Source organism: Mustela lutreola, chromosome 4 (genome assembly GCF_030435805.1).
Source record: "Mustela lutreola isolate mMusLut2 chromosome 4, mMusLut2.pri, whole genome shotgun sequence".
NCBI classification, from domain to species: domain Eukaryota; kingdom Metazoa; phylum Chordata; class Mammalia; order Carnivora; family Mustelidae; genus Mustela; species Mustela lutreola.
In genome coordinates, this window is record NC_081293.1 from 110,574,490 (window position 1) to 110,718,668 (window position 144,179).

General features: G+C 39.9%; 1 protein-coding gene and 1 gene segment (V, D, J or C); both read left to right on the forward strand.

The window, feature by feature from the left end:
• The first annotated feature begins 23,639 nt into the window (after positions 1–23,639).
• LOC131829219 (immunoglobulin lambda-1 light chain-like) lies at positions 23,640–82,458 on the forward strand. Its single transcript, XM_059170753.1, has 9 exons — positions 23,640–23,832; positions 23,928–24,229; positions 46,044–46,047; positions 56,757–56,807; positions 65,880–66,209; positions 75,280–75,405; positions 79,815–79,862; positions 81,636–81,718; positions 81,862–82,458. The coding sequence occupies exons 1-9, from the start codon at positions 23,775–23,777 to the stop codon at positions 81,922–81,924; spliced, it is 1,065 nt and encodes a 354-aa protein (XP_059026736.1). The 5' UTR covers positions 23,640–23,774; the 3' UTR covers positions 81,925–82,458.
• A 10,670-nt stretch (positions 82,459–93,128) lies between these two features.
• On the forward strand, positions 93,129–140,614 carry LOC131829216 (T cell receptor gamma constant 2-like). The segment is given in 8 exon segments: positions 93,129–93,458; positions 93,553–93,854; positions 98,167–98,172; positions 108,753–108,816; positions 115,473–115,799; positions 131,245–131,370; positions 138,177–138,224; positions 140,015–140,614. Coding segments are annotated over 8 exon segments (1,059 nt in total).
• The last annotated feature ends 3,565 nt before the right edge of the window (positions 140,615–144,179 follow it).

A 144,179-nucleotide genomic window follows, 5' to 3' on the forward strand; every position in this document is an offset into this window, starting at 1 on the left:
TCCATTCCTCAGATTAGGGAAATATGCATCCAATATTTTTTCAACTATATCTTCTAATCCTCTCTCTCTCTACGCCCTCAGGGATCCCAGTAATTCTGACATTGGAATGTTTCATGGCATCATTATTTCCCTAATTCGTTTTCACGGCTTTTAAGCTGTTTGTTCTAGGTCTCCTCCTGATACTCCTTTTCTATCAGCTTGTCTTCTAGATCATTAATTCAATCTTCTGCCTCATTTACCCTGGCTGTTAGAGTATTGAGATTAGATTGGATCTCATTGATAGCATTTTTAAGTTTTGCTGGATCAACTCTTACTTCTGTCCTTAGAGTTTCTATTTTTCCACTAATGTTGTTCTCCAACCTAGCCATTGTCTGGATAATTGTTATCCTGAATTCTATTTCCAACATATTGTTTATGTCCATATCCAATAGTTCTGTGGCAGAAGTCACAGTCTCTTAATTTCTCCTCTCTTGGGTGTTCCTCCTCCTAGTCATTTTTGTGACAGATGGTTGAGGGGATGTATACTAGATATATCAAGCACAAACAAGTCAAGGTGCACCTTGGACAGTTTTGGAGCAATTGGAATTCCCCACCAAAAAGAAAGAAGAAAGAAAAAAAGAGAGAGAAAAGGAGAAAAAAAGTGAAAAAAAAAAAAACAGCCAAAATGGGCCCCCAAAGTAAGATTTATAAGGTACATAAACCAAAAAAACCAACAAGAAGACCAGGAAAAGTAAAAGAAAAGAAAAGAAAAGAAAAAAGCAGCCAAAATGAGCTCCACGAATAAGATTTATATAGTACATACACAGAAACAAATACACATTAAACTGACAGATAAGATGGGAAGGTGTTTATAAACCCTTCATGTGTGCAAGGAAGGTTAATTCAGTTCATCCTAATTGATCTTGTTATGTTCGTTAAAGGACTCAACTTTCCAGAGACACAGGAAAATTAAAACTGGTTTATATATAGGGGTAGTATTTAATGGGGGGGGGGGGAAGACTACCTTGAAGCTTATATCTATATATATATATATTGAAAAAAAAAAAAGAAATACAGGTATATGCATGAAAAAAGTTCAAGTTAAAAAGGTATTATGTAATGTGTTGTAATAAACATCTAGTTGTAGTGCTAAGTAAGTTAAAAAAATAACAGAATAAGAATGAGAACAAATTTTTTAAATTTGTGCTTAAGAAATATACAGGTTTGGGGGTAATAATGGGGGCTTAAAATATTGTTTTCTCCCTATTGTTGGGGTTTTACAGTTTTATGGAGATCCTATGGTTATTGTCCTCTTATTCTTTTCAGTTTGTCTTCTGGGGGCAGAGCCAGTGCATTGTTTTTCAGTCAGTCTTGCCTGGGCTGAGTTGCCCTGCCATATCAAGGGGCTGGGTTCTGTGGAAACAGGCTTTTCAGACTTTTTTTTCTCTGGAGGTTTTTGTTCTTTCAGGGCTTTTTGTGGCTTTTTGGAGGGTTAGTGCAAAGTAAACTGTCCACACCCAGACCTCCGCCTCAGAGAGAAGCCTCAGTCTACTCTGGATTGTTCAGAATACACAGACTTCCCCTCTGCAAATGCCATTGAACACTGCAAACTGCCACAGGCATTGCCTGCTCCCACTCACAACCTCAGTGGTCATCCTGGGGCCCACACTTGCCTCTGCACCCCCGTGCCTTAAAATGGTCAGCAATATTGGTCCAGGCAAGCCTGATTCTGGTGACTCCTGTTGCCTGACTGTCTGGAGTCCATGCCCATCCTGGGTGCACTCAGACCCAGTTGCAGTGCAGGTCATGGAAGGCTGTGGGCCCAGGGACCTCAGGTAGCAGCTTATACCAGGCTATCTCAGTCGTGGGCAGGCGTGTGCCCAGCTCCAGTGGTGGTGCAAGCATTGGAAATCTGCTAGCTCAGGGACCACTGGCAGGAGCCCCTGTCGGGCTCTCTCAGGCTGGGGTGGGCACAAGCTGTGACCACCCTCGAACTGTGGGCTTGGGTCTGCCTGTGGCCACACAATTCTACCAATTGCTCCTCAAGACCCTTTTTTCTTTTTGTGGGTTTTTTTTTTTTTTTTTTTAACCAGACACCAAGTTAATGCTGGTCTGCAAGCACAGGACACTTTCATATTGTTGTATTACCTCCCGATATGTCATTTCTGGTGGCTCCCTCCCCTTCTGTTTATCCTCTGAAATCAATCTGAGCACTCCCACTCTGCTTTACCCCTCCACTGATGATCTTCTGTCCCCATAGAGATCCAGATGTGTATAATCTCACATCTCAGGCCAATTTCATGGGTGTTCAGAGTGTTCTAGTAGATATTAACTCACTTTAGGGGACTGGTTGAAACAGGGTCTCTTGCTTCTCTGCCATCTTTCCCAGAGTGGCGCTCCCACCTCATTTTTAAAATGAAATGTTCAGAGTGTCCACTTTTCATGATTTTATTGATCAGGAAATAAGAACAATTATATATCTTTCAAGAATATTCTTCTCAGCATCACAGTCCTTCTCACTTTAAACTTGCTCTACTCAAAGTATGACCCATTAACAATGAGTTACAGGGCACAAAATGCTGTTCAATTGATGGAGCCAAATCACAACTCAACCTAAAATAATAATTTGGCTACTGAGGTTTTAGTGTGATCTTGAGTTTTTCAGATTTGAAATTAATATACCAGAAAAAGTTGAAGTGTCATAAGTAAAGATTGGGTGAGGTTCACATGTATAAAGATTCTTTCATTCTACACAGAGAATATATTTCTCTGTTCAGCAAACATTATTGCATTCCTAGTGAATGCCATGCTGGAAGGGGTGCAGGATGAACTACTATCCCAATCAGGATCATTACCATAATGCAAATAGACTTTTTGTAATCACTCAGGGTTCCTTGTGATTCAGATATGATTCAGGCATGGTGTCCCAATGGAGCCCCATTGGTGTAGACACCAGTTTAGACATTGTGGGCAGCCAACTGAAAGTGCCCTAGCCCACGGTGATCCAGTAACTCAGTAGATTCAGTCCCATCCTGGAATAAACATCACAGACCAAGGCTACCGAAGGCTCCTGAGAAGTAGCCAGTTTATACTTTTCTCTGTGATTCACAGGCAATTTTTAAGCAGTGGGAAATAAACACTTAACAAGAACAAGAAGACCTTTCTATATACAAGTTTTAATTTCTGAAGTAAATCTTTGTCTTCTTGGAACGTTGGGGGAATAAAAAAGAACCCACATGCCTAAAATGGCAACACGAAGTTTAAGGCTCCAAGTCACTAAACCAAGACTTAATACCTAACCCAACTACAGTTTCAACCCTCCAGAAGAGTAACATTTACCCAGTCAGCATGGGAATTTCCTGGTCAGCCCCAGAAAGATTCCCGATGGATCCCCACTTTCCCTTTGGTAAGGTGACCTTGCCTAAAACAATGGATTCATTAGTAAGAATATTCTTTTTTCTTCTCCTTCTCTATTGTTAAAAATGTTTCCTTCTCTCTAATCCTTTTGAGTTCCCCTCTACTTTCTAGGTGGGATGCTGAGTGATTCATTAATACATTGATTAATAACACTCTTAGATCTTTAACATTTACTTAGTTCCAACTTTTGTTCTTCAACAGGTTTGATGGCTGTGACAGAATCTGAAATGGACCCCCAGGGGCATTTAGAAACAAAGCAAAACACAGAGGTGGTAACTGTGAGTCCTCTGAATTCATGATCTTTCTCACCTGATCCAATGGCTGTGGGTGAGTTCTCAGCTCTATACTCCACTCTTTTTGTGTTCAAACTCCTATTGTAACTGATATTGCTTTACAGAGCAGCCCAGCTTGGGCTGGCAGAGTGTTATGCTAGTGTTAAGTTGAGGTAGGATTTGGTTTTTTTCCAGCTTTGTTGAGCTAGTATATTTTCCCAGAAACCAACTGAACTGGCACACAACCAAGTCGCTAAACTTTAAGACCGAGTTCCCCAGGTGGAACCCTCATGAAGTGTCCAGGAGAATTGGTGTTGCACAAGAGTCTTCTTTGGCCAGAGCTCAGTAACATCTCTTACTGGCCATACACTAATGTGTGCATAATTTTTGTCTTTAGTGTAGATAAAGGCTACTGATAACAAAGGAAGTAGAAAAAGTCACAAAAATTGGTGGGCATGAATCAAGCCTTTGGAGGATATAAGAGCATTTGCTCAAGAACATTCCCTGATAGTATGAGATCAGGAAATGGGTTAGATCAACACTAGGTCATACATCAACCTCAAGAAAACTTCTGTGCAAGGAACTACAATGTAAAACACAAAATTCTCTATTCCAGACACATCCTTTGAGGTGTTAGCTTAGCTCTGAAAAGCCTAAAGTCTTTGCTAATGGGATCCTTAAATCTAAAGATATAAGCTCATCACTTTCTGATATACTCATTTATTTCTTTTTTTAATTTTTTAAAATTTTATTTGTTATTTTTTCTGATATACCATTTTATTTTTCAGCGAAGAACTGTAGTCACAGATTACAGATGTGTAGGAAAACTGAAAAATCTTTATTTATTTTTAAAGATATTTTATTTATTTATTTGAGAGAGAGAGAGAGAGAGATCAGAAGTAGTCAGAGTGGCAGGCAGAGGCGGGGGGATGGGGTGGCAGACTCTCCTGCCAAGCAGAGAGCCTGATGTGGGGCTCAATCCCAGAATCCAGGGATCATGAGCTGAGCCAAAGGGAGACGCTTTAACCCACTGAGCCACCCAGGCACCCCAAAAAATCTTTATTATGAAGATTTTAGTTTATTTATTTGAGATAGAGAGAGAGAGAACACGAGTTGTGGGACACAGGGAGAGGGAAAAGCAGACTTCCCACTGATCAGGGAGTCTCAAATGGGGCTTGATTCTGGCACCCCAGGATCAGATAATAGCTGAATGCAGATGTTTATCAGACTAAGCCACCAAGTGAGCCCACATTGCAAATCTAAAACTCCTTTTGTGTTTTAAGGAATTGGATTGGGAACCAACAGGTTGGAGACCTCAAAAGTACAAAACAGTTACCATTGTCTGACCTGTCAGTTCCATAATTCTGGAACAACTGCTTAGTTTCTGGAGGTTTCATGCCTGCTCTCTCTGGATTCTTTGAACACCTGCGGTTGGACTTCATTCCACTGCCAGTGGTACATGTTGTCTATATGCCCTTGTCATTGTTTGTATATTTTCTGGGTGGGTTTAAGACTTTCCCTGCCAAGATGCTGATGTCCTCATTGTTGCAAAGACATTGTTAAAAATGGGTTTCCCCTTTGGGGGACACCTTCTGTGATCTCCAGTGACTAGGGCACATAATTCACAGGAAAAATCACAGGAACTTTTAGGAAAACCTTGCAAACCTCTGGAATTGTCTCAGTGTACAAACTTCTGCTGATCCTTTGGATGTGAGTCCTCATTGTCTGATGCTCAAGCCTGTCATCATCAGGTTACAGAAACCTTCTTAGAGCACAATTAAAGGGTCCTCTCAGTCACAGGATGCAGCCTTGTGATTAGGTATGTAAGACAAAACATCAGAGGAAGATAGCCCTGGCCATTTCCAGTAGAAGAGGGACATAACCAAATGTTCCTGCTGTAAAACAAATAGTTGAACCTTGTACACATTCCATAACTACAGAAATCTCCACCTGACCTCTAGTTCTGCCCAGACACTGGAGTTTCTGAATCAAATTGAGGGAAAGAGAAAGAGCTGACATCCAAATAGACTGCTTTCATCTAGACAGAGGTTCAAAGCTTCATACTTTAAATATGAAATCATTTCTCCCTCTTTTCTTTTCCATTACTCTGTCAATGGCCTGTATCTCCCAGGTCAATGGTAAGAGGCCTAATCTCTAGAATAATAGCTACCTAGCAGAAAATATAACCCTGGTCCTAATTTTTTTCAAGGTCAATAAGACATCTCATTGGTTGATTACCATAAAGTTCTATTGGGAGTTAGTTAGGAATTACCAAGAAGCCACTGGGATTCACTCCTTTGGCTGGCCCTACTTCCTTGGTGAGGCATAATTATAAAAAGTACAATCAAGACCTTTCCCTTCATTCTTCAAGTTGTTGCAGAAACCCTCCTAAAGCCATGGGTAGCCTCCCCCAAAAAACAAAACAAACAAACAAACAAAAAACAAGTAAACAAAACCCTTTGACACTGACCAAAGCAGTTCTTGAAAGTAAAATAGCCCTTGATTATGACTCGGATGAGCAAGATTTGATCTTTGCTGTAGGCAACACCATGTTCTATACCAAATTGTACACTGTTGGGAAAATTAAAGCCCAATAACATGAGATCCTGGTGCAAGCCATGTGGCTTAACAGAGTTACTCCTTTAATAAGATCTTTCTTACTTATTTGATTTTAATTGGTTCGAGTCTTGAAGACTATGAAAAACATGAGGAATTATCCTGTTTAGAGGCATCATAATAATCTGCCTGGTGTGTTATGTCCTCTCAAAAGCTTTACATGCAAATTCAAAGCCAGTAATCTCCAAGCAAATGACCTAAGACTGGAACATTACAATGAATGAAGAAAATGACCAACTCAAAAATTGTAAAACTCAAGTTGAAACTTGTGACTATCACAAGGGTTAAGTAAAAAGGTTAAGACCTGTTAATATCACCCAGAGGAACAATTACTGTGAGAATGTCAGAGAAGTTGCTGAGAATGGTGCTAATGCCTTCAATTTAGAACCCATCTCTCAGTTCAGCTGAGAGTCTGATCAAAAGGCAGAGTCATTAAAAGGGAAAAGCACAGACTCAAAATGTACTCAGTTAGCTTAAGACCACAAATCATTAAAGTCTTCATACCTACGCAACCTAGAAATGCAACCTTTAATGAGTGGACATGGGATCTTCCTGGTCCCCACTAGGAGGTTTACAGATTGTCCGCCTCCATTCCCCATAGAAGGATGACCTCACCTTAGCCAATGGTTTCCTTGCTGATAATTTCATTTTCACCCCCTATCTTGAAAAACCTCTTTCCTATTGGCCTTTGAAGCTCCTCTCTACTTCCTAGATAGGATGATGCCTGACTCCTGAACAGGTTTATAAATACAGCCAGTTAAATCATTAAAATTACCCAGTTTTGAATTTTTGTTATTTCCCAGAGTCCTAGTTGGTCCAATGACCAAATTTGTGTTAAACATTTATTTTATCTGACCTATGATGAAGATCAAATGAAATTATGCCAGTGAAAATGCTTGTTGAAAACACAACATGGGTTAATTTATTCCTATATTCATTGTATTTATTTATATATTTTTTAAAACTAACTTAAGTAAGTAAGTAAGTTTTTTATTTCTACAGCTAACAGAGAGGAAGCAAATGAGCAAGGTGTAACCCCTTGGCTGAAGTATCCTGCTAAGTTTTGATTTCTCTAGTGTGCAAAGAAAAGTAAAATGTATAGAAAGTTTCGTGGTGAGAATTATGGTAAGGAAGAAGTTCCTGTGTATATGATGTATTTTACTTAGCATTTCTGAAAGGAATGTCTCCAAGTTCTTCTCATAGCAACAAAGATAATGAGGCATTTCTGTTAATGCAATTCTATAACAGATTTCTTATACTGGTTCATGAAATTTTCTTTTTTTTTTTTTTTTAAAGATTTTATTTATTTATTTGAGAGAGAGAGAGAGAGAAAGAAGCAGATGCCCTGCTGAGCAGGGAGCTTGACATGGTGCTAGATCCTGGGGCCCAGATATCATGACCTGAGCTAAAGACAGATGCCCAACCTACTGAGCTACCAAGGCATCCCTGTTTTTGTTTTTGATAAAAACTTGTATATATGTATATAGATACATGAAAGCACAGAATAATGAATTGATTCTCAAAAGAGATAAAACTAATTTGTCCTTTTTGACCAGCCTTGAGAAAGAGCACCTAGAATACACATACAGGTTTTATATGAAACTTGTTATTTTACCTGTCTTTTTATGTCAATCAATACATGATGATAAAAGATTTTTATTTATCTTTTTAAACATTTTTGTTTTACTTTCAGTTAGTAAACATACAGTGTTATATTAATTTCAGATATAAATATGATCAATAAAGTCACTGCATGGAAAAAAAGATCTTTAAGGCACTTTAAAGTTAGCTCTTGAGGATATTTTAACATCTAACATCTAACAATTATAGTAATTATCTATAAATGTATATAGTACTTTGTATACTGTATATTGTATATAGTAAGTACCTATAATATGAACATCTATCAATTGTAGTCATTTTAATTATAATTAACATAATTATAGTAACATTTTCCTCCTGGATTTTACTCAAATGGTTATATCTTAAACTGATTTCTTCAAGAGCACACGAAAATAGGATAGTGTGGAGTACATAAAGTTGCACACCATAATCATGGCTCTGTGGACAAAGATAAATAGAAAAGAAAAAGAATAAAACAAAAGAGCCTTGCAACTCTCTCTTCCTGTATCCTGTGCTCAATGATCATTTTACTGATTTTTGTCTTTGTATGTATGTTGGGTGATTTTGTGTTTTGTTTTGTCTTCTACACTATAGGTAAATATAACTTCTTTTTTGTGTGTGTTCAGATGGCTATCCCTGCAAACAAGTTCACATTCAGGTGTGAATGGGTGGCTCCGTTGGTTAAGCACAGGCCTTTGGCTTAGGTCTTGATCCCAGGGTCATGGGATTGAGCCTTGCATTGGGCCCCCTGTTTATTTTTTTTAATAATTTTAATTATTTATTTATTTGACAGAGAGAGAGAATGAGGAAGAGAGAGAGAGAGAGGGCATGATTAGGGGGAGCTACAATCAAGCAGAAGGAGAGAGAGAAGCAGGATCCCCACCAAGCAAGGAACCTGAAGAGTGGCTGGATCCCAGGACCCAGGATCATGATCTGAGCCAAAGAACGCCACTTAACCAAATAAGCCACCCAGGTGCCCCTGGGCTCTGTTTGTGGGGAGTCTGCTTCTCCCTCTACCTCTGTCTCTTTCCCCTGCTCATGCTCTCTCCCTCTCAAATAAATAAATATATATATATATATATTTTTTTTTTTTAAATGATTATCTGTAATGAAAAGGTCATTTGCTAAGATGAAAGGCTAAGACATCTGGAACAGATGGTGTTTGACAGTGCACAATGGGGAGTTATGTTAGATTTCTATGGGGTGTTTTACACGATGTTTTTCACATGTTCTCGCTCATATAAATGCCCACAACCATCCTTTGAGGGCTGGCTCTAACAATCATTGGTATGATTTTGCAAGGTACATAGACCCTTTAAATCTTATTTCCTTCTGGGTAAGACAGAGTCCTTCAAATTCAGCTTATATCAGTGTAACTGGGGGATCAGATGACATAATACATGTGAACTTTTAACACAGTGTCTGGCACAGTAATAATCATTTAATAGGTATTAGCTTTCATTCATACTGTTGTCATGTCTGCAAATACCACCATTCCATAAAAATCATGTGCGGTATCTGGGGATACTGAAGCTTGTGTGATTTGAAAGGTAGGACTGCTTTCTTTTGCTTAGATGGGACATTGACCTAAACCAGACTCCTTCCAACATGTAAGATTCTGCTGTGATTCTAGGATTGGATGGACTCATCTTGGTAACAGCACTTCATGTCAGCAGTGGGTGCTGAGGACTATACAACGGCCAGTTTCTGGTTATTTTTCTGTTCAACAAGTTTGTATACGAGACCTACTTTGCAATAGAAGCAATGAGCAGAGAAGGAAAACAAGATAGTCTTAGGCATTTACCCTCCAGCTGTGGGGGAAAAAAAGAAAGAAATGCATAATTTATGAAATTTAACATCTTCATGTGCAGAAATACAATTTTGAATTGATTTACTCAGAACAATCAGTTCTGGAATTGTGGGGCTCATATTAGTAAAGGCTCCTCTCTTTGCTTACTAATTGTTATCTATCATCTACCTATCTATCATCTAATTATCTATCATTTATCTATCCACAACACAGACACACATCAAATAATGGATTTGAACATTTGAATAATACTTGCACTCATTTCTTTCAGAGCTTGCTGCTATTAATTCTACAAAATCTTCTCTGAATGAGAAGATGAAAATGGTAAGATTTTGTCTATGTTTGCCTTTATGTTCTGCTGTAGCATTTTCTCCTCCTCGTCAACATCACCCTTGAACTGCCCTGGCCTCAGGAAAAACCTCAGAATGGCTGGACCTTGAACAATAGACTGAGTGATATTTTAAGACAATCCATCATCTCTTAGGAATCATCACCACACAGTAAATGCTGCTTTGGGTGTGAGAGGACTATAAATTGGGGGTGATCTGAATTCTTTCAACAATGGAATTCATTCACTTCTGTGACCTTTGTTACTACTGACTGAGGAAAATAGGATATCAATTGCTTCTAGATTTTTTTTTCCCCCAGATTGCTTCTAGGTTTTTTTTTTTCCTTCAGATTGCTTCTAGATATTAAAAAAAAAAAAAAAAAATTGTTCTTCCTGGTAGTTAGTAATATGAACTGATACTGAGAGCTTCTCGTACAGAAGATGTGCTGCACTAAGAGTGCATTTTCCTAATTCTCCTAATACTCACTGTGATGGATTTTATTCCCATTTTACACAGGAAGGCAATGAGGTAAATTTATTTGTTTCCATACCACACAGCGAGACCTAGGGCTTTGTCCCAGACCATCTGAATCGAAAGTTCATATACTATCTTAGTTTTTATTCTTCCTCTAATTCCCAAACCTGAGACCCTGAGACACGTGTATACACATGGGGAGGGGGTGTGAGTACAGGCCTTCTGGTGCCACAGAGTGAACTTAAACTTCACTCTTTTAATTATCAGTTGCATGTCTATGGCTAAACTATTTACATTTTCTGAACACACCAAAACTAACACAAATAACACCTAACTCATTCGTATCCAAGAACAGGCTTACAAACCCCTGGGCAAACAGAAGCTTTCACTTTGCAGCTAGAATAAATTCTGCCATGACTCAGGGGCTGGGCCCGGGGGCATCCACAGAGTCTTCTGCACCACCCGCTTATTGTTGTCCACCAGCTCCCAGCCTCCCAGTCCCCATGCCTCTGGGTACAGCCACCATACCTTACAACTGCATTCCTTGAACTCTTTAACCAGATAACTGCCTTGAAGTCTTTATTTTATATACCTGGAAGCCACCATGCTTGTTACCTGACATTTGTGCATTTTTCATAATAGGCACAATAAAAGCAATCAGAAATCTACTTTGGCCTCTGTGTTAATTTATTTGGTGCTAACTGAGAATCCAAAATAAAGGACAGCATGACAACTGAGTCTTCCAATTCAGCATCACTTGTAATAAGTGATCAATTACACATTTCTAATTCTTTCTCTGAGATAGTCCTTATGATGTTTTCTTTGGGGGCCTACGTGAGTCATAGACAGTGAAGTTTCCCCGGTTATTTCTCTTGAAAAGTTTAGCAGATTCAGTCTCATTTGGTTTAATTCACTCTGGTGGTGACACTATAAGATACCGCATGACTGTGGCTGTGCTCAGACCTCTCCCAGTGTGTCACAGGCACCAATTTTCCTGATGTCACAAGAGCCTCAAGAGAATTGCGCTACCACTGAAAAGGTACAATGGCAGAGGGGTTAACTGCTTGACTTCTGAAATCCATATGCTAGGGCTTAATCTTGGTTCTATAGTTATTTGAACTCTCTGTGACATAATTTCGTCATTTGTCAAATGGAGTTAAAGTGACCCATCTCTTGGAGTTGTGTGGATAAAATGAGTTAACTTTCCTGGATACATGTGAGTGCTCAACAACATTAGCCTCTACTATTGGCAGCTCTACATTAGAAATAAGAGAAACACACACATACACATGCAAACACACTAACAATTAGGGCACTCATTAATATGTGTGTGTATATTTCTACATATATGGATGTAAAACAAAATAATCAGTGTGGGGTAAGTGGCAAAAAAGGAGTGATTGTTTATTTTTGCATTTTTGTTAACAAATCCATTTAATGTAGTAACTTTAATATATTCAATTTTAAACAATATCAATCAGATTCAGTTAGTGGGAAACAGGTGCTTTTGGAAAGCAAGTAGAGGTGGAAAAAACATAAGACATACATAAAGCCCACAAAATACAAGGAAGAGGAAGTTTAATTTTGATTTACTCCTTGTCAAAAATTTCTTCAAACCCCTTAGGACAAATGTCCGGGCCCTTACTCAGACATGTGGAACTATTTCTGCATGTGGAAAGCATGGAGGCACAGAGAGGAAACTAGCAAATTACTTAAGCCGTGTGAGCTAATGTCACTGCTGGGGGTCCTAGGTGCTGTGTCCTGTGGCTCAGCTCTCTAGCATGTTCCTTCTCCAACTGGACCTGGGCTGCCCTGGACTGGGAGGTGCAAAGAGGGGAGGGGGGTGGTCCTGGAAGCAGTGTGAGTGGAAGGAGGGCGCTATGTTCTCCTTCAAATGTGGTGGATTCCTGGAAGTGCTTGAAGTCAAGCTGGCCCTGCTGGTTGGGGCTCTGCCACCACTGCTCTGGTGCTGAAAGATGAAATAAGAACAGTTAAACCACAGCCAACTTTGCTCCTTTCCAAAAGGTCACAGCTAATGGAAAGAAAAGATCCATCTGCACACATGCTTCTGCTCTCAAATATACTCTTTGGCTGTGGCTGAAGGTCCCTCTATTTTTACCAAGTTGATTATTGTAGCTGCTATGTGAGTTAGGATTGTAAGCCCAGGGCTGTTGAGTTGCTGCACACTCAGTCCATTCTGATGAAACTGTTCTGAAGGAAACAGCAGAGATTTCTTATAGCACTAGGTGATCCCCCACATTCCACCGGGATCTGTGCTTTTCCGTGGCAGGTGATTTACTGAGGCTCAGACTTTTGGTCTCATTTTGTCTGTGTAGGCAGGGTGACATGAGACCTATGTCCATGAGGTTACTAGCACAGGGTCACCATAGACGACACAACAGCGGGCTCTTCTTTCCTCACAAGAACACATGGACATACGGAGGCTCTGAGTTCAACTGTGTCACTGAATTTCACAGACTGAGTCATACCAGTTCCCTGCAGGGACAAGTGTCTACAGAGCCAGGCCAAGCAATGCTCAGTAGAAGACTTGCACAACAGAAAAGTGTTTAAGGGGGGGAGGGGTGTGGAGGAGAGGAGGGCGGTTCAGTGATGTAAGCATAAAAATTAAGTGTCCACACCCACATGCCACCCAAGCATGGAACAGAGATTGTGCCCAATCCCGGAATCCATTCTGTTCAGGCTTTGGGGAAACAAAACTCGACCGCAGAGATCACTGCTTTGGCTTTTACGGTCTGACTTCACAAAGCATATTCTCACCATAGACTTTACTCCTCTGGTTCTCTACACAGAACCAACTGCAGTGTGAGCTTTGGCTTCCGTGAGCATGGGCCCATGTTACTCCTTCAGCGCAGCATGTGTGGGAGAGAGCTCTTTCTCAGGGTACATTGTAAATTCACCTCTTGCTTAGACATCATCAGTGGACCTGGTGTATATGTGGCTCTCCACCTGACACAGGATATTATGTGACCACACCACCAAATTCTGGAGATGTCGGTCCTAAGGCCAGAATGTACATACCCTCCTCGCCCCCCTCTCCACCATACAAAACTCTTTCTTGTTAATCCTCAGACTCCCACTCCCCTTCTGGTGGCACTTCTGTCATATGGTCTATTCTCAGAACAGCACAGATGGAGCTTACCTGACCTACACAAATGCACACATTTGTGTCATTACATCCAGCAATTTTTTATTCATGAAATAGCTCTGACAAAATAATACTTGTTTTCCTTCATGCATATGTTTCTCTAAAACCAGAAAAAATCTAAATGTCTAAGAAGAAAAAAGTCAAATAATTATTATATTTCTATGAAATATTTTGCACTAAAATTTATATTTATGTATTAGTCAACAATTCGGTAAAAACTCATGCTATGAAGCAAAAGCAAATACATAATGAAAAACCTGTATATCCTAGAAGACCATATTTATAAAAATAAAAACCTATACATATATGTTTGTTTTTGCAAATCAGAAAAAGAAAATAACCAGGTGATTTCAATCATTTCTACCTTCCAAAATCTCTACAGCAAAATGACTTTATTACTTTTACATTAGAATTTAAAACAAGATATGAATAATATCGGCTTTATGATAATTATGTGAATGTGCAAACACAAAATAAAAGAAACAAACTGTCAACAGTAATGTGGTCGTAGCATTCACAGGTTCTAAGATCTTATTCTATGCACATTTTTAAAGAAAGTCTGTGTTACTGTCACAATCAGGGAAGGGACATAAAAAAAGTAGCCGCAGGAAGACCAGAGTAGCAGGTGAGTGATAGAGCCGACTCACACACGAAGGAAGCAGCCTGCCTCACAGTTGCTTTAATCATCTCAGATAATATACCTCAAATAGAATATTTTCCTTTCCTGAGAATGTCTGCTGCATTATAGCCAAGAACCTATCTGGTACAGGCAAATAAAACCAGAGAACCTTAAGAAAAGATGTGTTCCATATCTTAACCTCATAAATGTCCCATAGTTCAGGAGAAGTTTGTAGACAAGGCATCACTGTTGGGAGGCTTCACTTTCCAGCCTATTAAACTGCTGTTGAGACACTGGGGCAGATTACATGCCTTCTCACCCGGAAGCGAGTCTGAGGAGATGGTCACACCATCTCAGGAAGCTGTTTCTAGGCTCACTGCCCACCTGTCAAGATAATGGCGTTTGAGACTCATGGGGCTGACATGTCTTGGGATTATTTGAGAGTTCTAAACAAAGCCAAAGATTGGATTAAAACATAGTAATACGTATAGTTTACATAATTAAAAGGTGAATGTTAGCAAGGTCCTCTTTATGGTCAACAAATCTTCCCATGAATGCTAGAAATAAAACCAGACTAGAGCAACAAAAGTGACTATTTCGGTGGTTGGGAAATGTCCAAGTTGCACAATTGTCTGAGAATGATTTATATCTAAAACAGAATTCAGCAGAATTCAGAATTCAGCAATGACAGCAGTGCACTCCTCTGCATTGCTCCTGTTCTTCCCTCAGCTCCCACACTGAGCATCGTGAGCCGGAAGTTTCCTCCCAAATAGGAGAGGCCTTGTGAATGGGATCCAAAGTCACACAGTGTAAGGAGCTGGGTTAATCTGGGATGCAGCGATGAGAAGGGGAGCTGACAAGCTGTGTGGTGAGCAAGCAGGAAGGCCAGGGGCTCTGCGGGTCTGCAGCTGGAGTTATGACTGCAGCAAGCATGTGCTCGGTTGAAGCTGTGTGCGTACTTAGAGGGACTCAAAAAAGCCCAACCCAGCCACACATGGTTGGTTCACACTGAAATGAACCTCTTATGCAGAGGAGCCATGAAAAGACTCAGAAAAAGTATAGTTGAGAAGACGTACACGTTAGCACGTACAATCTCTGTGCTAATTGTGTAAAATAGGAATGTGCTCCCCAAGACCTACAACAAAACCATTTGGCAGAAGCGAAGTCTTAATCAAGTTGCTGGGACACATCCCTAAGTAATCTTGGCAACTATGAAGCTATGTAGACCCAGGGTGATTCCCAGGAAGCTAGGCTGAAAACAAAAATAACTAAGAAAGAAAACAGGAGAGGCATGAGCAGTCACATACCATGGGAGATAGAATATCACAAATGAAGTCCAAGCAGCTTTCTCAGCATGCAAACAGCAATAAAAGCAACCTTCTGCAGAAAAGTCACAATCTCAAGTTGCAACAATATATTTTCGACAAATATTTTTCAATAAAAAATAATAAGACTGTCAAAGAATCACAAAATTGTGACTGTTATTAGGGGGTGATAACCCCTACCAATCAAGACAAATTCTTTGAAGTGTGCGGTTACTTCAAAGTAGCTGTAACAAGTTCATGTTCAAAAACACGTTTAAAATACTCAAGAGGATCACAGGTTTGTTCTTGGTGGCTGCTAAGGCATCCCTCCCACATCCTTCTTTGGAGCTCGCAGCAGGGGAGGGGCGACTTTGCTACCGCTGCCACTCTCCAGGTTAGCAAGTATCTGGGCCTCTGCACCCGCCCCGCAGCCCAGCCCATGGCACTATGAACCGGGGAGGGAGCCCTGCTTGGCAAGGGGGACCCCGGGCCTCCTCCCCAACCCATGCGCGCATAGCTATGAAGCCTGAGCGGTGCCTGGTGGTGGAGCCCATAGCTGCCATCATCGCTGCCACCTCCGCCATGGCCGCCATTGCTGCTGGTGATGTTGGCGTGGGAGGCAGGCGCTGGAGGCCTAGAGTTGAGCTGAGGCCCTGGGCCCTGGGCTTGCTAAGGGCGCTGGGCAAAGAGGGGAAACAGGGGCGAGCTCAGCTTCAGTGGTGCACCAGCCCCCACGCGCACGCTGCTGCTCTACCCAGATGGTGGTGACTGTGACTTCCTGGGGCTGCTGGTGGTAGACAGGAGCCAAAAATAAACAAATAAATGAAATAAATACAAAAAGGCAAAAATGCATATTGTAATCAGTATACCAAAGTTTCAAAACAAACATGTATTTAAAAGAAATAAAATCTAGAATAGAAAACTTGTAACCCAAAATGAAATATTCACTAGAGAGCTTTAAGAGAATAGTTCCATTGGCCCAAGAAACAATCTCAACACAGGGGAACACCTTCAACCTGATAAAGAGCATCTATGAAAACCCACAGCTGACATCATACTTAATGTTGAAGGACTGGATGCTTTTTCCCAAAGAACAGGAACCAGACTGGGATGTTTGCTCTTGACACTTCTATTCAACATGGTAATACAGATTCTAGAGAGTGCGACTAGAAAAAATACGAAGATCTCTAGCAGATTGAAAAGGAAATGCCAAAATGTCTTCAACCACAGATGACATGGTCTTGTTTGTAGGTAATTCCATAGAATCTACACGCACACAAAACCAAAAGTAGAACTCATAAACAAGGTCAGCATCGTCACAAGGTACACATTCAATGTACAAAATATCAGTTGGATTTCTATATACTCGCTGGACCACTTGAAAATGAAATTTAGGAAACAACTCGGTTTACAAAAGAACCAAAAGAAATAAAACATTTGGGAATTAATTTAAGAAAAGAGCAAATCTTGTATGTGGAAGATTTCAAATATTGTAGAGAAAAAATTAAAGAATATCTAAATAAGTCCAGAGAGGATCCATGTTATGGGTTAGAAGAATCAGTATTGTCATGATGGTAGTTCTTAGCAAATTCATTAAAGATTCAGTGCTGCAGGCATTTAGGGTGCAAGTTAACAAGCGTACACTAAAATTAACATAAACACCTTGAAGGAGAAGAAAGTTAGAGGAATGATAATGTTCATGCTTTAGAAGCAGTGTGGGGAGGGCGCCTGGGTGGCTCAGTGGGTTAAGCCGCTGCCTTCGGCTCAGGTCATGATCTCAGGGTCCTGGGATCGAGGCCCACGTCAGGCTCTCTGCTCAGCGGGGAGCCTGCTTCCCTCTCTCTCTCTCTGCCTGCCTCTCTGTCTACTTGTGATCTCTCTCTGTCAAAAAAAAAAAAAAAAAGAAGCAGTGTGGGGAAGGGGCTCACCCAATATTAGGTTTGAAAGATGAGACTGATGATGCTGCACACACAGAGGGTCTCGAAAGCTTTGTCCTTGGCACAACAAGTCTGAGGGGCTGCAGGCAGGCCTTTCAACACAGGCTTACAGCACCTATGAAGCCACAGGAGACTCTGGAGGGTCGCTGACTCTTAGAGTTGCTGTCTCAACTCAGCCTGACTGGTTTCCATATCTTTCCCTGAGGGACAAGGCCGTTCAGATGCTCACAGTGCTTAGTGTCCTAGGACACCAGGAACAAGAAGGTGCTGGCTATTTCAAGTGTTGGAATGTTCTTTCCCCCAGGGTGTACACTATCTTCTAGGGAAGTCTGGCCTGACAGTTGGAGAGAGGAGCCACATTCTCTCCCCAGCTTGTCCTCCACCTGCTCTGGATTTCTTCTGGGCTCACTGAAGAATGGAGATCCAAGACCCACTTCACACACACGTCCACACCTCTACCCCCATTGAATGAAACTCCCTTCAAATCAGCCCTTCCAGGATCTTCCTTCTAGCTCAGTCCCAGCTGTTCTCAGGAGCCTAACCTGGGGAGACACTAACTGGTTCTTCTTCTGCCTGTTGAGGTGACATTTTGAAATCAAGTAACCACATCATTGTCCAGGCAAGAAGGGAATGGGATGATGGGGAACTCCCAGCTGAAAGCCCCTCAGGAAAAAGCTGGAAGGACAGTCGTGACCAGGAGAGAGAATTGTAGTTTCCAGGATCTCACACTGGAAAACGAGGCTTCACCATATAGACGGTGATGGTACAGAACATATGTGAGGCTGGACCTGTGACAGGATCATTTTGGGAGTAAAAGGCACTGGTCACTGCTGTCATCAGCTGACAAACCCATAATCCAGCTGACAATTCAAATTAGACACTTGACTTTGAGAAGGCAGCTGCTCCCAAAAGACACCTGTCTGATCCAGAAGCTCCTAATGCCTGGAAAGGCTCTGCCAGTACCGGCTCCTGCGCATATCACTCTGTCTCCCAGCCCTTGAAAACGCACCAGGCCAATGTGGGCTTCTCCGTGGTGCCCCATCCCTACCTGGCTGCTGGTGCTCTCCCTCCTCCCAGGGTCCAGCAGGTTATTATATTGGCAAGCTAACTTTGTCCCCCACAAGGTCCAGCTTGGAAAGGCAGTCTCCCCACAGAAGGGACCACTGAAATGCAGAGGTCGGGCTCCCCTCTTTGTTGGGGAGCCCAGAAATCATCCCACAGGACTTTGACCCTCCATCCCCCAGCTAAGATTCCCAATAACATGACACCTGGCCAGAGTCATGTCAACAGTAGACTGACTGACAGCATGGGGGTCAGGGGACTCCCAGTGTACAGAGCCCCTGAGCTGTCAGGGACAGCCTTGCTGGTGACAGCCAGTCTGGGCAGCAGCACGAGTATCTGTCACTGTTGGTGGATGAATTAATGCAGTGGCTGCAACCAGGGGCACCAAGATCAGCACCGAGGAGCAATGAACTGGGGGGACAGACATATGGACATACATGGATTGACAGGAAAGCTGTTCTATGTATATGAATGTAAATATGTATATTCACAGGCACATCTCTGTAGTTTTTACAGGTACGTATGACACCAAGCCTATCAGTCTATTTTCTCATTTGAGGCTGGGGAAATGGGGGCATTGCAAGGATGAGCCACTCACTGAAAACTACCACTCACACTAAGTACACAGTTGGAAAAAACAGGTTTTCTGCTTTGTATTTCTGGGCCCTTCCACTCACTAAGTGAATGTTTGCTCTAAGAGACTTCACTGACCCGGTGAGCAATACTGAAGATGATCAGGTGCAGGACGTACCTGCAATGGCCAGGAGGGGGTGGTAGAAGTCAGTGTAAGTAATACGTAAAACAATGCAGTTCTTAAGAGGGAAGCACATTATTTAAAACAAATAAGAAACCTATCTAACCTATTAGGTTATATCACAATTTACATTCAAAGCAACAACTCAGAACATAAATTTATATCTGAGTGAAAAACATCCAAGGAGATTACACAGCGCATGTGCTTCATTAACCTATTAACCTGGCTGACTTGAAGTTCTGGGTGAGCTCTTCTTAGTTGGGCTACTCAACCTCCTGAAGACTCTGTCATCTTCAGAATGGGATGAATTACACCTACTTTAGACTTGCAAAGAAGGAATCCATATGTGCCATGTATGGCATTCAATAAAGTGTATTTGACATTATTTAATGGATCAATGATTACTGTTAACGAACTTAAAAAAAAATTAGTCTCTCTAAAAGGCAAGTAACTATTAATTAACCAGTGCTAGAAGAATTTATATTGTGTCCTGAGGCCCAGCGCTGTTACTGGAATGACTGCTCTTTAAGAACAGCTTCTGCTCTTTGCTCCCTTGACATGTGAGAGATATTGCTCAGTTCTGCAACCTCTCTGAAATCTTTCTCATGACCTTACTTACTCTAAATCTTTAGAGCTTAAACATAACTCTCTCTGTCTCTGTGTATGTGTATATATATAGAAAGAGAACTCTACATGTATAGAATGGATGCTGTGACGGGTTTTGCATTTGTTAGTCTTGTGTTTAAATCAAGGATCCATTACTTATGTGACTGCACAGATGAAGTATTTTAAGATTACAATGAGCTGCTCTGCCAAATCTCGTTTTTATAAATATGTTGGCATGTTATTATAAGAAGCAAGTGGTTATAAGAATCACATTGTAAAAAAAAAAAAAAAAAAATCACATTGTAGGGACGCCTGGGTGGCTCAGTGGGTTAAGCCACTGCCTTTGGCTCAGGTCATGATCCCAGCGTCCTGGGATCGAGTCCCACATCGGGATCCTTGCTTGGCAGGGAGCCTGCTTCTCCCTCTGCCTCTGTCTGCCATTCTGTCCGCCTGTGCTCGCTCTCTCTCCCTCTCTCTCTGAAAAATAAATAAATAAAATATTAAAAAAAAAAAGAATCACATTGTACTTCAGATTGGCTGATAATATTGATTTACAAAGCAACCAACTCGGCCCAATCCTTGGCCCATGGTGGATGGTGTCTGGAAAGTGAGCTTTATTATCATTTACAGGTATTTTACCAAGGACACACATCCTCAGGTGGCAGGGCTTGGACTGGAGCCGTCATTCTATCCTTGTCAGTGCAGTAAATCCTCCCAGAGTTAGGAGGGATCATTCAGACTCTCCCAAGGATTCCATTGGCAGCTCTGAACTGAGAAGGACGTCCCCCCTCAGCGCATCATTGATCAGATGACATCGTTGGCTGTGGAAGGAGCTGGGATCCCAGGCTGAGCCCCATGGCTGGACATTCCCCAGGTCAGCAGGTTTGGAAGGCTGCCAGGCATGTGGATTCAGTCTGAACCTGCTGTTCCCTGCAGACAACATATCAATGGCTTTCCTGTTTTGGGTGTTTAAGCTTTTCGTGCTTACTAACAGTTGACATCGCATGAACATCCAACTTATTCCCTGTGACCAAGTGAACAAATCAAACTGTCTTCGATCTCACATTCTCCCAGGGTCAGAAGGGAGCTGTCCCTGGTCAGGGAAAGCACACCAGCCTCTCAGAGTTTCAGTGAAATGTCCAAGCTTCAGTATCTGGCTCTTTGCACAGGGTCTGCCTGAGTCCACACCTGCTCTGAGCCCCTGTCTCTCATCTCTGGGGGCATCAGAGCAGTTTCATTCATGGCAGCAACAGGATGACCTGGGGGGACAGGAAGTGCTGCTCCCTCAAGGGCTACCTGATTTCTCTCTTCCTGGAGACCACAGGGTCTTGCTGAGGACCCTCCACTCTCTACATGAGTGTGGGGTGAAGTCTTGGCTACCCTTTGTGTCTTGCTCAAAAGTTTCCCTTATTATTATTTTTTAAAATATGCCCATCTTTAACAATATGACCACTTACACAAGAACACAGATAGATGTACCACAGCAAGAAGAGAAGTAGAACACAACTGTCACCTGGTGAAATGCGTTTCCAGAACCAGGATGGATCCATTCCTGCCTGGGGTTCCGAGTCAGAAAACCAAAACTTAGGTAAATTCCCGTCCCTGTAAATGCTGCCCTTGACCAAAAACACAGTATATCCCAACTAAGCAGGAACCGAACACCAGGAATCTGCAATGATTCCCCTGTTCTAAGTAAGGTCAGGTATGCAACCCCGGCCAATCAACCTAAGCCAAATACTCTCTCCTTATCCACTGACTGACCTGCTATTCCTCCCTGTTTCCCCTTTACTGCTTTGAAGTCTCTATAAAACTCCTTCTTGCCCCAAATCCCTGGGCAGAGTGCTCCCCTGCTTGTGAGACTCTGAGCTCCCCAAGCTATGGACTGTTCTCCTTTGAAGAAAGGGCACCACACCCCCCAGGTTGAATTGTTTCATTTTTGTCATTTGTCTCACCCAGGAGAGCATTTGGCTGGAGGTTTGGCAGGAACGAAGACTGCTCATAGCCAACAGGTGTTGAGCCCTTAATGTCAGCAGTGTTGTAGACAAATGGGAACAGTAATTGAGAGAAACAGAGTTCTGAATGTTGACAATGTAAAATAAAATTTATTTTCATGAAAGAATAGAAGGTTATGGATTTTCTCCCCCAAAGGAAGATTTCCTTATGGGTGAAAATCTAGAAAAGAGAGATAGCAGGAAGAGAAGAATCCATGGGCTTTCTCACCCCCCACACTGCACATCTTCCATATGCAAACTCTTTCCACCTGTTGTTATGCTCTGCAGATGTCAATCCCCATTGTCACCACCATTCTCACTCTCTTCCCTACTTAACATTTAGCGGGGCTGCCCTAGACACCTGCTGAGTGTCTGAATGCTGGACCTGGATTATTCTTTTAGCAGAATATTCTAGTCAACATCTCACCAGATCAGCACAACCTCAGAGCCTGCATTTTGGGACACTTGAGCCTTGAATCTGGTTAGAGCTCAGCATGTGTGCCTCTCAGTGTTTACCAAGAGGAGGAGCTCAGAAGCTGGGTCTAGTAGTGGGTGTGAGGGACCCACAGGGCCCTGCCCCAGCCAATTCCCCTTCCTGCCTTCTCCTTCCAGGCCAACAGGTTCTCATTAGCATAACTAATTACCATAACTGGACCCAGGAGGTCCTCCTCTACTTTAGATAACTGGCAAGGAAACCTGTACTTACTTTACTAGCTTTACCTCTGGAAACTTCATTTCAGATGCCAGATGCCTTTCTCAGCTGACCCTCCTGAGGCCCTGCCTTTACCATTTCTAAGGATCTCACACTGGATCTGACCTGTCCTGCCCCCTCGTCTCCTCTGCCCCCTGGCTCAATGCAGGTTTCTTCCTATGAACACACACACACACACATGCACACACACACACACACACACCTGGTTTTATAGGACTATTATATTTCCTGAGATTCTACACTATGAGGACCCCAGAAATCATCTATTGCAACCAATCCAGTTTTAAGATGGAACTCAATCCCCAACATTTCTTGAGCTTTTTCTATGCATCTGGGACAGGCAACAAGCTTTGCTCACATTCCCGGCTCACTCTGCACGCAACCTAATAAGGTCCTTTTGACAAATCAAGAAAAGGAGAAGACTAGCTATCCAAAGACTACAAAGCTGTCATGTCACGTTAGGTCATTTTAGTCTTCTGAGGAGACCTCTGGGAGATATGGTCCAGGGCTAGCTCAGGGAACCTGTTGCTTTTTCAGCAGGGATCTCTGCACTGTGCTTATCCCTGCCTCCGGAGCAGCCTGCATACCCATTGCTCTGTTGAGTACTGAGTGGCCATTCGAGGCTTGAGATGTGTCTCCAGTCAGACCCGGCTCACATCCCCACCTCGGAAGGTGTTCCATAAAATGCAGCCTCAGAAGAGTTACTTAAAATGTCACGTGGATTTCCCCGGTTCTAAATTGAGGGTAGTAGCATTCATCTCAAGGGCGACTTTCAATATTTGGTCAAACAATGAGCAGAAACCAGTTAGTGCGGAACTCAGGTCCAATCAAGGATTGCTGTTATACCACTGGTGCCCTCCTTGCACCAACAGTCTTCAGTGATTCTCAGCAGCCTAACCACTGATGTTCCCTCCTGCCTTGTGGTCAGACCTGTCCCAGCCCTCTGGCCCCTCCCTCTCTCCTCCCAGCCTCTTTCTCACTAGTAACTGCAGGTGCCTCTGTGAAACAGACGCTCAGGTCTTCACCTGCCTTCTGCAACACTCCCAGACAGTCTCTTCCCAGCAGGTACTGCCAGAAGGTCACCCAGGGTTTCTTTCCACCCTATGGGAGACAGAACCATGCTGGGTCCCCTTGCCCTCCTGTGTGCTCTCCTGTTTCCTGGTAAGTCCTGACTTGTTCCCCAGTGCAAAGGACAGGGGACACCCTAAGTTTCCTGTCCATCACTGTCTCACAGCTGTTTCCCTCTCCCCTGGCAGATGGTGGAGCAGGGCTCAAGCTGAGTCAGACTGCTTTGTTGGTGGCACGCGTGGGCAGTTCAACTCCTCTGGATTGCAAAGTGGACGCCTGGGTCAAGTACATCCACTGGTACCGCCACCAGGAGGGTACGGCACCAAAGAGGCTCCTCTACCTAGACATGTCTACATCCCTTGTACAACGGGATTTTGTTCTGAAAGCGGACAAAGTCAATGCCAATAAGGGCAGGGATAGCTACAGCTGCACTCTGTCACTGCTGAAACTAGAGAAAAGCGACGAAGGCGTGTACTACTGTGCTGCCTGGGCATACCACAGCCCTGTCCTCTGACCAGGTCCCTGAGCAAAAATGTCTCTGTCTCCCAGGGCACTGAAGACTGGCATATTCCGATGACTCCGGGTCTCTGGGATGTCCTGGGGTCAGCTCTCAGCATCCCGACTCTCGCTAATGCCCCCTTCCCTCTCCATTGGTGCACTGCACAGAAACCTGGAAACTAAGGAGCCCCTGGTGAGCAGGTGGGCGCAAACCCAGGGAGCTGTCCAGTCTGAAGTTCGTCCAGCGCAGCATTTCTGAAGCATTTGGAGCAGAATCTGTGCTGTTCAATGCAGTGACCACTAGCCAGTAGCCACATGTGACCCCTGAGCACCTGAAACATAGTTAGTTCAACCTGAGATGGGCTGCTTGTGTAACATACAAGCCATGTTCCGGAGACTATATAAAAAAAAAAAAAAGATGAAATACCTTCTTAATAATTTCTATATTAATTACATGTTACAATAATGAAATTGCCCTTGAAATGAATGCTACTATCCTCAATTTAGAAATGGGGAAATCCTGCTTTGGAAATAAATAAAATAATTCTAGAATTTTATTTGTTTCTTTAACTTTTTTAAATGCAATGCTAGAAAATAAGTCTCATATTGTGACTTATCTTTATTTCTACTGAACGGAGTTATGACAGGCTGGCGATTGAAAATTCTGGCCATCTCCAAAGAAGAATGTGGGAATAAAATATTGTGCTATATTGTGCCCCCACCCCCATTGCTCTGTGCCCCAGGACCTTTGTGGAAACAGTCATGGGAATCTTTATCCTGTTTTCAAATGGAAAGTTGGCGAATGGAAACTGAAGCTCAAAAAATCCATCACCATGTCTCCTGACAAAAGCGCTTCTTCTTTGATACTAGCTTTCTAAGCACGTGGACCCTGGGGAAAAGAAACAAATCCCTCCAATGGGTTAAGTGGTATAAAAGGGAAAGACTTCTCCACATGCACCTCTTGTTCCTGAGCATTAACCTTTGGGTATGGCGGGAGTTGGCACTATATGTTGGCCCCTGTGAGAATGCAGGCCCCCTACAGGGAGGGAACCCAGACCTCACTTTCTTCCACTTCCCAGTCTCTTCCTGATGCTCAAACTGGCTGTTCCCAGACAGCAACCAGAGGATAAGGAAAACCATCTGTGCAGTCCCTGAAGGTCCACCTCTTAATGCCAGGGCAAGGTAAGGAGAGGACCACTGTCCACGTGGAGGAGCAAAAGAATAAAAATCAAGTAGTAGTCAAATAACTGGGTTATATTTGCCCCAAAATAAATAAAACAAATTGCAGAGTTGGGAGATTTTATCTAGTTCCTTTCATTTTACATTCCACAAAGCCACCAAAGTCCCATCTTTAACAGAACAGGTTGTGCCCTGTTCCCTCAGTAAGAAAACAGGAAACTGGACAAGTACTGAGAAATTATCATTAAATGTTGTGCTTTTTTAGTTGACTAGCTTAATAGAGAGGAACATATAGATTATTTTTAATGCTTTTGTTCTTCAGTTAAATGAGGCATTCTGAGGTATGTGTTGAGTTATTAGGTAAGTCATCACCACCTAAGTAGCAAAAAGTAAAGAGACCTCTAACTCTGTATCAATAAATGATTACAGGGATTTATGAACCAGTATTATGATGAATTCAATTCAGTGTTCTTTAATACAATAAACACGTGTACAGTAGTGAACCAATCCTAATTCTTACAAAAAGAAAGTCGAGAAATGCCTGCCACTTTCATAATGTCAATGAAAATCCAACTTCTCACATTGGTTATAATTGATGTATCTTTTCTGTCCTTCCTTTATCTAACTTTCTGTCATGGATGAGTTAAAATTTAAATATTTGATCTCAAACTGATCATTCCTATCTACTGAGTTTTGCCCCTTTGATTTTTTTTAACTTTTATATTGAAGTTACCAATCAGTTACCAAAAATCTAGTTTTATTCTGGAAGTGGTAGAACCAGTATTTATAATCCATAGGTCAAGAAATTTCTTTGATTCTTTCCTTTGTTCATTCAAAGAAAAAGATTCAAGCTCTTTATGAAACTTAAGAAACATAATTTTCCAGATAAGATGTTAATGATAGCTATTTTTTTAATGAAGACTCCTTATGTACTAGGTAGGCATTGTATTAAGCAGTTTATACACATCTAGCTGTGTAATGCCTTAGTATCAGAAGATAGAGAAAAGGGACTCTGATGGATATCAATATACCCCCCACAGATGTCACTAACCCTGTCCTAAGTGTCTGGTTTGAAATAATTTCCCATTGACTTGCATTCCTAGTTATAGACTATTTTGTGAAATGGTATGATTATCTCAGAGAGAAGTAAGCTGTTCAGAAATTTTCAGTAGTTGTGAAAAGCTCATTCTGAAGGTGCTGGCAATGAATAAAATGGAATTCATCTATTTAGCTGCCAGATAATATGTTTGATGGTCAGTCTCCGGAGGAAATCTCGTGATCACTGTGAAAATCCTGCAAATGTTCATATTTCATGGCAGAAAGAATTGATGCTTCAATAAGAACAGAAGCTACAGAGTGTTAACTCTACATCCCATGGCATGGTGTGAGTCAGTAGTGGTGGGTTCAGGGCTGGTTGTTGCACAAGGCGATTCTGATGAAGAGACCAATCTTAAAGACAGGCAGGGCATAGTGATGTCATCATGAGAATGAGCAGAAGACAGACAGAGAAACAGAAACGATGAGCAATGTGCAAAAGGAGATTGTCCTAACTTGAAAGAAGCGGTTCCAAACCAGAGGAAACTATTTTCAATTGGTAAGGTTAGCACTTCCCTCCAAAATCAGAATGAGGAAGAAATGACATGTATATGTTATCAACAATAATGACACTTCCTTCCCCGGTAGCAAACCCAGAGTTGCAGCCTCTGTTTTGTGTTACCAGTGTGCCCTGCTCATATGTGCCTAAGTGAGGGGACACCATGGGAGCCAAAACCCATCCCATGCTCACCCTACATCCTATAACCTGAGCAGGGCTGTGTCAACCTGGAGCAAAAGTGACCTTTTCTAATTATTCTGCAAAGGCTGTGGCCTGTTTTATTTACTGAAAAAAGGAAAATTTTGCGGTAGGAGACTGTTCAGAAGGTAGTAACTACATAGAGTTATGTAGACAAAAAGATACCACGTTTTAAAAAATTAACCTGTAAGGTTTCTGACTCTAAAAAATAAACTAATTTACAAAAAAGTATTGTCAAAGAACAAATGAAAATACTATTGTTTGAATCTAGCAACCAAATTTTACAATTTAAAGCCTTGAGAAAAAATGACCATCATGAGCAATACAGTAAAACAGCAACAACAACAAAAGTCAGTGTTTGGGGGCACCTGGGTGGCTCAGTGGGTTAAGCCGCTGCCTTCAGCTCAGGTCATGATCTCAGGGTCCTGGGGTCAAACCCCGCATCGGGCTCTCTCCTCGGCGGGGAGCCTGCTTCCCCTCTCTCTCTCTGTCTGCCTCTCCATCTACTTGTGATTTCTCTCTATCAAATAAATAAAATCTAAAAAAAAAAAAAAAAAAAAAAAGTCAGTGTTTGCATAGACTCCATGGGTCCCAGACTGTGGAGTCAGAGTAGATCAGCTGGAACTTCTCCAGTTTTCTTCTGTGGAGGAGATGCTCCCTCCCCAGTAACTGCTTTGAGATTAAGAGATGAGAAATCCAAGAACTAAACTTTCAGCCTAGAGGAGGACTCAGAATTATCATCAGTACTTCTTTTAAATTTCACATCTGTCTCTACTCCTTACCATGAAATAATTGGGACAATTAATTTAGAACAGTCTTCCTTGACTCCCGTTTGCAATATTTCTATCTATGCTAGCCATACCTGTTTCTGCGTAACTGTCAGTGTCTATCTCCATATCTGTCTATATCTCCATATCTGTGTCTATATCTCTGTCTCACTCTCTCTCTCTCTTTCCAGTTAGCCAAAATGATACAGAAATATCTATATCTATATCCATAGTAGAAAAAAGGATAATTACTCAATGCTGTACCTACCAAAAAAAAGTGATATATTGACTGATTGGTCAAGATGGCGGAGAAGTAGCAAGCTGAGACTGCTTCAGCTAGCCGGAGATCAGCTAGATAGCTTATCTAAAGATTGCAAACACCTGAAAATCCATCGGCAGATCGAAGAGAAGAAGAACAGCAATTCTGGAAACAGAAAAACAACCACTTTCTGAAAGGTAGGACCGGCGGAGAAGTGAATCCAAAGCGACGGGAAGATAGACCCCGGGGGGAGGGGCCGGCTCCCGGCAAGCAGCGGAGCAACCGTGCACAAAATCAGGACTTTTAAAAGTCTGTTCCGCTGAGGGACATCGCTCCAGAGGCTAAACCGGGGCGAAGCCCACGCGGGGTCAGCGTGGCCTCAGGTCCCGCAGGGTCACAGAAGGATCGGGGGTGTCTGAGTGTCGCAGAGCTTGCGGGTATTGGAACGGGAAAGCTGGCTACAGAGACAGAGCCAACAGTAAGCTCAGAGCTCGGTGTTACCTTGAACCGGTCGCAGGCTCGGTGAGCTCGGAGCGTGGCCGGAGGTCAGGCAGACGGGAGTAACTGGGCGCTGTTCTCTGAGGGCGCACTGAGGAGTGGGGCCCTGGGCTCTCGGCTCCTCCGGGCCGGAGACCAGGAGGCCGCCATTTGTATTCCCGTCCTCTGGAACTCTACGGAAAGCGCTCAGGGAACAAAAGCTCCTGAAAGCAAACCCGAGCGGATTACTCACCCCGGCCCCGGGTAAGGGCGGTGTAATTCCGCCTGGGGCAAAGACACTTGAGAATCACTACAACAGGCCCCTCCCCCAAAAGATCAACAAGAAATCCAGCCAAGACCAAGTTCACCTACCAAGGAGTATGGTTTCAATACCAAGGAGAGCAGCAGAATTCCAGAGGAGGAGAAAGCCAAGCACGGAACTCATGGCTTTTTTCCGGTGATTGTTTTTAGTCTTGCAGTTAATTTAATTTTTTCTTTTTCATTTTTCTTTTTTTTCTCGCATTCGGGTAAAATTTTTTTTTTTTTAACTGTTACCTTTTTCTTTTTTAACGATTTTTTACTAGTTTATTTAATATATATATTTTTTTTCTTTCTTACATTTTTCTTAGGTGTTTTCTTTTTTAAAAAATTCTTTTCTTTTCTTTTTCTTTTCTTTTTGTTTTTTTTTCTTTCTTCCTTTTTGAACCTCTTTTTATCCCCTTTCTCCCCAGTCACGATTTTGGATCTCTTCTAATTTGGTTAAAGCATATTTTCCTGGGGTTGTTGCCACTCTTTTAGTATTTTACTTGCCCATTCATTTACTCTTATCTGGACAAAATGACAAGACGTAAAAATTCAACACAAAAAAAAGAACAAGAGGCAGTACCGAAGGCTAGGGACCTAATCAATACAGACATCGGTAATATGTCAGATCTAGAGTTCAGAATGACAATTCTCAAGGTTCTAGCCGGGCTCAAAAAAGGCATGGAAGATATTAGAGAAACCCTCTCGAGAGATATAAAAGCCCTTTCTGGAAAAATAAAAGAACTAAAATCTAACCAAGGTGAAATCAAAAAAGCTATTAATGAGGTGCAATCAAAAATGGAGGCTCTAACTGCTAGGATAAATGAGGCAGAAGAAAAAATTAGTGATATAGAAGACCAAATGACAGAGAATAAAGAAGCTGAGCAAAAGAGGGACAAACAGCTACTGGACCACGAGGGGAGAATTCGAGAGATAAATGACACCATAAGACGAAACAACATTAGAATAATTGGAATTCCAGAAGAAGAAGAAAGTGAGAGGGGAGCAGAAGGTATACTGGAGAGAATTATTGGGGAGAATTTCCCCAATATGGCAAAAGGGAACGAGCATCAAAATTCAGGAGGTTCAGAGAACGCCCCTCAAAATCAATAAGAATAGGCCCACACCCCGTCACCTAATAGTAAAATTTACAAGTCTCAGTGACAAAGAGAAAATCCTGAAAGCAGCCCGGGAAAAGAAGTCTGTAACAAACAATGGTAAAAATATTAGATTGGCAGCTGACTTATCCACAGAGACCTGGCAGGCCAGAAAGAGCTGGCATGATATTTTCAGAGCACTAAACGAGAAAAACATGCAGCCAAGAATACTATACCCAGCTAGCCTATCATTGAAAATAGAAGGAGAGATTAAAAGCTTCCAGGACAAACAACAACTGAAAGAATTTGCAAATACCAAACCAGCTCTACAGGAAATATTGAAAGGGGTCCTCTAAGCAAAGAGAGAGCCTACAAGTGGTAGATCAGAAAGGAACAGAGACCATATACAGTAACAGTCACCTTACAGGCAATACAATGGCACTAAATTCATATCTCTCAATAGTTACCCTGAATGTGAATGGGCTAAATGCCCCTGTCAAAAGACACAGGGTATCAGAATGGATAAAAAAACAAAACCCATCTATATGTTGCCTTCAAGAAACACATTTTAAGCCCGAAGACACTTACAGATTTAAAGTGAGGGGGTGGAAAAGAATTTACCATGCTAATGGACATCAGAAGAAAGCAGGAGTGGCAATCCTTATATTAGATCAATTAGATTTTAAGCCAAAGACTATAATAAGAGATGAGGAAGGACACTATATCATACTCAAAGGGTCTGTCCAACAAGAAGATTTAACAATTTTAAATATCTACGCCCGCAATGTGGGAGCAGCCAACTATATAAACCAATTAATAACAAAATCAAAGAAACACATCAACAATAATAAAATAATAGTAGGGGAATTTAACAATCCCCTCACTGAAATGGACAGGTCATCCAAGCAAAAGATCAGCAAGGAAATAAAGGCCTTAAACGACACACTGGACCAGATGGACATCACAGATATATTCAGAACATTTCATCCCAAAGCAACAGAATACACATTCTTCTCTAGTGCACATGGAACATTCTCCAGAATAGATCACATCCTCGGTCCTAAATCAGGACTCAACCGGTATCAAAAGATTGGGATCATTCCCTGCATATTTTCAGACCACAATGCTCTAAAGCTAGAACTCAACCACAAAAGGAAGTTTGGAAAGAACCCAACTTCATGGAGACTAAACAGTATCCTTCTAAAGAATGAATGGGTCAACCGGGAAATTAAAGAAGAATTGAAAAAAATCATGGAAACAAATGATAATGAAAATACAACGGTTCAAAATCTGTGGGACACAACAAAGGCAGTCCTGAGAGGAAAATATATAGCGGTACAAGCCTTTCTCAAGAAACAAGAAAGGTCTCAGGTACACAACCTAACCCTACACCTAAAGGAGCTGGAGAAAGAACAAGAAAGAAACCCTAAGCCCAGCAGGAGAAGAGAAATCATAAAGATCAGAGCAGAAATCAATGAAATAGAAACCAAAAAAACAATAGAACAAATCAACGAAACTAGGAGCTGGTTCTTTGAAAGAATTAATAAAATTGATAAACCCCTGGCCCGACTTATCAAAAAGAAAAGAGAAAGGACCCAAATAAATAAAATCATGAATGAAAGAGGAGAGATCACAACTAACACCAAAGAAATACAAACTATTATAAGAACATACTATGAGCAACTCTACGGCAATAAATTTGACAATCTGGAAGAAATGGATGCATTCCTAGAAACATATAAACTACCACAACTGAACCAGGAAGAAATAGAAAGCCTGAACAGACCCATAACCAGTAAGGAGATTGAAACAGTCATTAAAAATCTCCAAACAAACAAAAGCCCAGGGCCAGACGGCTTCCCGGGGGAATTCTACCGAACATTTAAAAAAGAACTAATTCCTATTCTCCTGAAACTGTTCCAAAAAATAGAAATGGAAGGAAAACTTCCAAACTCATTTTATGAGGCCAGCATCACCTTGATCCCAAAACCAGACAAGGATCCCACCAAAAAAGAGAGCTATAGACCGATATCCTTGATGAACACAGATGCGAAAATACTCAACAAAATACTAGCCAATAGGATTCAACAGTACATTAAAAAGATTATTCACCACGACCAAGTGGGATTTATTCCAGGGCTGCAAGGTTGGTTCAACATCCGCAAATCAGTCAATGTGATACAACACATCAATAAAAGAAAGAACAAGAACCATATGATACTCTCAATAGATGCTGAAAAAGCATTTGACAAAGTACAACATCCCTTCCTGATCAAAACTCTTCAAAGTGTAGGGATAGAGGGCACATACCTCAATATCATCAAAGCCATCTATGAAAAACCCACCGCAAATATCATTCTCAATGGAGAAAAATTGAAAGCTTTTCCCCTAAGGTCAGGAACACGGCAGGGATGTCCATTATCACCACTGCTATTCAACATCGTACTAGAGGTCCTAGCCTCAGCAATCAGACAACAAAAGGAAATTAAAGGCATCCAAATCGGCAAAGAAGAAGTCAAATTATCACTCTTCGCAGATGATATGATACTATATGTGGAAAGCCCAAAAGACTCCACTCCAAAACTGCTAGAACTTATACAGGAATTCAGTAAAGTGTCAGGATATAAAATCAATGCACAGAAATCAGTTGCATTTCTCTACACCAACAGCAAGACAGAAGAAAGAGATATTAAGGAGTCAATCCCATTTACAATTGCATCCAAAACCATAAGATACCTAGGAATAAACCTAACCAAAGAGACACAGAATCTATACTCAGAAAACTATAAAGTACTCATGAAGGAAATTGAGGAAGACACAAAGAAATGGAAAAATGTTCCATGCTCCTGGATTGGAAGAATAAATATTGTGAAAATGTCTATGCTACCTAAAGCAATCTACACCTTTAATGCAATTCCTATCAAAGTACCATCCATCTTTTTCAAAGGAATGGAACAAATAATGCTAAAATTTATATGGAACCAGAAAAGACCTCGAATAGCCAAAGGGATATTGAAAAAGAAAGCCAACGTTGGTGGCATCACAATTCCGGACTTCAGGCTCTATTACAAAGCTGTCATCATCAAGACAGCATGGTACTGGCACAAAAACAGACACATAGATCAATGGAACAGAATAGAGAGCCCAGAAATAGACCCTCAAATCTATGGTCAACTAATCTTCGACAAAGCAGGAAAGAATGTCCAATGGAAAAAAGACAGCCTCTTCAATAAATGGTGCTTGGAAAATTAGACAGCCACATGCAGAAAAATGAAATTGGACCATTTCCTTACACCACACACAAAAATAGACTCAAAATGGATGAAGGACCTCAATGTACGAAAGGAATCCATCAAAATCCTTGAGGAGAACACGGGCAGCAACCTCTTCGACCTCTGCCGCAGCAACATCTTCCTAGGAACAACGCAAAAGGCAAGGGAAGCAAGGGAAAAAAAGAACTACTGGGATTTCATCAAGATCAAAAGCTTTTGCACAGCAAAGGAAACAGTTAACAAAATCAAAAGACAATTGACAGAATGGGAGAAGATATTTGCAAATGACATATCAGATAAAGGACTAGTGTCCAGAATCTATAAAGAACTTAGCAAACTCAACACCCAAAGAACAAATAATCCAATCAAGAAATGGGCAGAAGACATGAACAGACATTTCTGCAAAGAAGACATCCAGATGGCGAACAGACACATGAAAAAGTGCTCCATATCAGTCGGCATCAGGGAAATACAAATCAAAACCACAATGAGATATCACCTCACACCAGTCAGAATAGCTAAAATCAACAAGTCAGGAAATGACAGATGCTGGCGAGGATGTAGAGAAAGGGGAACCCTCCTACACTGTTGGTGGGAATGCAAGCTGGTGCAGCCACTCTGGAAAACAGCATGGAGGTTCCTCAAAATGTTGAAAATAGAACTGCCCTATGACCCAGCAATTGCACTATTGGGTATTTACCCTAAAGATACAAATGTAGTGATCCAAAGGGGCACATGCACCCGAATGTTTATAGCAGCAATGTCCACAATAGCCAAACTATGGAAAGAACCTAGATGTCCATCAACAGATGAATGGATCAAGAAGATGTGGTATATATACACAATGGAATACTATGCAGCCATCAAAAGAAATGAAATCTTGCCATTTGCAACAACATGGATGGAACTAGAGCGTATCATGCTTAGTGAAATAAGTCAAGCAGAGAAAGACAACTATCATATGATCTCCCTGATATGAGGAAGTGGTGATGCAACATGGAGGCTTAAGTGGGTAGAAGAAGAATAAATGAAACAAGATGGGATTGGGAGGGAGACAAACCATAAGTGACTCTTAATCTCACAAAACAAACTGAGGGTTGCCGGGGGGAGGGGGTTTGTGAGAAGGGGGTGGGATTATGGACATTGTGGAGGGTATGTGATTTGGTGAGTGCTGTGAAGTGTGTAAACCTGGTGATTCACAGACCTGTACCCCTGGGGATAAAAATATATGTTTATAAAAAATAAAAAATTAAAAAAAAAAGTGATATATTGGTACCAAAAAAAAAAAAAAAAAAAGAATCAGCCTTTGGGTATCTGATGTATCAGATATATTTGGTCACTTACAACACATGCGATGAGAACAGGAAATAGGCAGCACTGAGACATCCTGTCCCCTCTACTGAAATTCCTTTTTATACTTTAGAGAACACAGTAGATGAAGCCACATGCAAATGTACAAAGTATTCCAGGAGCCCGACAGTCAGCCCCAGGAACCTCTCTTCAGTTCTGGACTCTCATCATTTCCACAGGACAACTTAGCACCAGTCTCTGCCTCAGCCTCAGCCTCCACCCTGTACTCCCTGACAGGTACCCCAGTCCTAGAATCAAGGGGACAAGAAACAGTCACCAGCTGTGCCTTCAGGATGCCAGGCTTCCTGCTACAACTTCCCATTGACCTGATTGCCTGCTGTGGAGAGCTTCTGCCTTAGAGTCAGGACATATCAGTTCTTTTCCTGAGATTTCCAGGGGATATCTATGGTTCAGGGGCATGAGAAGGGGCTTGAAATGGAGAGAGGGCACAGGACTGAGGTCATAGACATGACAATGAGATCCAGGTGTGATGCCAAATGAAGGAAGATGAAGACCAGTGCTTCTGGGATACAAGTGCTCCCCAATAGGACCTTTTTCTCTGTGTCTGTGACCTTCCCAGGGTATGTGCAAGCCTTGTCTCTAGTGCAGCCTCCATACACACTTGCTGAATCAATCTGTGAATCAGTGAATCCCAGGAAGCATTATTGAGGAAGCACATTGAGAGTATTTCCTGTAATGAATCCTAAGCACGCATTTTGGTACATTAAGAGAAATATATAGACCCCTCTGTAAATACTGAAGGAGCAGGAGGATGGCTGAGGACAAAGCAAAAGCATTTCAATACATACATACTTATGTACATATACATGCATATTTTTATTACATAGTGGTATATGATATATTATATATTAAAAGTACATATGGAAGAAATAAAACATCCTTATTTTAAAAGATTTTATTTATTTCTTTATTTGACAGACAGAGATCACAAGTATGCAGAGAGGCAGGCAGAGAGAGAGGAGGAAGCAGGCTCCCTGCTGAGCAGACAGACAGACACACATACACCCACCCACACACACATACACACACACACCCAGTGCACAGCTTGATCCCAGGACTCTGGGATCATGACCTGAGCCAAAGACAGAGGCCTTAACCCACTGAGCCACCCAGGTGCCCAGAAATAAAATATCTTATTTAAGATTGTGGGTTCTAGATATAGATCCTCTGGTACAAATTATTGCTCTGCCACTTACTCATGTCAGACCTTTGATAAAATTACTGGTGTGACCAAAGCCTCCATTTTTCATATGAAAAATGGAACCAAAAATAAAATCACCCACTTAGTAGGCTTTGTGAAGATTAAATGAGATAATGGAGCCAATGTGTTCACCTATTATGTATAAAATGCATTCAATATTGAAAGCTATTAAAGTTATGAAAACTAAAGAAAATAAAATCTCTATTTTTGAAAGTATTTAAAAAGATAAATAAAAGATAACTTCTACCTTCATTTACTTCCATGTTTGAAATAATTCAATTTGAGAAACACATTTTTCCATGAATGATTCTGAAATGACCATTTATCTTCCTTCTTAGCTCCTAGCATCTGAAACCCTTGTCTATGTCCATGAATCTGAGTGAAAGAATGACCTTGTTCTCACTATAGGAAAGAAAAAAGTCAGATACTGTTTCTCAGCCTTCCTTAAGCTATAGTCAGGTAGAAAGTGTGGGCTCCCCCAATTAGACATATTCACACAATTACTACCTCTTAATACAACACATGCACTGAGACACACATATGCACAAACACACAGGACAGAAAGCAATGCAAATGCACTTAAACACTCATCCATGCACACACACAGATAGATACACACAGCCATAAACACAAATACAGACACAGGGACTGTAAGGAAATGCTTAGCAGCCATGGTGGACCAGAGGACCTCTCTCCAGAGTGACCGTGGGTGCCTTCCTTCTGTCTCCTAGTCCTTTTCATTCCCAGGATGAAACTTCCTACATAGAAAGAGTCAGTCTTCTTAGTTGTAGGCCATTGACCTTCTGGTCTACGGTCCTCCATCTCCACAACATTCAACTACTCAGTATGGATCACTTCAGAAATGGTATTTATCGGAAAGGAGGGAAAATAGAACAGCTGCCTCAGGAGGAAAACTCAGCCATCCTGGCTTCATCTTCTCTTTTCTCTAGAGGCAGGACTCAAGCCAGAGTTCACATCAATTCCACATGGTATGTGACAGAGCCATACACAAGTTTTAGGCAGAACTGTTTCAAGTTTTAAGACATGCATACATTTAGAGAAAACCATATGGAAATCATAAAAGGCAAGCTAAAAAGCTTTGCTGAAGAAAAGATGGAGGAAAACAGGAATATGGAAAAATAAATGCATAAACATAAAGTACTAATAATATGTGACTGATTTTCAAGGATAGTACTTCAAAGGGGTCACCAAAGATTTTTCACATGAAAATTTGGTGTACATAATAATGGTCGACAGTATGAGGATATTGAATTTGTGGAATGATTGTAGTAGAAAACATATGTACTTATTATCAAAAGTTTACTGTATTTCAGAACCCGGACTAGCAGTTATTAGGCTGAAAGGCTCTTAGTTATTTAATGTACACTAAGTTCTGTGATAGGATAGCTATCACATCTATTTTCAGATGAGGATTTTTGAGGCAGAAAGAGATTAAGAAATTTGCAGAGATTCAGGCAACTCCTAAGTGACATGAAGAAATGCTTCAGTGACGTGGTGAGTTGCTCAGAATATGGCCTGAACTGAAAGAAGAAGACTGCAAAACCCTGTGTATATTGCACCTGTGACTCATCAAGGAATTTGTAGCCCACAAAACAACATTTATGTCCATGTATCTTCAAAGAAGAAATCGAGAAGTCCAGAGACCATAATGGAGAGAGGTTTTGCTCCTGGTGAGATGCTCAAGGGAATTTTTTAATCTTCATCTTTGTCTTTTATTCTATTTCATCAAGGATGATATTTAAACACATGTCCTACATAGCAGCTTAGTGAATTTCCTTGATTCAATTGTCACTCCTCTGACCCTCGCTGTCCTGTTCCATGGAATGAAAACTTACAAGCATCTATATCATGTAATTGTTATGAGGATGGACAAGGTTAAGGACATCTAGAATGAAACTTCAAGAATAAAAAATACTCCCTAAGTATTAGCTCATTTTTTAGAGAGGTGGGGAGACGCAGAGGGAGAGAGAATCTTAAGCATGCTCCACACTCAGCACAAGCCCAATGTGTAGCTCAATCTTAAGACTCTGAGATCTGAGTCAAAATCAAGAGTCAGACACTTACCAACTCAGCCAGCCAGGTGCCCTAAATATTTCCTCTTCTGAAAGTTAGTATTTATTACACATGCAATATTTTAAAATATTATATTGAGAAAGTATTTTCATTAAATAGCTCCTCGCAAGTAGAAACAATTCTCATTTCCACAGAAATCAAGATTCTTTCATAGTCCCTTCACGTTTATGTCAACAGTTCTCCAGATACCACCAGTCTTATTTTGAGATGAACACAGCAGCAAGAAGCCTACAAAACACAGTGCCCTCATTCCCTCCAAGTCTGCAGTGAGCACTAAAGGGCCAGCAATCGACCTTATCAACCACTTTTTTCATCCTCCCCATTTCAGGCCATGGCCTCCTGACACTAAGGCAGGAGGCATCCAGCCACCAGGCACCCACTATCCTGCCTGCTTCTGTAGGACACAGCCTGGCAGATGGGGTATCATCTGCCAAGAAGAAAGAATTCACTTTCTTCTTCTTCTGGGCTCCTGAGTCATACTCCTGGACCATTTCCATCTGGATGAGAAGGCAAAGAAATTCTGTAATGTTTCTTATAATTATTAGAAGTTTGGGGAGCCTGGGTGGCTTAGATGGTTAAGTGTCATCCTTCGTCTCAGGTCATGATCCCAGGGTCCTAGATTGAGCCCTATAGTTGGGTTCCCTAATCAGCAGGGAATATGCTTCTCCCTTTCGCCCTTCTCGTACTCTCTCTGTCTGTGTCTCTCCCTCAAATAAATAAATAAAATATTTCAACAGGAAGTTCATTGGAAATGCTCTTCTTTTATTTACAGTTACATCAAAGAGGGAACATTTCCAAATACACATTTCACAAAGGTAAAGAAAAAAAAATTAAGTAAAGAAATATATTGACATATATTGCAAGAAATCCAGAATGATTTTTGAAAAGGTAGTCATTCACTGGTAGGGGCAAAACACAATCGGGCTTTGGAGGACCGGATTTTTGAAATGTTAATAAAATCCCAACTCAAATTCATGTAGGTGGATAGAGCAAAGTTGAGGTGAAATGATTCTCACATTTTTACTTCAATCTCTGCCATAAATTTCATAGAAAAAGAGGATGTTTTCATTTACTACTGTGCCAATGATACTTACCACCCTAGAACTGTGAAGACAACCAACAGAATATCTTCTTGGGTCTGTAGCATCCACATCCTTCCCTACAGCAGCAACCACAATCAGCCCACCGCTAGCTCCCCAGCCTTAGTCTTCCCTGGTCTGAAACACTTTTGGAGCTTTCCAGGAAGACATCTTGTATTATACTTGCACAAATTTCCAGTTGACCTCAGGATCTCTGCTTTCAAAGTGTTCTTGGAATGAAATTCTTCTGTGGGGGCTGACAGCACACAGGCTGTACCATTGTCCATCATCTCAGCATCCAGAGACTCAATACGTGGGTAAAGTTCACACTAGGACAGGGAATCACTGTGTGCCATTATTATTGCATGTAAAAAAAAAAAAATCATTCTGTAATTTAGGCTTAATGTTGAGCCAAAGCTATTAAGTTCATGCCTTCTGAACTGGAATTCACCAAAAAGTTTAATGACTGCAATTCCTTACATGTACACTAGAGGTCCAGTGGATTGGAATTGGAACAATTTCCTTTGGCTGGGAGGTGTGGGGAGATTGGGCCAGCATGAGGTCATCACAACAGAGCTCAAAATTCATTGAGATTGTTCAAAAGACCACCATATTGGGCCACTGTTAATTGTCCCTGTGAAAGAGGAGAGAGAACCTGCCAAGAGCAGAAAAGCCTACCTGCATGTGTGTGGAGGGAGGGTGTAGGGGGATTGGGTATAGGTGAGTGTGTCCGAGTTCTCTCTCCATGTTCTCACATTTCAGCACATGTACCTCGTGTAACACAGATAAGGGAAATGTTCTGTTGCAGTATAAGCAAGAACGTCTGACTCCTGAGGTCACTGAAGTACTAAGGGGTCAGTGACTCGTCCAGGTCACACAGCTGGTACAGGGTGAGGTGGCAGAGAGAGGCAGTGAACCAGATCAATTGGTGTCTCTTGATTATGGAACTAAACCCCTTCTTCACTGCAGGACAATACAAGGAACCCTACATTGTCCCCAACAGCAGAGGCAGATTAATATTGAACATTGAGTGACACAAATCTTTCCAATGTGTTACAACACAAATGCAGAGATTAGCTGTCTTCAGAGAATAAATAAAATGCCAATAAACCATCAATTGAGTTTTCTATATAAAATGCCTGTCCTCATGCTTCTGAGCAAGGTTCTGCAGTATGAGATTGCAGGGAATGGTTGAGTGGGTGTGAGAATAATCCTGCCACACCCCAAAAAGATCCATTTACCAGGAATTTCTTTCCAGATTGGGAGCCCACTTACATGGGGACACAGGATGCCTCAGACCTGCTCACATCTGGGACAGATCAGGAACAACACACAGAAATATCTAAGCCACCACTTCTTCTGAGAAACTTGAAGCAGCCCCACCCTTCAGCCTCTGACCTGAGGAGTTCTGTAACAGGAACCTCACTTCTTACCCTATCACAGGGGAGCCAGCCCAGCCAACTAGATGCCACAGCTGAAAGCATTCATTTTCTTGTCTCCCAGGCCTATGAATTGTCCCCCAGGAACTTCAGTCTACAGAAGAAACTCAGGAAAATATTTATTGTTGCTTTTTTTCCATATAATTTTTTCTCGGGAATTTATCTTTGCTTGCTGTTGGCTTTGGGCAGCTAAAGTTTGAGCAACACACAATATCAATCTCCAGAGCAAGAGATGAGTGTGCCCGTATATCTTGCAAGGTTACCACTGAGGACATTAACAAAGAAGTCATCTATTGGTACTGACTGAAGCAAGATCAGGGAGAGGATATCTCACATTTGTCTCAACACATCTTACCTAGGGTCACTTAAGCGGAAAGAACAACAAACTTCCGCTTCAACCTTGAAAATGAATTTCCTAAGGAAACAAGATGAGGCCATGTACTTCTTTGGCAGCTGGATTTGGACCCACAGCATCAGAGTTGCCCAGAGAAGCTGCACAAGAACCATCTTCAGTTCTGACCCACCCACATCCTTCTCAATATGGGCAACCACAGAGGCTGCACAGCTGGGTGCCCAGCCTGAGTCTCTCTCTCTGTTGTATTTCCTGAGGTTGGCAGGAAAACATCTTAGATTTTGTTCACATGGAGAGCCCATATGAGGTTGACAATTATTGTACAAATGTAAGCAGTTTGCAGGACAATACAAGGAAATCCCACTAAATTATCCCCCTAAATTAGGCTGTTAGGGAACCTGGAAAAGACATAGTGAAATGTACGAAGGAAAACCCATTTGTCTGGTAATGCACAGTAGAGAGAGATTTCTAGTACCTAAATGATTCAAAATGAAGACAGTAAAGGCATATAGAGACTACATAAGTATTTATTATTACTTTCCAATTTTATTCATGGTCATTACAGTTTTTGGAGGTAGAACGACATTTGTAACATAAAAATTCCATGCTTTTATTACCATCCTATGGCCATATTGAAGGAATCCATGATTATTATATCCCTATTTAAATGGCAGTTGTCTTAGTTATAGAAGACACCAAGGTATAAATCCCGTGCCACAGAGGTAGAAGCAACACCTCACTCCACATTCAGGGTCAATACTAGGACAAAAGGAGCACTATGCCATTGGAACATGTCCTGAGTACTTCAGGCACCTCTAACATGGTGTTAACACCTGTAAGAATTTTTCTCCAGGATTCTGAAAGGAAAATAAATATCCTGAATACAGATCAGATGATTAAAAAGGATAATATATGCTCCTTTTATTTGTCAAGATGGTGAATGTCTTTCACAAATTACTATCACCATCAATATAGTGATACACACAAGCAATGTGTGAAATTACAAAGCCTCCTCCCCCATCTCCTTAGAGTCACTTTCAAATGCAGAGGAAAGTTCTTTACTTCAGAAAAACTTGATACTTGTGTTTATTGGAGATCTGACCACATAGTTACCATGCACAGTTTACCTCTGGTTCCCTTAGATCATGACAACATCTTCATTCTCTGTTTCTCCTTCTTAGAATCAGGTATTGCTATCAAAGGCAGAGATGTTATGGATGCAAAATGCATTCCTAACCCAGCAGTGTCAGAACCTTCTCATGGGCAAACTGAGAATCTTTGTGTCCCATACCCTGCCCATCATGATTCTTGACTGGGGTGGGTTCCAGGAGAATGAATCTGAGGGCCTACGTCTCACAAGGCCTCTCCTGTCTCCTACAACAGCTACAGAAAAAAGGTCAGAAGACCCCCTGAATGAAATATGGAGTCTGAGAACAATGAACTCTTTCAAAAAAGAAGTGAAAGAAAAGAGGGATTAAGCTTCTCAGAGTATCTGTTTTGAATATTTTACAAAGATTATTTTATTTATTCCTCAGAAGAGCAGTACATTAATGTATTGAATTGCCCACATGGGGTGATGGAGCTGATGAGGGAGCAGGAGGCTGGCTGAGGACAAAGCAAGAGCTGGCGCCTTGCACCCCCCCCTTCATTCTGCTCCCCTCCATAGGTGTAGCATTCCTCAGGCACCCCTGACTGCCATAAAATGATAAATAGTTAACTTGCTAAGATCACAATCCTGCAAGACAGGAGTCTCCCTTGGTTTGCAAATGTCCTTGAGATTTACAAACAAAGAAGTTACCTTATCAATAGCCCAAATTCCAAAGACACAGAACTCAGTTTCTCAAGCCTAATGTCACCCTCCCCTCCATAAAAACCGAAGGAGGTGGAGGTAGAAGGAAAAGTAAATAAAGTTAAATTTCTTCTAAACCTAAATCTCATTAACAAGGATGCTTGATGGCAGGAATGTAACATTCCACCAGGAGACTCTCAATTGTCTTTACTTGATAGTGATGAGGGAGCAGGAGGCTGGCTGAGAACAGAGCAGGGGCTGGCACCTTGCACCCCCTCTCTCCCACTCCCCTTGGTAATATGTGTGACATTTCACAGGCACCCCTGACTGCCCTACAAGAAGAGCAAATGGTTATCTTGCAGAGATCACAGTCCTGCAAGGCAGGAGTCTCTCTTGGTTTACAAATGTCCTTGAGATTTACAACAAAGAAGTTGCCTTATCAATAGCCCAATTTTCAAAGATACATAACTCAGTTTCTCAAGCCCTAACGTCACCCTCCCATCCATAAAAAACCGAAGGAGACGGAGGTAGAAGGAAAAGTAAATAAAGTTAAATTTCTTTTAAGACCTAAATCTCACTAACAAGGACGTTTGATAGCAGGAATGTAACATTCCACCAGGAGACTCCCAATTGTCTTTATGTTAGTGCCTCATTAGAGGGAAAGTGGCCTTGGCTTGATAGTAACCAGGCCTTCCATATCCTGACAGTCTTCTTTATCCCAATAGCCCTTCTGAACAACCCTTTGTCCTCACCTACCCAACTCCTGTGTATATAACCAGCCACTCCTCACAACCCGGGGCAGCAGCTCTTCCTGCCCACGGGTCCTGTCCCCGTGCTTTAATAAACCACCATTTTGCACCAAAGATGTCTCAAGAATTCTTTCTTGGTCATCGGCTCCGGACCTCAGCCCACCAAACCTCACCTAGGTTCTAGAACTTCATCATATGGCGCCCGAACGTGGGGCTGTGAGTCTTTACATTTGTACTCTGAGCTTCGGTGCAAAATTGGTGAGTACTTTCTCTCCATTTACTCTGATTCCAGGGCCTTTTTCAAGGAGTATGGTCTTATTGGAACACTTGCATGTCAATTGCTCAGGCTGTAATCCTCTAGCCCATGGCTACTCTATGGGGAGGAGAGCGTCTGCCTTTTGGCTGTAAGCTAGTACCCTGGCCGGAATGGCAATAAGACCCAGAAACTTGATGGCCTCTCTTTATTCCTGTTCTTGTATAAAGTTGTCTCTCTTGGGCACGGGACAGCCACCTAAGTCCCCAGGACGGCTGCCAATCTTAAGACTCCCGTGTGAGGTTTCCTCCTTATTGATCTAATGTGATCCCCTCCACATGCCCGGTCTAGCCACTTCTGGCCGCGAGACCTCCACTGGGAGCCGGCCGAAACTAGTACCCGATTGAATTAAAATGCAACTGGGGACCGTTTCCTAGGGAAGTTGGCTGTAAGGACCACATGTGTTGGAATGTCGCATAGACCATGATGGATTTCAATCTTTACTGTTTCTCATCAGTGTCTTCTGCAAACCACCTAAAGCTATGAAATTGAGTAATTTCCCCTTGCCAAACTTTTCTAGTATTTCCATGGGTTAATATGGCAAAACAGTATGCAGTCTTCAGGATAGCATGGCACAAGCATTTTAGTCCATTCACCAGGCACCCATCAGCAGCCTAGGATGCGATGGGGAAGTGGAGGGATGCCGGCACCCCTCCAGGGCCTTTTAAGGCATGACGGTGATCAATAGCGATATCTTGAGGGACGCCTCTGGTCGCTTTTGACACACAGGAACCTCTGACATATCCTGCGTGGGACGCTACCCAGGAGTCAGGGGGGATTTGGTAATGGACCTTCATTACTTTTCTGGAAGCATGGCCTCAGTAGGCTTCTTCAGTTCCCAAGGACTCTACCTTGGGGTGCCTTTTAACCCACTGGAAATAATTTGGATTGCAAAACTTAGGAAAGGACTGAGCTCCTGTAACACTGCATGGCCTCAGTGGGATCTATCAGTTAGATCTCTGCAGGAAACAGGGCAAATGGACCTAGGATACCTTCACCGCTCATACCTAGGCCTTCATTCCTCTACACCAGGACCCCAGACTAAGGGGCTTTTGTGGAATGTGTTTGCCCAAATGAGTTAGCTAGTACGTAAGTAAGCCTTCTTCTAGTAAACCCAGGTTGCTGGGCCATCCCTACCAAAGGGGATTCTGGCTTTATTTCTCTCTGTTACTCCTAATAGATGTGGGGGCTTCTCCCTCACTCACTTCCCGTGTTAATGGCTATAACTGGAGCCAACTGGGGTTGGTCTAACTCGAGACAGAGACCATAAGGAATATTCCCAAGCAGCTGCCGAAACTCTCTTTGTTTCGGGGAAGTTTCCCTGTGTTCTCTGGCATGACTTGGACTGCCTAACCCCTTCCCCCTTGCTGGTGGGAAAGCATGGCGTCTGCTCCTCTGTTGGGGCTTATGAGCTCTAAAACTGGGAATCCTTTCTCTGCCTCCTGGCAGCACTTTGTTTCTTCTGTTTCCCCCTTACGTGTTTCTGTACCAACGTGTGTGCAGCCTGCATGACTGGCCTCTAGATCATGCACCACAGCTCCTTCTCTCTCCACTGTCAAGGAGCAAGAAGAGCACCCCTGGACCTAACACTCCCCACTCCAGATCTTCCCACGCATGTCTCAGGTAAACATTCAAAGTGGAGTGGGCCCAGGTGGAACATAAATCACTATTGGAACTAAGTTAAGTTTGTTGGTTTAATTAAGATAAGACCTGTCTTTGAAGTTACAGCAGTAAATGTGAAACTTTTATTCTATCAAAGTTTACTGAAGGTCAGATAAGCTTGTGTTACTTGTTAAAATTTGTTAGCAAAGAAATGACTAAACTGATGGTTAATTGTCTGTCTCAAATTTCTAATGGGTAATTGCTGAAGTAACTTTCAAAGTCTTTGGTAACCTGAAAGTTTTAAAGTTTTGCTTGGATGACAAATGGAATTAAATTGTGGACATCTAGGTCTTACCCAAACAGGATAAAATGCTAAGTCATAAATTTCTGGATGTAGGTTTGTGCTTTTGACTTCTTACTGCAAAGAAACTAAGAGTATTTAAATCTGTTGGTAAACTTGTTTGCCACTTAACTGATTCATAAATTGCCACCTGAAGAATTCTGTTGTAACAGTTCACAATTGGTTAATAATTAAAGGTGTTTCTAAGAATACAAAGTTCTGCTTAGTGTAACTAAGACTGATGGAAATAAAGGGAAACTCTGTATGTAGGAAAGTAGGAGATATGTAAGAAAGATTTAATGAATGGGAATACATTTTGTTGAAGGTAAAGGAAGGTAATTTTGTCCTAAATGAGATGGTTGTTTAGAAGGAAATGGCTTGGGACAAAACCTGAATGCAAAGGAAAGTTGTAGAAGGTTTGTGAAGGGAAATCTTCAGAAAAGGAATTTTAGCTATGGTCAAGAATGGATTAAGATTGAAATGAATGGGTTTTAAAGGTACATTGGTACAAGACTGAAATTCTCTGTTCAAAAGGACAATGTTTTCTTAGATCAATTGATCTGCTGTTAAGAAAATGTAAATGGTTTTCTCTTTGCCTGCCCAGAAAAACCAGTTTCTATGTTTTGTTTTATCAGGTGTTTAACATCCCTAATTATATTTAGGCATGTGCTTTAAAACTTTCTAAAATTTTAGCAAATGTTGACAGGATTTAAATTGTAAATCTCTTTAACTCAGGCTTTTCCTTGGTATGTGAAGTTGCTCATGAAGTACTACTGAACCAATGATAAACCTTGGGTTACATTTGGGAAAATGCTATAACTATTCTAGAGATTCTGCGCACTTCCTAAAGTTTTAACGTTTTGAGAGATCATCGCTTGATACTGTAATTATGGAAATGTTATGTGTCACAGAAATAACTTGATTTCCTTGCAGCTAAATTGTAAACTCCCATGTCTCTTTAGCTCTCACCATATCCATTCTGAGTTTTTGTCATTTATAATTGTTTTAATTCTCTGGTAAAATGAGTTTTATCTTCAAGGATATTCCTATAAAGGACTTTCAGGACAAATACAGATATTTGATATGCTTGAAAATCCTAAAACTGAAATGGGTAAGAATTTCCAAAACTGACTAAAGCTGCATTCACCAGAATTAGTAACATGGGACTAAATGAACTAAAAGATTATAGTGTTGTGTCTCTTAATGTTTTGTCTTACTTTAAACATTGCTGGTTCTCTCTAATGTTTGCTCTTCCAGACTAGGGATACTTTTTCCTTAAGTTATCTGTAACTTACAGAGATGTAAAAGTATTGATTTGCAAACAAATCAAAGCATTCAAATTTTCTCTCTATCTGAACCCTCTGAAACCAAAAGGTCTCAGTAAGTATTCATTCTTCCATGGCAATCAGTCATTTGCATAAGTCCAAAAGAATCTGTTCTCCTTGTAACAGGAAAGAATTGGAAACACGGGTTATTTTACCAAGGCTTTGACTGGGATGTCATATTTGAAAAGACTCAGATATGACCAGACAGTTTAAAGGAACTAAGGTTGACTTTATGAAACCTGGAGCCATAAAGCCCCTTGGGACTGTTGGCCTGATACCTTGCTTACAGAGTTCCCAGCAGCCTCACCAGGTGAGTAAAGAATGTCACTCCTTGGTAGGTGCAGTCTTGGGAAGAGGAATTCACCCAAAGGTATTGCAGGCATGCCTGATGGCCAGTACAGGGCTTGGCTTCTGGCCCGGAGAGGCTACTAAAAGTTCAACCTAGAGATTCCTTATACAAAGTTCCAGCAAAGCAGATTCTAAAAGATCTATTGATCACAGTCACTGTTCTTACTGAGCTTATGTAAATAATGGGCCAAGTTTGTTAAAACTGGACTTGTTTCACAAGTGAATTAGTCCTGATTTGGCTATCTCTGGAAATGAGGGTTACTTTAGAGAGAAAAATTATGTTTCGGTAACACACCTTCATGGATGTTAAATTCTAGATTTGATTGTCTTTAAATGTTTGTTTACCTAAGCTAAACAATTTGAGGTAAACTTCAGAGAAGTTGCACAATAGCTTCTTTAGTCGATCTTATTATTTTGTGGGGATATTAGCAGACCCCACAGCACATGATTAAACAGCTGGGATAATGAAATTGCCTAAAAGCCAGCCTATTGCACTCCATAGGATTAACTATGGACTTGTGGAGACAATGGATAACCCCACATTCTTTATGATTGGATTGAATGATCCATGGGGGACTCCCCTTATCTCTTGACAAGTTTTCTCACTTGCCAGTGATCCTCTGTAATCAGGATATTGTTAAGGCTGGACCACTCAAAGGTCTTCTTATTGGTTTCACCCCTTTGTCATATTTATCCTAGAGGCCACCTCTGTTGAGGTGCAATTGCAAATAGATGCTTTAGCAAAACCTAGAACAGCTTCCCTCATAAAAGAGCCTCAAAGCTCACTATGGGACAGTCCTTGACTGTAATGATGTCACATCAGGTCCAGATTTGTCTTAGAAGCCAAAGGCCACCAATGAATGATGGAGGCCGACTTATTAAATACTGGGCTACACTAACAGATATGCCAGAAATAATACTTAAAACTTGTCAAACTTTAAACCTAGTTACCTGTATGCCTGAACCTTACCACTGTACTTCTTTCTCTATAGAGCAAAAAAGGTTATTGATCTTGCTTACTCTATCAGGCCAGATTTAAGATGCCCCTGTTAAAAATATGAATGACAGTTGATTTTCTGATGACAGTAGTTTTCCTAGAAAAAATAAGAAAAGCTAGGTGTGCCATAGTGCTCACTAGCACTTTGCAATTGCCAAAGCCTAAGAATAAACATTTATACTGACTCCAAATATGCTTTCTTGGTACCACATGCCCATGGAGCTATTTGGAAAGAAAGAGGATTGCTGTCAAGCCATAACTCCCCAATCAAATATGGGTCTAAATTACAAGACCCTCCATATGGCTATACTAAGGATGGTGTATATCAAATCTAGGATACATATTTGTCTTTCATACCCACACCCATTGGACAGCTCACTCAAAAGACAGTTTTATGCTGGGAACAAATAAATCATATGTATGATACTTGGGCAAATAACACACGACATCTAGGATGGCTGTCTTTAGAAATGTGTTCCCAAATAATAGTACTCCAGGCTACTGAATGTTTTGCTACTGATTGGGTAAGGTGACCTGGCATTAGATGGCCAGCTCCAAACGGAACCTACTGGATATGTGGAACCAACCTGTGGCCCTGGCTTCCTCCAGCGTGGATAGGTCGCTGTACTTTAGGATTTGCCTGGATTCATGGGCGCATTACTAAAACCATTACAACCCCAGCTAATCTCCCCAACTTGAAACAAAGATGGACACGATCTGTTTTTAAGTGGTATGATCACTTAGCATCCATTTTTGTTCCATCTGCGGGACTAGAGGATGTCATGTGGCATGTAGAAGCCCTTAATAAATATACTACAAAGGCACTCAATGACTCACTGAATAGCATCTCCCTACTTAATACCGAAGTGTCACAAATACGCAAGGCAGTCCTACAAAATAGGATGGCCTTAGAAGTCCTGACAGCAGCCCAGAGTGGCACACATGCAATATCAAGACAGAATGTTGCGTGTACATCCCAGACTATTGCAAAAATGTCACAGGAATAATAAAGGATATGAACACCCAGATTAAGGCCCTACAAGATCCCTCTCTCTCTCTCAGTAAATGGTTAAGTTCCTAATTTGAAGGAGGACTATGGCCGAATCTTCTTTTCGGGCTTCTTATTCTTATCGCCTTATTAATCTTAATATGTTGCTTTGTTCCATGTTTCTCTACTTGGTGCCGAGACTCCATTGCTACAATGACTACACCACGACAGACGATCCTTGTCGCGCGCGAGGACGCCTCTTCACTGTCAGCGCTGGATTCAGCTGCCTCCACCTTTCGTAACTCTCTTATATGTTCCTACCCTGATCAATATTGACCCGAGCGGGTAGGGACAGCTCTCGAGCGGGTAGGGACAGCTCTACGCCCCTATTCAGCACGAAGAAGTTACAGAAGATGAGACCTTCCACCTTCAACCACCTTAAAGATTTAAGGGTCAAAATTGTTCAGGGGGGGAATGATGAGGGAGCAGGAGGCTGGCTGAGGACAAAGCAAAAGCTGGCGCCTTGCAACCCCCCCTTCATCCGCTCCCCTCCATATGTGTAGCATTCCTCAGGCACCCCTGACTGCCATAAAACGATAAATAGTTAACTTGCAGAGATCACAATCCTGCAAGACAGGAGTCTCCCTTGGTTTGCAAATGTCCTTGAGATTACAACAAAGAAGTTACCTTATCCATAGCCCTAATGTCACCTCCCCTCCATAAAAAACCGAAGGAGGCGGAGGTAGAAGGAAAAGTAAATAAAGTTAAATTTCTTCTAAACCTAATTCTCACTAACAAGGATGCTTGATAGCAGGAATGTAACATTCCACCAGGAGACTCCCAATTGTCTTTACTTGATAGTAACCAGGCCTTCAATATCCTGATAGTGCTTTTTTCGCATGCGTGGGCTAACCGGCCAGTTCTGCTTCTGTAAAATTGCTTTGTCTGCTTTTGCACGGGGTCCCCTGACCCAATTCACTGACGCCAAGTATGCCTGTTCAAACTGTCAATCAATCAGCTCAGCCCCACGCGAAACTTGTTTGTACCTGTGTATAAAAACCCTGCACCAACCCAGCTCTGGACCTCTCGGCGTTATGGGCAACGAGGGGCGCAGAGGTCCAGGTTCGAACCTGCAATAAACGACCCTTGCTGATTGGCTTTGACTCACGTCTCTGGTGGTCTTTTAAGGTGGGGGTAATATTCAATTGGCATTTCACTATCATTTACATTGCCTTCTACCTCAGCCTTCTCCGGTTTCCTTTATCATGGGGAGGGAGACATTAGGGCTTGAGGAACTGAGTTATTTGCCTCTGAAAATTTGTGCTATTGATAAGGTAACCTCCCTGTTTAGATCTCCAGGACATCTGTAGAGCAAGGGAGATTCCTGTCCTGCAGGATTGTGATCTCTGCAAGTTAACTATTTATCGTTTTATGGCAGTCAGGGGTGCCTGAGGAATGTCACACATATTATGGAGGGGAGCAGGTGGAGAGGGGGGTGTAAGGCGCCAGTTTTTGCCCTGTCCTCAGCCAGCCTCCTGCTCCCTCATCAAAAGGACAGCCTTATTTACGTGGCATTGAAGCGACAAGATACTATGTAGACACTGAAAACCTGTTTTCAGAAGAATTATGCATGAAATTTTAAAATTCAGTGAGGGTCGGAGCAAGTTTCCTCAGATTTGGGCATTTCTTAAGTGTGAATGTTAAGCTCCAAGAGGCCCAGAACATGTCGCCCCAGGAGAGGACTTGATCAAGATGGAGGGCAAAGGTAGAGTCAGTATTTTCAGCACTAATGTTGTCAATATTTTTGTTTGTTTGTGAATTTAATAATGGCATTATTTATATAAAAATGTAAAATATAATTGTATATAAAACACTTAAAATTGTTATATATTTATATTTTCCCATCTAATATCATTACAGCTCTATAAGTCCCTGAAAAAAAAAAAAAAAGAAAAAAGAAAGGAAAAGAAAAGAAAAACTAAAAATCTACAATTAACCATAATAACAATAGTATTTACCATAGAAGAGGGGGTCTGCAAAGGCTCCCCTGCCAGGCAAGCCCCAGTTTTGTAAACATTTATTAAAACAAAGCCTTGACCCTGTGGTTAGGAATTGTCTACAGCTGCTTTGCACTACAAAGGCAGAGTTGAGGAGTTGCAACAGAGACCCAGAAAGCATGAAATGTTGACCATTTGGCCCTCTATTGAACATGTTTATCAATCCTTGCCCTAGAATAATATACTGTGAGTGACATTTATTTTTATTTTGTTTCCCCATTTCTCAGTGTTTCCTCAATGACCATTTGTGACATATCCATCCTGCCCATACTTACTCTAGATAAATTGCTTAAAATATGATTGATTTATTTTCCTCACTTGAAAATTGAAAATATAATCATATTTAACTTTAGGGGGGTAACTTAAATTATACACACAAACTTCTTCCAAGTGCTTGGAGCATATCTTATGCTCTCTATATTCAGGTTTTACATTGCTTATGTGGATTATTATGGCATATTTGAACATAATTTAACAAAATATGAAACAAAACCTCTAACTTACTCTTTTCTTATTTAATTTTTAGTAAAACAAATAGAACACCTGCTGAAATTTATGGAATGCTTCCATGCCTATTTATTTCCTGTCTATGACTGCTTTTGTGTTACAATGGTAGATGTGAGGACTCAAAACAGATACCTTAGGCCAAAAAACTAAATAAAATACTTGTTATCAGATCCTGCAGAGAACTTTTGATGACCCTTTCTGTGCAACAAAGTATAATGAAATGAGTTTGTAACTATAACTAAAATTCAAGATGAAATAAGAGAAAATATTGACAAAGTTTACAACATGAAGGACCCCTGGGCAAGAAGAGCTGCTGCCCAGGTTGTGAGAGAAGGCAGGTTATGTAACTTGTGGTTGGAGGAAGGTGAGGGGAAGGGAGGTTTCAAGGGAGCTTTCATATGCTAAAGAGGGCCTACAAGGTGCCAGAAGACCATTGTTGTCTTTTAGCAAGTCCTTAACATCAAGATAGTTGGGAGATTCCTGTCTTGCAGTTTTGTGATCTCTGCAAAGTTAACTATTTGTTTCTCACTGATGGCAGTCAGGGGTGCCTGCGGAATGTATCACAGTTTACTGAGGGGAGCGGGTGGAGAGGGGGTGCAAGGTGCCAGCTTTTGCTTTGTCTTCAGCCAGCTTCCTGCTCCCTCATCAAGAGTACTAAGAGAAATGTCACAACTCAGTAAGGAAATAAACCCAATTTAACAATGGAAAAGACAAATAATAGTAGAATTTAGGCTAAAATCACCTGAAAGTTACTTCTCTGAATTTTATTTTAAATTATTATTTATCTTTAAGAAAATTTTTTTGAGGAAAATTTTTTTAAATTTCAAAATATAAGTCACTCTACAAAATGATAGGTCAATGTTCTTCAAGAAAAATAATCAATGCCATTAACAAAACAAGCAAAATGCAAGGAGAATAAAAATGAGAGAGAGAGGCAGAGGCAGGTAATGCTGGACTTAACCCCCAGACACTGGGATCATGTCCTGAGCAGAAGGATTAACTGACTGAAACACCCAGGTGCCCAGGCTTTTTAGACTTTTAATGATAGAAAAATAGAAAAACAATAAATCAAAATATATGGCACAGGAGCCACCTGAGTTCAGAGATGTAGAGAGATGAAATGGGCACTGCTACAATTTTACTATAATATTCAAAAAAGTAGGAATGAAACAATAATTTCTTTGAGTCATTCAGGGAATTGAGGTTGCAGGGTATATGAATTTTAGAAGAAATGGAGACAGACAGGCACTTGCAGGAAGAAACAGGAGGTGAGCCTTTGCTCACCTTGGACAGATGTTGTCAAACACATTCACCTGATCAGATGATTCAAGTAGAATTTGTTAATGCAATAATAAAAGCTCCATAGGCTGGAGGAAGAGGGTGAACCTTAGGAATGTATAAGGGGTATTTTTGTGTCTTCTCCAGAACCGTAAGAAAAGAAATTCTTACATGGAAGACCAGGGACAATCCAGAGAAAGCTTCCCTTCGTGCTGCAAGAGGGGAACAAAAGCTGCGATCCATCCAGACCTAATCTACCCACCATAGACAAAAGTGACTTCATTGCAGAGGAAGGCGCTGGTGGAATCCCATGGCAGTTGAAGGAAGGCAAAGGAGGCAATCACTGAAACTTTGCACAGAAGATCTCCTTTCTGTCCAAAAGTAACACGTTTTCATCTGCTCAAGGATGGGCATCCAACCACAGCTTGAAGTTGGTAGGAACCTCCTGCAGATGGGGGAGGGAGACAAGGATTGAGAATGTTCCACCTCTGGAAAAGAGGCAGGAATACTTGTGAAGGCCATGTCTTTAAGACCCAGTTTCACTGTATCTGCTTAAAATTGGAACTTAGTAAAAATATCAGAGAATGTCGCTTCCCTGACCATTCACCACCATATTAGCAAACCTTGGGCAAAAGGCACAGTGGGACAGAGCTCAGAGAGCTTCGAGAAACAGACTCTTTCTGGGGAGCAGAACAAGGAGAGGACTCAAAAACAAGTGAAGAGACAAAGACAAAATACAACTAGAGGACTTCTAGGTGTCTGGACTCTGATAAGAAAAAATTCAAACCCTTATAACATAACAACAAAATTCAAATCCAGCCTACTCCTGACTACTTAAGCCTAAGTGACTCAAAGTCACTTTATTTTTATCCTTACTCCTGTGGGGACTAGGTTGGCTTTTGGACATGTGAATTTTTTCTGTTTCTCCATCTACAAGAAGTTTCCCAGGAAGGAGCCATCCCAGTGTGTACAATGTTATACAATGAATGAATGAATGAATGAATGATGGAAATTACAAAGCCTTTCGAGTGCCAGAGAACTTGTTTGAATTCTTGCTCAGCCACTTAACTGCCACAATCCAGGGATGTTACTCAGTCTTTCTCATGGGGTTGTCAGGGACTGAAGAACGTGACATATAGGACAGGTCTAGCACAGGGTCAACATCACAGGGTCCTTTCCCATTATAACTGAACTGCTTCACTGACCCAGCTCAGCTAACACAGAAACTCAGGGACTCTTTAAATGTCACAACTTACATTGACCTCCAAACAACAGTAAAGTTTGCTTTCTTTTGGAAAGCAAAGAATTGTGAACAGGAAGAGAGTCCAGAGTAGTAAAACAAAGGATTTTTTTTCCTCCACAATTTTTCTTATTCACAACAGTGTTGTCATATCATAATACCTAAGTAGTAACTATAATAATTATTCAAATTCTTCCAAATTTGTGAATTTTCCTCAGACTACTGATCTATAAAATGTATAAAGTTGTGTATAAAGTTCATTTTATAAAGTATATAAAATGGATAAAGTTCTGCATGAAGTTGTGGGATTATTATGTCATTGTTATTATATACAGTAATAGGTCTTTTCTTCTGTTTTTCTGATAGCCTTATACTTCTCCATACTCTTACCAAATATGGTGAGAAGTCCATAACTCAGAGAGAAAAAGAGTTCAAGGATAGGTGGGTTTGAAGTAAAATCTAAAGGAAAATATGAAAGTGTTGTCCCCAAAAGGAAGATAACATTGAGTTATTGTAACAGGGGTGTTTTGGTGCAGTCATCTGGGATCTGAGAGTTTTCTATGCCAGGAACATAGTAAAAGGCCACTGAGACATATCTTACCGTGAAGGTCTTTCATTGGTTTTAAAACATTCATTGGTTTCATTGGCCTCTGAAGGACAAGTTTGCTACCACCTCCACAGTTCTGATGTATGTCCATCCTGGAGAAAATTCTGACTACTCCAGGGCAACGCTAACCCCATGAATGGACATGTGTCTCCAGCTTGATTTGTAGGTTGACTACACTCCTGTCTCTTTGGTTCACTGTTTTCATGTCCACTGTCAATTTATGAAATTGCTTCTGATTTCTCTCCTTTGCTTTTCCAATGAAGTTCGCAAAATGAGAATTTCTCAGGATCAACTCTCCTTTGCAAGAACAGCAGACAGACGCATTCACATATGATGCAGGTCCTTGGAGAGCCCATTCAGCAGTGGTACCAACAAAAAGGAGAACTGCTGAAATTAATCCTGGATAACTCTTCCAGGAGGATGAATGACACAAGCCCATTTCCTGCTTGGGTTCAGATAAGAGTCTTTTCCTTGATAACCCTTAAGGTCATTAAGTCTCAGGAAGTCCCCCCCATCCCGAGCTATTGTGCACACTGAGATCTTGCAATGTCACAGAGTCAGAAGGGATCTGTAAGGAAACCTTCTCTATTACTAACCCTCAACTCCTTTCTCACTTGAGCAGCCACAGCAGACCCTTTCTGGCTCTTAATCACAGCTTCATAAGCTTTTGGGGAAAAAAAGGGCCTTTTGCACATACGCAGCTTAATGCTCACACAGAGGATGGAATGTGGGAAACCAGGAAGGGCAAATGCCTTGTTCAAAGCTAGTTATCCACAGAGGCAAGGTCCAGGTATATTTCCAAAGATCACAAAGCCACAGAATGGCTTCCAAGATGCTTCTTCTCTCAATATAAGAGAGGGTTTGTTTTCCAATTTCAATTTTAATAAAGAATCTGTTTTTCTATGGGAGATAAAATTCTACAATTTTTCCCCTTTATTCCAGGAAAATATTATCATCACAGAAAGTATTTTCTCCTTTTGCTTTCCCTGGTAAAGCTTTGTGTTGCTGAATGGTAAAAGTGGCTTACTAAAAAATGGAGACCATTGTCCACATTTCCCTAGTATATTTCTATTGACATGTTAGATTTTTCAGTTAGTGAAGCCTGTCCCCCTCAGAAATATAGCCGTAAACTGCTGACACAATAGGCCGGTGTTTGTGGGAACAGAAGAGATTTCCGTTGAGGCATCTCTGAGCAGTTTCACACACTGGAACACCTGGAAATCAAAAACTCTTAATTCTCTGAACACTGTTTCTGGTAATTTAGAAAAGTCATTGGTTGACCACTTGGTCCTGATCTTATTTTCTTTTTCTTTCTTTCTTTCTTTCTTCCTTTCTTATTTCACTTTCTCTTTCCCTCCCTCCCTCTCATTCTCTCTCTCTTCCTTCCTTCCTTCCTTTATTTCCTTCTCTCTCTCCCTCCCTCCCTTTCTCTTCCTTTTTATTTTCTTTCTTCATTTCTATTTTCTATCAGCATTTTCCATGATTGTTGCCTCCATCAAAGCAGACACTTAGATTAACTAGTCTGAGGAAAACTTATAAAATATCAGATGCCGTGAAGCCTATATTCAAGAACTTTTAATGGCCTCAAAAGACCAAACTGTCAGTACAAGGTTTCTACCTGCTGACCCTGACATAAACCTCAGGGGAAGGCTTACATTTCTGTAGAAGCTCTAACCAGTGTGGTAACCGTTAACCAGGCTGGATCAAGATATTTATAGAAGGAACTAAGCTTACAAAAACTTCTCCTGGTAAGTAACTTTGTTATTTTTAGGTACTATGAATGAAAAGCTGATAGATGCTTTTTAGAAAAAACATGTAGAATCAACTTAGCACTTAGTAATTTTGCAGCTAAAAAATGTTTCCATATATCGTGACAAAACGTCGCAGTATATGGAAATAAAACTACTTTGTGAATGGTTTATTTACTTTCTTGCTTGCAAGCATATTGAAATTCTACTTGTAGAAAATATACACACAAAACTATAGATGCAGGCTTGAAATTAAAATGATTCTGAGACCATACCTGTGATATATTTGTGTAAGTTATTTGTTCAAGATGTTTTTTATGTCGGTGGCCTTTTAAGTGAGACACTCTTTGATGAAGTATCTATAGTCTTAACAGTGCTCCTTTCTTAATGAATGGTGTTCCTTTCTCTAATAATCTGCAACCTATATGATTGGTTTTGATCTCATCTTAAAGAGCAGAGCAAAAAATTTAACTCTCCCAGTGTATAATTATAGAATATCAATAAATCAACATAATGTTATTACTCTAGTTTCTTAGTGGGTAGGCTGAATTTAGTCAAAATCTGTGCTCTCATGGCTTTTGTAATATTGACTAGACATGGTCCAGTTTAATGGAATTTGTGAGCTCAGAAAACCATTTAATCTCCAGAGTCCATGGAAAGAAGCTGTCAGCATGGTTTTACATCCTTGTTTGTTCATTTATTGAAGACAGTTTCTATGCTTGACACTAGAGGTTAAAGGGTGCCCAAGACATGGTCACAACACTCAAAAAGCTTGTAGCTAGTGGATAAGTGTTATAGATTGCAACTTGAGGGAGCCCCATGTATTTTGTAGATTGTCAGACACATAAAATGTCAGATTCAGGAACTCCTTTGCTTTCTTAATGTATATAATAAATACTTATTGCTTATAAAATCTACATTTTTTTAGTGGAAAATTTGATTACGGTGCCCCAAACCATGCAATTAAAGACAATAATACTATTAACTAATATTTAGTGAGAGTCAGACACCATACTGCCTTGTTTCTGTGTCTTGTCTCAATCCTTAAGAGAATTATACAGGGGATCTTCTTATTCCAATTTCACTGATGGGAAACTGAGGCTTAGAGAGTCAGTTATTTTCCTACATTCACATGACTAGTTACTATGGCAAAGTTTGGGACCCAATAGATACTTGTTTGTTCCTTACTGCATGGTCTAACCATTATACGCTATGAGAAACTTTAAGCCATAAATGTATTCTGAATATATAGTCTTTTGTAGTCTGACCTTTTAAATAGACTATGCAGTTGAATGTGTAATAGTGATAGCTCAAATTTTGTGTGACTCCTCATGCAGAAAACAATGCTTCTGTTTCTAATCATGGCACTAAAATTGCTTCTCTTCCTCCCAAGACATCAAGTAAGTCATGTTGAATATGCATGTATTAAATTCTCACAATGTGATGCTTAGGGTATTTTTTATAAAGGGACAAGTCCTTTTGACACTATTCCTTTCAATCTTTCTGCATGCACATCAAATTTCCTTGGACTATGGAAGCTGGCAGAAGAACAGGAGCAGTTGTACTATATGTAGGACTCAGCTGCAGAACTCAGACTGCCTTTGTACTCCTGCTGGGAAAGCAACAAAAAGACTAAATTGAATTAAGATCTTCTGATGAGTAGCTCAGGGTTTTAAATCAATATCTTTGAACTTGTTAGGGTAATCTGAAGTTCAAAGAACAGTTTTTCAGCAGTAAATGGGTTAATATTTCTCACTCTTTAATAACTCATCTGTTCTTGTATCAGTGAAGGCTAAATTCTGGATTTAATTTAATTTATCATCAAGACAGATAACCACTCCTCAGTGTGTAGAGATTATGCATATATATATATAATATTCATATATTAAATTTTTAAATATTAACTTTAAAATTCTTTAATTTTTAAATATTTATTTCTTAATATTATTTCTATCTTTATTCTTGTTAAAATCACAGAAATAGTAACTATAAATTACACTCTAGGAAAAGAACTGATATGATACATGAAAACGTTTTAAGAAAAAATATTTATAAGTTTCCGGAACATGGTGACTAAAGGTAAAATCAGACTCTCCAATGTGTGTGATTGAGATGGAAAAGACAAACGCAAGCTGTCCATGCAGAGAGGGTCATGTCATTCGTTCTTGACTAAGTTCATATGTAATGTGAGTTTGCTTGAGATTCATCTTTATTTAATGTTAGCAGTGTTTACAAATATATATATATATATATATATATATAAATATTGAAAGAATACAGGCACATTTTAAAGGAGGCACACAGGAAGTTTTCTGTAAAAGCTTTTCAGACAGTGTACCTGGGCTGGGGTCGCTCATGGTACAAAAAAGTATTTGGTCCTGGCACATTGCTCAGGGTTACAGGTAAGATATTTTTAAATTCTTCCCTATAAGGTAGAGAGAGGACATAGGTGATGTGGGTGGGAGGTAGGGAGCAGCAGCCTAGGAGCTGGCTCTGAGTTCTAGGATTGGTCCGAGTTTGATCATAAATAGCAGTGGGTTACTAGGAGAGGTTGTTGACTCTGTCCAAGTCTTGGGGGTAGATGTGCCTGATCTAGCTTGGAGGACATTAACAAGGAGCTAACTAGCTAGAGCATATGGAGTTCCTAAGGGGTAGAGCTGTTAATCCTTTAGGGATTTCTGTGTTGAGAGATTTGTAATGAATTTTGTATATCTTATTTATTAGATTCAAAAAATAAGCAAAGGAAAGGAATGAACAATAATTGATAAACTTGCATTTTTTTTCTGAAGGCAATGCATAACAGGTATTGACATATTTAACTGCACAAACATATCCAAGAATGTCATAAGCTGGGTTTGGTTTTTCCAAATTCAGCCTAGTAAATTTTTTCATCCTTCATTAGACTTAGAGATAAAATTTTGCCTGGATGAGGGAGAACATCTCACATGGATGTGTCTACCCTACAGGATCTAGTTGATTAAGTGTTTTCAAATAATTTTCATAGGGCTAGTGAAATTTTGGAAAAATGAAAGGAATGGTATATTCTGGCGTTTTTTTGTGTTGTCCGCATAGGCACATGTGAATTCACAAATTGAAAAGCAATATTCTAGTCCTGTTTTTTTTCCCAGTTGACTGCAATATAAACTTTACAATCTAATTAAATAATGGTGACACAGAGGTAATTCAGAAGGTCCTAAAAGCTCTTTTTTGGGGACATTGTGGTGCAGAGAAAAATGTGGACTGTGAGTCAGGATCTATCACTTTCTATATAATCATTCTTCAGCAAATAAATTTAGATTTATTGATTATCACTTTCTTAAAGTTATAAAGTTTTAAAAATATATGCCCATTAGGGAAAAATTGGAAAAGAGAAAAAATAATAAAATGTTAAAGATTTATAATGACAGATATTCTGTTAACATTTGCTATTTCCATCCATTCTGTCAATGTAGCCACCATCTCAAGTAGATGTTGTGGAACTAAATGAAATTAAATATGAAAATATCTATTGCATAAGTTGGGACATGATCCATCATTACAAAAGTCAGTCCTACAAATTCCAGTTATCACCCAGTGGAGTTCTTCTTAAATCAGGAGTATAGAAAAATGTATTAATTTTGATCAAGTCCACAGGACACTTTGGAACAATTGGACAGTATTTGCAGAATACTTTCAATTTCTAAGACTCAATGTTGCATGTTTCTAAAAATAAGCAGAATGTAGTTAGCAGTACCTCATATATTGTTAGCCTCAACCTAAGCTGATCTCTCCGTTTCCAGTGGAAACATCTGGATGTAAACAAGGGAGAGGTTTTATAATTGAATATATAAAATTACACTAATGTACATAAAAATCAAATGTTCACTTTTTTCATAAAATGCTGTATTTTTTATTCATTTGAGAGAGAGAGCATGCACACATGAGAGAGAGACAACGAGAAAGAGAGAGCACACAGGAGCTGGGGAGCAAGAAGACAGAGAAGGAGAAGCAGACTCCAAATGATCAGGGATCCCAAAGAAAGGTGTTCTATCCCAGGACTCTGGGATATGACCTTGGTCATTGCACTTAACAGACAGAGCCACCCAAGCATCCCTCAACTATTCACTTTAAATAGTTTATGTCTTCATTGGATTATGCCTATAAATTAAAATTATGTTATTACAAATATCACCTGAGAAATACTGCTTTTTGTGCCTCAAGTTTCTATAAAAATTGTGCTCAGATTGTTCAGATGCTTCTAAAATGTATACAATAGAACAAACTTCTAAGTTATCTTAGGGTCGGAATGTAAGTTTGGGGATACCTTTATGATGAGAGCATTGGATATTTAATTGAAAGAGATATTTATCCACTTAGAAAATAAAAGCGCTTTTTCATTTATTCTGTCATTGTGTATATGAACAATGTAAGTATATAGTATAGAGTCCCAGGTATATTTAGTACCAGGTAATATTTACCAAATCCCTATGAAACTTCTTAATTTTTTTTTTTTTTTTTTAAAAACTGGTACTACCTCTAAACTAGTTTTAATTGAGTTTTTTTTTTTTTAGGTTGATATCATGCCCAAGTACATTGTTTAATCAAAGTAGAGTATTAGAAGACCATTTTTTAAAATGAGAAGTTCCTCAAACTGAAACATAAGGCAACCTCTGTTTTATGAGGCATAAATTTGTGGATGAAAGCTGCTTCTTATGCTTTGGCATTTTGGTGTGTCTGAATTCTGAATGTTTTGTACTTATATCACAGAGTTGGATTTGCAAACATCTTCCATTTTTCTTTATTATTATTATTATTATGTTAGTCACCATACAGTACATGATTAGTTTTTGATGTAGTATCTCCCCTTTTACATGTCAACTTCAAGGTAGACCTCAAGAAACTATCAAGCTCCAGGCAGAAACAGAAACAAGCTCTAATATACAAGCTATTTCTCATTTATTTATATTGCCTATTTACAAAATCTATATAAGAAGGCCTAAAATAAAATATGCAAGTACAGTTCGGCAATGAATAAAAATAGAAGATCAAAAGCATTAAAGGAAGTAGAAGAAAAAAGGCCTGTGATTGTCTAGTACAAAGTGTAGGGTACACTTTTATGCTCAAAGTTAGGGGAAACATGTATTAGAGTACATACTCTTTATTAACTGAAAAAAATGAAACACACCAAATTTTCAAACATGTTGTTTTCCCCACCACAAAATGAGAAAAAAAGACTTCAGTGCATGATCCTTTAGCAGGAATGTAAAGTGAAAGACTGGGCATTTCCTTCCACATACATTTTACAAAATGGTAGAAATGATCTTTAACAAATGCATTTCATGCTCCCACTGCATCTTTGCTGTGGGCATCATGACATTTAATGTCATTCACAGATGGTGACCTTCAGCAGACCTGGTCAGGCAGGTGCCAGTCTAGGGATCTAACATGACATAGGTCCAATTTTATCCCCCAATACTGCATTCCCATTTGTAAGGGAAAGTTTGGTCTCATGAGAATAAAATGTCATGTTGGAGTAACAATAATCACAAACAAATTGCTAATAATTATGGTAATGTTAATTATAATTATAGTGTCTCATTTTTGTAGCATGTTTAGATGAGAGTTTTATATCAATCCTTCTAGTAAAGGTCTGCATAGACTACACTGTGCAAACTCTGTTAAAGCATCCGACCTTGTGCCCAAGTGGATTTGCATGAAGTGCTCATGCAGAACATGCATAATTGTCTTGAAAGAATTTGACTCAGGAACAAAGTTGATCAGATAACTTGTGTGAGTTGACACATTGTCTCTTCTGATGGTGAAAGGGTGTTGTCAGAGAGTCTGGATGTTGGACTCAGACTGACCTGAGCTCCAACTCCACCACTTGTTGCTTTTGTGAACTTGGGTGATTATTTTCTGGTCTCAGCTTCCTAATCCAAAAGATGGGATAACAGGATGAGCAGGAGGCATATGAAAATTAAATGAGAGACTATTAATAAGGTACTTGGCACATAACACTTAACAGGTGTTGCATACATGTTGCCTCATTGCAAATCTAGAGGGAGAATTGCATCTGGTATGGAGATGTATCCGGTATGGAGAGTGGTTTGTAACCAATCATACTGACAGAGCAGAAATTCTCCAGATCATTTAGCTCTACTTCTAACCACTCTAGTGGAAAATTACCTTACTGTCCACTCATATACAAAATAACCTGAATTTAGAGGTATTTGCTTAATAGACTTTTCCCTCACTTAGCATAAATTTGATTTTTTTTTTTAATTTTTAAGTAGTTGTACCTACATAAATTTTAATCCTTTATCTTATGATATCATGTCAAACACAAACATGGGCTTCATACTGGTATTTAGCAGAAAAACAACTAAAATTTTAAATTTTATTTAGAAAATACTTAGGAATATATTTAGAAATACAGTTACTACTTTGTTTTACTACTTTTAAATATACTTAGAAATGTGATCAATTTGAAAGTCATATTTACATAAGAAATAGCTTTAAGTATTTTTTAATAAAATGAGAAGAATAAAATAGAGGAATTTTGAATTAGTATTAATATGCAGATTCAAAGTACCATACTTAATTGAAAATGTCATTGCATTTGGTTAATTTATATATAATCCATACAGCTTTATATTCATCAAATATATAAACTTAGGCAATTTACCTGAAAATGTTTCTGATTATGAATAATATAAATGTATTAGACAAATCATTTATTTTTATAAACCGGTTTCTATTTTGTAAATCAATTACATGATTGTGGCCATATAAAACACTCTTAATAAGTTTAATAAAGAATAGTGAGGGGCACCTGGGTGGCTCTTCTATAAAGCAACTGGTCATGATCTCATGGTAGTTGAGTTGTGCCCTGAGCTCTGTGTTGGACTCCAGACTGAGTGTGGAGCCTGCTCAGGATTCTTGTTCTCTCCCCCACCACTACTCTCTCTCTCTAAAATAAATAAATAAAATCCTAAAAAGAGGAATGTTGAAAAAATATGTAATAGAAATTCCATAAAATATAGGCACAAACCATAAAAAATAAAGAATATTACTTAATGTTCAGTTAACTATCACATTGAAAAAGTTATGGAAGTACAAGATACCTTTTATCCTGAAAAGAATGAATCCCCAGGACCCTAGATAAAGAAAAGTGACAGGATGTAGGCAGAATGACTTACCATCCAGATTTTCCCAAGCCCTAGACTGGACTATCTAGTTCATTACTATGATGAATCAGAAGTATTCCTAACAGAAACCAAACTTCGTAAGATGAAAATTAGATTCTTTAATGTATTGAGTAGAGGCAAAAATTATGAGAATACCAACTACTTTGAAAAATAAATCTTGCTTTATGTAACATGCTTTTTAAATTAAAAACCAAAATATATGGTTGAGGAAAAATACAGTGTCTTTCTATTATAATAAGCAAAATACTATTTGTACTATAAGGAAGACGTACAAAATGAAAACAAGTGCATTATGATCTAATACCTATTTATAGCATGAATTAAAAAACTCATCATTGTTTGTTACTCATTTAGTATAAGAATCATGAACCATGAGAGACAATGGACTCTGAAAGACAATCTGAGGGGTTTGAAGTGGCAGGGGGGTGGGAGGTTGGGGTTCCAGGTGGTGGGTATTATGGAGGGCACAAATTGCATGGAGCACTGGGTGTGGTACAAAAATAATGAATACTATTATGCTGAAAATAAATTAAAAAAAAACTTAAAAAAAAAGGAAGAGAAAACAATCGGGAGCTCTGGTGCACAGGCGAAAATTCTTTTTTTTTTTTTTTTTTTTTTTTAAAAGAGAGAGAGAGAGAGGTCACAAGTAGGCAGAGAGGCAGGCAGAGAGAGAGGGGGAAGTAGGCTCCCCGCCCAAGTGAAGAGCCCGATGCAGGGCTCTATCCCAGGACCCTGAGACCATGACCTGAGCTGAAGGCAGAGGCTTAAACCACTGAGCTACCCAGGTGTCCCAACAGGCAAAAATTCTAGAGAATTTTTTTTCTTTCTTCTCAAAGGAGAAATCCTAGTCTTTTCTTAGGAAAACATCATAAAAATTATTATTCTAACTCCAAACGACTGGAAAGAAAAAATTAATAAAGCATTTGTGTTTCAGTTTCAACTCAAATTGGGATGAGTACTACTATTTGTAATTTGAATCATTAATTAATAATAAATGTATAACCAAAGAATATCCAAGTGTTCAAATGATACGCCCTTGAGAACCATGAAGTTTCGTTATATAATTTCACATTATATTTACAAGAAACTCTGACCCGAGCTGTTAACATTATATAATTATATGTGACTTTATTCAGAGGTAAAATGAAAGACAATCAAGCGGTATTACAAGTTCATCAGTCTTAGGGGGCAGATTCAGATTTGGAGGGAAATGCGAAGAGTCAAAATGTGGTGTCTTCACAGTAATGCTTCAACTTCAAATGAAATTCCAATATAAAATTAGCTTTAAGTGAACATTTCCTGAAGCAAAACAAAATTCTGACCATTACATTAATTGATTGGGTTACTCTAAGATCATTTCTGAAAATAATCAATGATTTTTTTTTAAATAGAAGTTTGGATATATGGCCATTTTGTTTCTAAATTTCATGCATTGTAAATTATTTGGAGGTGTAGCATTAAACATTGCCCTACTCAAAATCCCGCAGTGGTTCAGATATGAGAACAAATGTTCTATAAAATCAGAAATCAAGAAGAATCCTTGTATTCAGAAATGGGTTTGAAACCCTATTTGTAACTGAAAGGGTAACTTGATAGATTTCCATTCAAACAAGTGACTGTGTATTGTTTAAAATATTCTGCGTTTTGATCTTGGCTCTTTCACTTAATGTCTGTGACTTTGTCAAGTTACATACCTCTAGAACCTCTTTTCCTGTGGAAACTAAGAAAATAAGCACCTCATAACCCTCTGCGGATTAAAAGCTACAGTAAGCATTAATTCTATAGCAACTTTCCTCCTCTTTACTATGTGCTGGTTGTTTCCAAACCACACAATGTTTGTGTTTCTCTAGATATGTTCTAATTGTTATTCCATTTTCTTCAACAGATAAAAGTCCCGATGAAGATATTTTTCCCAAGCCCACAGTTTTTCTTCCTTCAGTTGCTGAAGTAGAAGTCCATAAGGCTGGAACATATCTTTGTCTTCTTGAGGATTTTTTCCCTGATGTTATCAAGGTACACTGGCAAGAAAAGGATGACAAAACAATCCTGAAATCTCAGCAGGGAGACACCATGAAGACCAAGGACACATACATGAAATTCAGCTGGCTGACCGTGACTGGAGCATCAATGGATAAAGAACACAGATGTATTGTCAACCACCAAAGGAATAACAGAGAAGTTATTCAAGAGATTCTTTTTCCTTCAATAAGCAAAGGTATGTGCACATAACAATGAACACAACTACACAGAACACTTTGTTTCAAAGGGAATGCCCTACCTTTTCTGTCAAGTATTTTTTTTTTAAGATTTTATTTATTTATTTGACAGAGAGAGATCACAAGTAGGTAGAGAGGCAGGCAGAGAGAGAGGAAGGGAAGCAGGCTCCCTGCTGAGCAGAGAGTCCTGTGCTGGGCTCGATCCCAGGACCCTGAGATCACGACCTGAGCTTAAGGCAGAGGCTTTAACCCACAGAGCCACCTAGGTGCCCCTTTTCTGTCAAGTATTAATGAAAACAAATATATATAATATTTTCTCTAATGTTGTTTTATTTAATGATGGCATAAATGTCCTGCTATTTCCCAATGGAATTCAAATAGTATGGGCTTTGAAGGCACCTGGATACCAGTCAGTTGAGCACCTGACTCCTCATTTATGCAGCTCAGGTTTTGATCTCAGGTTTTCATCAAGACCGCCGTCGGGCTCCATGCTCAGCCCAGAGTCTGCTTGAGTTTCTTTCTGTCTGCCTCTTCTCCCCGTGTTCTCTCTTTCTCAAAATAAATAATGAATCTTAAAAAAAAAATAGTATGGCCTATGGAACATACAAAGAAAAAAAGAAAAAGAAACTCACTTAGCCTTTCTCACATCAGTTTCATCATCCAAAATATTATTGTCACAGTGATATAGTTTCTATTTATTGTATGGATTAAATGAAACAATACATGTGAAAGCACCTAGCAACCTTGCACATAAGAAATGTTCAGAGAGGGGCGCCTGGGTGACTCTGTTGGTTAAACAACTGCCTTTGGCTCTGGTAATGATCCTGAAGTCCCAGGATCAAGTCCCACATGAGGATCCCTACTTAGCAGGGAGTCAGCTTCTCCCTCTGACCCTACCCTTTCATATTTTCTCTTACTCTCTCTCTCTCTCTTTTAAATAAATTTTAAAAAAACTTCAAAATTTTTTTCAGAGCAATATCCTCACCTTATTTTTAATATAATTTTATTTTAATATAATTTTATTTTATTTTTTCAGTGTTCCAAGATTCATTGTTTATGCAACACACTCACTGCTCCATTCAATACATGCCCTCCTTAATACCCATCACCAGCTAACCCATCACCCACTCCCCTCCAAAACCCTCAGTTTCTTTCTAAGCATCCACAGTCTCTCATGATTCATCTCCCCCTCCAATTTACCCCAATTGTCATTTCCTTTCCTTCTCCTAATATTCTCCCTGTTATTCCTTATTCTCCACAAGTAAATGAAACCATATGATCATTGACTTTCTCGGCTTGGTTTATTTCACTCAGCATTATCTCCTCAAGTCCTGTCCATGTTGATACAAAAGTTGGGTATTCATCCTTTTTGATGATGGGGTAATATTACAGTTCAATATATGGACCGTATCTTCTTTATCCATTCATCTGTTGAAGGGCCTATTTGCTCTTTCCACAGTTTGGCAATTGTGGCCACTGCTGCATGGGCTACATATGGCCTTCCTTTTCATTACAGATCCTTGTGTATCTTTAGGATAAATACCCAGTATTTACTCAATAGTGCAATGGTAGATCATATGGTAGCTCTATTTTTAATTTCTTGAGTAATCACCACACTGTTTTCCAAAGTGGCTGCACTAACTTGAATTCCCCAAAGCACTGTTTGAGTGTTCCTTTCTCTACATGTTCTCCAACACTTGTTGTTTCCTGTCCTAAAAACGTTGGCCATCCTAACTGGTATAAGATAGTATCTCCGTGTGGTTTTGATTTGAGTTTCCCTGATGGCTAATGATGATGAGCATTTTTCCATGTGTCTGTTAGCCATTTGTATGTCCTCTTTGGAGAACTGTCTGTTCATGTCTTTTGGACATTTTTTGACCTGATTATCTGTTTTTTGGGTGCTGAGTTTGAGAGGTTCTTTATAGATTTTAGATATCAGCCCTTTGTCTCCAGCGTCATTTGCCCCATTCCGTGGGTTTCCTCATAGTTTTGTTGACTGTTTCCTTTGTTGTGCAGTAGGTTTTACCATGATGTAGTTCAAAAGTTCATTTTCACTTTTGTTTCCTTTGCCTTTGGAGACATGTCTTGAAAGAAGGTGCTGTGGTGTATGTTGAAGAGGTTATTGCCTATGCCCTCCAGGATTTTGATGGATTCCTGGTTCACATTGAGGTCTTTCATCCATTTTGAGTTTATCTTTATGCTTGGTATAAAAGAATGGTCGAGTTTCATTCTTCTATACGCAGCTGTCCTATTTCCCCACCACCATTTATTGAAGAGACTGTCTTTTTTCCCCTGGATTTTTTTTTTTTTCCTGCTTTATCGAAGATTAGTTGACCATGAGTTGAGAATCCGTATCAAGACTGTCTATTCTGTTCCATTGATCTATGTGTCTTTTTTGTGCCAATAACATGCTGTCTTAGTGATCATAGCTTTGTAATATAGCTTGGAATCAGGCAACATGAAGCCCCAAGATTAGTTTTTCCTTTTCAACATTTCCTTGACAATATGGGGTCTTTTCTCATTCCAAACAACTTTTAACACTGTTTGTGCCAGCACTTTGAAAAATGCCTGTGGATTTTTGATCAGGATGGCATTGAAAGTACAGATTGCTCTGGGCAGTAAAGACATTTTAACAATGTTTATTCTTCCAATACAGGAGCATGGAAGGTTTTCCCATCTTTTTGTGTCTTCTTCAATTTTTTTCATGAGTGTTCTCTAGTTCCTCCAATATAGATCCTTCACCTCTTTGGTTAGGTTTGTTCCCAGGTATCTTGAGGTTCTTGGTGCTCTAGTACATGGAATCGACTCCCTAATTTCCCTTTCTATATTTTCATTGTTAGTGTATAAGAAAGGAACTGATTTCTTTTCATTGATTTTGTATCCTGCCGCATTACTGAATTGCTGTAGGAGTTCTAATATTTTCGGTGTGGAGCCTTTTGGGTTTCCCATATAAAATATCATGTCATCTGTGAAGAGTGTTCGACTTATTCATCAATTCGAATACATTTTATTTCTTTTTGTTGTGTGATTGCTGTTGCTAGGATTACTACTATGATTTTGAACAACAGTGGCAAGAGTGGCCATCCTTGTCATCTTTCTGATCTCAGTGAGAAGGCTCTCAGGTTTTCCATAGGAGAATGATATTCACTGTGGGTTTTTCATAGACAGATTTTATGAAGTTGAGGAATGTTCCCTCTATTCCTATACTCTGAAGAGTTTTAATCACAGAAGGATGCTATATTTTGTCAAATGCTTTTTCTGCATCAATTGAGAGGACCATGTATTTCTTCTCTCTTCTCTTATTGATTTGTTCTATCACATTGATTGATTTGCAAATGTTGAACCAAGCTTGCATCCCAGGAGTAAATCCCACCTGGTCATGGTGGATAATCTCTTTAATGTATCGTTGGATCCTATTTGCCAGGATCTTGTTGAGAATCTTGGCATCCATATTCATCAGGGATATTGGTTCAAAATTCTCCTTTTTGATGGGGGCTTTACCTGTTTTGGGGATTAGGGTAATGCTGTCTACATAGAAAGAGTCTGGCAGTTTTCTTTCTGTTTCTATTTCTTGAAAAAATGTCAGGAGAATAGGTATTATTTCTTCCTTCAATGTTTGATAGACGTCCCCAGGGAACCTGTCAGGTCTGGACTCTTGTTTATTGTGAGGGTTGTAATCACTGCTTCATTCTCAGGAGACATTGATCTATTGAGGTTGTCATTTTCTTCCTGTTTCAGTCTTGGAATTTGTAGGAATGCATGCACTTCTATGTTGCTTAACTTACTGGCATACAGTTGTTGATAACAATTTCTGATGATTATTTCTATTTCCTTGGTGTTAGTCATGATCTCTCCCATTTCAGTTATGACTTTGTTCATTTGGGTCCTCTCTCTTTTCTTTTGGATCAGTCTGGCCAGTCGTTTATCGACCTTATTAATTGTTTCAAAGAACCAGCTTCTATTTTGTTGATGTGTTCTACTGTATATCTAGATTCTAACTCATTAATCTCTACTCTAATCTTAATTATTTTAGTTCTTGTGTGTGGTTTGGCTTAATTGGTTTTTGATTCCCCATTCTTTAAGGTGTAAGGAGAGTTTGTGTATTTGTGAATTTTGAATTTTTTTTGACTGAGGCTTGGATGACTATATATTTTCTTATCCCTTAGGACCGCCTTTGCCATATCCTGTAGGTTTTGGATGGATGAGTCTTCATTTTCATTGGTTTCCTTGAATTCTTTAAGTTCTTTTTTGATTTTCTGGTTGATTCAAACATTTTTGAGCAGGTTGGTCTTCAGCTTCCAAGTGTTTGAATTCCTTGAAACTTTTTCTTCTGGTTGAGCTCCAATGTCAAAGCATTGTGTTCTAAGAACATGCAGAGAATGATCTTGGTCTTTTGGTAGTGGTTCAGCACTGATATGCAACCCAGTATATGTTCTATACTTGGGAAAGTACCATGTGTGCTCATGAAGAATGAGTATTCTATTGTTTTAGGGTGGAATGTTTTGTATATATCTATGAGGTCCATCTGATCTAATGTATCATTCAAAGATCTTTTTTCTTTGTTGATTTTCTGCTTAGATGCTCTCTGTTGCTGGTAGTGGTGTGTTAAGATCCCCTACAATTAATGCATTCATATCAATATGATTCTTTATTTTGATTAACAGCTGGATTATGTAGTTGAGTGCTCCAATGCTAGGGGCATAAATACGTAACAATTATTAGATCTTATTGATGGAAAGACCCTTTAAGAACAATGTAGTGTCCTTTTGTATCTCTGAATACATCTTTAGCTTAAAATCTAATTCATTTGAAAAAGGAATCACTACCCTAGCTTTCTTTTGAGGCCTGTCACTTTCAATCTGGGTTTATCCTTAGGTTCTAAATATGTCTCTTATAGACAGCATATGGGTGGGTCTTGTCATTTTATCCAATCTGCAACCCTGTGCCATTTTATGGGTGCATTTAGGCCATTCACATTGAGAGTTATTATCGAGAGATAAGTTTTTATTGTCATGATGTTGCCTATGAAGTCCTTGTTTCTATAGATTGTCTCTGTAAATTTCTGTTCTATGTTACTCTTGAGTTCCTTTATAGAGCCCTCCTTAATATTTCATGTAGTTCTAGCTTTATGGTCACATATTCTTTTAAATCTGCCGGTCATGGAAGCTCTTTATCTCTCTATCCATTCTGAATGTCAGCCTTGCTGGCTAAAGTATTCTTGGCTGCATGTTCTTCTCATTTAGTGCCCTGAATGTGTCTTGCTAGCCCTTCTTAGCTTCCCAGGTTTCTGTGGAAAGGTCTGATGTTATTCTGATAGTCATTCCTCTGTACATAAGGAATCTCTTCCCCTAACTGTCCTTAACACATTCTCTCTGATTTTATGACTCATGATTTTCACAATTAATTGTCTGGAGATTATTCTAGATGCATTGATTTTTGGGGGTGTCCTTTCTGCCTCTAGAAAATGAACACTTGTTCCATTCCCCAGATTAGGGAAATGTTCATCCAGTGTTTTTTCAACTATATCTTCTAATCCTCTCTCTCTCTCCATCCCCTCAGAGATCCCAGTAATGCTGACATTGGAATGTTTCCGGCATCATTTATTTTCTAATTCTCTTTTCATGGCTTTTAAGGTGTTTTAGGTCTCCTCCTGATACTTCTTTTCTATCATCTTGTCTTCCAGATCATTAAATTGATCTTCTGCATCATTTACCCTAGCTGTTAGAGTATTGAGATTAGATTGGATCTCATTGATAGCATTTTTAAGTTCTGCTGGATCAACTCTTAATTCTGTCCTTAGCAATTCTGTTTTGCCACTAATGGTGTTCTCCAACCTAGCCATTGTCTGGATAATTTTTACCCTGAGTTTTATTTCCAACATATTGTTTATGTCCATATCCAATAGTTTTGTGGCAGAGGTCACAGTCTCTGAATTTCTCCTCTCTTGGGTGTTTGTCCTAGTCATTTTTGTGACAGATGGTTGAGGGGATGTATACTAGATATATCAAGCACAAACCAGTCAAGGTGCACCTTGGACAGTTTTGGAGCAATTGGAATTCCCCACCAAAAAGAAAGAAGAAAGAAAAAAAAGAGAGAGAAAAGGAGAAAAAAAGTGGGAAAAAAAAACGGCCAAAATGAGCCCCCAAAGTAAGATTTATAAGGTACATAAACCAAAAACCAACAAGAAGACCAGGAAAAGTAGAAGAAAAGAAAAAAAAAAAGCCAAAATGAGCTCCAAGAATAAGATTTATATAGTACATAAACAGCAACAAATACACATTAACCCTGACAGAATAAGATTGGAAGGTGTTTATAAACTTTTGATGTGGGCAAGGAAGGTTATTTCAGTTCATCCAGAGTGCATCTTGTTATGTTTGTTAAAGGACTCAATGTTCCAGAGATACAGGAAAATTAAAACTGGTTTATATATAGGGGTAGTATTAAATAGGGGGGGGGGGAAACTAACTTGAAGCTTATATCTTATTTATATGTATATATCTATATCTATATCTATATCGATATATTAAAAAAAAGAAACACAGGTTTATGCATGAAAAAAGTTCAATTTAAAAAGTTATGTAATGTGTTGTAATAAACATCTAGTTGTAGTGCTAAGTAAGTTAAAAAAATAACAGAATAAAAATGAGAACAAATTAGTTTAAAAGATGGGTTTATGAAATATACTGTTTTTTGGGAGTAATGGGGCTTAAAATATTGTTTTCCCCCTATTGTTGGGGTTTTACAATTTTATAGAGATCCTGAGGTTATTGTCCTCTTGTTCTTTTCAGTTTGTCTTCTGGGGGCAGGGCCTGTGCATTGTTCTTCAGTCAGTCTTGCCTGGGCTGAGTTGCACTGCCACCTATGAAGGGGCTGGACTCTGTGGAAACAGGCTTTTCAGGCTTTTTCCTCTCTGGAGGCTTTTGTTCTTTCAGTGCTTTTTGTGGCTTTTTGGAGGGTTAGTGCAAAGCAAACTGTCCACACCCAAAGAGAAGTCTCAGTCTATTCCCCTCTGGATTGTTCAGAATACTCAGACTTCCCCTCTGCAAACTCCATTGAACACTGCAAACTGCCACAGGCATTGTCTGCTCCCACCTACCACCTCGGTGGTCATCCTGAGGCCCACACTTGTCTCTGCACCTCCGTGCCCTAAAATGGTGAGCAATATTGGTCCAGCTAATCCTGATTCTGGTGACTGCTGTTGCCAACTGTCTGGAGTCCCTGCCCATCCTGGGTGCACTCAGACCCAGTGGTACTGCAGGTCATGGAAGGCTGTGGGCCCAGGGACCTCAGGCAGGAGCTTGTATGAGGCTCTCTCAGTGTGGGCTGCGGTGTTCTTAGCCCCATTGGTGGTCAAGCATTGGAAAGCTTCAGTCTCAGGGATCACTGACAGGAGCCCCTGTTGGGATCTCTCAGGCTTGGGCAGGTGCAAGCTGTGACCACCCTCGAACCATGGGCTTAGGTCCATGCCTGTGTCCGCCCAATTCTACCAATTGTTCTTCAAGACCCTTTGTTCTTTTTGTGTGGTTTTAATCAGACTCCAAGTTAATGCTGGTTTGTGAGCACAGGACACTTTCATATTGTTTTATTACTTCCCAATGTGTTGCTTCTGGTGGCTCCCTCCCCTTTTGTTTATCCTGTGATATCAATCCGAATACTCCCACTCTGCTTTATCCCTCCACTGATGATCTTCTGCCCCCATAGAAATCCAGAAGTGTATCGTCTTACATCTCAGGGCAATTTCATGGTGTTCAGAGTATTCTAGTAGATATTTAGCTCACTTTAGGGGACAGGAAGAAACAGGGTCTCTTTCTTCTCTGCCATCTTCCCAGAGTGCCCCCCCCCACCTTTTTAAAATGAAATAACCAGAAGGTCCCCTTTTCATGACTTTACTTGATGAGGAAAAAAGAAAAATTATGTATTTTCAAGAATATTCTTCTCAGCATCACAGTCCTTCTCACTTTAAACTTGCTCTACTCAAAGCATGACACGTTAACAATGAGTTAGCGGGCACAAAATGCTGTTCAATTGATGGAGCTGAATCACAGCTCAACTTGAAATAGTAATTTGGCTACTGAGGCTTTAGTATGATCTTGTGTTTTTTAGATTTGAATTTTATATACCAGAAAAGGGTGAAGTATCATTAGTAAAGATTGGGTGAGGCTCACATGTATAATGTTTCTTTCATTCTATACAATGAATATATTTCTTTCCATTAGTAAAGCTGTTCAGCAAACATTATTGCAGTCCTAGTGAATGCCAGGCTGGAAGGGATGCAAGATGAACTACTATCCCAATGAGGATCATTACCATAATGCAAATAGACTTTTCCTAATCACTCAGGGCTCCTTATGATGCAGTATCATTCAGGCATGGTGTCCCAGTGGAGCCCCATTGGTGTAGACACCAATTTAGACATTGTGGGCAGCCAACTGAAAGTGTCCTAGCCCACGGTGATCCAGAAACTCAGTAGATTCAGTCCCATCCTGGAATAAACATCACAGACCAAGGTTACAGAAGGCTCGTAAGAAGTAGCCAGTTTATACTGTTGTCTGTAATTCACAAGCAATTTTTAAGCAGTGGGAAATAAACACTTAACAAGAACTGTGAAGAGCTTTCTATATACAAGTTTTGATTTCTGAAGTAAATCTTTGTCTTCTTGGAACATTGGGGGAACAAAAAAGAACCCACATGACTAAAATGGTCAAACTCAGTTTAAGGCTCCAAGTCACTAAACAAAGACTTAATACCTAACCCAAGTACAGTTTCAACCCTCCAGATGAGTAACATTTACCCAATCAACATGGGCATTTCCTGATCAGCCCCAGAAAGATTCCTGATGGATTTCCTCTTTCCCTTTGGGAAGGTGACCTTGCCTAAAACAATGGATTCTTTGCAAAGAATTTTCTTTTTCTGCTCCATGTCTATTGTTAAAAAGGTTTCTTTTCCTCTAACCCTTTTGAGTTCCCCTCTACTTCCTAGATGGGATGCTGAGTGATTCATTAATACATTGATTAATAACGCTATTAGATCTTTAACATTTACTTAGTTACAATTTTTGTTCTTTAACAGGCTTGATGGCTGTGACAGAATCTGAAATGGACTCCCAGGGACATTCAGAAACAAAGGAAAACACAGAGGTGGTGACCGTTAGTCCTTTGAATTCAGGATATTTCTCACCTGATCCAATGGCTGTGGGTGAGTTCTTGGCTCATGCTTGACTCTCTTTTTGTTTAAACTCCTACTGTAATTGATTTTGCTTTACAGGGCAGGCCAGCTTGGGCTGGCAGAGTGTTATGCTAGTGTTAAGTCGAGGTAGCATGTTTTTTTTTTTTTTTTCAGCTCTCTTGAGCTAGTAGATGTGCCCAGAAGCCAACTGACCTGGCACACAACCAAGCCCCTAAACTTTCAGACCGAGTTCCCCAGGTGGAACCCTCAGGAATTGTCTAGGAGAATTGGTGTTGCATGAGAGTCTTCTTTGGCCAGAGGTCAGTAACATCTCTAACTGGCCATACACTAATGTGTGCATAATTTTTAGTCTTTGGTGTAGACCATGAGTTGTGGGGCAGAGGGAGAGGGAAACGTCTGCAGTGTCTCATGCTCAAGCCTGTCATCATCAGGTTACAGAAACCTTCTCAAAACACAATTAAAGGGTCCTCTCAGTCACAGGATGCAGCCCTGTGATTAGGTATGTAAGACCCAACATTGGAGGAAGATAGCCCTGGACATTTCCAGTAGAAGAGGAACATTACCAAGTGTTCCTGCTATAAAACTAATAGTTGAACCTTGTATGCATTCCACAGCTACAGAAATCTCCACCTGACACGTAGTCCTGCCCAGACACTGGTGTTTCTGAATCATATTGAGGGAAAGAGAAGTAGCTGACATCCAAATAGAATGCTTTCATCTAGACAGGGATTCAGAGCTTCATACTTTAACTATATATGAAATCCTTTCTCCCTCTTTTCTTTTTCTTTACTCTGTCAATGGCCTGTATCTCCCAGGTCAATGAGAAGGGGCCTAATCTCTGGAATTAGAGCTACCTAGCAGAAAATATAACCCTTTTCCTAATTTCTCTCAAGGTCAATAAGACATCTCATTGGTTGATTACCATAGAATTCTATTGGGAGTTAGTTAAGAATTATGAAGAAGCCACCAGGACTCACTCCTTTGGCTGGCCCTACTTCCTCGGTGAGGGATAATTATAAAGAAGTATGATCAAGACCTTTCCCTTCATTCTTGAAGTTGTTGCTGAAGTCCTCCTAAAGCAACAGGTAACCTCCCCCCAAAAACAAGAAACAAAGAAATCCCTTTGACTCTGACCAAAGCAGTTCTTGAAAATAAAATAGCCCTTGATTATGATTCTGCTGAGCAAGACTGGATCTTTGCTGTAGGCAACACCATGTTCTATACCAAGTTGAACACTATTGGGAAAATTAAAACCCAATAACAGCATGTCATGGTGCAAGCCATGTGGCTTAACAGAGTTTCTTCTGTAATAGTGTCTTTCTTACATATTTGATTTTAATTGCTTTGAGAATTGGGGACTATGGCAAACATGAGGAATTATCCTGTTTAGAGGCATCATAATAATCTGCCTGGTGTGTTATGCCCTCTCAAAAGCTTTCATGCAAATTCAAAGCCAGTAATCTCCAAGCAAATTACCAAAGACTAGAACATTACAACGAATGAAGAGAATGACCAACTCAAAAATTGTAAAGCTGAAGTGACTATCACAACTATCACAAGGGTTAAGTAAAAAGGTTAAGACCTGTTAATATCACCCAGAGGAACAACAATTACTGTGAGAATGTCAGAGCAGGTGCTGAGAGTGGTGTTAATGCCTTCAATTTAGAACCCATCTCTCAGTTCAGCTGAGAGTCTGATCAAAAGGCAGAGTTGTTATAAAGGAAAACCACAGGCTCAAAATGTACTCAGTTAGCTTAAGGCCACAAGTCATTAAAGTCTTCATACCTACCCAGCTGCAGAGTCAACACCCAGAAGTGCAGCGTATAGTGAGTGGACATGGGAACATCCTGGTCAGCACTAGGAATTAGATTGTCGTCCATTCCCCACAGGAGGATGACCTTGCCTCAGCCAATAGTTTCCTTGCTGATAATTTCTTTCTCACTCCCTATCTTGAAAAACCTCTTTCCTATTGGCCTTTGAAGCTCCTCTCTACTTCCTGGATAGGATGATGCCTGACTCATGAATAGGTTTATATATACAGCTAGTTAAATCTTTAAGATTACTCAGTTTTTAATTTTTGCTATTTCCCAGATTCCTAGCTTGTCCAATGACCAAATTCATGTTAAGCATTTACTTTTACCTGACCTATGATGAAGATCTAATGAAATTATGCCAGTGAAAATGCTTGTTGAAAACACAACATGGATGAGTTTATTCCTATATTCATTGTATTTATTTATATATTTTCCTAAAACTAACTTAAGTGAGATTATAAATCAGCCCTAAATTTTTTATTTCTATAGCTAACAGAAAGGAAGTAAATGAGCAAGGCATAAATTTAATGTAACCCCTTGGCTGAAGTATCCTGTTAGGTTCTGATTTCTCTAGTTTGCAGAGAAAAGTAAAAAGTATAGTAAGTTTCATGGTAAGAATTATAGTAAGGGAGAAGTTCCTGTGTATAAGTGTTTTACGTAGCATTTGTGAAAGGAATGTCTCCAAGTCCTTCTCATAACAAAAAAAGTAACAAAAACATTTCTGTTAATGCAATTCTATAGGAGATTTCTAATATTGGTTCATGGAATTTCTTTTTTTCTTTTTTTTTTTTTTTTAAGATTTTATCTATGTATTTGAGAGAGAGAGAGAAGCAGATTCCCTGCTGAGCAGGGAGCCTGATATGGTACTAGATCCCAGGACCCAGGTATCAGGACTTGAGCCAAAGGCAGATGCCCAACTGACTTGTATATATGTATATAGATACATAAAAGCTCACAATGATTAAGTGACTCTCAAGAGAGATAAAACTCATCTTGTCCTCATTTTTTTTTAAAGATTTTATTTATTTATTTGCAAAGATCACAAGTAGGCAGAGAGATAGGCAGAGGAAGCAGCGTCCCTGTTGAGCAGAGAGCCCCATGCGGGGCTCGATCCAGGACCATGGGATCATGACCTGAGACGAAGGCAGAGGCTTTAACCCACTGAGCCAGCCCCTTGTCCTTGTTTTTGACCAGCCTTGAGAAAGAGCACCTAGAACACACATACAGGTTTGTTTGTTTTTTTAATTTATTCTTTATTTATTTTCAGCATAGCAGTATTCATTGTTTTTGTACCACACCCAGTGCTCCATGCAATCCGTGCCCTCTCTAATACCCACCACCTGGTTCCCCCAACCTCCCACCCCTCCACCACTTAAAACCCCTCAGATTGTTTTTCAGAGTCCATAGTCTCTCATGATTCACCTCCCCTTCCAATTTCCCCCAACTCCCTTCTCCTAATTCCCCATGCCCACCATGCTGTTTGTTATGGTCCACAAATAAGTGAAACCATATGATAATTGACTCTCTCTGCTTGACTCATTTCACTCAGCATAATCTCTTCCACTCGCATCCATGTTGCTCCAAAAGTAGGGTATTCATCCTTTCTGATGCAGGCATAATACTCCATAGTGTATATGGAACACATCTTCCTTATCCATTCCTCCGTTGAAGGGCATCTTGGTTCTTTCAACAGTTTGGAAAGCATGGCCATTGCTGCTATAAACATTGTGGTACAGATGGCCCTTCTTTTCACTCCATCTGTATCTTTGGGGTAAATTCCCAGTAATGCAATTGCAGGGTCATAGGGAAGTTCTATTTTTAATTTCTTGAGGAATCTCCACACTGTGAACCTTTAACACAGTGTCTGGCACAGTAATAATTATTTAATAAGTATTAGCTTTCATTCATAGTGTTGTCATGTCTGCAAATATCACCACTCCAGAAAATCATGTGCGGTATCTGGGGATACTGAAGCTTGTGTGATTTGAAAGGTAGGACTGCTTTCTTTTGCTTAGATGGGAAATTGACCTAAACCAGACTCCTTCCAACATGTAAGATTCTGCTGTGATTCTAGGATTGGAGGGACTCATCTTGGTAACAACACTTCAAGTCAACAGTGGGTGCTGAGGACTGTACAGCAGCCAGTTTCTGGTTATTTTTCCATTCAACATGTTTTCATACGACACCTACTTTGCAGTAGGCACTGTGCTAGGAGCTATGAGCAGAGAAGGAAAACAAGATAGTCTTAGGCAGTTACCCTCCAGCTGTGGGGGAAAAAAGAAAGAAATGCATAATTTATGAAGTTTAACATCTTCATGTACAGAAATACAATTTTGAATTGATTTACTGAATTACACAGTCTCAGAACAATCAATTCTGGAATTGTGGGGCTCATATTAGTAAAGGCTCTCCTCTCTGCTTACTAATTGTTATCTATCATCTACCTATCTATCATCTAAATATCTATCATCTTTCTATCCACAACACAGACACACATCTACCTATCTATCATCTAAATATCTATCATCTTTCTATCCACAACACAGACACACATCAAATAATGGATTTGAACAATTGAATAATACTTGCACTCATTTCTTTCAGAGCTTGCTGCTATTAACTCCACAAAATTTTCTCTGAATGATGAAAATGGTAAGATTTTGTCTATGTTTGCCTTTATGTTCTGCTGTAGCATTTTCTCCTCCTCATCAACATCACCATTGAACTGCCCTGGCTTCAGGGTAAAACCTCAGAATGGCTGGATCTTTAAAAATAGACTGATATTTTAAGACAATCCATCATCTCTTAGGAATCATCATCACACAGTAAATGCTGCTTTGGGTGTGAGAAGACTGTAAGTTAGGGGTGCAGTGATGTGCTCTGAATTCTTTCAACAATGAAATTCATTCACTTCTGTGACCTTTGTTACTACTGACTGAGGAAAACAAGATATCAATTGCTTCTAGATTTTTTTTTCAGATTGCTTGTAGATTTAAAAAAAAAAAAAGAATTGTTCCTGCTGGAAGTTAATAACATGAACTGACACTGAGAGCTTCTCGTACAGAAGATGTGCTGCACTGTGAGTGCATTTTGTTTAATTCTCCTAATACTCACTGTGAAGGATTTTATTCCCATTTTACACAGGAGGACAATGAGCTAAATTTATTTGTCTCCATACCACACAGCAAGATCTAGGGCTTCATCCCAGACCATCTGAATCAAGAATTCATATACTATCTTAGTTTTTATTCTTCCTCTAATCCCCTAAGCCGAGGTCCTGAGACAGGTGTACACATGGGGAGGGGGTGTGAATGCAGGCCTTCTGGTGCCACAGAGTGGACTTAAACGCCACTCTTTTAATTATCAGTTGCATGATTATGGCTAAACTATTTACATTTTCTGAACACACCAAAAATGACATAAATAACACCTAACTCAGTCATAGAAGATATGAAGTGACATATGTGAAATGTCCAGCATAGGTATCTCACTTAGCTGCTACATCGTCAGTACTAGCTCCTGGCGTTTTCTCCCCACATATGAACAAAGGTAATGATGAAGAGCATTGGTTCTAGCCCTGCTGATCCAACCTCCGTGTCCAATATCAAGGGACTTGTGGGCTCTAATCATCATCATCACCTTCTTCATTATCATCATCCTAATTTATAGTTTTGCTTAATCATTTTGATGTCTTTGTTATTTTTTGCGTGTGAATATGCAGAATTATAGAGTAGCTGAGAAAGTGTTCCTAGATGCCCTGTTGCTAGGATTGAAATCTGGCTTCTGGTACTTACTAGTTGCATGAAATCAGCCCTCCTTTTTTTTTTTTTTTATTATTTTATTTATTTATTTGACAGAGACACAATGAGAGAGGGAACACAGCAGAGGGAGAGGGAGAAGGAGAAGCAGGCTCTCCAGAGAGCAGGGATCCCAATGCGGGGCTCAATCCCAGGACTCTGGGATCATGACCTGGGCTCAAGGCAGACACCTAATGACTGAGCCACCCATGTGCCCCGAAATCAGCCCTTCTCTGTCTTCAGTTTATTTGTAAAATGGGAGTGAAAATAATAATAATAATAATCTCATAGGTTATTGAAAAATTAAATAAGGTTTAAGCTTTGCATACAAAGTTGCCAAAATAAGTAACAGCTAGTTTGTACTTAATGGATATTGCCTCTTATTCTTGAGTCAGATTTATAGGACCCAAACACAATTTTGATATGTTACAAAGTCCAGATACTGTATCTGTTTTAAACTAATTGCTATCAATGAAATTTCTACAGAACGTATATTGCCTCTCATTCTTATTTCACAACATGGTAGGGAAGAAGGAATGTTAAAAGCTATTTATCACCAATGCCTTTTTCCCTTTGGATTCATTCATTAAAACACAACCTTACTTTTTATTACTTTGGAAAATTCTAGGTGAATTTAATAGATGTTTGAGTGACTTGACCAGCAAACTGTGTCTGAGTTGTCTTGGGGACGGTGGTGGTGGAGATGGTGATGTAAGTGTTTATTCTCCAGTTGGGCTGGTGGGAGTGTGTCACTTTAACCTAAGTCATCAGAAGTGTATACAGTCACCCTTCGCCCATTAAGAAGTCCTAGCCTTTCAAAACAACGCGTGAAATTAATGAAATGCTTCTTTTAGACACCCTGCAGCTGCAACTTGGAAACACATCTGCCTACTATACCTACCTCCTCCTCCTCCTGAAGAGCCTGGTCTACTCCATCATCATCGTCATCTGTCTGCTTGGGAGACCAGCACTCAGTGGCAGTGGGAAGAGTTCCTAACACATGGTGGCACAAGGTGTCACTTCTAGCCATTGGCTAGTTTCTCTAAAAGTGTCTGCTGAGGATCTAGTGAGCCTTCTTTCTGAGATTGGGTTATTTCAGTTCACATGTGTCTTTTTCTTGTGTCGTTTCTGAGAACAGGCTTACAAACCCCTGGGCAAACAGAAGCTTTCACTGTGCAGCTAGAACAAATTCCGCCATGACTCCTGGGTGGGGCCAGGGGTCATCCACAGAGTCTTCTGCACCACCCCCTCATTGTTGTCCACCAGCTCCCAGCCACCCAGTCCCCATGCCTCTGGGTACAACCACCATACACCTTACAACTGCATTCCTTGAACTCTTTAACCAGATAACTGCCTTGAAGTCTTTATTTTATATACCTGGAAGCAAACATGCCTGTTACCTGACATTTGTGTGTTTTTTATAATAGTTACAATAAAAGCAATCAAGTCTTCTTTGGCCTCTGTGTAATTTATTTGGTGCTAACTGAGAGTCCAAACTGAAGGACAGCATGACAACTGATATTTCCAATACAGCATCACTTGTAATAAGTGATCAATTCCACATTTCTAATTCTTTCTCTAAGATAGTCCTTATGATGCTTTCTTTGGACCACTGATTCTAGGTGAGCCACAGGCAGTGAAGGTTTCCAGGTTATTTCTCCTGCAAAGTTTAGCAGATTCAGACTCATTTGGTTTACACTCTGGTGGTGACACTATAACATGTCACAATACTGGTGGCTGTGTTCAGACATGTTCCAGTGTGTCACAGGGACCATGTTTCCTGATGTCACAAGAACCCTAAGAGACTGCACTAACACTGAAAAGGTAGAATGGCAGAGGGGTTAGCTGCTTGACTTCTAAACTCCATGTTCTTGGGCTTAAATCTTGGTTCTACAGCTATTGAACTCTCTGTGACATAATTTTCTCACTTGTCAAATGGAGTTAAAGTGACCCATCCCTTAGAGTTCTGTGGATAAAATGAGTTAACTTTCCTGGGTACCCATGAGTGCTCAACAACATTAGCCTCCACTATTGAGAGATCTAAGTTAGAAGTAAGAGAAACACACATGTACACATGCAAACACTAACAATTAGGGCACTCATTAATATGTGTGTGTGTATTTCTATACACATGGATGTAAAAAAAATATTCAGTGTGTGTCAAGTTGTGAAAAAGGTAGTGGTGGTTTATTTTTCTATTTTTGTTAACAAATCCACTTAATGTAGGAACTTTAATATATTAGAATTTAAACAATATCTCATTTAAAATTGGGAAGGATTTTTTCTTAATTTATAATCAGGTTCAGTTCTTAGGAAACAGGTGCTTTTGGAAACCATGTAGAGGTTCCCATGTGGAAACAACATAAAGCCCACAAGATACAAAAAGAGGAAATTTAATTTTGATTTACTCCTTGTCAAAAATTTCTTCAGACCTCTTAGGACACATGTCTGGGCCCTTACTCAGACATGTGGAATTAATTCTGCTTGTGGAAAGCATGGAGGCACAGAGAGGAAACTAGCAAATTACTTAAGCCGTGTGAGCTAATGTCACTGCTGGGGGTCCTAGGCACTGTGTCCTGTGGCTCAACTCTCTAGCACTTTTCTTCCCCAACTGGACCTGGGCTGCCCTGGACTGCGAGGTGCAAAGAGGTGGTGGTCCTGGAAGCAGTGTGGGTGGAAGGAGGGCGCTATGTTCTCCTTCAAATGTGGTTGATTCCTGGAAGTGCTTGAAGTCAAGCTGGCCCTGCTGGTTGGGGCTCTGCAACCACTGGCTCTGGTGCTGAAAGATGAAATAAGAACAGTTAAACCACAGCCAACTTTGCTCCTTTCCAAAAGGCCACAGCTAATGGAAAGAAAAGATCCACCTGCACACAAGCTTCTGCTCTCAAATATACTCTTTGGCTGTGGTTGAGGGTCCCTCTATTTATACCAAGTTCATTCTTGTAGCTGCTATGTGAGTTAGGATTGTAAGCCCAGGGCTGCTGAGTTGCTGCACACTCAGTCCACACTGATGACACTGTTCTGAAGGAAATAGCAGAGATTTCTTGTAGCACTAGGTGATCCCCAACATTCCATCAGGATCTGTGCTTTTCCATGGCAGGTGATTTACTGAGGCTCAGACTTTTGGTCTCATTTTGTCTGTGTAGGCAGGGTGACATGAGACCCATGCCCACTAGGTTACTAGCACAGGGTGTCTGTAGACGACACAACAGCAGGTGCTTCTTTCCTCACAAGAACACATGGACATATGGAGGCTCTGAGTTCAACTGTGTCACTGAATTTCACAGACTGAGTCATGCCAGTTCCCTACAGGGATAAGTGACTGCAGAGCCAGGCTGAGCAATCCTCAGAACTTGCACAACAGATAAGTGTGTTTGAGGGGGGGTGCGGAGCAGAGGAGTGCTGTTCAGTGATATGAGCTTAAAAAATAAGTGTCCACACCCACATGTCACCCAAGCATGGAACAGAGATTGTGCCCAATCCCAGGATCCACTCTGTTCAGGCTTTGGGGAAACAAAGCTCTACTGCAGACATCACTGCTTCAGCTTTTACATTCTCAAATCACAAAGCATATTCTCACCAATTCTGGAGATTTGGGTCCCAACGCCAGAATGTACATACCGTTCTCGTCCCCTTGTCCACCTTACAAAACTCTTTTTGGTTAATCCTCAGACTCACACACCCCTCCTGGTGGCACTTCTGTCATTTGGTCTATTCTCAGAACAGCACAGATGGAGCTTACCTGACCTGCGCAAATACACACATTTGTGTCATTACATCCAGCAATTTTTTATTCATGAAATAGCTCTGACAAAATAATACTTGTTTTCTATCATGCATATTTTTCTCTAAAACCAGAAAAAGTAAAAAATTCTAAGAATAGAAGAAAAGTTAAATAATTATTATATTTCCATGAAATATGTTGTAGTAAAATTTATATTTATGTGTTAGGCAACAATTCTCTAAATACTCATGCTATCAAGCAAAAGCAAATATGTAATGAAAAACCTGTATATCCCATAAGACCATATTTATAAAAATAAAAACCTATACATATATCTGTGTGTTTTGCAAATCAGAAAAAGAAAATAACCAGGTGATTTCAATCATTTCTGGGACTTCTAAAATCTCTACAGCAAAATATTTTATTACTTTTATATGAGAATTTAAAACACAATATGAATAATATCGGTGTTATGACCACAAGTTAAAGGCCTGTATTACTGTCACAATCACGGAAGTGTCATAACAAACGTAGCCTCGGGAAGACCAGGGTAGCAGGTGAGGGATAGAGCCGATTCACATGAAGGAAGCAGTCTGTCTCACAATTGCTTTAATCTTCTCAGATAATATACCCCAAATAGGATATTTTCTTTTCCTGAGAGTGTCTGCTGCATTATAGCCAAGAACCTATATGGTACAGGTAAATAAATACCAGAGAACCTTAAGAAAAGATGTGTTCCACATCTTAACCTCATAAATGTCCTATAGTTCAGGAGAAGTTTGTCATAAAATACACAGACAAGTTATTGCTGTTGGGAGGCTTCACTTTCCAGCCTATTAAACTGCTGTAGAGACACTGGGGCAGATTACATGCCTTCTCACCTGGAAAGGAGTCGAGGAGATGGTCACACCATGTCTTCCTGTTTCTAGGCTCACTGCCCACCTGTCAAGATAATGGCGTTTGAGCCTCATGAGGCTGGCATGTCTTGGGATTATTTGGGAGTTCTAAATAAAGCCAAAGATTGGATTAAAACATAGCAATACGTATAGTTTACATAATTTAAAAGTGAACGGTAGCAAGGTCCTCTTTATGGTCAACAAATCTTCCCGTGAATGCTAGAAATAAAACCAGACTAGAGCAACAAAAGTGACTATTTTGGTGGTTGGGAAATGTCCAAGTTGCACAATTGTCTGAGAATGGTTTATAGCTGAAAACCTACAGAATTCAGGAACGAAAGCAGTGCACTCGTCTGCATTGCTCCTGTTCTTCCCTCAGCTCCCACACTGAGCATCGTGAGCCGGAAGTTTCCTCCCAAATAGGAGAGGCCTTGTGAATGGGATCCAAAGTCACACAGTGTAAGGACCTGGGTTAATGTGGGATGTAGCGATGCGAAGTGGAGCTGACAAGCTGTGTGGTGTGCAAGCAGGAAGGCCAGGGGCTCTGCTGGTCTGCGGCTGGGGTCATGACTGCAGCAAGCATGTGCTCGGCTGAAGCTGTGTGCGTGCTTAGCAGGGACTCAAAAAAGCCCAACCCAGCCATACATAGTTGGTTCACACTAAGGTGATCTTCTTATGCAGAGGAGCCATGAAAAGACTCAGAAAAGGTATAAGCTGAGAAGACGTACACTTTAGCATGTACAATCTGGGCACCAGCCCCACGTGCGCTGCTGCTCTACCTGGACCGTGGTGACTGCGACATCCTGGACCTGCTGGTGGTGGACAGGAGCCCAAAATAAATAAATAAATGAAATAAATACAAAAAGCTAAAAATGCATATTGTTACAAGTATACCAAAGGTACAACACAAACATGTACTTAAAAGAACTAAAATCTAGAATAGAAAACTTGTAACCCGAAATGAAATATTCACTAAAGAGCTTAAGAGAATAGTTCCATTGGCAGAAGAAACAATCTCAACACAGAGGAACACCTTCAACCTGATAAAGGACATCTGTGAAAACCCAAAGCTGACATCATACTTAATGCTGAAGGACTGAATGCTTTTCCCCAAAGAACAGGAACCAGACTGGGGTGTTTGCTCTTGACACTTCTATTCAACATGGTAATACAGATTCTAGAGAGTGCGACTAGTAAAAATACGAAGATCTCTAGCATATGGAAAAGGAAATGCCAAACGTCTTCACCCACAGATGACATGGGCTTGTTTGTAGGTAATTCCATAGAATCTACACGCACACAAAACCAAAAGTAGAACTCATGAACAAGGTCAGCATCATCACAAGGTACATATTCAATGTACAAAATATCAGTTGGATTTCTATATACTGGCTTGACCACTTGAAGATGAAATTTAGGAAACAATTTCATTTACAATAGAACCAAAAGAAATAAAATATTTAGGAATCAATTTAAGAAAAGAAGAGCAAATCTTGAATGTGGAAAAGAACAAATATTGCAGAGAAAAAAATTAAAGAATATCTAAATAAGTCCAGAGAGGATCCATGTTATGGGTTAGAAGACTCAATATTGTCATGATGGTAGTTCTTAGCAAATTCATTAAAGATTCAGTGGAGCAGGCATTCGGGGCACAAGTTATCAAGCATATACTAAAATTAACATGAACACCCAAAACACCTTGAAGGAGAAGAAAGTTAGAGGAATGATAATGTTCACCCTTTAGAAGCAGTAGCGGGAAGGGGCTCACCCAATATTAGGTTTGGAAGATGAGACTGATGATGCTGCACACAGAAGATGTGGAAAGCTTTGTCCCTGGCACAAGTCTGAGGGGTTGCAGGCAGGCCTTTCAAGCACAGGCTTACAGCACCTATGAAATCACAGGGGACTGGAGGGTCGCTGACTCTTAGAGCTGCTGTCTCAGCTCAGCCTGACTGCTTTCCATCTCTCTTTCCCTGAGGGAAAGGGCCCTTCAGATGCGCACAGTACTTAGTGTCCTGGGACTGGGATCACCAGGAACAAAGAGGCACTGGCTGTTTCAGGTGTTGGAATATCCTTTCCCCCGGGGCTCACACTGTCTTCTAGGGAAGCCTGGCCTGACAGCTGGAGAGAGGAGCCATGTTCTCTCCCCACCCTGTACTCTACCAGCTCTGATTTTCTTCTGGGGCTCACTGAAGAATGGAGACCCGAGACCCACCTCACATATATCCCTACACCCCTGAATGCAACTCCCTTCAAATCAGCCCTTCCAGGGTCTTCCTTCTAGCTCAGTCCCAGCTGTTCTCAGGAGCCTAACCTGCGGAGACACTAACTGGTTCTTCTTCTGCCTGTTGAGGTGACATTTGGAAATCAAGTAACCACATCATCGTCCAGGCAAGAAGGGAATGGGATGATGGGGAACTCCAAGCCGAAAGCCCCTCAGGAAAAAGCTGGAAGGACAGTCGTGACCAGGAGAGAGAATTGTAGTTTCCAGGATCTCACACTGGAAAACGAGGCTTCACCATATAGACGGTGATGGTACAGAACATATGTGAGGCTGGACCTGTGACAGGATCATTTTGGGAGTAAAAGGCACTGGTCACTGCTGTCATCAGCTGACAGACACATAATCCAGCACCATTTGAACTAGACATTTGACATTGGGAAGGCATCTGTTGCCAAAAGACACCTGTCTGAGTCAGAAGCTCCTAATGCCTGGAAAAGCTCTGCCAGGCTGGGCTCCTGCCCACATTACTCTGTCTCCAGCCCTTGAAAACACACCAGGCCAATGTAGGCTTCTCCGTGGTGCCCATCCTTCCCTGGATGTTGGTACTCTCCCTCCTCCCAGGGTCCAGCAGGTTAGTATGTTGGCAAGCCAACTTTGTTTCCCACAAGATGCAGAAGGCAAAAGCAGTCTCCCCACAGAAGCGAGCCCTGAAATGCAGAGGTCAGGCTCCCCTACTTGTTGGGGAGCCCAGAAATCATCCCACAGGACTTTGGCCCTCCATCCCCCAGCTAAGATTCCCAATATCATGACACCTGGCCAGAGTAATGTCAACAGTAGACTGACTGACAGCTTCAGGGTCAGGGGACTCCCAGTGTACAGAGCCCCTGAGCTGTCAGGGACAGCCTTGCTGCTGACAGCCAGTCTGGGCAGCAGCACGAGTGTCTGTCACTGTCGGTGGATGAATTAATGCAGTGTCTGCAACCAGGGGCATCAAGAGCAGCACCGAGGGGCAATGAACTGGGGGGACAGACAGATGGACAGGCATGGATTGACAGGAAAGCTCTTCCCTGTATATGAATGCAAATATGCATATTCACAGGCAAATCTCTGTAGTTTTTACAGGTACGTATGACACCAAGCCTATCAGTCTATTTTCTCATTTGAGGCTAGCGAAATGGGGCCTTGCAAGGACGAGCCACTCACGGAAAACTACCACACACACTCAGTACACAGTTGGAAAAAAAGAGTTTTCCTGCTTTGTATTTCTGGGCCCTTCCACTCCTAAGTGACTGTTTGCTGTAAGAGACTTCACTGACCCGATGAGCAATACTGAAGATGATCAGGTGCAGGACGTACCTGCAATGGCCAGGAGGTGGTGGTAGAAGTCAGTGTAAGTAATAAAACAATGCAGTTCTTAAGAGGGACGCACATTATTATTAAAAATAAATAAATAAATAAGAAACCTATCTAGCCTATTAGGTTAAATCACAATTTGTATTCAAAGCAACAACTCAGAGAGAACATATATTAATATCTTAGTGAAAAACATCCAACGTGTTACATAGTGCACATGCTTCATTTATCTATTAAGCTGGCTGACTTGAAGTTCTGGGTGAGCTCTTCTTAGTGGGGCTACTCAATCTCCTGAAGACTCTGTCATCTTCAGAATGGGATGAATTACACATACTTTAGACTTGCAAGGAAGGAATCCATATGTACCATATATTGCATTCAAAAGGGTATTTGACACTATTTAATGGATCAATGATTTCTGTTATGAAATTAAATATATATATATATATATATATATATATATATATATATATATATTAGTCTCTCTAGAAGGCAAGCAGCTATTAATTCACCAGTGCTAGAAGAATTTCTATTGTGTTCTGTGGTCCAGCACTGTTACCGGAATGACGGCTCTTCAAGAACAGCTTCTGCTCTTTGCTCCCTTGATATGTGAGAGATATTGCTAAGTTCTGCAACCTCTCTGAAATCTTTCTCATGACCTTACTTACTTAAACGTAACTCTCTTTTTCTCTGTGTATGCGTATATATATAGAGAGAGAGAATTCTACATGTATAGAATGGATGCTGTGACAGGTTTGCATTTGTTAGTCTTGTGTTTAAATCAAGGCTCCATTACTTATGTGACTGCACAGATGAAGTATTTTAAGATTTCAATGAGCTGCTCTGATAAATCTGGTTGTTATAACTATGTTGGCATGTTATACGAAACAAGTGGTTATAAGAATCACATCGTACTTCAGACTGGCTGGTAATATTGATTTACAAAGCAACCAAATCGGCCCAATCCTAGGCCCATGGTGGATGGTGTCTGGAAAGTGAGCATTATTATTCCCATTTACAGGGATTTTACTAAGGACATACATCCGCCAGGTGGCAGGGCGTGGACTGGAGCTGTCATTCTATTCTTGTCAGTGCAATAAATCCTCCCAGGGTTATGAGGTATCATTCAGACTCTCCCAAGTGTCGAATTTGGCAGCTCTGAACTGAGAAGGACATCCCCCCTTGTGCATCATTGATCAGATGACATCGTGGGCTGTGGAGGGAACCGGCCTCTCAGGCTGAGCCCCATGGCTGGACATTCCCCAGGTCAGCAGGTCTGTAAGGCTTCCATGCACGTGGAGTCAATCTGAACCTGCTGTTCCCTGCAGACAACATATCAATGGCTTTCCTGGTTTGTGTTTTTAAGGTTTTCATGCTCACTAAAAGTTGACACCGCTTGTACATCCAACTTACTCCCTGTGACCTAGAGAAGAAGTCAAACTGGATTAGGTCTCACATTCTCCCAGGGGCAAAAGGGAGCTGCCCCTGGTCAGGGAAAGCACACCTGCCTCTCAGAGATTCAATGAAATGTCCAAGCTTCAGTACCTGCACAGGTCTGCCTGAGTCCACACCTGCTCTGACTCCCTGTCACTCCCCTGGAGCTGAGGTCTGGGGGCATCAGAGCAGTTTCATTCATGGCAGCAGTGGGATGACCTGGGCAGGAAGTGTTGCTACCTCAAGGGCCACCTGATTTTCCTCTTCCTGGAGAACACAGGGTCTGGCTCAGGACCCTCCACTCTCTACATGAGTGGGTGGTAAAGTCTTGGCTACCCTTTGTGTCTTGCTCAAAAGTTTCCCTTATTATTTTTTTTAAATATGCCCATCTTTAACAATATGACCTTTCAGCACCACTTACACAAGAGCACAGATGTACCACAGCAAGAAGAGAAGTAAAAGAACACAACTGTCACCTGGTGAAATGCGTTTCCAGAACCAGGATGGATCCATTCCTGCCTGGGGGTTCAAGTCAGCAAACCGAAACTTAGGTAAATTCCCTGTCCCTATAAATGTTGTCCTTGACCAAAACACAGTATGTCCCAACTAAGCAGGCACCAAACACCAGGAATCTGCAAGGATTCCCCTGTTCTAAGTAAGGTCAGGTATGCAACCCCGGCCAATAAACCTAAGCCAAGCACTCTCTCCTTATCCCCTGACAGACCTGCTATTCCTCCTTGTTTCCCCTTTACTGTTTTGAAGTCTCTATAAAACTCCCTCTTGCCCAAAATCCCTGGGGCAGAGTGCTCCCCTGCTTGTGAGACTCTGAGCTCCCCAACCCATGGACTGTTCTTTGAAGAAAGGGCACTACACCCTCCAGGCTGAATTGTTTTACTTTTGTCATTTGTCTCACCCAGGAGAGCATTTGGCTGGAGGTTTGTCAGGAACGAAGACTGCTCATAGCCAACAGGTGTTGAGCCCTTAATGTCAGCAGTGTTTGTGGACAAATGGGAACAGTAGTTGAGAGAAACAGAGTTCTGAATGTTGACAATGTGACATAAAATTTATTTTCATAAAAGAATAGAAGGTTATGGATTTTCTCCCCCAAAGGAAGATTTCCTTATTGGTGAAAATCTAGAAAAGAGAGAAAGCAAGAAGAGAAGAATCTATGGGCTTTCTCACCCCCCTACACTGGTCATCTTCCATATGCAAACTCTTTCCACCTGTTTTTATGCTCTGCAGATGTCAGTCCCCATTGTCACCACCATTCTCAGTCTCTTTCCTACTTAACATTTAGCAGGGCTGCCCTAGACACCTGCTGAGTGTCTGAATGATGAGCCTGGATTATTCTTTTAGCAGAATATTCTACTCAACACCTCACCAGATTAGCACAACCTCAAAGCCTGCATTTTAGGACACTTGAGCTTTGAATCTTGGTTAGAGCTCAGCATGTGTGCCTCTCAGTGTTTACCAAGAGGAGGAGCTCAGAAGCTGGGTCTAGTAGGGGTGTGAGGGACCCACACCTCCCTGCCCCATCAAGTACCCTTCCTGCCTTCTCCTACCAGGCAAAGAGGCTCTCATTAGCATAACTAATTACCATAACTGGACCCAGGAGGTCCTCCTCTACTTTAGATAACTGGCAAGGAAACCTGTACTTACTTTACTAGCTTTACCTCTGAAAACGTCATTTCAGATGCCTGATGCCTTTCTCAGCTGACCCTCCTGAGGCCCCGCTTTTACCATTTCTAAGGATTTCACACAGGATCTGACAGGTCCTGCCCCCTGGTCGCCTCTGCACCCTGGCTCAATGCAGGTTTCTTCCTTTGACCATACACCCCTGCCCCCCCCCACACACAAACACACGCCTGGTTTTACAGGACTATCATATTTCCTGAAATTCTACACTATGAGGACCCCAGAAATCATTTACTGCAACCAATCCAGTTTTAAGATGAAACACGGATCCCCAACATTTCTTGAGCTTTTTCTATGCATTTGGGACAGGCAACAAGCTTTGCTCACATTCCCTGCTCACACTGCATGCATCCTAATAAGGTCCTTTTGACAAATGAGGAAAAGGAGAAGACTAGCTAGCCGAAGACTGCAGAGCTGTCATGTCACATTAGGGCATTTCCATCTTCTGAGGAGACCTCTGGGAGAAATGGTCCAGGACTAGTTCAGGGGACCTGTTGCTTTTTCAGCAGGGATCTCTGCACTGTGCTTATCCCTGCCTCCGGAGCAGCCTGCACACCCATTGCTCTGTCGGTACTGAGTGGCCATTGGAGGCTTGAGATTTGTCTCCAGCCAGACCTGGCTCACATCCCCACCGAATTCCCTGTAGGCATGCAGCCTCGGAAGAGTTACTTAAATAACAACCAGGATTTCCCCATTTCTAAATTGAGGGTAGTAACATTCATGTTAAGGGTGACTTTCAGGATTTGGTCAAACAATGAGCAGAAACCAGTTAGTGTGGTGCTTAGGTCCAATCAAGGATTGCTGTTATACCACTGGTGCCCTCCTTGCTCCAATAGTCCTCAGTGATTCTGAGCAGCCTAATCATTGATGTTCCCTCCTGCCTTGTGGTCAGACCTGTCCCAGCCCTCTGGCCCCTCCCTCTCTCCTCCCAGCCTCTTTCTCACTAGTAACTGCAGGTGCCTCTGGGAAACAGACACTCAGGTCTTAACCTGCCCTCTTCAACACATCCAGACAGTCTCTTCCTAGCAGGTGCCGCCAGGAGGTCACCCAGGGTTTCTCTTCACCAGGTGGGAGACAGAACCATGCTGGGTCCCCTTGCCCTCCTGTGTGCTCTCCTGTTTCCCGGTAAGTCCTTACTTGTTCCCAGTGCAGAGTACAGGGTTCACCTTGAGGTTCCTGGCCATCACTGTCTCACAGCTCTTCCCCTCTTCCCTGGCAGGTGGTGGAGCAGGGCTCAAGCTGAGTCAGACTGCTTTGTTGGTGGCACGTGTGGGCAGTTCATGTTCTCTGGATTGCCAATTGGACAGCTCAGTCAGCTACATCCACTGGTACCGCCACCAGGAGGGTATGGCACCGAAGAGGCTCCTCTACCTAGACATGTCCAGGTCCCTTGTGCAACGGGATTTTGTCCTGAAAGCAGACAAAGTTTATGCCCAGAAGGGCAAGGATAGCTACAGCTGCACTCTGTCACTGCTGAAACTAGAGAAAAGCGACGAAGGCCTGTACTACTGCGCTGCCTGGGTATACCACAGCCCTGTGCTCTGACCAGGACCCTGAGTAAAAAGGTCTCTGTCTCCCAGGGCACTGAAGACTGGCACATTCCAATGACTCTGGGTCTCTGGGGATGTCCTGGGGTCAGCTCTCAGCAACCCGACTCTCGCTAATGCCCTCTTCCCTCTCCATTGGTGCACTGCACAGAACCCTGGAAACTAAGAAGCCCCTGGCATGCAGGCGAGCGCAAACCCAGGGAGTTGTCCAGTCTGTAGGGACTGCTCTGAAGGTCATCCAGCACCGTGTTTCTGAAGCATTTGGAGCAGAATATAAGCTGCTCAATTCAGTGGCCACTAGCCACTAGCCACATGTGACTCCTGGGCACTTGAAACATAGCTAGTTCAACCTGAGATGGGCTGCTTGTATAACACAAGCCATGTTCTGGAGATTAGTAAAAAAAAAATATGGAATACCTTCTTAATAATTTCTATATTAGTTACATGTTGAAGTAAAGAAGTCGTCCTTGAGATGAATGCTACTACCCTCAATTTAGAAATGGGGAAATCCTGTTTTGATATCTCACAATAAATAAAATAATCCTGAAGTTTATTTATTTCTTTAATGTTTTTGAAATGCAACTTTAGAAAATGTGTCTCATATTGTGACTTATCTTTATTTCTACTGAACGGATCTGTGACAGGCTGGTGATTGAAGATTCTGGCCATCTCCAAAGAAGAATGTGGGAGTAAAATATTGTGCAAATCATTTCAGAGAGAGATTTACCATAAAATAATTGAAAACTGAAATAGGAATTTGACTCTTGATTCCAGTTTTCAAACTGCTGTCCTGCCCAATGCTTATTACTTTGCAGTAGAGACTTCATGAGCAAAGCACAGGAAGCAGTTGGTAGGACTAACTTCTCAGCACCTTCATGCACTGGCGTATCTGGTGGTCAACTCATATGGGGGGACATGATCCGCAGGCAGGTTGATGCAACAGCCCTGAATGAGACCTGGGGCCCTCACTTCTAATTCTCCTTGAATGTTACTCCATATGGGATTTGGGGGCCGTATTCCTTGGACTTCTTTTTTGTCATCTGTACAGGGAGGTAGTTTAAATACCACAGTAATGGGGTCGATCCTCTGTAATAAAGCAAAATTATACCAATAAGATATCACAATGTTTACTAAATTCTTATAAAATTTGTCAACTTCTTGAGGGAAAAAAAAGAAAAGAAAAACTGTATTACTGATCCTCTAGTCCCAAACAGGAAAACACCTGCTATCATATGTGGGGGAAATAAAAAGCTCTCTGAGGAAGTCTAAGCTGAAATAAATGCCTTTTCAATTGAAGATTCACAGTTTATGTACAACTTAATAGCACTGGTAAACATGATTGCTGAAAGGAAAGCCCAAAACATTTGTAGATAATTAGTCCCTCAGATTCATTACCTCCTCATATGTCTCCCGGAATTTTTGCACTAGGAGATTTATATTTAACACATGCCTGATTGTGAAAAATGCCGACACCCCTTTCCTCTAATGAAGCCTGGGTCAAGATGAAGACCTCCACCATGTGCAGGAGGTGGAGGAGGGGGAGAGACAGAAACTTACTTTTGCTCTGTTTTGGTGATATTCCTTCATTTTTCTTCCCATATCCTCATACCACTGAACCCTTTCCTCTCAGTGCCTGACTCCATAGGGGAGTGACTCTGAGACCTGAGTATTAGAGTTTTGTTAGAGAGAAATTAGCTACATATGAAGACACTGTCAGAGAAATCATCCCAGGTCAATGTAAATCTCAGTTTTCAACATGGGTCCATAGTGTCTTTGAGTTACAACCTAAAAAGAGAGTGGCCCTGTGTGTGGGGAGCAACCCACCCCATGTGGAAGGAAAAACGAGTCATATTTGGAGTCATTTCCTCTAGCTGCCCTTCTCCTTGTGGATAAGTGAAGCTTCACCAAGGACACTTGGGCCACACACAGTAAAGCCAAACCATCCAGAGACCAACAAAACCTCCTATCCTAAGTAAATGGTTGCTAATTAAATTGTTGTTTAAATGGCTGATTCTAACAACACTGAAAGCATCTTATTAGAATGTACAGGACCAAGTACGGTGTTGACTCCATTGATGTCTGCTGAACTGAGACTGGCATTTTGACTATTAGAGAGGGGCTCACATTACCTCATGGGTGGGGGATTTTGCATAGACGGATGCTTGAAATATCCTGATGATTTGGGCTCAACTCATTTATTTCACTTTTCAGGTGGGTGAGACACAATAATTTTGACTAATAGAAGCAGCATTATATTATGAAATTAATGCCGAATAATGTCTTAGAACATCTCATAAAATCATAGTTTCTTTTCTTTCTTTCTTTCTTTTTGTTTGATTATTTATTTATTTATTTATTTGAAACAGATCACAGGAGGCTGAGAGACAGGCTCTGCTGTGCAGAGAGCCCGATACAGGGCCTGATCCCAGGACCCTGGGACCATGACCTGAGCTGAAGGCAAATGCTTTAACCCACTGAGCCACCCAGGTGCCCCTAAAAACATAGTTTTCATAGTTCTATTATCCATTACCAACCGATCACACACATTAGTACTGTGGAAAAATTAATGTCTGTTACATCAGAGTCATTTTCTAAGAATCACAGTTCTGAAAATTTCTGGGTACACATGGAGATCTATGTTGACTGTTTTGTGTTGGATGTTCTTTATGTTCCAGAATGGGTTCAGGAACACAGTTTTGGGTAGAGGAAAGGGCACACCTTGGAGATGCCACTTTTAAACATTGGGAATAGGAGAATTTTTACCATGTCACACATACCCTTATTGATTCATAGAAAAACCTGTATGGCTTTTGATTTTTATTTTTAAATTTACTGTTAAATAGAATTCACATGTTACTTAATATTAAAATTCTTGCATGTTATTGAGCACTTAGGCATACCATGTGACATCTGATGGTTAGAAATATGTGGAATAGCCTTTGTCTTAACCACTCTTTTTCTGCTCTTTTCCATCAAAGGTTGCTTCATTTACAAAACAAAATCTCTTTTCTCTGCTGATTCCTACTGACTCCATGTGCCAAATTAGAGACAAAGTTCATGCCCAGAGAACTCAGTGTACCTTCGTGGCCTGAGTGTTTCTTTTCCTCTCTGCAGAACAAATACCAGGTATAGACAGTGACACCAATACTGAGTCTTCCTATTAACACTGTATTTTAATTTCCTCATTTTTTTTTACATCTCTTTTGTCTACTTGCAGATGAGAAAATGAGAACATCTCAAGCAGAATTGTACACAATCATAGTTTTATTCAACAAAGTTGTTTCCCACTTTTTTTTTTTTGCCTGAAAGCCTTTCATAGAAGGTTGATAGAAAATCAACCTCATGTGTTCATCTGGAGGCAGAGAGGAAGATACGCTTTCAAGTATGACTGTGTGTACCTCCTGCTGTGGGTGCATGGATTTCTCCCCCAGGCAAATTAACAGTATGGATGCTGAGGGGCACAAAGGATGGGTACTGGGAAATTTCCCTTTTCCTCCTCAGGATTAATGCTCCACACTCCACCCCTACCCCCATTGCTTTGTGCCCCAGGATTCTTAACCTTTGTGGAAACAGTCATGGGAATCTTTGTTCTGTTTTCAAATGCAAAGTTGGCCAATGGAAACTGAAGCTCAAAAAAATAATCACCATAGTTTGGCTATTGTGGACATTGCTGCTATAAACATTCGGGTGCATGTGTCCCTTTGGATCACTACGTTTGTATCTTTAGGGTAAATACCCAATAGTGCAATTGCTGGGTCATAGGGCAGTTCTATTTTCAACATTTTGAGGAACCTCCATGCTGTTTTCCAGAGTGGCTGCACCAGCTTGCATTCCCACCAACAGTGTAGGAGGGTTCCCCTTTCTCCGCATCCTCGCCAGCATCTGTCATTTCCTGACTTGTTGATTTTAGCCATTCTGACTGGTGTGAGGTGATATCTCATTGTGGTTTTGATTTGTATTTCCCTGATGCCGACTGATATGGAGCACTTTTTCATGTGTCTGTTCGCCATCTGGATGTCTTCTTTGCAGAAATGTCTGTTCATGTCCTCTGCCCATTTCTTGATTGGATTATTTGTTCTTTGGGTGTTGAGTTTGCTAAGTTCTTTATAGATTCTGGAAACTAGTCCTTTATCTGATATGTCGTTTGCAAATATCTTCTCCCATTCTGTCAGTTGTCTTTTGATTTTGTTAACTGTTTCCTTTGCTGTGCAAAAGCTTTTGATCTTGATGAAATCCCAGTAGTTCATTTTTTCCCTTGCTTCCCTTGCCTTTTGCGTTGTTCCTAGGAAGATGTTGCTGCGGCTGAGGTCGAAGAGGTTGCTGCCTGTGTTCTCCTCAAGGATTTTGATGGATTCCTTTCGCACATTGAGGTCCTAGATGTCCATCAACAGATAAATGGATCAAGAAGATGTGGTATATATACACAATGGAATACTATGCAGCCATCAAAAGAAATGAAATCTTGCCATTTGCAACAACATGGATGGAACTAGAGCGTATCATGCTCAGCGAAATAAGTCAAGCAGAGAAAGACAACTATCATATGATCTCCCTGATATGAGGAAGTGGTGATGCAACATGGGGGCTTAAGTGGGTAGGAGAAGAATCAATGAAAGAAGATGGAATTGGGAGGGAGACAAACCATAAGTGACTCTTAATCTCACAAAACAAACTGAGGGTTGCTGGGGGAAGGGGGTTTGGGAGAAAGGGGTGGGATTATGGACATTGGGGAGGGTATGTGCTTTGGTGAGTGCTGTGAAGTGTGTAAACCTGGTGATTCACAGACCTGTACCCCTGGGGATAAAAATATATGTTTATAAAAAATAAAAAATTAATAATAAAAATAAATAAATAAATAAATATAATAAAAAAGAAATAAATAAAAATAAAAAATAATGTACAAAAAAAAATCACCATGTCACCTGACAAAAGCATTTCTTCTTGGATACTAGAATTCCAAGCCAGTGGACCCTGGGGAAAAGAAACAAATCCCTCCAGTGGGTTAAGTGGTATAAAAGGGAAAGACTTCTCCCTCATGCACCTCTTGTTCCTGAGCATTAACCTCTGGGTATGGCAGGAGTTGTCAATATATGTTGGTCTCTGTGAGAATGCAGGCCCCCTTCAGGGAGGGAACCCAGACCTCACTTTCTTCCACTTCCCAGTCTCTTGCTGATGCTCCCACTGGCTACTCCCAGACAGCAACCAGAGAATAAGGAAAACCATCTGTGCAGTCCCTGAAGGTCCACTTCGTAATGTCCAGGGCAAGGTAAGGAGAGGTCCACTGTTCACATGGAGGAGCAAAAGAATAAAAATCAAGTAATAGTCAAGTATGTGGGTTATATTTGCCCCCAAATAAGTAAAACAAACTGCAGAGTTGGGAGATTTTATCTAGTTCCTTTCATTTCACCTTCCACAAAGCCACCAAAGTCCCATCTTTAACAGAACAGGATGTGCCCTGTTCCCTCAGCAAGAAAACAAGAAACTGGACAAGTGTTGAGAAATTATCATTAAATGTTGTGCTTTTCTAGTTGACTAGCTTAATAGAGAGGAGCATATAGATTATTTTTAATGCTTTTGTTCTTCAGGAAAATGAGGGATTCTGAGGTATTTGTCAAGTTATTAGGTAAGTCATCATCATCTAAGTAGCAAAAGGTAAAGAGATCTCTATCTCTGTGTCAATAAATGATTACAGGGCTTTATGAACCAGTATTATGATGAGTTCAATTCAGTGTTCTGGATGTTCATTAATACAATAAACAAGTATACACTAGTGTACCAATCCTAACTCTTACAAAAAGAAAGTCGAGAAATGCCTGCCACTTTCATAATGTCAACAAAAATCCAGCTTCTCACATTGCTTATAATTGATGTATCTTTTCTGTCCTTCCTTCATCTAACTTTCTGTCATGTATGAGTTAACATTTAAATGTTTGATCACAAACTGATTATCCCTACCTACTGTGAGTTCTGTCCTTTTGATTTTTTTTAACTTTTAAGTTGAAGTTACCAAACAGTTACCAAAAATCTAGTTTTATTCTGGAAGTGGTAGAATTAGTATTTATAATCCATAGGTCAATAGATTTCTTTGATTCTTTCCTTTGTTCATTCAAAGAAAAAGATTTAAGTTCTGTATGAATTTTAATAAACATAATGTTCCAGATAAGATGTTAATAATAGCTCTTTTTAACTGAAAATTCCTTATATACTAGGTAGGCATTGTATTAAGTAGTTTATACATGTCTTGCTGTGTAATGCCTCAGTATCAGAGGAAAGAGAAAAGGGACTCTGATGGATATCAATGTACCCCCCATAGATGTCACTAACCCTGTCTTAAATGTCTGGTTTGACATAATTTCCTATTGACTTGCATTCCTAGTTATAGACTCTTATGTTGAAATGGTATAATTATCTCAGAGAGAAGTAAGCCGTTCAGAAATATTCAGTAGTTGTGAAAAGCTCATTCTGAAGGTGGAATTCCACCCATTTAGCTGCCAGATAATATGCTTGGTGTTCAATCTCTGGAGGAAATCTCATGATCACCATGAAAATCCTGCAAATGCACTTATATCATGGCAGAAAGAATTGATGCTTCAACAAGAACAGAAGCTACAGGGTGGAAACTTTACAGCCCATGGCATGGTGTGAGTCAGTGGTGGTGGGTTCAGGGCTGTTTGTTGCACAAGAAGGTTCTGATCTTGTGCAATAAGATGGCGGGAGGAAGACTGGAAGAAGGAACTCTCTCCCCATGCTTAGTGATGTCATCATGAGAATGAGCAGGAGACAGACAGAGAAACAGAAACAATGAGGAATGTGCCCAAGGAGATTGTCCTAACTTGAATGAAGCTGTTCCAAACTAGAGGAATCTATTTTCAATTGGTAATGTTAGTACCTCCCTCCAAAATCAGAATGAGGAAGAAATGACACGTATATGTTATCAACAAAAATGACACTTCCTTTCCCTGTAAGGAACCTGAAGTTGCAGCCTCTGTTTGGTGTTACCAGTGTGCCCTGCTCATATATGCCTAAGTGAGGGGGCACGATGGGGGTCAAAACCCATCCCATGGCCACCCTCCTCTATACCCTGAGCAGGGCTGTGTCAACCTGGAGCAAAAGTGCCTTTTTCTAATAATTCTGCAAAGGATGTGGCCTGTTTTATTTTCTGAAAAAGGAAACATATGTACTACAGAGACTGTTCAGAAGGACATGAGCTGGAGCATCTCCAGTTGTCTTCTGTGGAGCAGATGCTCCTTCCGCAGTAACTGCTTTGAGATTAAGAGATGAGAAATCCAAGAACTAAACATACAGCCTAGAGGAGGACTCAGTATTATCATTGGTACTTCTTTTAAATTTTGCATCTGTCTCTTCTCCTTACCATGAAATAATTGGGACAATTAATTTAGAAACGTCTTCCTTGACACCCATTTGCAATATTTGTATCTATACTAGGTATACCTTATCTACATATCTGTCAGTCTCTGTCTCCATATCTGTCTCTATCTACATATGTGTCTATATCTCTGTCTCACTCTCTCTCTTTCCAGTTAGTAGCCAAAATGATGCAACCAGAAATATCTATATCTATACCCACAGTAGAAAAAAGGATAATTACTCAACGCTGTACCTACCAAAAAAAGGTGATTTATTGGTACAAAAAAAAAAAATGAATCAGCCTTTGGGTATCTGATGTATTAGGTCTCTTAAAATACATGCTTATAGGCAATATGATGAGAACAGGAAATAGGCAGCACTGAGACATCCTGTCCCCTCTACTGAAATTCTTTTTTACAGTCCAGAGAACACAGTAGATGAAGCCACGTGCAAATGTACAAAGTATTAGAAGAGCCTACAATCAGCCCCAGGAACCTCTCTTCAGTTCTGGACTCTCTCATTTCCACAGGACAACCTCCGTCCCAGTCCTAGCCTCAACCTCAGTCCCCACCCTGTGCTCCCTGAGAGGTACCTCAGGACTAAAATCAAGGGGAAAAGAAGCAGACAGCCATCAGCTGTGCCTTCAGGATGCCAGGCTTCCTGCTGCAACTTCCCATTGACCTGATTGCCTACTGTGGAGAGCTTCTGCCTGGAGTTGTTGAAAAGTGCCTGAGAGTCAGGACATAGCAGTTCATTTCCTGAGGTTTCCAGAGATTATCTATGGTTCAGGCTCTGTGAGAAGGGGCTTGAAATGGAGAGAGGGCACAGGACTGAGACCATAGACATGAGTATGAGGGCCAGGTGTGGTGCCAAATGAATGAAGATGAAGATGAGTACTCCCAAGTAGGACCTTTTTCTCTGTGACTGTGACCTTCCCAGGGTCTGTGCAAGCCTTGTCTCTAGTGCAGCCTCCATACACACTTGCTGAATTAATCTGTGAATCAATGAATCCCAGGAAGCATTATTGAGGAAGCAGCACATTGAGAATATTTCCTGTAATGAATCCAAAGATCACACTCTGGTACATTGAGAGAAATATATAGACCCCTCTATAAATACATACATACTTATGTACATATACGTGTATATCCTTATTACATATATATATATATATATATATATATATTACATATATATATATTATATTAAAAGTATGTATGGAAGAAATAAAATATCTTATTTAAGATTGTGTGTTCTAGACATAGATCCTCTGGTACAGACTATTGCTCTGCAACTTACTCAAGTCAGACCTTTGATATAATAACTGGTGTGTCCAAAGCCTCCATTTTCTCATATAAAATATAGAACCAATAATAAAACCACCCACTTAGTAGGCTTTGTGAAGATTAAATGAGATAATGGAGCAATGTGCTCACCTACCATGTAGAAAATGTCTTCAATATTGAAAGCTATTAAAGTTATGAAAAGTAAAGAAAATAAAATTTCTATTTTTTGAAAATGTTTAATATAATAAATAAAAGATAAATTCTGCCTTTGTTTACTTCCATGTTTGAAATAATTCAAGATGAGAAAATATATTTTTCCATGAATGTGTCTGAAATGACCATTTATCTCCCTTCTAGGCTCCTAGCATCTGAAACCCTCGTCTATGTCCAGGAAATACCACACCTTATGAATCTGAGTGAAAGAATCCATTTGTTTCCACTCTAGGAAGGAAAAATGTCAGATACTCTTTCTCAGCCTTCCTTAACATACAGTCAGGTAGAAGGTGTGGCCTCCCCCAATTAGCCACTTCACACAACTGCTACCTCTTAATACAACACATACACAGAGACACACATATGCACAAACACACAGGACAGAAAGCGATGCAAATGCATTTGCACACTCATGCATGCACACACACAGACCGATACACACAGGCATAAACACAAACACAAACACAGAGACTGTAAGGAAATGCCTAGCAGCCATGGTGGACCAGGGGACCTCTCTCCAGAGTGACCATCGGTGTCTTCTTTCTGTCTCCTAGTCCTTTTCATTCCCAAAATGAAGCTTCCTGCTTAGCAAGAGTCAGTCCTCATAGTTGTAGGCCATTGACCTTCTGGTCTACCGTCCTCCACCTCCACAACATTCAAACTACCCAGTATGGATCACTTCAGAAATGGTATTTATTGGAAAAGAGGGAAAAAAGAGCAGCTGCCTCAGGAGGAAAACTCAGCCATCCTGGCTTCTTCTTCTCTTTTCTCCTCAGGCAGGGCTCAAACCAGAGTTTACATCAACTCCACATGGTATGTAACAGAACCACACTCAAGTTTTAGGCAGAACTGTTTCAAGTTTTTTTTTTTTATAAGATATTATCTATTTATTTATAGACAGAGATCGCAAGTAGTCAGAGAGGCAGGCAGAGAGAGAGGGAAACAGGCTCCCCACTGAGCAGAGAGCCCAATATGGGGCTCAATCCCTGTCTTTCTCATGGGGTTGTCAAGGACTGAAGAACGTTACATACAGGACGAGTCTAGCACAGGGTCAATACATCACAGTTCCCTTACAACGGAACTGCTTCACTGACCCAGCTCAGCCACCACAGGAACTCAGGGACTCTTTAAATGTCACAACTTACATTGTCCTCCAAACAACAGTAATGTTTGCTTTCTTTTGAAAAGCTAAGAATTGTGAATAGGAAGAGAGTCCAGGGTAGCAAAACAAAGGATTTTTTTCCTCCACCATTTTTCTTACCCACAACAGAGTGTTGTAACATCATAACACCTAAAGTAATTACTATAGTAATTGTTCAAATTCTTCCAAATTTGTGAATTTTCTTCAGACTACTGATCTATAAAAGACATAATGACATAATGGTGTGTATAAAGTTCATTTTATAAAGTATATAAAATGCATAAAGTCCTGCATAACATTGTGGGATTATTATGTCATTGTTATTATATACAGTAATACATCTTTTCTTCCATTTTTCTGATAGCTTTATACTCTCCATACTCTTACCAAATATGGTGAGAAAGCCATTAACGCAGAGAGAAAAAGAGTTCAAGGATAGGTGGGATTGAAGTAAAACTTAAAGGAAAAAAGTGAAAGTGTTGGCCCCCAAAAGAAGATAACATTGAGTTATTGTAACAGGGGTGTTTTGGGATCTGAGAGCTTTTTATGCCAGGAACATAGTAAAGTGTCACTGAGACATATCTTACTGTGAAGGTCTTTCATTGTTTTTAAAACAAAACTTCCTCCCCAGTCCTGCCTCTGAAGAACCATTTTGCTAACACCTCCCCAGTCCTGATGTATGCCCATTTTGGAGAAATTTCTGACTACCCCAGGGCAACACCAACTCCATGAATGGACATGTGTCTCCAGCTTGATTTGTAGGTTGACTAAACTCCTGTCTCTTTGGTTCACTGTTTTCATGTCCACTGTCAATTTATGCAATTGCCTCTGACTTCTCTCCTTTGCTTTTCAAATGAAGATAGAATTTCTCAGGATCGAGTCTCCTTTGCCAGGACAGCAGACAGAAGCATGCACATATGATGCAGGCTCTCTAGGGTCCTTGGAGAGCCCATTCGACAGTGCTACCAACAAAAAGGAGAACAGCTGGAACAAATCCTGGATAGCTCATCCAGGATTATGAACGACACAAGCCCAGTTCCTGCTTTGGTTCAGATAAGAAAGACAACAGAGTCTTTTCCTTGATAACCCTTAATGTCATGAAGTCTCAGGAAGACCTGCTATTGTGCATGCTGGGATCTTGCAATGTCACAGAGTCAGAAGGGATCTGTAAGGAAACCTTCTCCATTACTAACCCTCAACTGCTTTCTACTTGAGCAGCCACAGCAGACCCTTTCTGGCTCTTAATCACAGCTTCATAAGCTGTTGGAACAGGAAGGGCCTTTTGCACATACACAGCTTAATGCTCACTCAGCAAATGGGATGTGGGAAACCAGGAAGGGCAAATGCCTTGTCACAGCTACTTATCCACAGAGGCAAGGCTGCAGGTATATTTCCAAAGATCACAGAATGGCTTCCAAGAGGCTTCTTCTTTCAGCATAGCAGAGGGTTTGTTTTCCAATTTGAGTTTTAATAAGGAATCTATTTTTCTGTGGGAGATAGAATTCTACAATGTTTTCCTTTTATTCCAGGAAAATACTATCATCTTAGAAAGTGTTTTCTCATTTTGCTTTCCCTGGTGAAGATTTGTGTTGCTGAATGGTAAAAGTGGCTTACTAAAAAATGGAGCCCATCATCCACATTTCTCAAGTATATTTCTGTTGACATGTTAGCTTTTTCAGAAATATATTTCAGAAATATAACCCTTAACTACTGACACACTAGGCCGGTGTTTGTGAGAACAGAAGAGGTTTCCTTTGATGCATCTCTGAGCAGTTTCACACACTGGAACACCTGGAAATCAAATCCTCTTAATTCTCTGAACACTGTTTCTGGTAATTTAGCAAAGTCATTGGTTGACCACTTTATCCTGATCTTTCTTTCTTTCTTTCTTTTTCACTTTCTTTCTCCTTCCCTCCCTCCCTCCCATTCCTTCCTTCTCTCCCTCTCTCTCTTCCTTTCTTCCTTCCATTGTTCTTTCTTTCTTTTTTTTTCTTTTTTCTTTCTCTGTCTCTCTCTCTTCCTCCCATTCTTTCTTTTTATTTGCTTTCTTCATCTCTATTCTTTATCAGCACTTTCCATGATTGCTCCCTCCAACAAAACAGATATTTAAATCTATTAATCTGAGGAAATTTATAAAATATTAGATGCCATGAAGCCTATATTCAAGAACTTTTAATGTCCTCAAAAGACCACACTGTCAGTACAAGGTTTCTACCTGCTGGCCCTGACTTGAACCTCAGGAGAAGGCTTACATTTCTGTAGAAGCTCTAACCAGTATGATAACCATTAACCAGTCTGGATCAAGATATCTGTGGAAGAAACTAACTTATAATAACTTCTCCTGGTAAGTAACTTTTTTATTTTTAGGTACTCTGAATGAAAAACTGATAGGTGCTTTTTAGAAAAATCATGTAGAATCAACTTAGCATTTAGATAGGAATTTTGCAGCTTAAAAATGTTTCCATATATAGCTACAAAACTTGTCACTGTATATGGAAATAAAACTACTTTGTGAATGGTTTATTTACTTCCTTGCTTGCAAGCATATTGAAATTCTACTTGTAGAAAATATACACACAAAACTATTGATGCAGGCTTGAGATCATAGCTGTGACATATTTGTTATTTGTTCAAGATGTTTTTCATGTAGGTGGCCTTTTAAGTGAGACACTCTTTGATGAAGTACCTATAATCTTAATAGTGCTCCTACTTAATGAATAGTGTTCCTTTCTCTAATAATCTGCAAAGCCTAGATGATTGGTTTTGATCTCATCTTTAAGAACAGTGCAAAAATTTAACTCTTTCAGTGGACAATCATAGAACATCAATAAATCAACATAATGTTATTACTTTAGTTCCTTAGTGGGTAGGCTGAGTTTAGTCAAAATCTGTGCTCTGGTGGCTTTTGTAATATTGCCTAGACATGGTCCAGTTTAATGGAATTTGTGAGCTCAGAAAACCATTTCATCTCCAGAGTCCATGAAAAGAAGCTGTCAGCATGGTTTTACATCCTTGGTTGTTCATTTATTGAAGACAGTTTCTATGCTCGACACTAGAGGTAAAAGGATGCACAAGACACAGTGCCAACACTGAAAAAGCTTGTAGCCTAGTGGATAAGTGTTATAGATTGCAACTTGATTGAGCCCCATGTATTTTGGCCTGTGATAGTCAGACACATAAAACGTCAGATTCAATAACTCCTTTGCTTTCTTAGTTTATGTAATAGATATTTATTGCTTATAAATCTACATTTTTTAGTGGAAAATTTGATTAAGTCACCCCAAACCATTCAATTAAAGATAATAATATTAACTAATATTTAGTGAGAGTCAGACACCATACTGCCTTGTTTCTGTGCCTTGTCTCAATACTTAACAGCATTATACATTATATATCTTCTCATTCCAATTTCACTGATGGGAAACTGAGGCTTAGAGGGTTCAGTTATTTGCCTACATTCACATGACTAGTTACTATGGCAAAGTTTGGGACACAATAGATACTTGTTTGTTCCTTACTGCATGGTCTAACCATTATATGCTATGAGAAACATTAAGCCATCAATGTATTCTGAATATATAGCCTTTTGTAGTCTGACCTTTTAAATAAAGTATGCAGTTGAATGTGTAATAGTGATAGCTCAAAATTTTTTGACTCTTCATGCAGAAAACAATGCTTCTGTTTCTAAAAATCATGGCATTAAAATTGCTTCTCTTCCTCCCAAGGCATCAAGTAGGTCATGTTGAATATACATTTATTAAATTATCACAATGTGATGCTTAGGGTATTTTTTTAAAAGATTTTATTTATTTATTTGACAGAGAGAGATCACAAGTAGGCAGAGAGGCAGGCAGAGAGAGAGGAGGAAGCAGGCTCCCTGCTGAGCAGAGAGCCCAATGTGGGACTTGATCCCAGGACCCTGAGATCATGACCCGAGCTGAAGGCAATGGTTTAACCCACTGAGCCACCCAGGCGCCCCAATGCTTAGGGTATTTTTATAAAGGGACAAGTCCTTTTGACACCATTCCTTTCAATCTTTCTGTATTGGCATCAAATCTGTTGGGATTATAGAAGCTGGCAGAGAAGAACAGGAACAGTTGTACTCTATGTAGGACTCAGCTGCAGAACGCAGAGCTGCCTTTGCACTCCTGCTGGGACAGAGGCAAAAAGACCAAACCAAATTAAGATCTTCTGATGAGCAGCTCAGGGTTTTAAATCAATATCCTGGAACTTGTTAGGGTAATTTGAAGTTCAAAAACAGTTTTTCAGCAATAAATGGGTTAATATTTTTCACTCTTTAATAACTCATCTGTTCTTGTTTCAGTGAAGGCTGAATTCTGGAAAGAATTTAATTTATAATCAAGCCAGATAACCACTCCTCAGTGTGTAGAGATAAAAAGTATATATATACCTATAAAATACTGAACATTCATATATTAATTTTTTCAATATTAACTTAAAATTAATTTTTAAATTTTTAAAAAATATTATTTATATCTTTATTCTTGTTAAAATCACAGAAATAGTAACTATAAATTACACTCTAGGAAAAAAATTGATATGATACATGAAAACCTTTTAAGAAAAAAGATTTAGAAGTCCATGAACATGGTGACTAAAGGTAAAATCAGATTCCCCAATGTGTGTAATTGAGATGGGAAAGGCAGACCCCAGCTGTCCAGGCAGAGAGGGGTCAGGTCATCCATTCTTGACTATGCTCATATCTAATGTGATTTTGCCTGAGATTCATCTTTGTTTAATGTTAGCAGTGTCTATTTATATATATTTACATAAATATTGAAAGAATATGACCTCATTTTAAAGGAGTCACACAGGAAGTTTTCTGTAAAAGCTTTTCAGACAGTGTACCTGGGGTAGCTGGTCGGCCAAAAAAGTTTTTGGTCCTGGCACATTGCTCAGGGTTACAGGTAAGATATTTTAAAATTCTTCCCTATAAAGTGGGGAGAGGAGCTGGGTGATGTGGGTCGGGGATGGGAGGCAGGGTAGGAGCTGGTGCTGGCTCAGAGTTCTAAGTTTGGTCCGAGTTTGGTCATAAGTAGCAGTGGGTTACTAGGAGAGGTTGTTGACTCTGTCCCAGTCCTAGGGGTAGTTGTTACCTGATCTAGCTTGGAGGACATTAACAAGGAGCTATCTAGCTGGAGCATCTGGAGTTCCTAAGGGGTAGAACCATTAGTCCCTTAAGGATTTCTGTGTTGAGAGATTTGTACATAAATTTGTGTATCTTATTTTTTAGATTCTAAAAATAACCAAAGGAAAGGAATGAACAAAAAATTGATAAACTTGCATTTCTGTCTGAAGGCAATTCATATCAGGTATTGACATATCTAACTGCACAAACATATCCAAGAATGTCATAAGCTAGGTTTGGTTTTTCCAAATTCGGCCTAGTAAATTTTTTCATTCTTCATTAAACTTAGAGAAAAAATTTTGGATGAGGGAGAACATCTCACACAAATGTTTCTACCCTACAGAATCTAGTTGAATAAATGTTTTCAAAGAATTTTCATAAGGCTGGTGAAACTTTGGAAAAATGAAAGGAATGATATATTTTGGTGTTTTTCTTGTCATCATAGGCAAACATGAATTCATAAATTGAAAAACAACTTTTTTTTTAAAGATTTTATTTACTTATTTGACAGACAAATCACAAATAGGCAGAGAGAGAGAGAAAGAGAGAGAGAGAGAGAGAGGTGGAAGCAGGCTCCCTGCTGAGCAGAGAGCCTGATGTGGGGCTTGATCTCAGAACCCTGAGATCATGACCTGAGCAGAAGGCAGAGGCTTAACTCTCTGAGCCACCCAGGTGCCCGAAAAGAAACTTTGTAGGACTGTTTTTTTCCCAATTGACTGCAATGTAATTAGCAATCTAATTAAATAATGGTGACACAGAGGTAATTCAGAAAGTCCTGAAAACTTTTTTTTGGGGAGATTGTGGTGCAGAGAAAAATGTGGACTATGAGTCAGGATCTATCACTTGCTATATAATCATTCTTCAGCAAATAAATTTAGCATCATTATCACTTTCTTAAAATTATAAAAATAATATATGCCCATTAGGGAAAAATTGGAAAAGAGAAAAAATAAAGTATCAAAGATGTATAATGACACGTATTCTGTTAACATGTGTTATATTTCCGTCCATTCAGTCTGTCAATGTAGCCACCATCTCAAGTAGATGTTGTGGAACTAAATGAAATTAAATATAAAAATATCTATTGCATAAGTTGAGACATGATCCATCATTAAAAAAGTTAGTTCTACAAATTCCAATTATCATCCAGTGGAGTTCTTCTCAAACCAGGAGTATAGAAAAATGTGTTAATTTTGATCTAGTCTACAGGTCACTTTAGAACAATTGGTCAGTATTTGCAGAATACTTCCAATTTCTATGACTCATTTTTACATGTTTCTAAGAACAAGCAGAATGTAGTAAGCAGTACCTCATATATTGTTAGCCTCTCCCTTTCCAGTGGAAACGTCTGGATGTAAATAAGGGAGAGGTTTTGTAATTGTATATATAAAATTATACTAATGTACATAAAAATCAAATATTCACTTTTTAAATAAAATGTTTTATTTTTTATTTATTTGAGAGACAGAGCATGCACACATGAGAGAGAGACAGAAAGCGAGAGCACATAGGAGCTAGGCGGGAGAGCAGACGGAGAAGGAGAAGCAGACTCCCAATGATCAGGGATCCCAAGCAAGGTTCTCTATCCCAGGACTCTGGGATCATGATCCTGGTCAAAGGCAGACACTTAACAGAAGGAGCCACCCAGGCATCCCTCAAATATTCACTTTTAATAGTTTATACCTTCAATGGATTATGTCTATAAATTAAAATTGTATTATTACAAATATCACCTGAAAAATACTACTTTTTTCTGCCTCAAATTTCTGTCAAACTTGTGTTCAGATTCTTCACATGCATTAAAATGTATTCATTAAAACAAATTTCTAGGTCATCTTAGGGTACGAATGTAAGTTTGGGGGTACCTTTATGATGAGAACATTGGATATTTAATTGGAAGAGACCTTAATCCACTTAGAAAATAAAAGCATTTTTTCATTTATTCTGTCATTATGTATATGTACAATGTAAGCTTTGTATTGTATAGTGACTATAGTCCCAGGTAATGTTTACCAAATCCATATGAAAGTTCTTAATTTTTTTTTTTTTTTTTTTTTTTACTGGTACTACCTCTAAACTAGTTTTAATTGAGTTTATTTCCAGTTGATATCTTGTCCAAGTGCATTGTTTAATCAAAGTAGAGTATTACAAGACCATTATTTAAAATGAGAAGTTGCCCAAACTGAAACATAAGGCAACCTCTGTTTTATGAGGCATAATTTGGGGGATGAAAGCTTCCTCTTATGCTCTGGCATTTCAGTGTGTTTGAATTCCGAATGTTTTGTATTTATATCACAGAGTGGGATTTGCAAACATCTTCTCCCATTTTTCTTTTTTTTATTATTATGTTAGTCACCATACAGTACATGATTAGTTTTTGATGTAGTGTCTCCCATTTTTCATGTCAACTTCAAGGTAGACCTCACTAAATTACCAAGCTTCAGGCAGAAACAGAGACAAGCTCTAATATACAAACTATTTCTAATTTATTTATACTGCCTACTTATAAAATCTGTTTGAGAAGGCCTAAAATAAAATACGCAAGTACAGTTAGGCAATAAAATAAAAATAGAAGATCAAAAGCATTTAGGGAAGTAGAAGAAAAAAAGTACAAAGCGTAGGGTATAATTTTATGTTCAAAGGTAGGAGAAATATGAATTAGAGTACATACTTTTTATTAACTGAAAAAAATGAAACCCACCCAATTTTCACACATGTTGTTTTCTCCACCACAAAATGAGAAAAAAAAAAGACTTCAATGCATGAGTCCTTTAGGAGGAATGCAAAGTGAAAGACTGGGCATTTCCTTCCACATACATTTTACGAAATAAAATAAATGATCTTTAACAAATGCATTTCATGCTCCCACTGCATCTTTACTGTGGGCATCATGACATTTAATGTCATTCACAGATGGTGACCTTCAGCAGACCTGGTCAGGCAGGTGACAGTCTAGCAATCTAACATGACATAGGTCCAATTGTTATCCCCAAATACTGCATTCCCATTAGTAAGGGAAAGTTTGGTCCCATGAGAATAAAATGTCATGTTGGAGGAACAATAATCACAAATAAATTGCTAATAATTATGGTAATGTTAATTATGATTATAGTGTCTCATTTTCGTAGCATGTTTAGATGTGAAAATCTTAGGAGAGATTTTTATACTAATCCTTCTGGTAAAGGTCGGCATAGACTACATTGTGCAAACACTGTAACAGCATCTGACCTTGTGTCCAAGTGGACTTGCATGAAGTGCTTATGCAGAACATACATAATTGTCTTGAAAGAATTTGACTCAAGAACAAAATTGATCAGATAATAACTTGTGTGAGTTGACACATTGTCTCTTCGGATGGCGAAAGGGTGTTGTCAGAGATTTGTACTTTGGACTCAGACTGACCTGTGCTCCAGCTCCACAACTTGTTGCTTTTGTGAACTTGGGTGATTATTTTCTAGTCTCAGCTTCCTAATCCAAAAGATGGGATAACAGGGGGCATATGAAAATTAAATGAGAGACTGTAAATAAGGTACTTGGCACATAACACTTAACAAGTGTTGCATACATGTTGCCTCATTTCAAACCTAGAGGGAGAATTGTATCCAGTATGGAGAGTGATTTTTAACCAATCATACTGACAGAGCAGAAATTCTCCAGAAGATTTGGCTTTACTTCTAACCACTCTAGTGAAAAATTATCTTACTGTCCACCGATACACAAAAAATCTGAAGTTTTTTTTTTTTTTTTTAGAGGAGTTTGTTTAATGGACTTTTCCCTCACTTGGCATAAAAATGAAATTCAAATTTGTTTTTTTTAATTTTTAAGTTGTTGTGGCTACATAAATTTTAATCCTTTATCTTATGATATCATGTCAAACACAAACATGGGCTTCATATTGGTATTTAGCAGAAAAACAACTAGAATTTTAAATTTTATTTAGAAAATACTTAGGAATATATTTAGAAATACAGTTACTACTTTTTTTTATGTTTAAATATACTTAGAAATGTCATCAATTTGAAAGTCATATATACATAAGAAATAGCTTTAAGTATTTTTAATAAAATGAGAAGAATAAAATAGAGGAATTTTGAATTAGTATTAATATGCAGATTCAAAGTATCATACTTAATTGAAAATGTCATTGCATTTGGTTAATTTATATATGATTCATACAGCTTTATATTCATCAAATATATAAACTCAGGCAATTTAGCTGAAAATTTTTCTGATTATGAATAATATAGATGTATTAGACAAAATTATTTATTTTGTAAATCAGTTTCTGTTTTGTAAATCAATGAAATGATTGTGGCCATAAAAAACACTCTTAGTAAGTTTAATAAAGAATAGTGAGGGGCACCTAGGTGGCTCTTCTATAAAACAACTGATCATGATCTCATGGTAGTTGAATTGAGCCCTGAGCTCTGTGTTGGACTCCAGGCTGAGTGTGGAGCCTGCTCAGGAATCCCGCTCTCTCCCCCACCACTCTCTCTCTCTCTCTCTAAAATAAATAAAATCCTAAAATGAGGAATGTTGAAAAAAATATGTAATAGAAATTCCATAAAACATAGGCAGAATCCATAAAAAATGAAGAATATTACTTAATGCTCAGTTATCTATGACATTGAAAAAGTTATGGAAGTTCAAGATACCTTTTTTCCTAAAAAGAATGAATCCCCAGGACTCTAGATAAAGGAAAGTGACAGGGGGCACCTGGGTGGCTCAGTGGGCCTCTGCCTTAGGCTCAGGTCATGATCCCAGGGTCCTGGGATCAAGCCCCACATCGGGCTCTCTGCTCAGTGGGGAGTCTGCTTCCTCCTCTCTCTCTCTGCCTGCCTCTCTGCCTACTTGTGATCTGTCTGTCAAATAAATAAATAAAAATTAAAAAAAAAAAAAAAGAAAAGAAAAGTGACAGGATATAGGCAGAATGACTTACCATCCAGATTTTCCCAAGCCCATGACTGGATTATCAAGTTCTTTACTATGATGAATCAGAAGTATTACTAACAGAAACCAAACTTTGTAAGATAAAAATTAGATTCTTTAATGTATTGAGTAGGAGCAAAAATTATGGGAATATCATGTATTTGAAAAATAAATCTTGCTTTATATAACGTGCTTTTTAAATTAAAAACCAAAATATATGGTTGAGGAAAAATACAGTGTCTTTCTATTATAATCAGTAAAATACTATTTGTACTATCAGGAAGATGTACAAAATTAAAACAAGTGCATTATGATCTAATACCTATTTACAGAATGAATTAAAAAACGCATTGTTCACTCATTTAGTATAAAAATCGGGAGCTCTGGTGCACAGGCAAAAATTCTGAGGAATTTTTTTTCCCTTTTTTCTCAAAGGAGAAATCCTAGTCATTTCTTAGGAAATGGCCATGAAATTATTATTCTAACTCCAAACGACTGGAAAGAAAAAATTAATAAAGCTTTTGTGTTTCAGTTTGAACTCAAATTGGAAAGAGTATTACTATTTGTAATTTGAATCATTAGTTAATAATAAATGTATAACCAAACAATTTCCCAGTGTTCAAGTGATATGCCCATGAGAACCATGATGTTTCACTATAAAATTTGACATTATATTTACAAGAAACCATGATGTTTCACTATAAAATTTGACATTATATTTACAAGAAACTCTGACCAGAGCTGTTAACATTATATCATTATATGTGACTTTATTCATCAAGAGAAATGAAAGGGGTACTACAACAAGTTCAGGACGATTAGCTGGCAGATTCAGATTTAAAGGGAATTGTGAAGAGTCAAAATGTGGTGTCTTCTCAGTAATGCTTCAACTTCAAATGAAATGCCAATATAAAATTAGCTTTTAGTGAACATTTCCTGAAGTAAAGATTAGGTTACTCTAAGAACATTTCTGAAAATAATTTAAAAATTTTTTTTAAAATAGAAGTTTGGGATATATGGCCATTTGGTTTCTAAATTTCAGGCATTGTAAATTAGTTGGAGGTGCAGCATTAAACATTGTCCTACTCAAAATCCTGCAGTGGTTCAGATATGAGAACAAGATGTTCTATAAAATCATAAATCAAGGAGAAGAATTCTCATATTCAGAAATGGGCTTGGAACCCATATTTGTAACTAAAAGGGTAACTTGATAGATTTCCATTCAAACAAGTGACTGTGTATTATTTAAAAATATCCTGTGTTCTGATCTAGGCTCTTTCACTTAAATGTCTGAGACTTTGTCATGTTTCATAACCTCTAGAACCTCTTTGCCCACAGAAACTAAGAAAATAAGCACCTCATAACCCTCTGTGGATGAAAAGCTACAAAAAGCATTAATTCTATAGCAACTTAACTCCCCTTTACTATGTGCTGGTTGTTTCCAAACCACACAATGTTTGTGTTTCTCTAGTTATGTTCTCATTGTTATTCCATTTTCTTCAACAGATAAAACTCCTGATGAAGATATTTCTCCCAAGCCCACAGTTTTTCTTCCTTCAGTTGCTGAAGTAGAAGTCCATAAGGCTGGAACATATCTTTGTCTTCTTGAGGATTTTTTCCCTGATGTTATCAAAGTAGATTGGCAAGAAAAGGATGACAAAACAATCCTGAAATCTCAGCAGGGAGACACCATGAAGACTAAGGACACATACGTGAAATTCAGCTGGCTGACTGTGAGTGGAGCATCAATGGATAAAGAACACAAATGTATCGTCAACCACGAAAGTGGAAAAAAAGTTGTTCAAGAGATTCTTTTTCCTTCAGTAAACAAAGGTATGTGCACATAAAAATGAATATAACCACACAGAACACTTTGTTTCAAAGGGAAAACCCTACCTTTTCTGTCAAGTATTTTTTTTTTAAAGATTTTATTTATTTATTTGACAGACGGAGATAACAAGTAGGCAGAGAGACAGGCAGAGACAGAGAGCAAGGGAAGCAGGCTCCCTGCTTAGCAGAGAGCCTGATGTGGGGCTCAATCCCAGGACCCTGGGATCATGACCTGAGCGTAAGGCAGAGGCTTTAACCCACTGAGCCACCTAGGTGCCCCTTTTCTGTCAAGTATTAATGAAAACAAATATACATAATATTTTCTCTAATGTTGTTTTCTTTAATGATGGCATAAATGTCCTGCTGTTTCCCAATGGAATTCAAATAGTATGGGCTTTGAAGGCACCCGGATACCTTAGTCAGTTGAGCATCTGACTCCTCATTTATTCAGCTCAGGTTATGATCTCATGCTCTTGACATCAAGACCGCCGTCGGGCTCCATGCTCAGCCCAGAGTCTGCTTGAGTTTCTTTCTGTCTGCCTCTTTTCCCCGTGTTCTGTCTTTCTCAAAATAAATAATGAATCTTTAAAAAAAAAAAAAAAAGTAATATGGCCCGTGGAAGAGAAAAAAAAAAAGAGAAAAAAAAGAAAGACAAACTCACTTAGCCTTTCTCACATCAGTTTCATCATCCAAAATATTATTGTCAAAGTGATATAGTTTCTACTTATTGTATGGATTAAATGAAACAATACATGTGAAAGCACCTAGCAACCTTGCACATAAGAAATGTTCAGAGAGGGGCGCCTGGGTGACTCTGTTGGTTAAACAACTGCCTTTGGCTCTGGTAATGATCCTGAAGTCCCAGGATCAAGTCCCACATGAGGCTCCCTACTCAGCAGGTAGTCAGCTTCTCCCTCTGACCCTACCCCCTTTCATGTTTTTTTCTCTCTCTCTCTCTTAAATATGTTTAAAAAAATAGCTTTAACCTCACTTTATTTTTTAATATAATTTTATTTTATTTTTTAAGTGTTCCAAGATTCATTATTTATGCACCACACTCACTGCTCCATGCAATACGTGCCCTCCTTAATACCCATTTAATACCCTTGATATCCTGGCTGACCCATCACCCACTCCCCTCCAAAACCCTCAGTTTCTTTCTAAGAGTCCACAGTATCTCATGATTCAATTTACCCCAATTCACATTTCCTTTCCTTCTCCGAATATTCTCCCTGTTATTCCTTATTCTCCACAATTAAGTGAAACCACATAATAATTGACTTTCTCTGCTTGGTTTATTTCACTCAGCATAATCTGCTCAAGTCCGGTCCTATGTTGATACAAAAGTTGGGTATTCATCCTTTTGATGACTGGGTAATATTACAGTTCAGTATATGGACCATATCTTATTTATCCATTCATCTGTTAAGGGCCTATTGGCTCTTTCCACAGTTTGGTGATAGTGGCCATTGCTGCTATGAATATCAGGCTACCTATGGCCCTTCTTTTCGTTACATCTGTATTTTCAGGGTAAATACCCAGTAGTGCAATTGCAGAATCATATGGTAGCTCTATTTTTGATTTCTTGTGGAATCTCCACACTGTTTTCCAAAGTGGCTGCACTAACTTGCATTCCCAACAACACTGAATGTTCCCCTTTATCTATATCCTCTCCAACACTTGTTGTTTCCTGTCCTGATAATTTTGACCATCCTAACTGGCATAAGCCAGTATCTCAATGTGGTTTTGATTTGAGTTTCCCTGATGGCTAATGATGATGAGCATTTTTCCCTGTGTCTGTTAGCCATTTGTATGTCCTCTTTGGAGAACTGTCTGTTCGTGTCTTCTGGACATTTTTTTACCTGATTATCTGTTTTTTGGGTGCTGAGTTTGAGGAGTTCTTTATAGATTTTGGATATCAGCCCTTTGTCTATAGCGTCATTTGCAATATCTTCTCCCATTCCGTGGGTTTCCTCATAGTTTTGTTGACTGTTTCCTTTGCTGTGCAGTAGATTTTTACCATGATGTAGTTCAAAAGTTCATTTTCGCTTTTGTTTCCTTTGCCTTTGGAGACATGTCTTGAAAGAAGTTGCTGTGGTGGATGTTGAAGAGGTTACTGCCTATGTTTTCCAGGATTTTGAGGGATTCCTGCCTCACATTGAGGTCTTTCATCCATTTCGAGTTTATCTTTTTGCATGGTATAAAAGAATGGTCGATTTCATTCTTCTATACATAGCTGTCCTATTTCCTCACCACCATTTATTGAAGAGATGGTCTTTTTTGCCCTGGATATTTTTTTTTTTTCCTGCTTTATAGAATATTAGTTGCCCATGAGTTGAGGATCCATATCAGCGCCCTCTATTCTGTTCCATTGATCTATGTTTCTGTTTTTGCGTCAGTATCATGCTGTCTTAGTGATCACCACTTTGTAATAAAGATTGAAATCAGGCAACATAATGCCCTGAGCTTGGTTTTTCCTTTTCAACATTTCCTTGGCAATACAGGGTCTTTTCTCATTCCAAACAAATTTTAAGACTGTTTGTCCCAGCACTTTGAAAAATGCCTGTAGAATTTTGATCGGGATGGCATTGAAAGTACAGATTGCTCTGGGCAGTAGAGACATTTTAACAATGTTTATTCTTCAATAAATGAACACGGAAGGTTTTCCCATCTTTTTGTGTCTTCTTCAATTTCTTTCATGAGTGTTCTCTAGTCCTTCCAGTACAGATCCTTCACCTCTTCGGTTAAGTTTGTTCCCAGGTATCTTGTGGTGCTCGGTGCTCTAGTAAATGGAATCGATTCCCTAATTTCCCTTTCTATATTTTCATTGTTCATGTTTAAGAAAGAACTGATTTCTGTTCCTTGATTTTGTATCCTGCCACATTACTGAATTGCTGTATGAGTTCTAGTAATTTGGGTGTGGAGTATTTTGGGTTTCCCATATAAAGTATCATGTCATCTGCAAAGAGAGAGAGTTTGACTTCTTTGCCAATTTGAATACATTTGATTTCTTTTTGTCATCTGATTGCTGTTGCTAGGATTTCTCCTATGATGTTGAACAACAGTGGCAAGAGTGGGCATCCTTGTCATCTTTCTGATCTCATTGAGAAGGCTGTCAGGTTTTTCCATAGGAGAATGATATTCCCTGTGGGTTTTTCATAGACAGATTTTATGAAGTTGAGGAATGTTCCCTCTATTTCTATACTCTGAAGAGTTTTAATCACAGAAGGATGCTATATTTTGTCAAATGCTTTTTCTGCATCAATTGAGAAGACCATGTGTTTCTTCTCTCTTCTCTTATTGATTTGTTCTGTCACATTGATTGATTTGCAAATGTTGAACCAACCTTGCATCCCAGGGGTAAATCCCACCTGGGCATGATGGATAATCTCTTTAATGTACTGTTGGATCCTATTTGCTAGGATCTCATTGAGAATCTTGGAGTCCATTCGTCAGGGATATTGGTCTAAAATTCTCCTTTTTGTTGGGAGCTTTACCTGGTTTGGGGATTAGGGTAATCCTGCCTTCATAGAAAGAGTCTGGAAGTTTTCCTTCTGTTTCTATTTCTTGAAAGAATGTCAGGAGAATAGGTATTATCTCTTCCTTGAATGTTTAATAGAAGTCTCCAGGGAATCTGTCAGTTCTGGACTCATTTTTGGGGAGGTTCTTGATCACTGCTTCAATCTTGTTACTAGATATTGGCAATTTCTTCCTGTTTCAGTCTTCGAATATAGGTCTCTAGGAATGCATGCATTTCTATGTTGCTTAAATTATTGGCATACAGTTGTTGATAACAATTTCTGATGATTATTTCTATTTCCTTGGTGTTAGTCATGATCTCTCCCATTTCAGTTATAACTTTGCTCATTTGAGTCCTCTCTCTTTTCTTTTGAACTAGTCTGGTCAGTGGTTTATTGACCTTATTAATTGTTTCAAAGAACCAGCCTCTATTTTGTTGATGTATTCTACTGTATCTCTAGATTCTAATACATTGATCTCTACTCTAATCTTAATTATTTTCCTTCTCGTTTGTGGGATTGGCTTAGTTGGTTTTTGATTCCTCATTCTTTAAGGTGTAACGAGTGTTTGTGTAATTGGGAATTTTTAATTTTTTTTTGACTGAGGCTTGGATGAATATATATTTTCCCCTTAGGACTGCTTTTGCCATATCCTGTAGGTTTTAGACTGATGAGTCTTCATTCTCATTGGTTTACTTGAATTGTTTAAGTTCTTTTTTGATTTTCTGGTTGATCCAAACATTTTTGAACAGGATGGTCTTTAGCTTCCAAGTGTTTGAATTCCTTCCAAACTTTTTCTTGTGGTTGAGCTCCAATGTCAAAGCATTGTGGTCTAAGAATAATCTTAGTCTTTTGGTATTGGTTCAGCACTGATTTGCCACCCAGTATGTGGTCTAAACTGGAGAAAGTACCATGTGTGCACAAGAAGAATAAGTATTCTATTGTTTTAGGGTGGAATGTTTTGTATATATCTATAAGGTCCATCTGATCCAATATGTCATTCAAAGATCTTGTTTCTTTGTTGTTTTTCTGCTTAGATGACCTCTCTGTTGCTGCTGGTGATGTGTTAAGATCCCCTACAATTGATGTATTCCTATCAACATGACTATTTTGATTAAGCGCTGGCTTATGTAGTTGACTGCTCCAATGCTAGGGGCTTAAACACTTGACAATTGTTAGATCTTTATGATGGACAGACCCTTTAAGAATAATGTAGTGTCCTTTTGTATCTCTGAATATAGTCTTTAGCTTAAAATCTAATTTATTTTATATAAGAAGCACTACCCCAGCTTTCTTTTGAGGCCTGTCACTTTCAGTCTGGGTTTATTTTTAGGTTCCAAATATGTCTCTTATAGACAGCATATGGGTGGGTCCTGTTGTTTTATCCAGTTTACAACCCTGCACCATTTTATGGGTACATTTAGGCCATTCACATTGAGAGCGATTATTGAAAGATAAATCTTTATTTTCATGATGTTGCCTGTGAAGTCCTTGTTTCTATAGATTGTCTCTGTAAATTTCTGTTCTATGTTACTCTTGGGTTCTTTCTTCTTTTATAGAATTCTCCTTAATATTTTTTTGTAGGTCCAGCTTTATGGTCACATATTCTTTTAAATCTTGCCGTTCTTGGAAGCTCTTTATCTCTCCATCCATTCTGAATGTAGCCTTGCTGGATAAAGTATAATTGGCTGCATGTTCTTCTCATTTAGTGCCCTGAATATGTCCTGCTAGCCCTTTCTGGCTTGCCAGGTTTCTGTGGACTAGGTCTGACATTATTCTGATGGTCCTTCCTCTGTACATAAGGAATCTCTCTAACACATCCTCTCTGATTTTATGAACCATGATTTTCACAATTAATTGTCCAGATATCACTCTAGATGCATTAATTTTGCAGGGGTGTCCTCTCTGCCTCCAGAAAATGAACACTTGTTCTATCTCCCAGATTAGGAAAATTGTCATCCAGGATTTTATTCAACTATATCTTTAATCCTCTCTCTCTCCACCCCCTCAGGAATCCCAGTAATGCTGACATTGGAATATTTTATGGCATCATTTATTTCCCTAATTCTGTTTTCATGGCTTTTAATCTGTTTGTTCTAGGTCTCCTCCTGATACTCCTTTTCTATCAGCTTGTCTTCCAGATCATTAATTCGATCTTCTATGTAATTTACCCTAGCTGTTAGAGTATTGAGATTAGATTGAATTTCATTGATAGCATTTTTAAGTTCTGCTGGATCAACTCTTACTTCTGTCCTACCGATTCTGTTTTGCCACTATGGTATTCTCCAACCTAGCTATTGTCTGGATAATTGCTACCCTGTGTTCTATTTCCAACATATTGTTTATGTCCACATCCAATAGTTTTGTGGCAGAGGTCACAGTCTCTGAATTTCTCCTCTCTTTGCTGTTCCTCCTCCTAGTCATTTTGGTAAGAGATGTTTGAAGGGATACATACTGGATACATCAAACACAATCCAGCCAAGGTGCACCTTACCAAGTTTTGGAGCAATCAGCAATCCCCACCAAAAAGAAAGAAAAAAGAAAAAAAGAGAGAGAAAAGGAGAAATAAGGGGAAAAAACAGCAAAAATGAGCCCCAAATGTAAGATTTATAAGGTACATAAACAAAAAAAAACAACAAGAAAACCAAGAAAAGAAAAGAAAAAAACAAAATAAAACAAAACAGCCAAAATGAACTCCAAGAATAAGATTTATATAGTACATAAACAGAAACAAATATGCATAAACACTGACAGAATAAGATGGAAATGTGTTTATAACCCATGATGTGGGCGAGGAAGGTTATTTCAGTTCATCCTGAGTGTATCTTGTTATGTTTGTTAAAGGACTCAACTTTCCAGAGATCCAGGGAAATTAAAAGTATTTTATATATAGGGGTAGTATTGAATAGGGGAAAAAAAGACTACCTTGAAGCTTATATCTATATCTATCTATATCTATATCTATATCTATATCTATCTATATTTATATATTAAAAAAAGAAACACAGGTATATGTATGAAAAAAGTTCAAGTTAAAAATGTTATTATGTATTATTGTTGATGTGTTTCTTTGATTTTGTTATTAATTGGTTTATATAGTTGGCTGCTCCCACGTTGGGGGCATAGATATTTAAAATTGTTAAATCTTCTTGTTGGACAGACCCTTTGAGTATGATATAGTGTCCTTCCTCATCTCTTATTATAGTCTTTGGCTTAAAATCTAATTGATCTGATATAAGGATTGCCACTCCTGCTTTCTTCTGATGTCCATTAGCATGGTAAATTCTTTTCCACCCCCTCACTTTAAATCTGGAGGTGTCTTGGGGATTAAAATGTGTTTCTTGGAGGCAACATATAGATGGGTTTTGTTTTTTTATCCATTCTGATACCCTGTGTCTTTTGACAGGGGCATTTAGCCCATTAACATTCAGGGTAACTATTGAGAGATATGAATTTAGTGCCATTGTATTGCCTGTAAGGTGACTGTTACTGTATATGGTCTCTGTTCCTTTCTGATCTACCACTTGTAGGCTCTCTCTTTGCTTAGAGGACCCCTTTCAATATTTCCTGTAGAGCTGGTTTGGTATTTGCAAATTCTTTCAGTTTTTGTTTGTCCTGGAAGCTTTTAATCTCTCCTTCTATTTTCAATGATAGCCTAGCTGGATATAGTATTCTTGGCTGCATGTTTTTCTCGTTTAGTGCTCTGAAAATATCATGCCAGCTCTTTCTGGCCTGCCAGGTCTCTGTGGATAAGTCAGCTGCCAATCTAATATTTTTACCATTGTATGTTACAGACTTCTTTTCCCGGGCTGCTTTCAGGATTTTCTCTTTGTCATTGAGACTTGTAAATTTTACTATTAGGTGACGGGGTGTGGGCCTATTCTTATTGATTTTGAGGGGCATTCTCTGAACCTCCTGAATTTTGATGCTCGTTCCCTTTGCCATATTGGGGAAATTCTCCCCAATAATTCTCTCCAGTATACCTTCTGCTCCCCTCTCACTTTCTTCTTCTTCTGGAATCCCAATTATTCTAATGTTGTTTCGTCTTATGGTGTCACTTATCTCTCGAATTCTCCCCTCGTGGTCCAGTAGCTGTTTGTCCCTCTTTTGCTCAGCTTCTTTATTCTCTGTCATTTGGTCTTCTATATCACTAATTCTTTCTTCTGCCTCATTTATCCTAGCAGTTAGAGCCTCCATTTTTGATTGCACCTCATTAATAGCTTTTTTGATTTCACCTTGGTTAGATTTTAGTTCTTTTATTTCTCCAGAAAGGGCTTTTATATCTCTCGAGAGGGTTTCTCTAATATCTTCCATGCCTTTTTCGAGCCCGGCTAGAACCTTGAGAATTGTCATTCTGAACTCTAGATCTGAGATATTACCGATGTCTGTATTGATTAGGTCCCTAGCCTTCGGTACTGCCTCTTGTTCTTTTTTTTGTGTTGAATTTTTACGTCTTGTCATTTTGTCCAGATAAGAGTAAATGAAGGGGCAAGTAAAATACTAAAAGGGTGGCAACAACCCCAGGAAAATATGCTTTAACCAAATTAGAAGAGATCCAAAATCGTGACTGGGGAGAAAGGGGATAAAAAGAGGTTCAAAAAGGAAGAAAGAAAAAAAAAAAACAAAAAGAAAAGAAAAAGAAAAAAAAAAGAAAAGAAAAGAATTTTTTAAAAAAGAAAACACCTAAGAAAGATGTAAAAAAATATATACATATATTAGATAAACTAGTAAAAAATCGTTAAAAAAGAAAAAGGTAACAGTTAAAAAAAAAATTTTACCCGAAGGCGAGGAAAAAAAAAAAATGAAAAAGAAAAAATTAAATTAACTGCAAGACTAAAAAAAATCACAGGAAAAAAGCCATGAGTTCCGTGCTTGGCTTTCTCCTCCTCTGGAATTCTGCTGCTCTCCTTGGTATTGAAACCGCACTCCTTGGTAGGTGAACTTGGTCTTGGCTGGATTTCTTGTTGATCTTCTGGGGGAGGGGCCTTTTGTAGTGATTCTCAAGTGTCTTTGCCCCAGGCGGAATTACACCGCCCTTACCCGGGGCCGGGGTGAGTAATCCGCTCGGGTTTGCTTTCAGGAGCTTTTGTTCCCTGAGCGCTTTCCGTAGAGTTCCAGAGGATGGGAATACAAATGGCGGCCTCCTGGTCTCCGGCCCGGAGGAGCCGAGAGCCCAGTGCCGCACTCCTCAGTGCGCCCTCAGAGAACAGCGCCCAGTTACTCCCGTCTGCCTGACCTCCGGCCGCGCTCCGAGCTCACCGAGCCTGCGACCGGTTCAAGGTAACACGGAGCTGCGAGCTTACTGTCAGCTCTGTCTCTGTAGCCGGCTTTCCCGTTCCAATACCCGCAAGCTCTGCGACACTCAGACACCCCCGATCCTTCTGTGACCCTGCGGGACCTGAGGCCACGCTGACCCCGCGTGGGCTTCGCCCCGGTTTAGCCTCTGGAGCGATGTCCCTCAGCGGAACAGACTTTTAAAAGTCCTGATTTTGTGCGCGGTTGCTCCGCCGCTTGCCGGGAGCCGGCCCCTCCCCCCGGGGTCTATCTTCCCGTCGCTTTGGATTCACTTCTCCGCCGGTCCTACCTTTCAGAAAGTGGTTGTTTTTCTGTTTCCAGAATTGCTGTTCTTCTTCTCTTCGATCTGCCGATGGATTTTCAGGTGTTTGCAATCTTTCGATAAGCTATCTAGCTGATCTCCGGCTAGCTGAAGCAGTCTCAGCTTGCTACTTCTCCGCCATCTTGAATAGTAGGGGACTTTAACACTCCCCTCACTGAAATGGACAGGTCATCCAAGCAAAAGCTCAGCAAGGAAATAAAGGCCTTAAATGACACACTGGACCAGATGGACATCACAGATATATTCAGAATATTTCATCCCAAAGCAACAGAATACACATTCTTCTCTAGTGCACATGGAACATTCTCCAGAATAGATCACATCCTCGGTCCTAAATCAGGACTCAACCGGTATCAAAAGATTCGCATCATTCCCTGCATATTTTCAGACCACAATGCTCTAAAGCTAGAACTCAACCACAAAAGGAAGTTTGGAAAGAACCCAACTTCATGGAGACTGAACAGTATCCTTCTAAAGAATGAATGGGTCAACCGGGAAATTAAAGAAGAATTGAAAAAAATCATGGAAACAAATGATAATGAAAATACAGCGGTTCAAAATCTGTGGGACACAACAAAGGCAGTCCTGAGAGGAAAATATATAGCGGTACAAGCCTTTCTCAAGAAACAAGAAAGGTCTCAGGTACACAACCTAAACCTACACCTAAAGGAGCTGGAGAAAGAACAAGAAAGAAACCCTAAGCCCAGCAGGAGAAGAGAAATCATAAAGATCAGAGCAGAAATCAATGAAATAGAAACCAAAAAAACAATAGAACAAATCAACGAAACTAGGAGCTGGTTCTTTGAAAGAATTAATAAAATTGATAAACCCCTGGCTCGACTTATCAAAAAGAAAAGAGAAAGGACCCAAATAAATAAAATCATGAATGAAAGAGGAGAGATCACAACTAACACCAAAGAAATACAAACTATTATAAGAACATACTATGAGCAACTCTACGGCAATAAATTTGACAATCTGGAAGAAATGGATGCATTCCTAGAAACATATAAACTACCACAACTGAACCAGGAAGAAATAGAAAGCCTGAACAGACCCATAACCAGTAAGGAGATTGAAACAGTCATTAAAAATCTCCAAACAAACAAAAGCCCAGGGCCAGACGGCTTCCCGGGGGAATTCTACCGAACATTTAAAAAAGAACTAATTCCTATTCTCCTGAAACTGTTCCAAAAAATAGAAATGGAAGGAAAACTTCCAAACTCATTTTATGAGGCCAGCATCACCTTGATCCCAAAACCAGACAAGGATCCCACCAAAAAAGAGAGCTATAGACCGATATCCTTGATGAACACAGATGCGAAAATACTCAACAAAATACTAGCCAATAGGATTCAACAGTACATTAAAAAGATTATTCACCACGACCAAGTGGGATTTATTCCAGGGCTGCAAGGTTGGTTCAACATCCGCAAATCAGTCAATGTGATACAACACATCAATAAAAGAAAGAACAAGAACCATATGATACTCTCAATAGATGCTGAAAAAGCATTTGACAAAGTACAACATCCCTTCCTGATCAAAACTCTTCAAAGTGTAGGGATAGAGGGCACATACCTCAATATCATCAAAGCCATCTATGAAAAACCCACCGCAAATATCATTCTCAATGGAGAAAAATTGAAAGCTTTTCCCCTAAGGTCAGGAACACGGCAGGGATGTCCATTATCACCACTGCTATTCAACATCGTACTAGAGGTCCTAGCCTCAGCAATCAGACAACAAAAGGAAATTAAAGGCATCCAAATCGGCAAAGAAGAAGTCAAATTATCACTCTTCGCAGATGATATGATACTATATGTGGAAAACCCAAAAGACTCCACTCCAAAACTGCTAGAACTTATACAGGAATTCAGTAAAGTGTCAGGATATAAAATCAATGCACAGAAATCAGTTGCATTTCTCTACACCAACAGCAAGACAGAAGAAAGAGATATTAAGGAGTCAATCCCATTTACAATTGCATCCAAAACCATAAGATACCTAGGAATAAACCTAACCAAAGAGACACAGAATCTATACTCAGAAAACTATAAAGTACTCATGAAGGAAATTGAGGAAGACACAAAGAAATGGAAAAATGTTCCATGCTCCTGGATTGGAAGAATAAATATTGTGAAAATGTCTATGCTACCTAAAGCAATCTACACCTTTAATGCAATTCCTATCAAAGTACCATCCATCTTTTTCAAAGGAATGGAACAAATAATGCTAAAATTTATATGGAACCAGAAAAGACCTCGAATAGCCAAAGGGATATTGAAAAAGAAAGCCAACGTTGGTGGCATCACAATTCCGGACTTCAGGCTCTATTACAAAGCTGTCATCATCAAGACAGCATGGTACTGGCACAAAAACAGACACATAGATCAATGGAACAGAATAGAGAGCCCAGAAATAGACCCTCAAATCTATGGTCAACTAATCTTCGACAAAGCAGGAAAGAATGTCCAATGGAAAAAAGACAGCCTCTTCAATAAATGGTGCTTGGAAAATTAGACAGCCACATGCAGAAAAATGAAATTGGACCATTTCCTTACACCACACACAACAATAGACTCAAAATGGATGAAGGACCTCAATGTACGAAAGGAATCCATCAAAATCCTTGAGGAGAACACGGGCAGCAACCTCTTCGACCTCTGCCGCAGCAACATCTTCCTAGGAACAACGCAAAAGGCAAGGGAAGCAAGGGAAAAAAAGAACTACTGGGATTTCATCAAGATCAAAAGCTTTTGCACAGCAAAGGAAACAGTTAACAAAATCAAAAGACAATTGACAGAATGGGAGAAGATATTTGCAAATGACATATCAGATAAAGGACTAGTGTCCAGAATCTATAAAGAACTTAGCAAACTCAACACCCAAAGAACAAATAATCCAATCAAGAAATGGGCAGAAGACATGAACAGACATTTCTGCAAAGAAGATATCCAGATGGCCAACAGACACATGAAAAAGTGCTCCATATCAGTCGGCATCAGGGAAATACAAATCAAAACCACAATGAGATATCACCTCACACCAGTCAGAATGGCTAAAATCAACAAGTCAGGAAATGACAGATGCTGGCGAGGATGCGGAGAAAGGGGAACCCTCCTACACTGTTGGTGGGAATGCAAGCTGGTGCAGCCACTCTGGAAAACAGCATGGAGGTTCCTCAAAATGTTGAAAATAGAACTGCCCTATGACCCAGCAATGGCACTACTGGGTATTTACCCTAAAGATACAAATGTAGTGATCCAAAGGGACACATGCACCCGAATGTTTATAGCAGCAATGTCCACAATAGCCAAACTATGGAAAGAACCTAGATGTCCATCAACAGATGAATGGATCAAGAAGATGTGGTATATATACACAATGGAATACTATGCAGCCATCAAAAGAAATGAAATCTTGCCATTTGCAACAACATGGATGGAACTAGAGCGTATCATGCTCAGCGAAATAAGTCAAGCAGAGAAAGACAACTATCATATGATCTCCCTGATATGAGGAAGTGGTGATGCAACATGGAGGCTTAAGTGGGTAGAAGAAGAATAAATGAAACAAGATGGGATTGGGAGGGAGACAAACCATAAGTGACTCTTAATCTCACAAAACAAACTGAGGGTTGCTGCGGGGAGGGGGTTTGGGAGAAGGGGGTGGGATTATGGACATTGGGGAGGGTATGTGATTTGGTGAGTGCTGTGAAGTGTGTAAACCTGGTGATTCACAGACCTGTACCCCTGGGGATAAAAATATATGTTTATAAAAAATTAAAAATTAAAAAAAAATGTTATTATGTAATGTGTTGTAATAAACATCTAGTTGTAGTGCTAAGTAAGTTTTAAAAAATAACAGAATAAGAATGAGAACAAATCAGTTTAAATATTGTGTTCATGAAATATACACTTTTGGAGGCAATAATGGGAGCTTAAAATATTGTTTTCCCCCTATTGTTAGGGTTTTCCAGTTTTATGGAGATCCTGTGGTTATTGTCCTCTTGTTCTTTTCAGTTTGTCTTCTGGGGGCAGGGCCTATGCATTGTTCTTCAGTCAGTCTTGTGTGGGCAGAGTTGCCCTGCCACCTATCAAGGGGCTGGGCTCTGCGGAAACCTGCTGTTCAGGCTTTGGTTCTCTGGAGGCTTTTGTTCTTTCATGGCTTTTGGTGGCTTTTTGGAGGGTTAGTGCAAAGTAAACTGTCCACACTCAGACCTCCGCCTCAGAGAGAAGCCTCTGTCTACTCCTCTCTGGATTGTTCAGAGTACACAGACTTCCCCTCTGCAAACTCCATTGAACACTGCAAACTGCCACAGCATTGCCTGTTCCCACCCACCACCTCAGTGGTTGTCCTGAGGACCACACTTGTCTCTACACCGCCGTGCCCTAAAACAGTGAGCAATATTTGTTCAGGCCAGCCTGATTCTGGTGACTGTTGTCGCTGACTGTCTGGAGTCCACACCCATCCTGAGTGCACTCAAACCCAGTGGCAGTGCAGGTCATGGAAGGCTGTCAGCCCAGGGACTTCAGGCAAGAGCTTGTATTAGGCTCTCTCAGATTGGGCTGGGGTGTACCCAACCCCAGTGGTGGTGCAAGCATTGGGAAGTTGCAGGCTCAGGGACCACTGGCAGGAGCCCCTGTCGGGCGCTCTCAGGCTTGAGTGGGCACAAGCTGTGACCATCCTCGAACCATGGGCTTAGGTACAAGCCTGTGGCCGAGCAATTCTACCAATTTTTCCTCAAGACCTTTTGTTCTTTTTTTGTACTTTTTACCAGACTCCAAGTTAATGCTGGTCTGTGAGCACAGGACACTTTCATATTGTTGTATTACTTCCCAATGTCTCCCTTCTGATGGCTCCCTCTCCTTCTGTTTATCCTCTGATATCAGTCCAAACACTCCCACTCTGCTTTACCCCTCCACTGATAATCTTCTGCCCCCACAGAAATCCAGAAGTATATAATCTTACATTTCAGGCCGATTTCATGGTGTTCAGATTGTTCTAGTAGATATTTAGCTCACTTTAGGGGACTGGTTGAAACAGGGTCTCTTACTTCTCTGCCATCTCGCCAGAGTGCCCTCCCCCTTTTTAAATGTAATGTTCAGAGGGTCCACTTTTCATGATTTTACTTGATCAGGAAAGAAGAACAATTATATATCTTTCAAGAATATTCTTCTTGGCATTACAGTCCTTCTCACTTTAACCTTGCTCAACTCAAAGTATGACTCATTAACAATGAGTTACAGGGCACAAAATGGTGTTCATTTGATGGAGCCGAATCACAACTCAACTTAAAATAGTAATTTGGCTACTGAGGTTTTAGTATGATCTTGAGGTTTTCAGATTTGAATTTTATATACCAGAAAAAGGTGAAGTGCCATTAGTAAAGATTGGGTGAGGCTCATATGTATAAAGTTTCTTTCATTCTACAAAATGAATACATTTCTTTCCATTAGTAAAGCTGTTCATCAAACATTATGGCTGTCCTAGTGAATTCCAGGTTGGAAGGGATGCAAGATGAACTACTATCCCAATGAGGATCATTACCGTAATGCAAATAGACTTTTCCTAATCACTGAGGGTCCCTTATGATTCAGGTATGATTCAGTCATGGTGTCCCAATGTTGACCCATTGGTGTAGACACCAGTTTAGACATTGTGGGCAGCCAACTGAAAGTGTCCTAGCCCATGGTGATCCAGTAACTCAGTAGATTCAGTAACGTCCTGGAATAAACATCACAGACCAAGGCTACAGAAGGCTCCTAAGAAGTAGCCAGTTTATACTTTTCTCTGTGATTCACAAGCAATTTTTAAGCAGTGGGAAACAAACATGTAAGAAGAACTGTGAAGAGCTTTCTATATACAAGTTTAAATTTCTGAAGTAAATTTTTGTCTTCTTGGAACGTTGGGGGAAAAAAAACCCCACATGCCTAAAATGGTAACACTCAGTTTAAGGCTCCAAGTCACTAAACCAAGACTTAATACCTAACCCAAGTACAATTTCAACCCTCCAGAAGAGTAACATTTACCCAGTCAACATGGGCATTTCCTGATCAGCCCCAGAAAGATTCCTGATGGATTCCCCTCTTTCTCTTTAGGAAGATGACCTTGCCTAAAACAATGGATTCTTTGCTAAGAATTTTCTTTTTCTGCTCCCTCGCTGTTGTTAAAAAGGTTTCCTTTCCTCTAACCCTTTTGAGTTCCACTCTACTCCTAGACGGGATGCTGAGTGATTCATTAATACATTAATTAATAACGCTATTAGATTTTTAACATTTACTTAGTTCCAATTTTTGTTCGTTAACAGGTTTTATGGCTGTGACAGAATCTGAAATGGACTCCCAGGGACATTCAGTAACAAAGGAAAACACAGAGGTGGTGACCGTTAGTCCTTTGAATTCAGGATATTTCTCACCTGATCCAATGGCTGTGGGTGAGTTCTTGGCTCATGCTTGACTCTCTTTTTGTTTAAACTCCTACTGTAATTGATTTTGCTTTACAGGGCAGGCCAGCTTGGGCTGGCAGAGTGTTATGCTAGTGTTAAGTCGAGGTAGCATGTTTTTTTTGGTTTTTTTTTTCAGCTCTGTTGAGCTAGTATATTTGCCCAGAAGCCAACTGACCTGGCACACAACCAAGCCCCTAAACGTTTAGACCGAGTTCCCCGGGTGGAACCCTCAGGAATTGTCCAGGAGAATTGGTGTTGCACAAGAGTATTCTTTGGCCAGAACTCAGTTACATCTCTTACTGGCCATACACTAATGTGTGCATAATTTTTAGTCTTTTTTGTAGACCATGAGTTGTGGGGCGGAAGGAGAGGGAAAAGCAGACTTCCCACTAAACAGGGAGCCTCCAATGGGGCTTAATCCCATTACCCCAGGATCAGGACATGAGCTGAATGCAGATGCTTAACAGACTCAGCCACCCAGGTGAGCCCAAATTGCAAATCTAAAAGTCCTTTTGTGTTTTAAGGAATTGGCTTGGTAACCACCAGGTTGGAGACTTCAAAAGTACAAAACACCATTGTCTGACCAGTCAGCTCCATAATTCTGGAAAAATTGCTTGCTTTCTGGAGGCTTCATGCCTCTTCCCTCTGGGTTCTTTGAACACCTGCAGCTGGACTTCATTCCACTGCCAGTTGGTACATGTTGTCAATATGCCCTTGTCATTGTTTATATGTTTTCTGGGTGAGGTAAAGCCTTTCCCTGTCAAGAGGCTGATGTCCTCATTGTTGCAAAGACATTCTTAAAAATGGGTTTCCTCTTTGGGTACACCTTCTGTGATCTCCAGTGACTAGGGCACATAATTCACAGGGAAAATCACAAGAGCCTTTAGGAAAACCTTGCAAACTTCCTGGAATTGTCTCAGTGTACAAACTTCTGCTGATCCTTTGGATGTGAGTCCTCATTGTCTGATGCTCAAGCCTGTAATCATCAGGTTACAGAAACCTTCTCAAAGCACAATTAAAGGGTCCTCTCAGTCACAGGGTGCAGCCTGGTGATTAGGTATTTAAGACATAATATCAGAGGAAGATAGCCCTGGACATTTCCAATAGAAGAGGGACATTACTAAGTGTTCCTGCTATAAAACTAATCGTTGAACCTTGTACACATTCCACAGCTACAGAAGTCTCCACCTGACCCCTAGTCCTGCCCAGACACTGGAGTTTCTGAATCAAATTGAGGGACAGAGAAGTAGCTGACATCCAAATAGACTGCTTTCATCTGGACAGGGGTTCCAAGCTTCATACTTTAGATATAACATCCTTTCTCCCTCTTTTCTTTTCCTTTACTCTGTCAATGGCCTGATTCTCCCAGGTCAATGCCAAGAGGCCTAATCTCTAGAATCAGAGTTACCTAGCAGAAAATATAACCCTAAAAAAATCCTAATTTTTCTCAAGGTCATAAGACATCTTATTGGTTGATTACCATAAAGTTCTATTGGAAGTTAGTTAGGAATTACCAAGACACCACCGGGATTCACTCCTTTGGCTGGTCCTACTTCTTCAGTGAGGGATAATTATAAAGAAGTACAATCAAGATCTTTCCCTTCATTCTTGAAGTTGTTGCAGATGCTCTCCTAAAGCAAAGAGTAGCCTCCCCCAAAAAACAAAAAACAAACAAACAAACAAGTAAAACTCTTTGACTCTGACTAAAGCAGTTCTTGAAAGTAAAATAGCCCTTGATTATGACTCCGCTGAGCAATCTGGATCTTTGCTGTAGGCAACACCATGTTCCATACCAAGTTGAACACTATTGGGAAAATTAAAACCCAATAACATCAGATCATTGTGCAAGCCATGTGGCTTAAAAGTCACTCTTTAATGGTGTCTTTCTTACTTATTTGATTTTAATTGCTTCAAGTCTTGGGGACTATGACAAACATGAGGAATTATCCTGTTTAGAGGCATCATAATAATCTGCCTGGTGTGCTATGTCCTCTCAAAAGCTTTACATGCAAATACAAAGCCAGTAATCTCCAAGCAAATGATCTAAGACTGGAACATTACAACGAATGAAGAGAATGACCAACTCAAAAATTGTAAAGCTGAAGTTGAAACCTGTGACTATCACAAGGGTTAAGAAAAAGGTTATCACCCAGAGGAACAACAATTACTGTGAGAAGGTCAGAGCAGTTGCTGAGAGTAGTGTTAATGCCTTCAATTTAGAACCCATCTCTCCATTCATCTGAGAGTCTGAACAAAAGGCAGAGTTGTTATAAAGGAAAACCACAGGTTCAACATGTACTCAGTTAGCTTAAGGCCACAAGTTATTAAGTCTTCATACCTACCCAACTGCCGAGTCAACACCCAGAAATGTAATCTTTAATGAGTGGACATGGGAACTTCCTGGTCAGCACTAGGCAGTTTACTGATGGTCCCCCTCCATTCCCCATAAGAGGATGACCTTGCCTCAGCCAGTGGTTTCCTTGCTGATAATTTCATTCTCACTCCCTATCTTGAAAAACCTCTTTCCTATTGGCCTTTGAAGCTCCTCTCTACTTCCTGGATAGGATGATGCCTGACTCATGAATAGGCTTATAAATACAGCCAATTAAATCTTTAAAATTACCCAGTTTTGAATTTTCGGTATTTCCCAGATTCCTGGTTGCTTCAAGTCTTGGGGACTTTGAGACAATATTCACATTAAACATTTACTTTTACCTGACCTATGATGAAGATCAAATGAAATTATGCCAGTGAAAATGCTTGTTGAAAACACAACATGGGAGAATTTATTACTATATTCATTGTATTTATTTATATATTTTCCTAAAATTTACTTAAATAAGATTATAAGTCAGCCCTAATGTTTTAATTTCTATAACTGACAGGAAGCAAATGAGCAAGGCATAAATTTAATGTAGCCCCTTGGCTGAAGTATCCTGTTAGGTTTTGATTTCTCTAGTGTGCAGAGAAAAGTAAAAAGTATAGTAAGTTTCATGGTGAGAATTATGGTAAGGGAGAAGTTCCTGTGTATATGACGTATTTTACTTAGCATTTCTGAAAGGAATGTCTCCAAGTTCTCATAGCAAGAAAGCTAAAAAAGACATTTCTGTTAATGCAATTCAATAGCAGATTTCTAATTTTGGTTCACAGAATTTTCTTTTTTTTTTTTTTCAGGATTTTATTTATTTATTTGAGAGAGAGAGAGGAGCAGATTCCCTGCTGAGCAGGGAGCCTGATATGGTATTAGATCCCGGGACCCAGATATCATGACCTGAGGCAATGGCAGATGTACAACTGACTGAGCCACCCAGGCATCCCTGTTTTTGTTTTTGATAAAAACTTATATATATGTATATAGATACATGAAAGCACAGAATGATGAAGTGATTCTCAAGAGAAAAAACTCATCTTGTCCTCATTTTTGACAAGTCTTGAGAAAGAGCACCTAGATCCCATGTACAGGTTTTATACGAAACTTGTTACTGTACTGTCTTTATGTCAAACAATACATGATGATAAGAGATTTTCATTTATCTTTTCTAAAGTTTTATTTTACTCTCAGTTAGTAAACATACAGTGTTATATTAATTTCAGATATAAATATGATCAATAAAGTCACTGTATAGAAAAAAAGGAGATCTTTAAGCCACTGTAAAGTAAGTTCTTGAGGATATTTTAACATCTAACAATTCTAGTAATTATTTATAGTTGTATATAGTATTTTATATACTGTATATCATATATAGTAATTATATATAATATGATCATCTAACAATTATAGTAATTATAATTAACATAATTATAGTAACATTTTCCTTTCTGGGATATATTCAAATGTTATATCTCAAACCTATTTCTTCAAAAGCCCACCAAAATAAGATTGTGCGGAGTACATACAATTGCACACCATAACCATGTCTCTGTGGACAAAGTTAAATAGATCAGAAAAAGGATAAAACAAAAGAGCGTTGCAACTCTCTCTTCCTGTACCCTGTGGTCAATGATCATTTTACTGAATTTTGTCTTAGTATGTATGTTGGGTGCTTTTGTGTTTTGTTTTGTCTTTGTTTTGTATTTACACTATAGGTAAATACAACTCCTTTTTTGTGTGTGGTCAGATGGCTCTAAATGTGACACGGGGGCTCAGTTGGTAAAGCACCTGCCCTTGGCTCAGGTCTTGATCCCAGGGTCATGGGATTGAGTCCTGCTTTGGGCCCCCTGTTTATTTTTTTATATTTTTAGTAATTTATTTATTTATTTGACACGCAGAGAGAGAGAGAATAAGGAAGAGGGGGGGCATAAGTAGGGGGAGCTACAGGCAAGCAGAGGGAGAGGGAGAAGCAGGATCCCCACTGAGCGAGGAACCTGAAGGGTGGCTGGATCCCAGGACCCAGGGTCATGATCTGAACCAAAGAAAGCCACTTAACTGACTAAGTGCCCCTAGGCTCTCTGTTTAGTGGGGAATCTGCTTCTCCCTCTACCTTTGTCTCTTTTTCCTGTTCATGCTCTCTCCCTCTCAAATAAATAAATAAAATATTTTTAAAAATGAGTATCTGTAATGAAAAGGTCATTGGCTAAGATGAAAGACTAAGATATCTGGAATAGATGGTGTTTGACAGTGTACAATAGGGAATTATGTTCCATTTCTATGGGGTGTTTTACAAGGTGCTTTTCACATGCTCTCACTCATGTAAATGCCCACCATCATCCTTTGAGGGCAGGCTCTAACAATCACTTGCATAATTTTGCAAGGTACATAGACTCTTTAAATTTTATTTCCTTCTGGGTAAAATGGAGTCCTGCAAATTCAGCTGATATGAGTGTAACTGGGGGATCAGATGACGTAATACATGTGAACCTTTAACACAGTGTCTGGCAGAGTAGTAATCATTTAATAGGTATTAACTTTCATTCATACTGTTGTCATGTCTACAAATACTACCACTCCACAAAATCATGTGCAGTATGTGAGGATATTGAAATTTGTATGATTTGAAAGATATGACTGCTTTCTTTTGCTTAGATGGGAAAGCGACCTAAACCAGACTCCTTATAAACATGTAAGGTTCTGCTGTGATTCTAGGGTTGGATGGATTCATCTTGGGAACAGTACTTCAAGTCAGCAGTGGGTGCTGAGGACTGTACAGCAGCCAGTTTCTGGTTATTTTTCCATTCAACAAATTTTTATATGACACCTACTTTGCAGTAGGCACTGTGCTAGGAGCTATGAGCAGAGAAGGAAAACAAAATAGTCTTTGGCAATATGAGATATGAATCCATCAGAATCCTAGAGGAGAGCATAGGCAGTAACCTCTTCGATATCAGCCACAGCAACTTCTTTCAAGACATGTCTCCAAGGGGAAAGAAAACAAAAGTGAAAATGAACTTTTGGGACTTCATCAAAATCAAAAGCTTCTGCACAGCAAAGGAAACAGTCAAAAAAACAAAGAGGCAACCCACAGAATGGGAGAATATATTTGCAAATGACAGTACAGACAAAAGGTTGATATCCAGGATCTATAAAGAACTTCTCAAACTCAACACACACAAAACAGACAATCATATCAAAAAATGGGCAGAAGACATGAACACTTCTCCAATGAAGGCATACAAATGGCTATCAGACACATGAAAACATGTCATCACTAGCCAGTAGGAAGATTCAAATTAAAAGCACATTGACATACCACCTTATACCAGTTAGAATGGCCAAAATTAGCAAGACAGGGAACAACATATGTTGGAGAGGATGTGGAGAAAGGGGAACCCTCTTACACTGTTGGTGGGAATGGAAGTTGTCCAGCCACTTTGGAGAACAGTGTGGAGATTCCTCAAGAAATTAAAAATAGAGCTTCCCTATGACCCTGCAATTGCACTCCTGGGTATTTACCCCAAAGATGCAGATGCAATGAAAAGAAGGGCCATCTGTACCCCAATGTTTATAGCAGCAATGGCCATGGTTGCCAAACAGTGGATAGAACCAAGATGTTCTTCAACGGATGAATGGATAAGGAAGACGTGACCCATATACACTATGGAGTCTTATGCCTCCATCAAAAAGGATAAATACCCAACTTTTGTATCAACATGGATGGGACTGGAAAATTATGCTGAGTGAAATAAGTCAAGCAGAGAGAGTTAATTATCATATGGTCTCACTTATTTGTGGAGCATAACAAATAGCATGGAGGACATAGGGAGATAGAGAGAAGAGAGTAGAGGGAAATTGGAAGGGGAGGTGAACCATGAGAGACTATGGACTCTGAAAAAGAACCCAAGGGTTTTGGAGGGGCAGGGATTGGGAGGTTGGGGCAGCCAGGTGGTAGGTATTAAGGAGGGCACGTATTGCATGGAGCACCAGGTGTGGTGAAAAAACAATGAATTCAAAAAAAAAAAAAAAAAACAATGAATTCTGTTTTGCTGAAAAGAAATCATATATATATATATATATATACACACACACACACATATATACCTAAGACTACCATATATATATGGTATTTACCCTCCAGCTATGGGGGAAAAAAGGAAAGAAAATGCATAATTCATGAAGTTCAACATCTTCATGTACAAAAATACAATTTTGAATTGATTTACCGAATTACACAGACTCAGAACAATCAATTCTGGAATTCCAGAGGTCATATTAGTAAAGACTCTCCTCTCTGCTTACTAATTGTTATCTATCATCTATCTATCTATCTATCATCTAAATATCTATCTATCCACATCACAGATACACATCAAATAATGGATTTGAACAATTGAATAATACTTGCACTCATTTCTTTCAGAGCTTGCTGCTATTAACTCCACAAAATCTTCTCTGAATGATGAAAATGGTAAGATTTTTTTCTATGTTTGCCTTTATGTTCTGCTGTAGCATTTTTTCCTCCTCGTCAACATCACCATTGAACTGCCCTGGCTTCAGGGAAAAACCTCAGAATGCTTAATCTTGGACAATAGACTGAGTGAAATTTTAAGACAATCCATCATCTCTCAGGAATCATCATCACACAGTAAATGCTGCTTTGGGTGTGAGAGGACGATAAGTTAGGGGTGCAGTGATGTGCTCTGAATTCTTTCAACAGTGGAATTCATTAACTTCTGTGACCTTTGTTACTACTGACTGAGGAAAACAGGATATCAATTGCTTCTAGATTTTTTTTTCCAGATTGCTTCTAAATTTTTAAAAGAAATGTTCTTGCTGGTGGTTAATAACATGAACTGACACTGAGAGCTTCTCATACAGAAGGTGCTGCATTGTGAGTGCATTTTGTTTAAATCTCCTAATACTCACTGTGAGGATTTTATTCCCATTTTACACAGGGGGGCAATGAGCTAAATTTATTTGTCTCCATACCACACAGAAAGATCTAGGGCTTCATACCAGACCATCTGAATCAAGAGTTCATATACTCTTTTAGTATTTATTCTTGCTCTAATCCCCAAAGCCGAGACCCTGAGACAGGTGTACACATGGGGAGGGGGTTTGAGTGCAGGGCTTCTGGTGCCACAGAGTGGACTTAAACTCCACTCTTTTAAATATAAGTTGCATGACTGTGGCTAAACTATTTACATTTTCTGAACACACCAAAATGACACAAATAACACCTAACTCATTCATAGAAGATATAACGTGACATATGTGAAATGTCTAGCATAGGTATCTCACTTAGCTGCTACATCGTAAGTACTAGCTCCTGATGTTTTCTCCCAACATATGAACAGAGGTAATGATGAAGAACATTGGTTCTAGCCCTGCTGATCCACCCTCCATGTCCAGTATCAAAAAACTTGTGGGCTGTAACCATCATCATCACCTTCTTCATTATCATCATCCTAGCTTATAGTTTTGCTTAATCATTTTTATATCTTTGTTATTTTTTGCACATGAATATGCAGAATTATAGAGAGCTGAGAAAGTGTTCTTAAATGATGTATTGCTGGATTTGAAATCTAGCTTCTGGTACTTACTAGTTGCATGAAATCAGCCCTTCTCTCTCTGTCTTCAGATTATTTGTAAAAATGGGAGTGAAAATAATAATAATTTCATAGGTTATTGAAAAATTAAATAAAGTTAAGCTGTGCATACAAAGTTGCCAAAATAAGTAACAGCTAGTTCGTACTTAGTGGATATTGCCTCTTACTCTTTCTTTTTTCATGAGTCAGATTTATAAGACCCAACGCAATTCTGAGGTGTTACAAAGTCCAACAAAGTTGTATTTGTTTTAAGCTAATTGCTATCCATGAAATTTCTGCAGAACTTATATTGCCTCTTATTCTTACTTCGAAACATGGTAGGGAAGAAGGAATGTTAAAAGCTATTTATCACCAATGCCTTTTTCCTATTGGATTCATTCATTAAAACACAACCTTACTTTTTATTACTTTGGAACGTTCTAGGTGAATTTCATAGATGTTTGAAAACTGTGTTTTCAAACTGTGTTCTGAGTTGTCTTGGGGCCGGTGGTGGTGGAGATGGTGATGTAGGTGTTTATTCTCCAGTTGTGCTGGTGTGAGTGTGTCACTTTAACCTAGGTCATCAGAAGTGTATACAGTCACCCTTCGCCCATTAATAAGTCCTAGCCTTTCAAAACAACATGTGAAATTAATGAAATGCTTCTTTTAGACACTCTGCAGCTGCAACTTGGGAACACGTCTGCCTACTATACCTACCTCCTCCTCCTCCTGAAGAGCCTGGTCTACTCCGTCATCATCGTCATCTGTCTGCTTGGGAGACCAGCACTCAGTGGCAGTGGGAAGAGTTCCTAACACATGGTGGCACAAGGTGTCACTTCTTGCCATTGGCTAGTGTCCCTAAAAGTATCTGCTGAGGATCTAGTGAGCCTTCTTTCTGATATTGAGTTATCTCAGTTCACATGTGTCTTTTCTTGTGTCATTATCCAAAAACAGGCTTACAAACCCCTTGACAAACAGAAGCTTTCACTCTGCAGCTAGAACAAATTCTGCCATGACTCAGGGGCTGGGCCAGGGGGCATCCACAGAGTCTTTTGCACCACCCGCTCATTGTTGTCCACCAGCTCCCAGCCACCCAGTCCCCATGCCTCTGGGTACAACCACCATACACCTTACAACCTCATTCCTTGAACTCTTTAACCAGATTACTGCCTTGAAGTCTTTATTTTATATACCTGCAAGCCAACATGCTTGTTACCTAACATTTGTGTGTTTTTCATAATAGGCACAATAAAAACAATCAAAATCCTTCTCTGGCCTCTGTGTAATTTATTTAGTGCTAATTGAGAGTCCAAAGTAAAGGACAGCATGACAACTGAGTCTTCCAATTCAGCATCACTTGTAATAATGGTCAATTCCACATTTCTAATTCTTTCTCTGAAATAGTCCTTATGAAGCTTTCTTTGGGGTACTGATCCTATGTGAGCCACAGACAATCAAGGTTTCCAGGTTATTTTTCATTCAAAATTTAGCAGATTCAGACTCATTTGGTTGAATACACTCTGGTGGTGACACTATAACATGTCACATGACTGGTGGCTGTGCTCAGACCTGGTCTAGTGTGTCACAGGCACCAAAATTCCTGATGTCACAAGAATCTCAAGAGAGCTGCACTAACACTGAAAAGGTAAAATGGTGCAGGCATTAAGTACTTGACTTCTGAACTCCATATGCTTGAGCTTAAATCTTGGTTCTATATCTATTTGAACCCTCTGACATAATTTTTTCATTTGTGAAATGGAGTTGAAGTGACCCATCTCTTGGAGTTGTGTGGATAAAATGAGTTAACTTTCCTGGGTACCCGTGAGTGCTCAACAACATTAGCCTCTACTGTTGGCAGCTCTACGTTAGAAGTAAGAGAAACACACACATACACATGCAAACACACTAACAATTAGAGCACTCGTTAATATGTATGTGTATATTTCTACACATATGGATGTAAATCAAAATATTCAGTGTGTTAAGTGGTGGAAAAGGTAGTGATTGTTTATTTTTTCTATTTTTGTTAACAAATCCATTTAATGTAGTAACTTCAATACATTAGAATTTAAACAATATGTCATTTAAAATTGGGAAGGATTTTTTCTTAATTTACAATCAGATTCAGTTCTTGGGAAACAGGTGCTTTTGGAAACCATGTAGAGGTTCCCATGTGGAAACAACATAAAGCCCACAAGATACAAAAAGAGGAAATTTAATTTTGATTTACTCCTTGTCAAAAATTTCTTCAGACCTCTTAGGACACATGTCTGGGCCCTTACTCAGACATGTGGAATTAATTCTGCTTGTGGAAAGCATGGAGGCACAGAGAGGAAACTAGCAAATTACTTAAGCCGTGTGAGCTAATGTCACTGCTGGGGGTCCTAGGCGCTGTGTCCTGTGGCTCAACTCTCCAGCACGTTCCCTCCCCAACTGGACCTGGGCTGCCCTGGACTGCGAGGTGCAAAGAGGGGGAGGGTGGTGGTCCTGGAAGCAGTGTGAGTGGAAGGAGGGCGCTATGTTCTCCTTCAAATGTGGTGGATTCCTGGAAGTGCTTGAAGTCAAGCTGGCCCTGCTGGTTGGGGCTCTGCAACCACTGGCTCTGGTGCTGAAAGATGAAATAAGAACAGTTAAACCACAGCCAACTTTGCTCCTTTGTAAAAGGCCACAGCTAATGGAAAGAAAATATCCATCTGCACACATGCTCTCAAATATACTCTTTGGCTGTGGCTGAGGGTCCCTCTATTTATACCACGTTCATTCTTGTAGCTGCAATGTGAGTTAGGATTGTAAGCCCAGGGCTGTTGAGTTGCTACACACTCAGTCCATTCCGATGACACTGTTCTGAAGGAAATAGCAGAGATTTCTTGTAGCACTAGGTGATCCCCAACATTCCACCGGGATCTGTGCTTTTCATGGCAGGTGATTTACTGAGGCTCAGAATTTTGGTTTCATTTTGTCCGTGTAGGCAGGGTGACATGAGACCCATGCCCATGAGGTTACTAGCACAGGGTGACCGTAGACGACACAACAGCAGGTGCTTCTTTCCTCACAAGAACACATGGACATACGGAGGCTCTGAATTCAACTGTGTCACTGAATTTCACAGACTGAGTCATGCCAGTTCCCTACAGGGACAAGTGACTACAGAGCAACACAGAGCAATGCTCAGTAGAAGGCTTGCACAACAGATAAGTGTGTTTGAGGAGGGGTGTGGAGGAGAGGGTGGCTTTTCAGTGATGTGAACATAAAAAGTAAGTGTCTACACCCACATCCCACCCAAACATGGAACAGAGATTGTGCCCAATCCCGGGATCCACTCTGTTCAGGCCTTGGGGAAACAAAACTCTACTGCAGACATTACTGCTTTGGCTTTTACAGCCCGACTTCACAAAGCATATTCTCATCCTAGACTTCACTCCTCTTGTTCTATACAGAGAACCAACATCTGTGTGAGCTTTGGCTTCCGTGAGCATGGGCCCATGTTACTCTTTCAGCCCAGCATGTGTGGGAGGGTACATTGTAACCTCAGGGTACATTGTAAATTCACCTCTTGCTTAGACATCATCAGTGGACCTGGTGTATATGTGGCTCTCCACCTGACACAGGATATTATGTGACCATACCACCAAGTTCTGGAGATGTGGATCCCAACACCAGAATGTACATACCCTCCTAGCCCCTTTCTCCACCTTACAAAACTCTTTCTGGTTAATCCTCAGACTCCCACACCCCTCCTGGTGGCACTTCTGTTATTTGGTCTATTCTCAGAACAGCACAGATGGAGCTTACCTGACCTGCGCAAATACACACATTTGTGTCATTACATCCAGCAGTTTTTTATTCATGAAATAGCTCTGACAAAATAATACTTGTTTTCCTTCATGCACGTTTTTCTCTAAAACCAGAAAAAGTCTAAATGTCTAAGAATAGAAAAAAGTCAAATAATTATTATATTTCCATGAAATATTTCGCACTAAAATTTATATTTATGTATTGGGCAACAATTTGGTAAATACTTATGCTATTTCAAGCAAAAGCAAATATGTAATGAAAAACCTGTATATCCCATAAGACCATATTTATAAAAATAAATATATATATATATATGTGTGTGTGTGTGTGTGTGTGTGGACGTGCTTGCAAATCAGAGAGAGAAGGAAATACCCAGGTATTTTCAATCATTTCTGGATCTTCCAAAATCTCTACAGCAAAATGACTTTATTACTTTTACATTAGAATTTAAAACATGATATGAATAATATTGGTGATATGACAACAATTATGTGAACATATAAACACAAAATAAGAGACAAACTGTCCACAGTGATGTGTCACAGAGTTCACAAGTTCTATGATCTTGTTCTATGCACATTTTTTTTTTAAAAGCCTGTATTGAGGTACCTGGGTGGCTCAGTGGGTTAAGCCGCTGCCTTCAGCTCAGGTCATGATCTCAGGGTCCTGGGATCGAGTCCCGCATTAGGCTCTCTGCTCAGCAGGGAGCCTGCTTCCTTCTCTCTCTCTCTCTATCTGCCTGCCTCTCTGTCTACTTGTGATCTCTCTCTGTCAAATAAATAAAATATTAAAAAAATAAAAAAGCCTGTATTACTCTCACAATGAGGGAAGGAACATAAAAAAAAGTAGCCGCAGGAAGACCAGGGTCGCAGGTGAGGGATAGAGCCGACTCACACACGAAGGAAGCAGCCCACCTCACAGTTGCTTTAATCCTTTCAGATAGTATACCTCAAGTAAGATATTTTCTTTTCCTGAGAATGTCTGCTGCATTATAGCCAAGAACCTATCTGGCACAGGCAAATAAATAGCAGAGAACCTTT

Coding starts and splice junctions, on each gene's coding strand:
- LOC131829219 (XM_059170753.1), top strand. CDS start 23,775: ATGGGAGACAGAACCATGCTGGGTCCCCTTGCCCTCCTGTGTGCTCTC. Junction 56,808..65,879: donor GCTTACAAAAACTTCTCCTG/GTAAGTAACTTT, acceptor TTTCTTCAACAG/ATAAAAGTCCCGATGAAGAT. Junction 79,863..81,635: donor TTCTCTGAATGATGAAAATG/GTAAGATTTTGT, acceptor GGAAAATTCTAG/GTGAATTTAATAGATGTTTG.